Source organism: Amblyomma maculatum, chromosome 6 (assembly GCF_055883805.1).
Source record: "Amblyomma maculatum isolate TAMU_Amacu chromosome 6, ASM5588380v1, whole genome shotgun sequence".
Classification (NCBI taxonomy): Eukaryota; Metazoa; Arthropoda; class Arachnida; order Ixodida; family Ixodidae; genus Amblyomma; species Amblyomma maculatum.
The window spans coordinates 67,462,431-67,592,869 of NC_139349.1; the positions used below are offsets into that span (position 1 = coordinate 67,462,431).

The following is a 130,439-nucleotide window of genomic DNA, read 5'->3' on the forward strand; positions in this document are numbered from 1 at the left end:
ATTACATTTCATCCATACCTCAAGGCAGCGCCACTGTCTGTTAGCCAAGAAGAAACAACGCATAGAGGGCACGCATACGTTCTGCACGTGCGATGATGCACAGGCGATGTTGTCCACGTGCCACACTAGCTTCAAATCAAAATCAAATCAAATCAGATTTATTTTCCAACAAGTGGATGGTCGCCTGGGCTAAAAGCTGTACAAACAGCTTGACAGAGGCCCAGGAAACCGGTACACAACAGAGCAGGAGCAAACAGCAGATTCCAAAAGTTCGTTAACAGTATGATCATGACATCAAACGTATTATACAATGTATATCTCTGCAGCACGATATGAAAACAAAACAAAAAGGTTGATCAATGATGAAAACAATGGAACAAGCTCAATGCAGATAGTTCGTAAAGGTGAGTATGATATTTAAAGAACACATGCATGAATAGATTATATATGCACGAAGTAGGTTCTTAACTGCTTAGGACTAAAACCAACTGTGTTTTTATGTTTGTTGAGAAAAACGGGAAGATTATGAGCCAAGGATTGTACTTTGTAGTTTGTTCTAAAATGTGGTAGAGACCACGTTTCAGTGCATCTAGTGTTTACTATTGCAGTGCGGTGTTCAAGAGATGCAAGTTTTACCAAGAAATTACCCATACCTGTCGAACCGAAATATGTTAATTGTAACAAACGATATTCATAAATATTGTCTACACGGATCATATTAAGTGATGTTGTTAAGAGTTGAACATTTGATGTTGGTTCTAAGTTTAGGATGAGACGAATAATTTTTCTTTGCAACACAAGAAGCTTGTTCATATTTGTTTTAGTTGTTGTTGCCCATACTAGAGTACAGTAGTTAACATGAGAAAGGAACAGAGCATAGTAAATTTGTAGTTTAGCACTTATGGGGAGCATTGTGCGACAACGTGAAATTACACCGCGAGCAGTTTTTACCGAGGGACTCTGGTAAAAGCTTAAGTTGTAATGTGAATTTTCTCTCTCTCTCTTATTTTCTCCTGTTGCTGTTCACTAATACCATTGTTAGTGCATGGCTCGATTCCAAAATTCGTGTTCTGTGATAGCAAAAACAAATTTTTCATTTTTTGAAAAGCAACTATACAACTTTGTCTAATAGCCGTGACTTATAATTGATGTCATCAATCAAAAAGCCTTATTAATATTGGTATATCTGGGCAAAAACCAGAAGAAGCCCCTCTAGAAATGATCCATAGCGGCACTCAATGGCTCCCACTGACAATCGTTAAACTATGAAGGTTACAAAATCGCCCATGTCCAAAACGTGGGCTAGCGAGGCCTATACATATTAAACCATATTTAAAATCGGTATACAAGCTTAGAAAAATCTTTAGCAAAGGTTTTTTAGAATATAATAGCAAAATAAATAGTGGCTAATGACATATATGTTTACCAATTTGCTATACTGTTGTTTCATTAGTTATGGCACCCTGTCGCGTCTTCTTCCTCCTCACACCGGACAGGTTCACACAAATGCGATAATAGTAACAGAGATTGTAACGGGATCCTGAAGGAATTCCCACAGTAATTAACAGCAGTTCTTCAACTGTTCCTGATGCGCTGAAGGAACATTTGTGTTGCGGTGTCAGTTGACGCCGCCAGGGCCGAAAGGGTAAAAAAAAAAAAGCGGAGAATTTAGCCGGCGTTTAGAATTCGCTGGCATGCGTTCATTTCCCGAGGATACTCATTTCGCCTTTCGAGGAACCAAGTGATGCGTTTACAAACTGTACACTCAATAAGCATGCCATGCAGCTCAGTAGGGCGATGGGTGGCGAGGATGCGTAGCTTGTTGGCTGTTTAGAAGGCTTCAAAGCAGGCACAATTTTCGTCAACTTCCATTCCGCAGGGACATCACCAGACATTCAGGAAGAACTGTAATATTCCAGGAGTCGAAGGCGAGAGTTCAGGAGTAGCTTTGCGATTACGTTATAGGACACTTCATCATGACCCGAATACGGGCCTCTGATTACACGATAGCTGTGGATATCTCTTCAACTGCGAAAGGCAGATCCATTGCTGGTACTGCCGCGTGGGGGAGGCCTTACTGACCATCTGTGGAGGGTGTCGAAGGCCCTGACCCGCTGACAGTAGTCTACTGTATTGTTCTGAAATTTCGTTTATGGATTTATTTATGCATAGATAGTGCTGCGAATGTGTGAAGCTGTTGGAGCGGCGTGCACATACCGCAAACGATCCGCTAAATTTTGGTTACTGGTTGGCGCACATGCAGCGCAGAACAAAGGTCACGCCCCTTTGACGAATTAGTTTATCCAGGTGACGTTTATCGTGACGTTATTCGTAGTTTATTGAATGTGACCTTGTGCCCATAGGGAAACACGATGGTCTTCAATGATTTTTTTTTTTTTTTTTTTTTCGCGAAGCTTTACTTTCAGCTAGCTTGCGACTAGCGCATAACCTTTAAAATGCCTCATCATTTCAGAGTAATCTGTAATCCACGTGCTTTCTCTCGGGAAATGAGCCATATTACCGATGCTATCCTCATTCCGTGTTGCGGCAGTAATGTCTCTGCTTGCAGCATCCAATTGTATGCATCCCAGTGTGTAGGTTTATAAGAATGTTTTTGACGCCGTATACGCTCACGGACAGGCGATATGGGGGCAGGATAATGGTCCTTTCCTTATGTTTTTAGGTTGGTCCACCAGCCAAAGTTGTGGGCAGCTGAACTTGTTACAGAGGTCCTGTCGATGTTGCTGGCAGTCGTCTGGCCTCGGTGCATACGTTATGCTGCCGTCATTTTGAGATTCAATTGAACATTCTGCGAGAAGTTTTACAAGTTTGGCATCTCGGGCGCATGTATGTGAGCTGCCCCAAATTTAATTGCGAGCGTTGAAATATCCAGAAATAATAACGGAGCGGGCGTCCTTGTTATCAAGTTTTCCAAGCCTCGAAGCGTCGATTGGCCTGCCTGACTCAGGATATACTCCAATGAGAGTGTACTCTTCCCTGCCAATTGCTGTTACGGCGCACACATATTCGCTGTTGCTGTACTGTAAGGTGGGACAGCAACCGAGGAAGCCGGGATATATCCTTTCGCAAGCCTATCAGAAATCTACTGAGTAATCTTGGCGTTGTGAATAATGAAAATAGTATCCGTGCAGTGTAAAAGTTTCTTCTATGCGTGATTCTGAGATGACTATGAAAGGAAAGTGGTACGCACGCACGAGCTGCCGGAAATCGGAATGTAAAAGCCGCCAGTGATCGATTTGAAAATAATGCATGTGCCAAAGACGTTGTGGATTGGCAGCTGCTGTGGTGAAGCTGTCTCTTTCGAAGCCATAATTACTGATGCGTGATATTGCTCCCCTGCAGAGAGTAGGAGACCGACACTAACAGCTCCATTGGAAGGATACCTTCTTCTACTTGGGAGATTTCGTGACGAGGGGTTCGTTCGGACAAGAGCCTTGATGGAAGCATCAGCATCGGAATCAGTAGACTTGCGACGTCATGTTCGGTGCTTCCGCTTTACTGCCTTTAATCATCTTGTCACGTTGCTGTGCCTTAGGCCGAGAGCGAGAGAGGATGTTAGTCGGGCCTTGTGCGGAGTGTTGCGGTAGCTTTGATGAAGGATCGAGCTACCAAACTTCTTCAGGAGGCTTCTTTTTTGGCTGCAGCCGCGTTTGTGTTGTCAGCTGTTTTTCCCCATTGCTTTGATTGATTTTAGGAAATGTCTGAAGTATTAATAAAAAATACGTTATGATTAGGTGGTGGATTATGACGCTTGAATGGTTTTTCTTGTGTTTGCTCTACCTCGCGTGCATGTGTAGCAGCATTCTTAAGATTCCGCACGAAGCACGGTGTGGGTCACTGCAGTTTGTGCATTTAGATTGCGCTGTCGATGTGTATTCTCTGTGAGAATGGGGGCCAGCACACACAATGCAGAGTGCGGGGACTCTACATTGTTTCTATATATGGTCATACCTTATTTGTAGCATTATGTTGCTGCTTCAACGTATTCAGTTGCAGGGTAACTACACATAATCCAAGTGTAACTCGTTTAGGCAGTGGCGCAACCAAGTTGACAGCAAGGAAGCCAGAAATAACTTCTTTGGAAACAGGCTCGAAGTGTTCATGAGGTCGGACCCACAAAAACAAAAATTCTGGCGCAGAAAATCCGAAGATAAAAACTTACGATGCATAACAGGCGCAAGTGTGATTGCAGTATGTTTTAATTACTCTTAGAGTGTGTTAACGAAGTTTGATAAACACAAAGCCCAGATTTTCGTCTTTAATAAATAGTTTGGTATCTGCTCACGAAGGCGTTATAGTTGTGTTGCTGAACCTTCACATTAAAAAGTCTCCTGAGCCGGATAATGTTCCGGATACATTTATTGAGCGCTATGCTGAACAGATAGCTCGATACTTGATTAACATGTTTAACCTGTCCTTGGCCAGAGGTTTTATACCGCCCTTAAGGCTCGTCGTCCCGATGGTTAAGAAATCTGAATGTGAACGAGCTACGTACCAACTATCGCCTCGTTTATTTTGTCAACGATTGTTTTAAGTTGTTAACGCATGCTTTTTTAAACTATATGGTAAAATGTACAGAAGACCGTCAGATTTTGTCATCTTACCAGCATGGATTTAGAAGAGGGATTTCAACTGTTACCCACCCCGTATCCTGACTTCATGGATCTTTATGAGTAACGCGAGCTTACAGGCAAACAGACGTCTTGTGGTTTGATCTCGGTAGTACTTTTTAAGAGAAGCCTCAAGGAAAGTTGTTAAAACTTGACAGATTAGGTCTTCCTCCCTTTTTAATTCAATGGATCTGAGCCTATCTTACAGATAAGCAGCCAATTGTATCAACCCGATATTCTTGTTCAGACATGCTATATAGGAATTCAAGGGTTCCCCGAGGCAGTGTCTAGGGACCCCTCTTATTTTTAACCTACGAGAATGACCCAGAGAATGTTGTTAAAAAGGATGTATATGAAGGGCGTTTTGCTCACTCTGTGCCAATTTCAAATATATAGTAAGTGATTATGACTAACTAACACTGTAGAAAACCATAGCAGCAATTGCAGTCTAATCTACGTGCTTGCTTAGGAATATGAAACAAGATAAAAACTGAATAGTCACGAAGCACAAGAAAAAATGTTCTCACGTTACATAGTTGTATACCTCACAACCTTCCCATTTTAGATGTCTAGAGCTATAAATACCACTGGGTAACCTTCACTGAGAACCTTACTTGGTCTTCATATATCTGTGACCTCTGCCGATCTGCAATAAAAGCAAATTGCGGTTTATTAAAATAAAACGCGCGAGCAGCTAAAATAAAAATAAAATAAAGCGCAGCGGTGGCGTAGCGGTAGAACATCCACCTCGCATGCAAGAGGACCGGGGTTCAAATCCCGGTGCCGCGCAATTCTCCACCGGATGAAAAAAAAAAATAAAAAATCCGCGTGTCGATGGAATTGCATAAACAGGTTTGGGGTGCGACCTGACGCCGGTGAACACCTCCGGCAACGCACTCCCTCACCAGAACAGGAGTTGGCCACCCTGGTGCAGTAATTGGCCACAACCTCCTATGATAAGCTCCATAAAACCCAAGCCCTCAGTCACCAGCAGCTGCGGAACAACTGACCACGGCGGCGGTCAGACCTGTGACGCAGCAGGGGGTGCTAAGAAAGCCTGGCTTCGCTGGACAGGCCGCCATTGGAAACTGACCCTGGCAACGTTTAATGCTAGAACCCTAGCTAGTGAAGCTAGCTTAGCAGTGCTGTTAGAGGAACTAGAGGGCATGAAATGGGATGTCATAGGGCTTAGTGAGGTTAGGAGGCCGAATGAGGCATATACTGTACTGAAGGATGGGCATGTACTGTGTTATCGAGGCTTACCAGAGAGGCGACAACTAGGAGTAGGTTTCCTTGTCAATAAGTATATAGCGGGTAATATAGATGAATTCTATAGTATTAATGAGAGGGTTGCAGGCATCGTAATTAGGCTTAATAAGCGGTATAAACTGAAGGTTGTACAGGCATATGCACCTACATGTAGTTATGATGACCAGGCAGTTGAGAGCTTCTATGAAGATGTGGAATCGGCAATGCGAAAAGTAAAGACGCAGTATACAGTACTAATGGGCGATTTCAATGCCAAGGTAGGGAAAAAACAGGCAGGAGACAAGGCAGTAGGTGACTATGGCATTGGTTCTAGGAATAGCAGGGGGGAGTTACTAGTTGAGTTTGCAGAGCGCAATAACTTACGAATCATGAATACCTTCTTCAGCAAACGGAAGAACCGGAAATGGACATGGAAAAGTCCTAACGGAGAGACTAAAAATGAAATCGACTTCATAATGTGTTCAACCCCCGCCATTATGCAAGATGTAGAGGTAATCGGGAAAGTGCGAAGCAGTGACCACAGAATGGTGAGGTCCCGAATTAGCTTAAATCTGAAGAAGGAACGCAACAGATTAGTAAGAAAGAAACCCATCAACGAATTAGCGGTGAGAGGGATGGCAGAGGAGTTCAGGATCTCGCTACAGAATAGGTTTTCAGCTCTAACTGAGGATGGCGACATTACCCTAGAGGCAAGAAACAATAATTTCAGAGATGTCATTACTGAGTGCGCGGTAGAAGTAGGCGGTAGGATAGTTAGAGAGGATACCGGCAAGCTGTCTAAGGAGACGAAAGATTTGATTAAGAAACGCCAGAGTATGAAAGCTTCCAATCCAACAGACCAGATCGAATTGGCCGAGATATCAAAGCTAATCAATAAGCGCAAGGTGGCCGATATAAGTAAGTATAACATGGAGAAAATTGAGCATGCTGTAAAGAACGGGGGAAGCCTTAAAGCGGTAAAGAAGAAATTGGGCATAGGCAAAAACCAGATGTATGCGATAAGGGACAAGGCGGGCAACGTCATCACTAATATGGAAAAGATAGTCAAAGTAGCCGAGGAGTTTATACAGCTCTCTACAGTAGCAATAGTAGTCAGGACCGTAATGAGATTGGCGGTAGGGAAAAACAATCAGACGTTCCACCAGTGACGAAGGACGAGGTCAAGAAAGCACTAGAAACTATGAAAAGGGGGAAATCAGCTGGAGAGGATCAGATAACTACAGATTTGCTGAAGGACGGGGGGGATATCGTGCTAGAAAAACTGGCCACCTTGTATACGCAGTGCCTGGTGTCATCGACGGTACCGGAACCATGGAAGAATGCAAACATTATCCTCATTCACAAGAAAGGGGACTCTAAGGACCTTAAAAATTACAGACCAATCAGCTTACTGTCTGTTACGTATAAGGTATTTACTAAGGTAATCGCTAATAGAATCAGGACAACCTTAGACTGCAATCAAGCAAAGGATCAAGCAGGGTTTCGGAAACGGTACTCTACTATCGATCATATCCATACCATCAATCAGGTGATAGAAAAATGCTCGGAATATAACCAGCCCTTATACATAGCATTCATTGATTACGAAAAAGCATTTGACTCAGTTGAAACCTCGGCGGTGATGCAGGCATTGCGAAATCAGGGGGTAGACGAGCCGTACGTGAAAGTGCTGGAAGATATATATAGTGGCTGCACAGCAACCATAGTTCTGCATAAAGAAAGTAACAAAATTCCCACAAAGAAAGGTGTTAGGCAAGGAGACACAATCTCCCCAGTACTATTCACAGCTTGTTTAGAGGAAGTATTCAGAGACTTGGAATGGGAGCAGTTAGGGATAAGGGTACATGGAGAATACCTCAGTAATCTGCGATTTGCTGATGACATTGCCTTGCTAAGCAACTCAGGGGATGAACTGCAAATAATGATTGATGACCTAGACAGGAAAAGTAGAAAGGTAGGCTTGAAAATCAATATGCAGAAGACTAAGGTAATGTTCAACAGCCTCGGGAAGGAACAGCAGTTTACATTAGGTAGCGAAATACTGGAAGTAGTAGGCGAATATGTCTACTTAGGACACGTAGTAACCGCAGATCCGGACCACGAAAAGGAAATAACAAGAAGAATACGATTGGGATGGAGCGCATTTGGCAAGCACTCGCAGATTATGACTAGCAGCTTACCGGTATCGCTCAAGAGGAAAGTATACAACAGTTGCATCTTGCCTGTACTCACCTATGGGGCTGAAACGTGGAGGCTAACCAAGAGAGTTCTACTTAAGTTGAGGACAACCCAGAGGGCTATGGAACGAAAAATGGTAGGGGTAACATTAAGAGATAGAAAGCGTGCAGAGTGGGTCAGAGAAATAACTCAAGTTACCGACATTCTAGTAGAAATTAAGAAGGAGAAATGGACGTGGGCAGGACATGTAGTGCGAAGAGAGGATAACCGATGGTCGCTAAGGGTAACAAACTGGATTCCAAGGGAAGGAAAGCGTAGCAGGGGGCGGCAGAAAGTTATGTGGGCGGATGAGATTAAGAAGTTCGCAGGGGTCAAGTGGATACAGCTGACACAGAACCGGGTTAAGTGGAGAAATATGGGAGAGGCCTTCGCCCTGCAGTTGGTATAATCAGGCTGATGATGATGATGATGATGATGAAAATAAAACTTATAAAGTCTCTCATAAGTACCAGAATAACCGAGTAAAAGTTTGTGTTAGGTCCCGAAATGAATATGCGGTTTCAGTCTGGGACAAATAAAAAGGCATCGCTCAACTGGGGCGTGCACAGCGAAAACCAATTTGTTTTATTTATGATGAATGAAGAAGTACAGATTCTCCAAGTGCATTAATTTTAAAAAAGAAATTTGTAGTATTTATAAGTGAGAAGAAAATTCAGCCTTTTAGTATTGCTTCATGAACATATCAGGAAATCGAAGGCAAATTTTTAGACTGCGTGAAATTGGCGGGCACCAGAATAACAGACCGCACTTTCGCGCATGAACCAATGGTTTGAAGTGCACCTTTTCCCGAATACTGTCGCGGAGAGGTATCAAATTTTTTTGGCGTTAAGTATATCGAAGTATTTTGGAAAGGAGTTGGAAGGTGTATTGGTATATTGTATGGCTCCTGGTATTGTTGCGATGACTGTTGGGTTCGGTGTCCTGTAAAGGACTTTGCGGCTGTTGCGGCCGATGATTTTAGGGCGTTTATATTTTAGATGTATGTTTCTATTGCTTAGCCAACATTATGGCTTTCAGTGTGCGCAGATAAAAATAAAATTGTATGTATGATGAATATTTATTTGGTAGTTTGGTGCTTCTCTACATAGGTCGCGCTTTTGCTATTTAGTATGGCTCAACAGTCCCTCCACTGACACATATGCGAAAGCGACGATAGAGTCATCTGCCTCCAGGTGGTGGTGACATATCTCCCTCAGGCTTCTCCACTGACGGCTTCTGCAACTCGAACTCTCAATGTCTGTATGCATATACTCGCATTCTCTTTCATTGCAACGAATGCACTGCGTACATGACATGCATAAACATTTATGGGAATTTTTGCAAGCTAAGCCTGTAATATCCAACGTCATAGGTAAGAAACAATCAGCTGATGTGAATATTATTGACGCGTTTCTTTTTAATACGGGAACATTCGCCACTGCCTGCACAGAACTGCACTGCGTTTATACGCTGGCTCGGACTGACACTATAGCAAGTCCAAAGCAGCGTATAGTGAGGGCGCGGCAGGTAGCACATAGAAGCTTTCTCTTTTTGTACTTCTCTTTTTGAAGCCCGATTGCACAGATATACTCTCGCAGTGCACTGAGATTCTCTCTATGCATGCTACCAAAGAATCGTTATAAGCTAGGATGTTCTGAGGGTAGAAAATAAGTGGTTTCAAAGGCCTGTGCAAGCTGAGCATAGCTTGCCGCCCTACCCGCGCGCTCTCCAGTGAGAGTAGGAAAAAAGAGTCCCCCTCTTGCGGCGCCCAGATGTTTTTCTCCTTGCCCGTGAAAACGGTCTATATACCGCGACTAAGCAAAACAAGCCCACCTGCTCGAATGCATGGCATCGTTGATACGTCAGTAGTGTAGGTGGCTTACCCTCTCCGACGCCCGCACACGTCGAATAAAGGTGCCTGGAAAGTGGAACATATGTTGCACATTCCAGCTACCGTATTACCTTCACTCAGCTGCACGTGGGCCGAAAATATCCCGCAGGAGTCGCACGGCAGATAATTCTGAACGTGCGTGGCAGACGTGCAAAGCTGGAGGACTGGTGGTGAGCTGCGCTTTTGATTTTAGCGTTCGTCGACGAAGGTAAGGGACGAAGTATCTTTCTTTTTGACAAACCTTTGTTTATGCATTTAATAGGGCAAGAAAATTGCGGCAGGAGTGACGGCTCTGTTTTTGTATTTATTGTGTAAATAGGACAGGGACAGAACAAAAGAGGTGCATTTAATCAATCAATCCCTCGTGTTTAGCCAAGAGTTGAAGAGACAGGTGGCCAAAGTTACTTCTTTTTTTCTCCTGGGTCAAAGCAGTAATTGACAGCCGTACCACACTGTCATGGACTCGAAACGCAGTTTCTATCTTTATTTATTACAAATCTAGGCACATGTTCAGATTCATCCACTTTTGGTCCCACTCAGTGCAGGCCGGGCGAAGCAATTATTATTATTATTTTTTTTTTGTACTGCTCGCTTGTCTGATGACGCCCTCGGCATTTTCGAAGAAGGAAAAATGTGTATCTTTACCAGAATTAGGTCATGGTTCTTTTTTCGTTCATAGTTCGCCCGTGAAGCCGTTTAGACCAGCAGCAGGTAAAGTTACTTTCTACCAGGTGCATAAATAATCTTCTCGCCGTATAAATTCGGATAAGTGTGCTAGTGAAAGCCAGGATAGCTAAATTTTGGTGGTCTGTGGAATTTAACGTCTCTAAATTGCATGCAGAATGGGGCTCCGCAGGACTTGAAGCTGGGAGTGGTGAGGTGTAAGGACGCTGTATAGGGAAAACACCGGGTGAACTTCTACCTCCTCGGGCTGTTTAACATGCTGACATAGCGTGGCAAATATATATGACTTCTACATTTCGCCTCCATCGAAATGTTGCTGCATTCGATCTCCTGACATTCGGCTCATAAAGCCGACTACCACCACGCCACTGATACATTGTGGTTATTTTACCTGGGATCTTTTGCTTTTACTTCGAGTTTCTCTTCCTGCAAGCGAACGTTTCCCGGAAGCATCACTCGTGTTGATGTCCTCGAATACGAGCAGAGGACTTTATTTTGTTGTCGCAAAACCTGTGCGTGCGCTCGTCATTGAACATTGTGCCCGCGTTCTCGTGCTGCTATTTATTGCTCCCGTGGAATCGTTTTTTGCTCTCAGTGACGACTGCGAGGCGGCCGCCACAGCTATCACGCGGTTACACATCCTGTTTCCAATTTTCACGAAAACCTACGCCACACTACGGCGACGCCGCTAACCTGAGAAGCATTAGCAGTGCGCGGAATTACTTTTTTTCGTTCCTTTCGGCACATTCAGACGTTGCTGTCATAATTGTCCAGACAGTGTTGGTCAGACCATCGACGCCGCACTGTGGCCGCGCCGCCATCCTGTATACGACAGGTAATGTTTTTTTTTTTTTTTTTTCACTAACTTGCCAGAAGGCATATTATAGAAAGTCTTGAAAAACGATTTCTGCCAGAACGTGGAGAAGGCTTTTGCTTTTAGTATTTTCCATTATCCACTTGGTGAAATACTCCTCCCTCGTCATCGACAGTCCTACTTCCTGGAGAATCCGTGTCCTTGACCCCCTCGTCCCTGCACAAGTCCACAACAGGTGGCGAACATCAACCTCTGCAGCCGGTGTAGAACATTTCGGGAAGGTGGTCGGTCCTATGTCTTGGGAGTCCCACCGACACTTGACGAACGAGGTAAAGGCCGCCCCAGCCCTTAGCCTTCTAAGGGTATCTCCTCCAGCCTAGTTATGTTATTAGGGAGGGGGTAAGTGCACGAGGGGATAAGGGCACGTGTACTTTTCCGCAGAGAGGATGCTAGGATGGGGATAACGGAGATCGCTCGGCAGATTCGCGCTATTTGCTTCTGGCGCTACGTGGCAAACACTTTCTGTGGTTTTCCCATACAGGTGTGTCATAGCAAAAATATAGGCAAAATTTCTGCTTGCCTTTTTCTACTTAAACGAGACAGACAAGCCAGGAAGTGTCATTCCATTGCTTTTGCCTGAAGATAAGGCAGCTTTGGGTGCATAAACTGAGGATTGGCAAACCCGTGACAGCGTCGATGATTGCGTGTCCGCGGGGTTTTCAGGGAGACGACTATGTATTGCAGATAAATACTCGATGTCATTACGACTTTGTTTCTTTTTAGAGCGCAGCTCCTTTTATAGGACGCCAGTTCCTGCATTGAGCGGGGCCTTCGCCATCGGAATAACTAGTGGGCAGCTATAGAGTGGCATACATATTACTGGCCAGCCTGTGCCGCGAGAGTCTGGTCGGCCTCCCGCAACTCGGCATGGTCATCCTGAACACAACTGTCTCGGACAGTTTCGTAAATGGCAGCTTTGGGATCCTGAGGGACCACTTAACGCTATTGCATAGTAAACTTAAAGCAGAAGCTTAATGTAACCGGGATAGGGTGGCTGCCCCAAGTCAAGTATTGTGAATAGTATATAGTGCAGAGGCGACTGTGGAGAGAGGTGCCTAGTGTTGGAAAAGGAGCAACTTGGAAGCATAAGGTGGAAAGCTGAGGAGTAGGGTAGGCGGATGCTGTGGACATTGTGAGCGAGAAAATCACATGTATTTAACGTTGTTTACACCAAAGATCGAGCGACAGCTATGCGATGTTATATATTTTCGATTTCTGATTATTTATAGGCAATCTGCCCAGCAACGAGAAAGCATCACAGCAGAAGAGTGGACTAGTCTAAAACCTTTTCAACGGTATATGACGACGTTGTAGCCTAAAGTTAAAATTTTAACCACAGTTTTCAAATTATTGGTAACTTCCTAATACTTGCAATTAGTGCAGCGCGATCGTGCTTGATATAATCTATTCAGCGATATATGTCTTGACGCTGAAACATAAATTTATATTTTAATTGCAATTAGCTCATTAACGGCAACTAATTAACGCTTACAATTAGTCCAGTCCAATCATACTCAACACGATCTATCCAGCGATATATGAAAGTGATGCTATCGTAACCTTCAATTTTTAATCACAATTAACCAATTGACTGCAATTAATTACGACGCTTAATAATCGGAGCAGTCGGTCATGTGGCCATAAACGGTAAGTCATCTGGTCATGCACCAGTTCATCATAGCACAGTTATGCTAGGCGAGACTTGTTGCTTGGCAGGCTGTTTGACCTTGGTAGATCTTGAAGGTCATCCTGGCGCATCCAAGCTACCCCTGGGTTTGTACCCGGGGTAGTAGAGCTACCGCCCTAAAACCAAGAGCATACCTCTGGTATGTGGGAATTGGCAGGTCACGTGGATTTCAGTCATGGAGGTGGTACATATTGCTACCCGAGTGCCCAGCTGCCAACTCATCTTCTGTCAGATGAGAAGGTGAGTGGGAATCGAACACGGGACCTTCGGATTCCGAGAAAGAGAAGCAGCCCCTAGTCCACACTACTGATTGCTAATACATTACAGCTGTCCTCGTTACATTACTAGTCACTTCGCTCAAAGTTGCAGATAAGTTATCAAAATACATTACTAATTATTGCTCTTCAAAAGTAAGGACTTTACATTACAATAAACTCTGTTTGGTAATTCAATTACCTTTAAATTACTTTCCACTTTTCATCTATAAAAAAGCTAACAAAACCTAGTAAACAAAGCGACAACTTACCTTCAGACGCGAAGCCCACATTCCCAGGCTATTCCCTCCCTCTTTCCGACAGCACGTGTAATTACGAAGGTAAGCCAATGCATTACAAACAGGGCCGGATTAAGAAAAATGGGGGCATAAGGCTAATGTAAACCCACTTCCTCTCTTTTAACCGTGCCTCTCCACCCGGACCCGTACTAAAGTATTTTCATTTTAAGTGAATTAATTCTTTAAAAAAGCACACAAAGTGCTATCAATGGGAATCTCGCGACAGCCATCATTAGCATTAGTTTTACAGTGCACAAACACAACCCCTAACGCTCAACAAATGAGACAATATATAAAGTGATATTTCCTGGAGGCACTATGTGGCACGTCCTACTTCCCCTATTGAAACCAAGAGAAGGGACGGTAGTCGTAGCAGGAAAAAAGGAAGATTTCCTTCATTTAACGATTTACATTTTCGTTAATGGCCCCGTATCCGGCTTTAGGGCGCAGCTCTGGCAGATGAAATGGCTGGGGGTAACAATTGATTGACAGGTTGTACGATGTCAAGAGACCATATGACAAAGTATAGGAACAGCCAACCCGGGCTTCTCTGTTGAGCTGGATGAGGGAGATGTTAATCGAACCTTCCAGAACCCTAGGCGATGAGTTTCCTAGCCCGCACAGTGCGGCTTGGTCAAATCGCGGCTTTATAGACACTAATGTCGAGTGGTCATTCACATTACGAGTATCTGCCCCGCCCGGGTGGCGCAGTGGTTACGGCGCTCGACTACTGTTCCCAAGAACCAGGGATCGATCCCCAGCCTCGGCGGCCGCTTTTCGATGGCAGCGGAAAGCAAAGCGCCCGTGTTCTGTGCGATGTCAGCGCACGTTAAAAAACCCCAGGTGGTCGAAATATCCGAGTCCTCCACCACGGCGTCTTACATAACCTGAGTCGTCTTGGGACTTTTAATTCTACAAACCAAACCAAACCAAATCATTACCGAGTATCTTATGACCTCATGCATGCTAATAAATATGTGCGAGATACGTACATCTGCTACACGATGTCACAGCATGTTAGACAAGTGGTGTTCGAAATTTATACGGAGCCGTCCAATAACGCGTCTCTCGTTTGTTTGACTGTTTTGCGAGCTTTGCGAAGTTACACATGCATACTACTACTGCCGTATTTGTGCGTCAGCACATGATATTATTGACATACATAATAAAACAACTTTCTGTGGTTATATGCGCGTCCAGGTTTAACTTTGTGAATCAAAAGGGATCCAGAACCAGCAATTATTATTAAAGAAATGACGCTTGGAAGCCACGTCCCTGTTCCGAGTTTATCAAGATAAAGCAAAATGATGTTATGGCAAAGCTTTACTGCACGCGTTGAACTGGCATGTTTCATCTTTTGAATTTTCTTAGTTGCACAGGAACGAAAAATACATCGATACCAGTGTATTGTGCAACTTTAGAGTTTCTATGATAACCCTTACACAATAAGCACCATCCCGCAACTGCGCGTGGAATTGCTGGGTGGTGGTGGAATTGCACTGTGGTGCTAAAATTTTATGACTGTCAGTGAACCCCAGAGGAATTGGGAGTCACCTGATACAATGCATCTTTAATGCCTTACCATAGCGCGCCTTTAGGAAGTAAAATCGTTTTCTTGTTTCTTACATGTTGACAGGATGTCTGCTATTCGCTGGATGCTCTTCGCTGCTGTCCTCGCTGTCACCGCACGTGCCACTTCGAAACATGGCGGTCGATGTGTGCCACATGTCAGAGGAATTGTGGACCTCAGCTACCCCTACGACAACAAGACAGTCTACTGGGATCAGAGCGAGCACTTCGTTCTAAACGTAACAATAGAGTCAAGTGGCCCAGACACACGGTCAGTTCAACCGGTATTTCACATATTGTAGCTAGCATGTTTCAAATAGTTGAATGGCCAAAATTAACCCCTGGAAAATGTAAATCAACGTTTTCTTGTAACCAGCGGCAGAGCGTCGCTCGCGGCTGCTGACAGCGCGCTTATCCGGAGCGTCGGCTGAAGCCGCTAGCGTTTGTCGCTGACCCGAAGCGAACTCACAGCTCTGCTGCGCGCAGCGCATAAGGCGCGAATCTGGCAACGTTTACCAATTCTCGGGTGAGACGTGGCAATCGCGTTTTATATATGATGCCCTGCCACCGATGCTAGCCCATAGAGGCACCTATAGCATTCTTGTATACATTTATCGGGGAACATAGTTGCGCGACTGCTTTCTCCACGTCGCTCGTGAAGCTATTCGTGGGGCGGCGATCGCAGGTTGTATATGGAATGGTTATAACTCACCTCCTGCTTCCAAACTGTGCCCTACCAGTGTTTCTATTTTTTAATGTGCATGACGTAAGGCTGAGCACGGCCTCATCATGGTGGGTCGCATTCGTGAAGGGGCACATGATATGGTTGCATGCAGCATCCTCGCCCGCTAGGACAGCAGCGAAAGGTAGGCAGTAGCAATGGATATCCTCCCTTCACCCCTATCTATACTAGCCTCAACTGTTCTTCTGACTCTCCGCATTTGATGCTGCGCGCACAACAGGCGGCGACGCACTTTCCTTCCAATTATTCTTGGAGCCCCAGATTGGTTGGTAGTTGGTAGACTAACGGCGCAAGGGCGGCTAATGCCAAAGAGCGCCAAAACAATGACTACCGAGAATCGTAGATAGAGATATCGCTGCAGAGCAGGACAAGCGAAGGGTGTAAACAACTAGAGTCCAAATACATGCTCTGTCTAAATTGACGTCTAGTCCGGCGCTTGTCTTGTTCCAATACAAACGTCCGATTAAGCGCAGCGCCACTAAATATCTTGGTATGATCGAAACTAATAAGCCCGACAACCTGTATTTTTTACAATTTTTCTGATAGGTTGCTTTATATTTCGGAACCACCCAGCTAAAAAAGTTTGGTAAAGACGCAGCAGCGCTAGATGCAAAATTGTCCTTCCTCGCAGGGAGAGGAGGAGGAGGAGGAAGAAGAAAGGCAGAGAGGTTAACAGAAAAAAAAAAACCGATTTGCTACCCTGCACTGGGTGAAGGGGGTGAGTGGGTATAAAAGTGATGGGTAAAAGAGGATTACATAAATATGAAGTCAGTAAATCAGAGAAGTCAGTATTGTCACATCACAGCCACATCACCTCACATCACATCACGTCACTTTCACATCCCGTCACGCTATCGCAAACACATATTCACCGTCTTATAGCTCTTCCGTATACTACATCTAATGTAGTTAGGGCGGGACCTTTCTTTGCCTGGGCGCACAGACCGCTTTGCGCGGAACGGGTGGCATCGCTGCTTCACGAGATGCAACCGCCGCAGCACTTTCGCTGCTTCCAAGGTCTGGAGAGCGCGAAGGGGCTGTTCCCAGTTTCTGCTGCTTTCGGATGCCGCAGCATCAAGCTAGCTCAGTGCAATTTGTGGCAATTACTGCGTGCCGCGATTCTCTGACGATAGGCGCAGTCAGCTTTATGTGCGTCTGACAAAGGCTGAATCTCCTATTTTTTGTGGTGCAGAAGATGACATGGACTGTACAGTAGCAGTTCTTGAATTACGATACGCGAATGCGACGTAAACAACACAAAAACAGAGGACAGTACAAGTGCTGACTCTGGCAACTAGCCCGAATTGCTAGCCTGCATCAATTATGGCAGACTTTAATTCTTGAAAGACTCGGCGTATTTTAAGACGCAGGCATAAGGAAAACTAAGGAAAGTGCGCCACAGTGTTCACCAAATATTGTTGTTGTGGTATCGTTCAGTGTTTGTGTCCAAGTTTGTGTTGTAATCTTCGGCAATCACAGGTCGCATATCATTTGCCCCGTCGCATATCGTTGTCCCGGTTACCGAACTAAATGTTATGGCGTATCGTTTGTGCAGGTATCAGGTGGACACAATTGCGACCGCTACTCACGGGGGGACGCACCTGGACGCCCCATTGCACTTTTACGAGAAAGGCTGGGACGTGGCCGAGATCCCGGTGGAGAGACTCGCCTTGGTACCCGTAGCCCGCGTGGATATCGTGCAGCGGTGCGCCCTGAACGCAAGCTGTCAGCTGACCACCCGTGACGTTCTCCAGTGGGAGGCAAAGCACAGCATTCTGCCCCACCATTGTGTTCTGATGGTGCACACCGGATGGGATAAGGTAGGACCCGGTTGTCATAGAATGTTTGGCAAAAACTTCGTAATCATAGTCGTCTTTTATTCCGTCGCTTTGGTTCATTTGTTTTTTTTATTGCGACTTACGTTCCTTCTCGCTGTGCATTCCCCATCATTCGTCTTTGTATTTTATTCGCATCTTCTAAGTATTTAATGGCTGGAACGCTATGTTTCAGTGTTTGCTTGTGCTTTTATAACTTATTTTGGGACATAAGTTGCATTTCTGTTTACAAGAATTAATACTGGCGCATGTATAGCGCATGATCTTCGCTGTTTAAGAATAATAACTTCTGCGTTCTCGTATCGTCCATGGATTCTTTGCTTTTTACCTGTCGTTCTTGCCTTCACTGTTCCTGAAAACACGTTGCCGGACAACTGCCCCAACAAGAACTGATACTCAAACTTGTGTCGCAAAATTTCATAGAGCCACGAATAACCAGCGAGTTGTTTTTTGTTTTGTTTTGTTTTTCATTCCCTTGGGTGGCCAGCTGTGTTTGAAGAAAAGTTCCGACTTTATTGGTATACTGTAGACCGGGGCGCAATTATCATTAAACGCACACTATGTCACTTCTTCGTAAACATTTGACGAATGGCGGAACAAAATGTTTTGCATACTCCATGTTTGCTCTTTCTAAAGTGATACAGTACACGGAGATTGCTACGAGCATGTCAACCAAGCCTCTTTCCCGCACAGTTCGTCGAGAACGTAACCACCTACTTCGGCCTGGATGCAGAGGGGAATCGTCACTTTCCGTCCGTAAGCGTGGAAGCCGCTCAGTTTCTGGCACGTGAACGGCACCTAAGCGGTATGGGTATTGACACTGCTTCCTTGGACGTGGCCGACCCTTTCCCGGTGCACAGAATCAACGCCCTCAACGGGGTGTACAACTTGGAAAACCTGCGTGCACTGGACAGAGTGCCGGCCAGCGGAGCGTGCGCTACAGTGGCCCCGTTCAAAATCGCTGGTGCCAGTGGAGCACCGGTACGTGTATTTGTGTACCTGCCAGGAGACCACTGTGACGGCTGAGGACATTAATAATACCCTCCCTCCCCTTCTTTTGTAACATAAAAAGCTGGAATAATTTATTTGGATTCGTCGTGAAAATACCACGAACGGCAAGGACACGAGAAGTAAAACAGTGCCAGTGCTTTCTCGCAAGGAAATTGTTGCTCGAAGAACACGTAATATATCAATCCACTTCATAAAACTGAACAGCAAAGAAAGAGTGACATACCAAGAAAAATACCGGGCAATAGGTAAAACTAATAAGGGACGCAGAATAACGGGATATCAGGTACGATAGCCTAAAAACATCGTACACACTATCACCATGTGAGTTATAGTGAACGTCTTTGTTGCCAGCCCTGCCCTGATTGGTCGATCAACAATCTTACATCTAGTTCTCGTCTTTACGCCAAATTCGCTCTCCATTTAGCTCTGTACGCCTATATACTTCATCTGTCCTCTGAAACCTCACTAAACCCTCTGGCATCATAACACGTACCCGCCAGTTCCTTGAACAGCACTGTTAGGTTTGCCTCGCTACCCGAGGTTCTAACGTTACATGTCGCCAGGTTCAGTTTTAAATGCAGGTCCTCTGATGCCAAAGATTCTTTAGCACCCTCCGCTGCGTGAGCGGTCTGACAGCCACCTTGGTCAGCTGCTCCACAGCCGCTTGGTACTGAGGGTCGGGGGTTGATAAGTGTATTCATGTTGGAGGTAGATTGTAATATATGGGTAGATTGTTAAAGTACTCGAGGAGTTATACATCGGCACATGCAGTAGCCGATGTCATCAAGACGATCATGAAATAAGTGATACCCTCTCTGGTAAGAAAGAGGAAGTAAAGAGGGCCTTAGAAGCAATGCGAAAAAAAAAAAAAGGAAGCCAGCTGGTGAGCTGGCGATGTTAAGGTATTTCACAAGAAACAACAAGCTCGCCAAGGAAGACAGGACAAGCCTTTGAGCACTTTTTTCATTTGAATTATGAATGGTCAACATGCCTAATCTTATTATCTGTTTGAGGATAAGGTCACGGAAGTTGTGTTGAAAGGTGGTGGGGAGATCGTGCTAGAAAAACTGGCCTCCTTGTATATGCCTCCCTCGTTACTACGACCTTCCAGAACCTTGAAATAACGCTAATAGTAACCTAATCTTTAAGAAAATGAAGACCAAGGACTTGAAAAACTGCTGACCCATCAGCTTATTGTCCTTTTCCTGCTAGTTATTTCGAATCAAATCAAATATAATTCTTCATTAATGTATTAGCCTTCTAAGGTAATGTTTTCATGTAATACTAAGTTCCTCTCAAATAGAATCAGGACAAGCTTTCACTTCTGTATACCAAATAAGGATTTGGCAAAAGCTGCACGACAGTAGACGACATCCTACTATCAATCAGGCAACAAATTCACGGACTATGACCAGCTTTCACATGTGCCCTGGTGTGAAAAGGCATCGACAGCCATCGACTGGAACGGTCTTCCCCACGTCATTGCTGTCATCACTTGCCCATCGACTTTTGCGACAACTGTAACTTCCCATATTCAAACATTATAAATGTCACTTCTTTGTTAACCCATACCTTATGTAATACCCCGAAAGGGGCCTTGAAGGTAATAAACTGAAATGAAATCACGAAAATATGGCCACCAAAAACGTTGCAAGTCATACAGACCGTAACCGTAAATAATGAATACTTATCAGACCACCCAGACCTGTTTGCCAGAGAGCTTTACGCTGTCCGCAATTTTATGCAGGCCATAAATACATTATAATCTCTAACCGAAGCTCATGTCCGCATAGACTCCTCAGCGGCCATACAACAAATGAAAACAGTGACGAAGGCACTCTGTGTATCCAGAAAGTTTTATGCATTCAGTAAGCAAATAAATAATTACGCGCATTCAGATACGCTAGACACAAGACGATGCTAACGACACTGGCCAGAGGAATGTAGACATCCTCGCGTACCCATCTTCCAAATACTGATACATCCTCCACCAGACTGCATTTTAATGCGACAGAGTTACGGGTCTCATTCCCCAGAAAATCCGGCATTGGGGCGTTGTGAATGGAAGGTAACGGGTATGGCTGTGACAAATAGTAGTAGTTGAGGCATGGCATGGCCAGGCACTGACTGGACGTAGGACTACTTGACATCACGTGACCACATGAAGTGGCTGATTTGGCAGGAGCTACCAACACGGATCTTCAGGAGCAAAAGAAATACTTTTTAGCGCGAAATGACCAAGAAGGGGCGAGTACAGAACACTGTAGTGGCAGAAACAATGCTGCAAAAACTTGAGAACAAAAAACCGACAGTGGACGCAATAGATAAGGAAGCAGGACTTTTTGACGAGTCAGTTGGTACATGACCTTGATTTTTATAGCGCTGAAAAAACACCACGGGAAGAAAGACACAAAAGGACACAAGCGCAACATCCAACTTTAATGAGCAGAAAAGGAACCCAGGCACTCTTTTATAATCTCTGGTCTGCATGAATGTGCGATAACCACCACAATAAATCAGAAAAAAAAACAGTAACACTAGGCAGGATTGAACCAGTTCATCATGACAAAACACATGGGTGAAATGCAGGTCGTATGGAAAAGACAAGAAACAAGAAAATGATAAAGGCGAGCAACCACAAGAGATTAAAAAACCGAAGATGACATGAGAGAGAGAAGTCAAAGATAAAAGCATAAAACAAACGGTGGATGGCAGCGTGTAAAAGGCGCCTAAAATCATAAAAAAAGAAAACGGTGAAAAGAACTACACATATCCTTCCAAAAAGGAGAGTTCGTCTTTAAAAAGGAGTATAGAGGGCGTGCTAACGCACTTGTCTTTTCTTTGATGAATGTAAAAAGCCTCAATAACTTCTCTTTCTGTTTTGTCCTGTGCCTTGGCTAGAAACTTGGTTTCCTGAAACTTGGGACGGCAATTTTCACAGCGGCTACAATGTATAGCAAGGTTACCTCCTGTCTTGTTCTTTATAGTCACATTGTGCCTTCGAGCCCGCTCATTGAAACATTTCCGTGTCTGTCCCACATAAACCTTGCCACAGGTCAACGGAATCTCGTACACCACCTTGCCGGTGCACTGGGTGAACATGTTTTGATGTTTTACAGTACAGGCCTCGTTGAAACGCTTTCCTGACACCATCGGGTGAATGCTTGTCAGCTTGCAGGGAGCTGAAAAGATTAGCTGTACACCGTGCCTGGCTGCCACTTTTTTCAAATTGTGCGAGAGACCGTGCAGATAGGGAATAACCTGTACAGGTTTCTTTTCGGCCTCTCGTTTGTTGCCTGGCTTCTTGGTTCTTTGAAGAAGGCTTTCGGGCACGCTGGTGACCATATGCACAGGGTAGCCTGCAGAAAGGATTCTTCCAGTCTGATACTGGAAGCTTTCATCCATCTTGTGCGGACAAGATTTATCTAGGGGAGATCTTAGGCAAAGTGAAACTATGCCACGCTTTACTATCTTTGAGTGGGAGCTATCATAAGCTAAAAGAGCCTTCTATGAGCGAGGCTGAGACATCCATTACACGTGTGTGTTGGCGAATGATATGAGTTGGATGTTGCGCTTCTGTCCTTTTGTGTCTTTCTTCCTGTGGTGTTTCTTCAGCGCTATAAAAACCTAGGTAAGGAAGGGACTGAAAGGAGAACAAAAAATGAGGCCCCAGGTAATGCCGTGCGTTCATCGTAGGGCCCACAACTAAACAAAAAAAGTGGCCAATAAATACCAAATTGCAGTTCTTTTTTCAGCACCCTGCAAGCTGAAAAGCTTATATGCGCTAGTAAATACGGTGAAGTAACAACGAGAGGACGATTAACGAAGCACGAATTCAGATATGTTGATTGCAAGGTTGGGATCATTTATTAAATACATCTCACTTGCGGAAGAGTCTATGTTGGGCAATCTGGACATCGTTTGAATACGCGCTTGCGGGAACATGAAAGATGTCTTGAGCAAGAGACCGGAACGAACTTGGTTGTTGGTTGTAATGTATGCGATCGGCTGGGGGCATACGCGCCGTTGCTAAAGCAGACACAGGTAATCGGAAGAGGGAATGACGAGTTATCGTGGGTGTTGATTGAGGCGTCCCACATCCGAAAGAAGGGGTCTGATTGTGCCAGCAGCCGTTCGGTAAAGCTGTACTCTAACGAGCAGAAGTTTTTAAACAGGCTTTTCTGACCAGGCTGTGTGATCGACAGCCTCTTTGCCATGTGCGAATGTACGCAGCCTTTGGCATGTGCGCAGTTTCTGTTCTTGAAATCAATGTATAAAATGAATGTTTCTTCTTCCAATACAGATTAATTGAGAGTAGAGCTCTTTCGTGTATATGTGTTCTGCCCTCGTCCCTTCCTGGTTGTTTCGGTTCTGGCTAAAGGTATTTTTCACTATGAACCAACTCGCCCAGCAGAACGTTTGTTCTTTCCAGGTGTGAAGATGAGGTCAGACAAGTTTGCCAGACTCCACTGCATTCTGTGTCAGACACGACACCCCGGCCCAGGTCGCACACGATTTTCTTTATTGCCAGTTTTGTGCAAATTCAAGCAGAACACATAGGAAAGCGTACGAACTCTAGGTCACACAGACAAGTTCGTAAGGATCGGTTAAGGGACCCGTTATATCTATGTCGAGTGGCCTTTCACCTAAGCCTATGTGATAAAAAGTAAGCAGTGAGATATAAGATAAAGAAATTAAAGAATTACTAACAAGGCGAGTAGCCAAATTCATGTATGCGAAGAAGGACCAGCAAGGAGACTTGAGAAACGGTAGCCATCCATTACCGATATCGCGTCATACCCTTATATTTTGGCGCTCAAGTGTCCCTAGAAATCTTTTTTTTTTTTTTCATGGCTGCTCCGCTCTGCCCACCTAACTCAATCCCCCGTGCACTTCCCCTCTTTCTCATAACCTAACTAGTTTGGAGGAGGTATCCCTTAGAAGGATAAGGACGGGGCGGCCTGCATGAAGTGTTTTGCATGAAGTGTGCCACGCCGGCTGCAGAGGTGGATGTTCGCCACCTGGTGTGGACTTGAGCGGGCACAACTGGAGTTCAATGATGACACGAGTTGTACAGAAAGTGGGACTAACGGCCACGACGATTACTCCATGTGGCTGACGGACGGATAAGAGCCGAAGTCTGCTCCAATTACCGCTAATATCTTAAGCAATTTTATATACTAGTGTAAGAGTGTCCTACAATCGCAGTGTTAAGACCGCATGCTGGCGGGTGTTGAAAACAATCAACAAAGATTTCAGTGATTTGGCATTATATAGAAACATAAATTATGCCTTATGACAAGTGTTAAAAAAAAAAAGCAAAAAAAAAAACGAACAGCTACGACACAGTTCTTTCGCGTCGCGGTGGGGAATGCAAAAGATAGAGATGGGAAGTGCGTGTCATTATCCAAGGCACTGACAGTGAACCGGATTTTATCAAAATTTTAATCTCAATCCTAAACAATGGTTTATCAGAAACTGTAATCACCGCATGGTAGTGGCGAATCCCTCTTGTGGGTATGCGCCATTAATGAGGTCAACGATAACAACAACAAGAGTAACCGTGCTGAAAAAAGAAGAGCGCCACCAGTAGATCAGGTCACGAGCCCCAGCCGAGGAAGAGAAAGAGCAAGAAGAGTCATGGGCCGCTTCAGGAGGAGACCGGCCGACCTCTCGCCTCAGCCCATGTACTGGGACCCTCGGTACCAGCGATACTTCTTCGCGGGCCTACTGCCACCGCTTCCGCCAGAGGCAGTCCCTGGCCTTCAGCAGCAGCCGGCAGCTCCGGTCCCCAGCGTCGAGCTAGTCCCTATGAAGCGCACCCGCAGGCCCTCGATCCTCGTCACCGGCAGCGATCGAAGCACGCGGTCTGTATATGTTCTTGCCGAGGTACTCTTACTGAATTCTAGATGGCAGTTCCCGAACGCTACCGTGTGGAATCTGAGATTCAAATTCGTGCAAGGAAATTTCTAGGCCATGGCGGGGAGAGTAGAGACTAAGGAGCGAAGGTGCCACACCAGCGTTCACATGGTTAGACGATATAGCACATGAAAACAACCGCTTATTGCTGCCTGTTGCAGAGTTTGCAGCAGTTATTGGTAAATAGAGAATCCATAATTCGGGCTGCCGTTCGTGTGGCTGAGGGCTCGGATTTTTTTAATATGGCCTGTTCATACCTGTATTTACAGACAGTATATTATGCTACAAGTCATGCTATCGCGATATAAAAGAAAAAGAAACAGAGGTCGGCCGCCAGATTACGTAATTTGAGTATAGTCGGGTCGCTTTCTCCTCTGTTTAGTCCAAATCTGTTTTGGGCTGTGGTTTACACTGCAGTGTTCACTAAAGTGCCATATCTTAAGTGCCCTGAAGCTAGCGTTTCTTTGTTGCTGAAGCTCTTCTCTCAGTTAAGCGTTTGTGGCGTGTTCGAAGGTGCAGGAGTCCCTTGGTGCTGCCACTTCAGTTCTTCTTCACCGTCTTGTGGAATGCAACTGTTCTGGGTCATACCATAGTTTTTCCTTCAATGGCTGGCGCGTAAAAGCGCTCAACGATCCTGTTTCATACCAACAATTACACAGTGGCGGCATTATTATTATTATTTACGAAACAAGTTATTACACAAGTACAGGCACTGAACCGAGTCGAGTATTGAAAGGGCAGGGTGATGGTAATATGTGGTGCGTGGTGTCTAAAGAAAGTCAGCAGCGGCAGGTTAAATGTAATATTAAACAATATATATGTGTAGCCATATATATTAAACAATATATATGGCTACACGGTGCAAACAAAATGGAAGGGTGCATGCTGTCCAAACAGTCAGCATCGGCAGGTTATATATTATATGAACAAAGCCAATCAGATGATAAATCAAGTCCAGTTAAATAACAATGTCACTAAGGTTACACGATGCCACCAGCGGGATACATTGTGCACCTTGTCGCTTACCAGTCATCGTGCGCGGTAACCTTCTGCAGGCGTGAGGAGCAAGAAGAGCGCCACATTTCGTGGAGCTTCCTAGAGGACGAAGACGGCGACAACCCCGCGGAAGACCAGGGTGGCGCTCCCTCAGCCCCTACTCCGAGCCGTCTCTCCTCCAGCACCGCGTGTCTGCTGGTTCTAGTGTCGCTGCTGGTCATTGCCGCTACTTTCGGTGGAGCCTCGGGATCGATAGCCAGAGGGTGGCGGGCTGCGCAAAATGCCGGTAAGGACGCTACGGCCACCGCAGCTGCGCTCACGGAGGCGACGAACGCGCTGGCCGGCGTCAACCAAGTCCGAGCCGAGCTCGACACTAGCGCCCCCTCGGCTTCAGCGGACAACGAGAAGCCTGCCCGAAAGCCAAGAATCAGTTCGCGCACTACAACAGAGAACGACGACTCGACCGACTACACAGACGATGATGACGTCACAGAGGAGACCACGACGAGACGACGTGCGTCGCGAACTTTCCACCGCAAACGTCGTGCTCCGCGTGCGCGACGAGGTTTTCGCCGTGCCTCTACCAAGACAACTCAAATAGATTAAGTTTTTTGAACGTGCGACTTTGTGTCGATTGTCGCCCACTCCATCAAGAAAGGGAAGCCTTGTCCGTCACTGGTGTAATATGGTCGGCCTCTATTTTCAGTGTTCACAAGGTGCTCCGAATCGAGAGCCCTATCTGGCCGGCCATAACCCATCATATATGTTGCTTAGCAACCACTTGCTGTATGTGGCGCTTCTTGAGCAAGAAAGGATTATTGAAGTATTTCATCAAGAGTGTGACATACACTGGTTATCGCGCAATTTAGCCAGTTTTGATCGAAATTGTAAGCTCAAACCATGTTTATAGGATTTCAAAAGCAGAGAAGGTGAAGGCCGTTCCGTGTTGTATTGTACAGTACGCTGCCTTGCAGTACATTCGTTGTCATCTTCCTTAGGTCGTTCTCCCTTGGAACGGACCAGGCTATATAGCGTGTGAACCTCATCCGTTCTCTACTTATGAGGCACACCAAAACCGAACGCGTTTATACATTCTGGAAGAACATGTATGCAGCTCATTTAGTCAGCAATAGCAAATGGTCGAATAAATCATATGGCGCTTGCTAATTTGCATGTTCTGATGATCCAAGCAAAGCGAATTTAATAGCCAGACCAAAAGCTTAAACGGAATGTCCCCGAACAATAACTGAAATGCGAATTATTCCTGTTGTCATTTAGATAAGTTTTATCGAAAGCGGGAACTTTGATATGTCATTAAAAAAAAAAAAAGCGGCGCTTTCGTAATTTTTTCTCTTAAGCTTCTAATTGGCCTGGCAGACTTCACATGTCTGTTTGCTTTTGCTAGGTCAATCTTTTATTTCAGAGTTCATAATGTGGCCTTTGCACTTGCGTTAGGACCAAGGCTGGGCTAAATTTCCGAGCAGCGGGCCACAGTGTGCAGTTACGTGCTACCATGCAGTGAAAAGCAAGGACATACAAAAAGCACGCGTAAAGGTAGACGTTTCTGTATTGAATTAATTTGAGAATGGTGTGCATGATTTTGCATAATCGAAGCGCATCCTACATCGCGCAATGATAAGACTCCAATAGGTAATGAGATGGTATAAGTGCGAGACAGAAACTTGATTCGTTCAATGAGCTCACTTTTGCAGAACAACGCCACCACACAGTTTCAAAACCTTCATGATCCCATAGCTGCTACGAAAACAGCCAACATATATGTTCCCGCTTCACTGTTAATTTGAAAGAATTTATGCGAGCCTATTTTTAATAGATAACGGTAAGTGGTGACGTGCGACGGCTGTTACGTGCGATAAACCAGAGCTGGCAAGAGCCCATGCAGCAATATAAGCATCTCAGGAAGAGGACGCTTAGGGCAGAAGTCGTCTTTTCTATTCAGCACTCTGCAAGTACGCTCTTTTGGCAAGCATTCACCTCCCTGGACTTTGCAGCCAGTCAGCTTCGCTGCGAAACCAAAGCAAAGGGTGTGGGGATTCAACATAGGAGAGCTAAGGAGTACTTTGCTCAACCTTGCAAGGTCAATAAAGCCTTGCTAAATGGCACCGGTATGCTAAATGGCTGGAGCCATTTAGCATACCAGCAGCGTACCGGTATCGTTAAAGAGGAAAGTATACAACAGTTGCATCGTACCTGTACTCACCTATGGGGCTGAAACGTGGAGGCTAACCAAGAGAGTTCTATTTAAGTTGAGGACAAATCAGAGGGCTGTTACGACCAAGCATCCGCAATTGCGCGCTCTATTGTTCGCCTGTGGGCATGGATAAGTTTTGTGAATATGTGGTGATGGTCCAATGGCTCTAAGTGAGCCTGTTTCCAGGAATCCTGTTTTGTAAGCATGTTTTGCTTTGTGGACAACCTGCAAATGCCAAATTGACCCTGTCAAGAGAACGTCTGGAAAAACACAAAGAAACGTCCCCCTGCGGGAAATAGCAGGAAGTGCTTTCTTTCTTTTGTTCACCCTTCCAGTAGAGAAGTGCTATCCTCCAGTGATGAATGCCTCCTATCCAAAGGAGACGACGGAGTGACATGTCCGCTGACGTGCAGGACAAGAAAGGAGCATGACTCATACGGCCATTAAGTGATTTCCCGGGAATGCAGGAAAGATTTGCAATTGTCGAAAAGGGACAATGTTGGGAGCCCTATGCGGCGCCACGTGCACTCGGGTTTCTGAGAAGTAAAACCCCTTGTCAGAACCAGCCTGTGGTTTCTTTGCTGAAGAATAGAAATGTACCTCCTCTCCTCACCGTTCCCAAGCTTTTCCCGCCAACAAGTGATCACGCCCAACGAATGAATGCCGGACCAGTCAGTGCTTCAGACCATCAGTGCAGTGATGTGTTCGATTGGATGCCGATACCTGAGGGGCGTGCCCTGGATTTGGTTGGTCAGCATCTTCAGAGAGGGGCTGGACATAGGGGGTTTTAAGGACGCTGCAGAGCACGAAATGTCGCTCTGGGCCCTGGGTAAACGGCTCATCCAGTCGCTTCTCGCTATGAACTCTTAACGCTTGCCATTTTGCTGATGTACCCTTCTTTTTCGTGTAAATAATCTTGTAAATAAGTTTCTCAAAGTGCCATTAAACCTGCTTGTACATATTTCACCAACTTCGAAGATTCAATCCTACTTCAACCCCGAGTCTCTGCACGCTACCAAGTGAAGGCCGGGTCGACGTAGCCCCAGCGTCACAACAACTGGTGATCAGCGGTGGGATCTGAATCTACAAGCACAACGACTGGTGACCAGCGTTGGGATCTGAATCTACAAGCCACGACAACTGGTGGCAGCGGTGGGATCTGAATCTACAAGCCACAACATCTGATGACTGGAGATGGGATCTGGATCTACAAGCTACAACATCTGGTGATTCGAGGTGGATCAGAATCTGCAAGCCACAACATCTGGTGATCGGAGGTGGCATCTCAAGCAACAAGCAGGCGCAACAATCGGCCAACAAGAGAGCAGCTCGGAACATCGATCGCATGTGTGGGTGAGTGCTTGGCTTTTCTTCTGATGTGGACCAGGTTCTAGAACAGGGTTAGATTTTAGAACTGGTAAAAAGAGTGTGGAAACGCCTTTAGGTTGGTAGTTTGCACAGTTGTTTTGGAAGTAGCCGACACTCGGAGCGATCATGGACCTACAAAAGCTGCAGAAACCGGACCTGTTGCTATTGTGTGAGGAATTGGGAATTGATACAAGTGGTTTGGCACGAAAACCCTTGATTATAAAGGCAATCACTGATCTAGGAACCGATGATGAGGAGCTCAGTGAAGCATGGAACCTCATCGGTCAAAAAAAGGAACAGCTCAGACAGCAGAAAGAGCGTGAAATTGAAAAAGAAGCAAAAAGGCTGGAGCTAGAAATTGAGCTCCGGAAATTAGAACTAGAGTTGAGCAAGAGGTCGGGCAATTGTCCCCAGCTAGCGGTACCTCTTCTCAACAAGGAGGCAGATTTCAAGATGTCAAAGTACATGCAGCCATATGTGATATCAGGGGATATCGGTCTGTATCTGGCAAACTTTGAGCGAACTTGCGAAAAACTGTCCTTCCAGCGAGACACGTGGTCTCAGAGATTATTGACGGTTCTGCCCTGCGAGGCAGCGGAGGTTGTCGCGCGGCTAAGCAAGGAGGACGCGGACAACTACGAGAAGGTCAAAGCTTGCCTTCTGAGAAAGTATAGGCTTAGCGCCGAGGCGTTCAGACAACGTTTTCGGAACGCTACTAAGTCCAGGGACGAGAGTTACCCTGAATTCCTGTACAATTTAAGAGTCAATTTGGGCGAGTGGCTAAAGAGCACAGATTCCTACAGTGATAGGGACGCTGTAGTCGAGCGAATTCTTTTGGAACAGTTTTATAACTGCCTCCCAGAAAAAGAAAGAAATTGGTTACAGGACCGAGGCGAAATTAAGTCGGCAACTGAAGCTGCCGAACTTATTGAGGAGTATGCTTCGCGCCGACAATTCAGCAACCCAGCAGTGGATAGGCCCCGCAATCCCAAGTTCAGTGTGAAAAACCGTCAGGAAAGGCACTTTGCTAGAGTTGGAAACGAAGAAATGAAGGTTTCTTCAGGCAAATTCCCTAGAAAGGACGGCAGTGAGAAAAGTGGGGAAGTGACCAACGTGCAGAACACAAAGAAAAAGCTTGAGGCTAGGAAGCCGCTCACATGCTTTAGGTGTAATGAGCAGGGTCACATTGCCGTCAACTGCCGGAAAGAAAAGATTGCTTTCTCGTATGTCAGGGACTGCGATGAAAATATGCAGCTTTTAGAACCCTACCTGCATGACCTAGTAGTCAACGGGAAGCCTTGCAAGGTACTGCGCGATTCGGCCGCAACGATGGATGTTGTCCATCCGGCGTATGTATCGCCTTCCGACTATACAGGACAGTGTGCATGGATCCGACAGGTAGTTGAGGAACAGAGTGTGTGCTTGCCGATCGCGAACGTGGTCATCGAGGGCCCTTTCGGCGAATTAACAACCGAGGCTGCCGTTTCAGGAAAGCTTCCTAAGTGCTATCCGTATTTGTTCTCCAACAAATCGGACATGCTGCTGCGAAAGAGGGGCATCCTTTTCGGAGACAGAGTTGTGCAAGCCTTAACACGTTCAAAGGCGCGAGAACTAGCTACACTGCTCATTCCAGAAAAATCCACAGCGGAGGAAACGGCAGTTAAAACAGTGGTAAATGCGGAAGATAGCAGGTCAGAAAACTTTGAGAGCGAGGCATCTCAGATATGTCATCTTGAAAGGGAGCTTGATGAGACGCGGAATGAGGACGCTCTTGAGAGTAACCTCTTGCCGCCAGTGTCTAGTAATCTCACGAGACTTTTAAGTGGAACTCGAGAGGACTTAGCTATGGAGCAAGCCAATGATCCCAAGATACAGGAGATAAGAGAGCGCCACCGCGCCACTAAGACAGCAAAGAACATTTCTTTTGAGATGAGAAAGGGAGTGCTGTATCGCTTATTCAAGGATAAGCGCGGAGTAGAGCGGGACCAATTAGTCGTTCCCCAAAAGTATCGCGGAGACTTACTGCGACTTTCCCATGGCAGCTCGTGGTCATGTCACCTTGGAATAAAGAAAACAAAGCAGAGGCTGTTGCAAGAATACTATTGGCCTGGATGTTTTAAGGACACGGAAAATTTTGTACGGTCATGCGACACGTGCCAGCGGGTTGGAAAGGCGCAAGATAAGTGGAAAGCTCCGATGGTGTTAGTACCAATCATTACCGAGCCGTTTCACCGGTTAGTAATAGATGTAGTTGGGCCACTTCCTGTGACAGAGTCAGGGTACCGTTATATCCTCACTATGTTATGCCCAGCCACGAAATTTCCAGAGGCTGTACCGCTGCGCGAGGTGACGTCCGAGAGTGTAGTGGATTCGCTGCTGTCAGTGTTTGCACGAGTTGGATTCCCTTCCGAGGTCCAAAGTGATCAGGGTAGCGTTTTCACGAGTGTCCTCACCACCTCATTTCTCGAGCGATGCGGCATTAAGGTAGTGCATAGCTCGATCCATCATCCACAGAGCAACAGCGTAGAAAGATGGCACTCTGTTCTCAAACGAGTCCTGAGGGGACTGTGCTATGAAAACAAGCGCGAATGGGATACCTGCCTGCCTGCAGCGCTTTTCGCTTTGCGGTCAGTGCCGCACGAATCCACTGGATTTAGCCCAGCCGAGTTGGTGTACGGAAGGTCACTGCGCTCACCTTTGCGAATGGTGCGCGAAGCCTGGGAGGGGCGCGGAGAAGACCCAACAGTAGTAGAATTCATTCTGAACCTCTTGAATCGCTTACATAACACTAAGGAACTCGTTGAGGCCAGCATGAAGTCAGCCCAGGCTCGTTCCAAGGTGTACTATGATAAGTCAGCCCGTCAAAGGACGTTTTGTATCGGGGACCAGGTGATGTTGCTGAGAAGTTCAAGGCAGAATAAGCTCGAAGTACAGTGGGAAGGACCGGCTGAAGTCGTTGCAAAGCTTTCTAACACTAACTACGCAGTGAAAATTCCCGGTAGGCGTAAAGAAGTGCGCATTTATCATTGCAATCTTATGAAGCCTTATGTGCAGAGGGAAGCCGTGGTAAATCTAACGTTAAACCTTCCCGAGGAGATGGGGGACAACTTGATTTGCCTCAGCGGAAAAGGAAGCAACGCTCAGGAGCTTCTCAAAAAGACGGAGCAGAGAGGAGAACTAAAGAAATCCCAGCTGTCCGATCTGGGCGAGATAATAACAGAGTTTGAGGCCTGCTTCGTGGACAGGCCAGGCAGAACTGATTTGACTGAGCACGATATTGAGATGACTTCAGACGTGCCAGTGCGATCAAGGTGCTACCGATTTTCTCCAAGGCAAAGAGAAATTCTGGATAGGGAAGTAACTCGCATGCTGGAATTGGGAGTAATAAAACCCTCGGAAAGCGATTATGTTTCGCCTATGATCTTAGTAGAAGCTCCAGGTAAAGACCCTAGGCCTGTGGTAGACTACCGAAAGCTAAATTCTCTCACCAGGGATCAAGTGTATCCTATTCCGAATATTGAGGAGAGAGTAGAACAGGTCAGTAGAGCGGCATATGTGACTACGCTGGACCTTACTCGAGGTTACTGGCAAGTACCGCTCACTGAACGCGCCAGCAGATACGCGGCTTTCGTCACTCCGACGGGCAGCTACCAGCCAACAATGATGAGTTTCGGGCTCAAAAATGCTCCATTTTGTTTTTCCCGACTCATGGATAGGGTTTTAAAGGGGTGTGAAACATTCGCGGTGCCTTATTTAGACGACATTGCGGTTTTTTCCGACTCATGGGCGGACCATATGGTACATCTAAGAGCTGTACTGAGCCTTTTGCGTCAAGCTGGACTAACCGTAAAGGCCGAGAAATGTTGCCTGGCAAGGGCGACCGTGGACTACTTGGGTCACAATGTAGGTCAAGGTTTCAGGAAACCCAGCGAGATTAAGATTTCTGCGGTAGCAGACTATCCGCGGCCGAGCACGAAGACGGAAATTCGAGCATTCCTGGGTCTGACTGGGTACTACAATCACTACATCCCTAACTATTCAGCTTTGGCTAGCCCTCTGACCGACGCTCTCCGCAGGACAGAACCGACAAATGTAGTCTGGGACGAACAAAAGGAAGCCTCCTTCGTAAACCTGAAGGCTGTGCTGATTAGCCGTCCGGTATTGCGGGCTCCAGACTATGACCGAGAATTCACGGTCCAGTGTGATGCCAGTGATCGAGGGCTAGGTGCTGTTCTCTGCCAGAGAGATGACGACGGTAATGAGCACCCTGTGCTCTACCTGAGCAGAAAACTGAGTTCTAGAGAGAGGGCTTATTGCGCGTCAGAGAAAGAGTGCGCTTGCATTGTATGGGCCATTCAAAAATTGCAGTGCTATCTTGGAGGGGCCAAATTCACCGTAGAGACGGACCATTGTCCCCTGGCTTGGCTGCAAACTGCGACATCGAAGAACAGTCGCCTTCTTAGCTGGAGCTTGATTTTACAGCAGTACAATTTTGAAATAAGATACAAAAAGGGGAAGTTAAATGGGAATGCGGACGCGCTTAGCCGCTGTTTCTAAGCAGTCCGAGGTGTTCCTCACCATGTATCCAAATTGATAATCAGGTTTTTATTTTTTTTTTCTCGTGCGCTTGTATATGTGTGGCTATGTAAAGCAGCACGTTTGGTTTGCTAGGAATACGTGGGTCCTGAACGTCTTGAGAGTGGGCTTTTCTCGAACAACAATGGCAGTTTTCTTTTAACCTGGTCTCTTCAGACGGGAGCCGAGTGCTTGCTTCGACATGTGGTTGAGTTTCAGACAGCTCGAGCAATTTGGCCTACAACAATCAAGACAACGCGACAAGCAACAGCGAGCTTCAAGCGTTCACGTGCAGGCCATTAAGTCGTCTCTTCATGCAGCAGCTGGGACTGCTGCCCTCCGAGACTCTTCTGGCGGGGGAGGAGGCTGTTACGACCAAGCATCCGCAATTGCGCGCTCTATTGTTCGCCTGTGGGCATGGATAAGTTTTGTGAATATGTGGTGATGGTCCAATGGCTCTAAGTGAGCCTGTTTCCAGGAATCCTGTTTTGTAAGCATGTTTTGCTTTGTGGACAACCTGCAAATGCCAAATTGACCCTGTCAAGAGAACGTCTGGAAAAACACAAAGAAACGTCCCCCTGCGGGAAATAGCAGGAAGTGCTTTCTTTCTTTTGTTCACCCTTCCAGTAGAGAAGTGCTATCCTCCAGTGATGAATGCCTCCTATCCAAAGGAGACGACGGAGTGACATGTCCGCTGACGTGCAGGACAAGAAAGGAGCATGACTCATACGGCCATTAAGTGATTTCCCGGGAATGCAGGAAAGATTTGCAATTGTCGAAAAGGGACAATGTTGGGAGCCCTATGCGGCGCCACGTGCACTCGGGTTTCTGAGAAGTAAAACCCCTTGTCAGAACCAGCCTGTGGTTTCTTTGCTGAAGAATAGAAATGTACCTCCTCTCCTCACCGTTCCCAAGCTTTTCCCGCCAACAAGTGATCACGCCCAACGAATGAATGCCGGACCAGTCAGTGCTTCAGACCATCAGTGCAGTGATGTGTTCGATTGGATGCCGATACCTGAGGGGCGTGCCCTGGATTTGGTTGGTCAGCATCTTCAGAGAGGGGCTGGACATAGGGGGTTTTAAGGACGCTGCAGAGCACGAAATGTCGCTCTGGGCCCTGGGTAAACGGCTCATCCAGTCGCTTCTCGCTATGAACTCTTAACGCTTGCCATTTTGCTGATGTACCCTTCTTTTTCGTGTAAATAATCTTGTAAATAAGTTTCTCAAAGTGCCATTAAACCTGCTTGTACATATTTCACCAACTTCGAAGATTCAATCCTACTTCAACCCCGAGTCTCTGCACGCTACCAAGTGAAGGCCGGGTCGACGTAGCCCCAGCGTCACAACAACTGGTGATCAGCGGTGGGATCTGAATCTACAAGCACAACGACTGGTGACCAGCGTTGGGATCTGAATCTACAAGCCACGACAACTGGTGGCAGCGGTGGGATCTGAATCTACAAGCCACAACATCTGATGACTGGAGATGGGATCTGGATCTACAAGCTACAACATCTGGTGATTCGAGGTGGATCAGAATCTGCAAGCCACAACATCTGGTGATCGGAGGTGGCATCTCAAGCAACAAGCAGGCGCAACAATCGGCCAACAAGAGAGCAGCTCGGAACATCGATCGCATGTGTGGGTGAGTGCTTGGCTTTTCTTCTGATGTGGACCAGGTTCTAGAACAGGGTTAGATTTTAGAACTGGTAAAAAGAGTGTGGAAACGCCTTTAGGTTGGTAGTTTGCACAGTTGTTTTGGAAGTAGCCGACACTCGGAGCGATCATGGACCTACAAAAGCTGCAGAAACCGGACCTGTTGCTATTGTGTGAGGAATTGGGAATTGATACAAGTGGTTTGGCACGAAAACCCTTGATTATAAAGGCAATCACTGATCTAGGAACCGATGATGAGGAGCTCAGTGAAGCATGGAACCTCATCGGTCAAAAAAAGGAACAGCTCAGACAGCAGAAAGAGCGTGAAATTGAAAAAGAAGCAAAAAGGCTGGAGCTAGAAATTGAGCTCCGGAAATTAGAACTAGAGTTGAGCAAGAGGTCGGGCAATTGTCCCCAGCTAGCGGTACCTCTTCTCAACAAGGAGGCAGATTTCAAGATGTCAAAGTACATGCAGCCATATGTGATATCAGGGGATATCGGTCTGTATCTGGCAAACTTTGAGCGAACTTGCGAAAAACTGTCCTTCCAGCGAGACACGTGGTCTCAGAGATTATTGACGGTTCTGCCCTGCGAGGCAGCGGAGGTTGTCGCGCGGCTAAGCAAGGAGGACGCGGACAACTACGAGAAAGTCAACGCTTGCCTTCTGAGAAAGTATAGGCTTAGCGCCGAGGCGTTCAGACAACGTTTTCGGAACGCTACTAAGTCCAGGGACGAGAGTTACCCTGAATTCCTGTACAATTTAAGAGTCAATTTGGGCGAGTGGCTAAAGAGCACAGATTCCTACAGTGATAGGGACGCTGTAGTCGAGCGAATTCTTTTGGAACAGTTTTATAACTGCCTCCCAGAAAAAGAAAGAAATTGGTTACAGGACCGAGGCGAAATTAAGTCGGCAACTGAAGCTGCCGAACTTATTGAGGAGTATGCTTCGCGCCGACAATTCAGCAACCCAGCAGTGGATAGGCCCCGCAATCCCAAGTTCAGTGTGAAAAACCGTCAGGAAAGGCACTTTGCTAGAGTTGGAAACGAAGAAATGAAGGTTTCTTCAGGCAAATTCCCTAGAAAGGACGGCAGTGAGAAAAGTGGGGAAGTGACCAACGTGCAGAACACAAAGAAAAAGCTTGAGGCTAGGAAGCCGCTCACATGCTTTAGGTGTAATGAGCAGGGTCACATTGCCGTCAACTGCCGGAAAGAAAAGATTGCTTTCTCGTATGTCAGGGACTGCGATGAAAATATGCAGCTTTTAGAACCCTACCTGCATGACCTAGTAGTCAACGGGAAGCCTTGCAAGGTACTGCGCGATTCGGCCGCAACGATGGATGCTGTCCATCCGGCGTATGTATCGCCTTCCGACTATACAGGACAGTGTGCATGGATCCGACAGGTAGTTGAGGAACAGAGTGTGTGCTTGCCGATCGCGAACGTGGTCATCGAGGGCCCTTTCGGCGAATTAACAACCGAGGCTGCCGTTTCAGGAAAGCTTCCTAAGTGCTATCCGTATTTGTTCTCCAACAAATCGGACATGCTGCTGCGAAAGAGGGGCATCCTTTTCGGAGACAGAGTTGTGCAAGCCTTAACACGTTCAAAGGCGCGAGAACTAGCTACACTGCTCATTCCAGAAAAATCCACAGCGGAGGAAACGGCAGTTAAAACAGTGGTAAATGCGGAAGATAGCAGGTCAGAAAACTTTGAGAGCGAGGCATCTCAGATATGTCAACTTGAAAGGGAGCTTGATGAGACGCGGAATGAGGACGCTCTTGAGAGTAACCTCTTGCCGCCAGTGTCTAGTAATCTCACGAGACGTTTAAGTGGAACTCGAGAGGACTTAGCTATGGAGCAAGCCAATGATCCCAAGATACAGGAGATAAGAGAGCGCCACCGCGCCACTAAGACAGCAAAGAACATTTCTTTTGAGATGAGAAAGGGAGTGCTGTATCGCTTATTCAAGGATAAGCGCGGAGTAGAGCGGGACCAATTAGTCGTTCCCCAAAAGTATCGCGGAGACTTACTGCGACTTTCCCATGGCAGCTCGTGGTCATGTCACCTTGGAATAAAGAAAACAAAGCAGAGGCTGTTGCAAGAATACTATTGGCCTGGATGTTTTAAGGACACGGAAAATTTTGTACGGTCATGCGACACGTGCCAGCGGGTTGGAAAGGCGCAAGATAAGTGGAAAGCTCCGATGGTGTTAGTACCAATCATTACCGAGCCGTTTCACCGGTTAGTAATAGATGTAGTTGGGCCACTTCCTGTGACAGAGTCAGGGTACCGTTATATCCTCACTATGTTATGCCCAGCCACGAAATTTCCAGAGGCTGTACCGCTGCGCGAGGTGACGTCCGAGAGTGTAGTGGATTCGCTGCTGTCAGTGTTTGCACGAGTTGGATTCCCTTCCGAGGTCCAAAGTGATCAGGGTAGCGTTTTCACGAGTGTCCTCACCACCTCATTTCTCGAGCGATGCGGCATTAAGGTAGTGCATAGCTCGATCCATCATCCACAGAGCAACAGCGTAGAAAGATGGCACTCTGTTCTCAAACGAGTCCTGAGGGGACTGTGCTATGAAAACAAGCGCGAATGGGATACCTGCCTGCCTGCAGCGCTTTTCGCTTTGCGGTCAGTGCCGCACGAATCCACTGGATTTAGCCCAGCCGAGTTGGTGTACGGAAGGTCACTGCGCTCACCTTTGCGAATGGTGCGCGAAGCCTGGGAGGGGCGCGGAGAAGACCCAACAGTAGTAGAATTCATTCTGAACCTCTTGAATCGCTTACATAACACTAAGGAACTCGTTGAGGCCAGCATGAAGTCAGCCCAGGCTCGTTCCAAGGTGTACTATGATAAGTCAGCCCGTCAAAGGACGTTTTGTATCGGGGACCAGGTGATGTTGCTGAGAAGTTCAAGGCAGAATAAGCTCGAAGTACAGTGGGAAGGACCGGCTGAAGTCGTTGCAAAGCTTTCTAACACTAACTACGCAGTGAAAATTCCCGGTAGGCGTAAAGAAGTGCGCATTTATCATTGCAATCTTATGAAGCCTTATGTGCAGAGGGAAGCCGTGGTAAATCTAACGTTAAACCTTCCCGAGGAGATGGGGGACAACTTGATTTGCCTCAGCGGAAAAGGAAGCAACGCTCAGGAGCTTCTCAAAAAGACGGAGCAGAGAGGAGAACTAAAGAAATCCCAGCTGTCCGATCTGGGCGAGATAATAACAGAGTTTGAGGCCTGCTTCGTGGACAGGCCAGGCAGAACTGATTTGACTGAGCACGATATTGAGATGACTTCAGACGTGCCAGTGCGATCAAGGTGCTACCGATTTTCTCCAAGGCAAAGAGAAATTCTGGATAGGGAAGTAACTCGCATGCTGGTATTGGGAGTAATAAAACCCTCGGAAAGCGATTATGCTTCGCCTATGATCTTAGTAGAAGCTCCAGGTAAAGACCCTAGGCCTGTGGTAGACTACCGAAAGCTAAATTCTCTCACCAGGGATCAAGTGTATCCTATTCCGAATATTGAGGAGAGAGTAGAACAGGTCAGTAGAGCGGCATATGTGACTACGCTGGACCTTACTCGAGGTTACTGGCAAGTACCGCTCACTGAACGCGCCAGCAGATACGCGGCTTTCGTCACTCCGACGGGCAGCTACCAGCCAACAATGATGAGTTTCGGGCTCAAAAATGCTCCATTTTGTTTTTCCCGACTCATGGATAGGGTTTTAAAGGGGTGTGAAACATTCGCGGTGCCTTATTTAGACGACATTGCGGTTTTTTCCGACTCATGGGCGGACCATATGGTACATCTAAGAGCTGTACTGAGCCTTTTGCGTCAAGCTGGACTAACCGTAAAGGCCGAGAAATGTTGCCTGGCAAGGGCGACCGTGGACTACTTGGGTCACAATGTAGGTCAAGGTTTCAGGAAACCCAGCGAGATTAAGATTTCTGCGGTAGCAGACTATCCGCGGCCGAGCACGAAGACGGAAATTCGAGCATTCCTGGGTCTGACTGGGTACTACAATCACTACATCCCTAACTATTCAGCTTTGGCTAGCCCTCTGACCGACGCTCTCCGCAGGACAGAACCGACAAATGTAGTCTGGGACGAACAAAAGGAAGCCTCCTTCGTAAACCTGAAGGCTGTGCTGATTAGCCGTCCGGTATTGCGGGCTCCAGACTATGACCGAGAATTCACGGTCCAGTGTGATGCCAGTGATCGAGGGCTAGGTGCTGTTCTCTGCCAGAGAGATGACGACGGTAATGAGCACCCTGTGCTCTACCTGAGCAGAAAACTGAGTTCTAGAGAGAGGGCTTATTGCGCGTCAGAGAAAGAGTGCGCTTGCATTGTATGGGCCATTCAAAAATTGCAGTGCTATCTTGGAGGGGCCAAATTCACCGTAGAGACGGACCATTGTCCCCTGGCTTGGCTGCAAACTGCGACATCGAAGAACAGTCGCCTTCTTAGCTGGAGCTTGATTTTACAGCAGTACAATTTTGAAATAAGATACAAAAAGGGGAAGTTAAATGGGAATGCGGACGCGCTTAGCCGCTGTTTCTAAGCAGTCCGAGGTGTTCCTCACCATGTATCCAAATTGATAATCAGGTTTTTATTTTTTTTTTCTCGTGCGCTTGTATATGTGTGGCTATGTAAAGCAGCACGTTTGGTTTGCTAGGAATACGTCGGTCCTGAACGTCTTGAGAGTGGGCTTTTCTCGAACAACAATGGCAGTTTTCTTTTAACCTGGTCTCTTCAGACGGGAGCCGAGTGCTTGCTTCGACATGTGGTTGAGTTTCAGACAGCTCGAGCAATTTGGCCTACAACAATCAAGACAACGCGACAAGCAACAGCGAGCTTCAAGCGTTCACGTGCAGGCCATTAAGTCGTCTCTTCATGCAGCAGCTGGGACTGCTGCCCTCCGAGACTCTTCTGGCGGGGGAGGAGGCTGTTACGACCAAGCATCCGCAATTGCGCGCTCTATTGTTCGCCTGTGGGCATGGATAAGTTTTGTGAATATGTGGTGATGGTCCAATGGCTCTAAGTGAGCCTGTTTCCAGGAATCCTGTTTTGTAAGCATGTTTTGCTTTGTGGACAACCTGCAAATGCCAAATTGACCCTGTCAAGAGAACGTCTGGAAAAACACAAAGAAACGTCCCCCTGCGGGAAATAGCAGGAAGTGCTTTCTTTCTTTTGTTCACCCTTCCAGTAGAGAAGTGCTATCCTCCAGTGATGAATGCCTCCTATCCAAAGGAGACGACGGAGTGACATGTCCGCTGACGTGCAGGACAAGAAAGGAGCATGACTCATACGGCCATTAAGTGATTTCCCGGGAATGCAGGAAAGATTTGCAATTGTCGAAAAGGGACAATGTTGGGAGCCCTATGCGGCGCCACGTGCACTCGGGTTTCTGAGAAGTAAAACCCCTTGTCAGAACCAGCCTGTGGTTTCTTTGCTGAAGAATAGAAATGTACCTCCTCTCCTCACCGTTCCCAAGCTTTTCCCGCCAACAAGTGATCACGCCCAACGAATGAATGCCGGACCAGTCAGTGCTTCAGACCATCAGTGCAGTGATGTGTTCGATTGGATGCCGATACCTGAGGGGCGTGCCCTGGATTTGGTTGGTCAGCATCTTCAGAGAGGGGCTGGACATAGGGGGTTTTAAGGACGCTGCAGAGCACGAAATGTCGCTCTGGGCCCTGGGTAAACGGCTCATCCAGTCGCTTCTCGCTATGAACTCTTAACGCTTGCCATTTTGCTGATGTACCCTTCTTTTTCGTGTAAATAATCTTGTAAATAAGTTTCTCAAAGTGCCATTAAACCTGCTTGTACATATTTCACCAACTTCGAAGATTCAATCCTACTTCAACCCCGAGTCTCTGCACGCTACCAAGTGAAGGCCGGGTCGACGTAGCCCCAGCGTCACAACAGGGCTATGGAACGAAAAATGGTAGGGGTAACATTAAGAGATAGGAAGCGTGCAGAGTGGGCCAGAGAAATAACTCAAGTTACCGACATTCTAGTGAAAATTAAGAAGAAGAAATGGGCATGGGCAGGACATGTAGTGCGAAGAGAGGATAACCGACGGTCGCTTAGGGTAACAAACTGGATTCCGAGGGAAGGAAAGCGTAGCAGGGGGTGGCAGAAAGTTAGATGGGCGGATGAGGTTAAGACGTTCGCAGGGGCCAAGTGGATGCAGCTAGCACAGAAGAAGTATGGGAGAGGCCTTCGCCCTGCAATGGGTATAGTCAGGCTGCTGCTGCTGCTGCTGCTGCTGCTGCTGCTGCTGCTGCTGATGATGATGATGATGAAATGGCTCCAAGCAACAGCGAATTTCCTGCAGTGGAAAACAAAAATCAAGGTAATGGCAAAAATTAGTTCTAAGGATGTACGTCTAAAAAAAACAAAAGACATCTATCGTTTACATCTCGCAGCAAATATTAATTGCGGCAGTACAAAGTGCTCAATTCATTTAAACGGCTGTTGTAAAAATGAAAGGAAAATAAATCTGGAGGGAGCCCGCACCGAACGGAGTTATCGCGGGCTTAAGAGAATCCAGCATCGTTTTCCAATTAAATCCCTAGTGCGCTTCACATGCGCGAAAAGTATTTCAAGCTTCTCCTGTTCCAGAGACGTTTGCATGCGCAATAATCGAAAATTCAAGAAAAAAAAAAGCCTGGAACTCTAGCAAGCCACCGCCACCATGCCGCTCTTACTACATGTAAGCATACTCAAAAACTTTCTTTGCTGCCCAATTCTTGGCCGATCCCCCTCTGTGGGTTTGTGCCATATGTTATTTGGACAACAAACAACAACAAAAAAAAAAACAACAACAGCATGCTGCTCTTGAAAAATCACGAGCTTTGGCTGAGGAAGAGAATGAAGAACAAGAAGAGTCATGAGTCGCCGGAAGAAGCAGCGCGCCGACCTTTCACCTCAAGCCGTGTACTACGATCCTCGGTACAAGCGCCACTTCTATTCAGGCCTGCTCCCGCCGCTGCCAGCCGGTGCAGTCCCCGGACTCCCGCCGCCAGCTCCGGTCCCCAGCGTCGAGCTAGTCCCCACCAGGCGCACCCGCAGGCCTTCAATCCTCGTCACTGGAGGTGATCGAAACGCGCGGTGCGTATACGTGTACACTTGCTCAGGAAATTTTTCTGACCTGCAAGTCCGGAAGGTAGCCAGTGAGTTGGAACTCAACAGGATTGACCTATACTAATAGGTTTGGTTTGATTTGTGGTGTTTAACGTCCCAAAGCGACTCAGGCTATGAGACGCCATATTGGATGACTATGGAAATTTCGACCACCTGGGTTTTTTTAACGTGCACTGGCATCGCAGAACACATGAACGCCTTGCTTTTACCTCCATTGAAAGGCGGCCCCCTAGGCCGGGATTCGATCCCGCATCCTTTGGAACAGTAGGCGAGCGCCCTAACCACTGCACCACCCCGGCAGGGTCTATACTAATAGGAACAGAGCCCAGCGCGTGGTATGAGCGGCGGCCGATTGAAGCTACAAAAGGTACAAAAAAAGAAAAAGCTATAATCCAGAGTTTGCATGGTTAGACGGCTGTTTGGTAAAACAAATGGGCCCTAAATTAAAGTCTGCACTTAGTTGTCTCTGCCACACGCAGTTAGACTTCTCGTCGTCGCTTGAGGCTTCAAGAAGGTTTCTTTCTTTTGGGGCTTTAAGATAGATGAGGGAGGTGTGGGCTTTTTATGCGTACTGGTTGCACTGCGAGATAACGCAATCGGTGCTTAGCGATTTATTTTTTAACTTACTTCACTTACATTCGGCTGCGCTGTGCTAAATTCGCTGTGGTATCACTACTGAAGTTGCCGCCTTGGATCAGCCGAGAGGCCGATGTTTCCTTTTCCTGAAGGGAGTTTTTCTTGTCGAATCGAACAGTATCATCGCAGCTCATTATGTATTGTTTTTCGCGGTAGTTGTTAAAAAATCTGCCACTCTTCGCCTTGTGAAATAAGGCCCGCAATAATATAACCAGACTCCATCCCTTATCCCTATGCGTACACCTACCTCCGAGCCCTCACTACCACGTGACAACGGCTGTGACATTCTCGAAAGCCATCTTTCTTAGTAGCCCACATTTATTGTGCCTTAGGGCCGGCTGGTCAACAACCTGCCTTTTTCACGAGATGTTACGCCGTCTTTTTAGTGCATGTGCATGAAATTTCGCTTTGAGGTTTGGCCTCAAAGCGGTATCGTATTGAAGCAGCTTAACATGGGATGGAGCTCTCTTCTTTTCATTGCAAAGAAAACTTAATTTTCCAAAGTGTTATACGTAAAATGTCTTCATGTGGTTTGTCTAGCCTAAGTAAATACGGTCATCGGGGCGCCTAGGTATGTGTATTTATTGACCTGAACTGTTGGACATTCGTCGATTTTGTAATAAAATCTAAACGGAGTTTTCTTCTTTTTTTTTTTTTTAGTTTCCGAATGATGGACGATCTTTCATTGTTCCATAGATAAAATCTTGCACCACTGCTGGACAACATTAAGGTCATTTTTTAAAGAGATTTAGACAGCATTATAACGAATAGTTTTAAATAAAACACAGTCATCGTTGAGCAGTTTTATACTGACGGATGCGATATCAACTGATGCAGCCATATCGGTTATATACATAAAAAATAAGGTAGGTCCATGGTCACTTCCTTGGGAACCCCTGCGTCAACAGGTAGAATTAAAGACGGGCAGTCACTGACGTGGACAAACTGTTTTTGGGTTAGAAAGGTAGGCTTGAATTTATTTCACAATCTGTACGGGAAAACCAAAGTTTTGAAGCTTTAAGTTTAGTTTGCTATGAGAGACGCAATCAGTTGCTTTTCTGAAGTCTAGAAAAGCGCATTTGTTTACTTTTATATAATGAAGATACCATGTCGTGAATACTTTTGTGTAATACATGCCGAAAACAACACAAAGAATTGTTTTTATCAAGAAATTTGACTATACATTCGATATGTTTCATTTTACACGGGGTCGACGTTGAAGAAATCTGGTGATAGTTGCTGACGGTCATCTTTCTGAAAAACCGGACCTTGGATATTCGCCAATCATAGGGAAGAACTCAAATCGCCGGAACGCATAAGTTAGATATGAGCCATAGGTTCCGCATAGCGGCGTAGGAACACAGTAGATATGTTACCAGGCCGTGCAAAGTTCTTCTCCTTTAGCTAAAATACCATCGTACCTTTAAAATAGGGAGACAGATCTGGAAAGAAATGATCAATCTCAACTTCGTCACGTACCGTTGCGGAAATACAGTAAAAATACTGGTTAAATTAGTCAGCAATGACTATCGTTTCGCTCTTGATGCAGTAGATGGCAGATGTCTGACCTGGTTTCTTCATCATTTAAATGAGGTACCACCGGGACATTCCCAGGCTCATTTTGGAAGCGGGTGATTGAATAATTGAGCTTTGGCTTCGCGTAGTTTCGAGGCTAGTTCCCTTCTTAAGGAGCGGTGTATTCTATTGAGATGACGGTTACGTTTGGCACGTTTTAGCTTGCGATGGCTATGAATGATTTCCTGTGTCATCCCCGGATTTTTTTTTTTGTTAGTTTGGGCACGCTTGGTCAATATATAATTACTAATGCAGAACTGAACAGTTGCCACTGGTCTGTTCCACAAGGATTTCACCTCACTACATATATTATAAGAGACATTCCATAAGGTGTCCAAGGCAGCTTGTTGATCTACTCTGGAAATGTTATTGATAGTACTAGAGGATTGCTACTTGCGCTCTTGTCCTTTCCCTATGAGAAATGACAAGTTAACGACATGCTGATCGACAATACCAATGCTTACGGAAATGGTTCTTGTTGATACACTCCTGTTGACGAAGGTTCGTTTCCATTTTCACGATTAAAATCAGTTACAATCTGCACAAGATCGCACGCAATCATAATATCAACAAGAGGGATAGCAACAACGTCAAGCACAGATTTTGGGGTACTCCAATTTCCGTAAGATTAAAATTACCAGCCATAACGAAGTATTCTTTTTAAAACAGAAATAAATGGTCGTAAAGTGAAACAAGAATAAATCAGAAAATGGCGACGGTTGCCTGTAAACAGCGCACACTGTGAGCAAGTGGCCCCAGAAACATCCATGAGCTGGAATTTAAAGAATTATTTTAATGCAACTACAGTCTAATGCATCACCTTCACCCAGTCGAAAAAAACTACAGAACTGTGTCAAAAATACGACAAAATATCCTATAGTTCTGTTGTAACCATCAGATTTTTCTGTAGTTCTGTAGTACTTTTCTGTAGTTCTGTAGTTTTTCTGTAGTATAGTTGTATTGTCTGTAGTTCTGTAGCACTTTTCTGTTGTAACTACAGAAATTTCTGATGTTACTACAGAATGTTCTGTTGTCGCAACTGGTTTCCCGTCAAAAACCGCACAGAAATTCGGTCGTAACATCAGAAAATGTTCTGCAGTTGTTTCCGACTGGGATGGCAACCATCTTGTGTCCGAAACTGTGCGCAGGCGCGAGGAGGGAGAAGAGCGCCACATCTCGTGGGACGACGACGACGCCGACGAGGACGAACAGCAACGTGGAGCTTCGAACCGCTTCCGGTGCAGTTTCGCCGCCTGTGCTGCGTGTTTGCTGGCACTGCTGGCCTCACTTCTGGCCTTTGTCGCTACGATCTGGGTCTCGGGATCCATCGATAGAGCGTTCCGCGCAAGCACTACCGTGTTGGAAGACACGTACAGCACGACTGCTTTTTTCACAGAGGCGATGACCGGGGCGAACAATGTGCGCCGGGAGAGTGCCCAGCTCGACCACACCGCGCCGCGCCCCGCTACGCATGCTCACGGCAGGGAATTAGCGCGAACGCCGAGGAACAACAGTTCGCGCACGGCGACGAAGGGTGACGACTTGAACGATGATACGAAGGAGCACGCCAGAACGAAAACCACAACTACGCGGGTACCTGACCCGCGAACTTTCCTCCGTACGCATCGAACTATTCGCCGTATCTCTACCAGGATGACTCGAAAAGGTCGACGTATTTATCGAGTAATTTCTGTCGGTGGCTCCTAAAAATAAACCGATTGGAGTCACAACTGTATAGGGTACGGTAGTTCTTGCTTTATTTTTGTAACGGAATGTCAAATTGCGCCTGAACAAAAATTTAACCCATCAGGGGTTCCCTCGCAACCTACTATACGACGTCATAAATTGGTTTGGTTGTGGGGTTTAACGTTCCAAAGCGACTCAGGCTATGAGAGACGCCGTAGTGGAGGACTTCGGAAATTTCGACCACCTGGGGTTCTTTAACGTGCACTGACATCATACAGCACACGGGCGCCTAGCTTTTCGCCTCCATCGAAAAGCGGCCGCCGAGGCCGGAATTCGATCCCGCGTCTTTGGGAACAGTAGTCGAGCGCCCTAACCACTGCCCAACCCGGCGGGGGACGTCATAAATGCCAGGGGTCATACTTTCATTACATTCAAATTCGTTACGTGACTGCCACGGCGTTTCCTTCACATGCAGCAATAAAGTTTACTCATGTGGAAAGGCTAACAATCAGACTTACCATTAGATAAGCGCAAGGCAATCTGCGAAGGCCTCCGGATCAAAGAGGAGGCCATTTGAGGGTGCAGCTAGGGTTAAGTTCGAAATTTCCTCAAGACTAGAGTGTAACCAAGTTTTCTTGCACTCAACTAGCTGATACAAACTGAAATATGTTATAGTAGTGATCACGCTCCGACTTCTCTGGTGCCGGGCAGAGGGCCGCTTGCCGGATATATCTGCTGACCGCATCCGAGGTTCCACGGGCTCTCGATGCTCACTACAGTGTTACTTTGTCTGCGTGCCTAGTGTAATGAAGGCTGGGTATCAAATCTAGTTCGTGTGCTCAAGAAATCATGCCTAAGCAAAATAGAATAGGAGAAGAAACTCCGTCCCTGTGAGTGTCACGCGAAGATTATTGGGATGTGTGAGATTTCACCCAAAATTTTGCCTTGCAAGTTGAAGCCGAGAAGAAAGACTCGGAGTTATTTGTATATTAAGTGCCGCAATCGTGGGATGAATTGACGGAAATGATTTTGGGTTGATAATTACTAAGGCTTTCTTCGCGTCAATGTGGTGAAGGTACGTGCTTTTTCGGTTTACTTTCTGCAACTAAAAAAAAGGCCCAGTGGTTTAATGCAGTTTACATCAGCGACTCGTGACTAACACAAACACACGGTCTACTTTGTGTGTTTGTGTTAGTCAGTTTTCTTGTGAGCTGGCTTATATTTCATGTGTGGCCAGGGATAATTTGCGCGCCACTACTAACAGGGCGGGGTCTATTATATTTGGGTGTAAATTTTTGAGTGACCCGAGACACACTTTGGGAGTGGCCCGGGCCAAACTTTCCTTCTACCATCGGACTATGTGCAGTCATTTATACTTAGATACTAATTTTGCTTCAGTTAGACCGAGGACAATCTTCGGGTGTCCCCTGCAAAATTCAGGGTGTGGCCCAGGCCTGCATTGGCGTTTACCATCGAACTGAGTGTGGTCCATTATACTTGAATATCAATTTTCGTCAAATTTGGCTGAGGTCATTTTTCGGTTTACGCGGGCCCAATTTTGAGGTGGCCCTTTCCAGGCCAAGCGTTGAAGGTTATGTGCACCACTGTGGGTTTCGGTCATTTTGGATAGTGTATGTACCGACTCGTCGGTGAACATGGTAAACCACACTACACTACATTACACTCCTAGACACGCTTTTGCTACGCTAGGCACGCAAGGGTAAGTTCAAGATCAAGCTTCAGAAGTTGTCCGACTTTTGCAGCTTGGGCGTGAATCAGGCTCCCACTCTAAAATTTTAAATAAAACTTCTTTTTTACAGCCGGAATTAAATGCTATAGTTCTTAACTGTTGCTTATATAGAGAGATTAGGAATGGCGGGCTGCACCCCGAAACTTACAAAATCAGACTATTTTCTAAGTTATTACTAACTGTTTAGGCTCCCATATGTTCATACTATGTAGAACCCTTTCACGGATTTTCCACGTCGGCCTGCATTCGTACTAGGATAAAATATTCATTAAACATGGCAGAGGCTATTTCAAACGTGCAGTAGCTTTGGAGAAGGATGTCAGTAACGTTGGTATAGGGTTTTTCAGTGAAGATAAAGTAATAATTAAAAACACTGATAGGTTCGAAACAGAAAAATAATACTTGCAGGAACAAACTCTCTGCCACAGCGGCCAGAATATGCTGCAAACCTCATTATTCAGCTAAACAAGTAAAACCAACTAATTCGTTAATTATTGCAGGCGCGAGTCAGTTCGAACTGCAAGTGGCGGTGTTTCACTTCGTGCCCATTCTTTTGACTCGCAGCTTGATGCAAGGGAAAGGGCAGTCAATACCAGCTGCGTGATCATTAGTTCTAAGAACGAAGGAGCAAAATAAAGTGCATGACACGCCACCGTAGAACAAGAAGTTCGAATATGGCGCCGTTGCCACTGCATCACGGCACAGTCTCGGATTTCTACACGCTCCAAGATAAAAAGTAAGTTTTTTTTTTTTTTTCGTGTTAAAACCTGCTTGATGTGGCTCCGATCTCCCAGTTGTGATCAGTCATTCAGCTGAGATAATAAAAAAAATTAGTTAGTGACCTTTAGTTCATGAGCTGCACAATAAGATCATTTTTGCGGCATATATGTGTCCACCACAGAAGAGCTTGTTCGTGCAAATATTTTTTTTTCTATTTTAGGCGCATATTTTAAAACTCAGGTTTTCCCCGAAGGCTCCTGTATAATAAGACATATACAGGATATTTCACATAAATTGAACCAAAGGTAAAAAAAAAAAAAAAATAAAAAAAAAACGGTGCAAACTTTGTGAAATCAACGGCATATATTTTTCCGTCATATAGTGCTCACATTCCGCTCAATTAATTAATTAATGGGCTTCATCAAGTTCCAGAAACAACATGTCCAGTTTTCTCTACCAACGTACCCACGACGTGGCCGTTTTTCGGCATTTAAAAAAGCACGCGAAATATTAAAATATGTCACGCGACTGGGGCCGCGCGTTATAATATTGCAGCGCTCCCAGCAACGTTTGGATGAACGAAGTGTACCTGAAGACCGTGCCCAAATGAGCGGTCACCGATCATTTTATGGGCTGCATCTTTACACAAACAACAACAACAACAATAGTAAAAAAAAAAAAAAAACAGACCTGCTTTAAATTGGGAGAATTGAGCGCTTTTTCTTCCTTTTCGTCATTGTCATAGCTCGATAAAACCTCCGTCCAAGGCTGCTGTCGGTGTCGGTGACTTCGGTCTGCTATTTTAAGACAATTTTTTTACTTACATATTAACAGTAGGCAGCGCTATAGATTTACAAGCCTCAAAGGATGTTCGAGTTCGTCAAGCTTGAAAGAACACACAACTCTAAATTAAGTAAATGCATAGCTAGCGTGACTGCGATGTCTCCAGCTCTGGGCATTGCAAAACTACGTTTCCTTGGAGGTGTCCGCAGAAATATGGTTTCACCCGATGCCGAAGGAATGACATCGGTGTGTCTGAATGAAAGAAAAAGGGTATTACCAGAAAACGAACAGCCTTATTTACACCCCTACAAAAGGCTGAATAGGACAGCTAGTTCCCTGAAGAAGTGTAGTCTTTAGGGCTAAACAGCTATTTATGATCACTACCAGTGAGTAGCGAAAGACGAGAAATAAACAACAATTTGGTCCATAGCATGGACCTTGAAATATACCTTATCTTACCTTCAAATTTAGAACTGCTCAGGTCGAGTGGAAAACAACCGAGGCACCGGTATACGACTCAATTTTTATTAACGTCCATGCCTTATTCGCGACAGTTGGAGAGGAAGCAGCGATGACGTCAGCATGATGTTTTGGTCTTCGCAGCCTGGTCAGTGAAAGAGCAGAGCTAGACCCACACACAGCACTTCTGGCCCTTGGGGCAAGAGCCACTTTCACTTTCAAGTTCCTTACAGGACCGGTCCAGTGGGTTGCACTCGCCACCCTTGCTCTTGCAGCCAGTCAGCTTTGCTATACCGCACAAAAGAAGAGAACAGAATAAATCATAGCGACAGAACGTGTTGATATCATGGTCACAGCGACTGCAATAGACATTTGCGAGAGACAGGGGCCGAAATTCTGCATGTCCGGTGATGCTGAACGCAATGCATGACATTCCTCATTTTCATTGTCAGCTATACTTGGAAGAAAGAAAAATGCCCGAAAAACACCGACGCTGGTGATAATACGAGGATTCTATTTTCCTTTGCACTACGCATACTGTACTATATAGGAGCAGCAAAACCAAAACATGGTACAGGTTATAATTTAAGAATGGAGCGGAAAACACCTAGAAAAAAATACGCCGACAAGTGGTGTTCACCATATATAGATTATAATGTATAACGTCCCAAAACGACTCAAATTATGAGGGACGTCGTAGTGAGGTCTTCAGAAGTGTCAACCGCTTGGGATTCCTTATAACGTGTACCGACATCGCACCGTACACGGGAGAGCCCACAGACGACTCTCATACTCAACACCATCGGTCGCAGTAGAAAGCATGTTTGTGAACCTTAAAAGTAGAAAGCGTTCAAAAGCGTTCTTTGACATTTTCAAAGAGCCCCGCCTCGTGGTCTAGGTTACTCCGGAGCTGTCCACTATACAGCAGCTTTCGTAGCCCATCTGCCGCTTGGAGACTTGAATCACATAATTTGTACTTTGTTCCCTATACCGACTAGATCAGAATCCCCGCGATGCGAAGAAAGGCACACATAACGAGAAATGCACTTACAGAAGTCGCAGCATACAGTAGAGCAGCCTCCGTAGTTCACTCGGGCCTCCTTAGGACACTGGGACTCCGGCAGGCAGCCGTAGCCATTGGAAACGCAGTCGTTCGCATTGCTGCAGGCTAGTTGCAAATGTGAAAATGGGAAGAACTCAGGGTCAACAAGCTCCGACTCGTTGCATGAATATGCGTCCATGGCACTATAAGGTAAAGTGGTTTACGTAGTATACGATTAGTGCGCTAGTAATTGAGGGTGGGGGCACATTGAAAAGAACCTATAATAAAGAGGACAGAAAGACGACGAAGACAAGACAGGGTTATTACATTTGCCCTGTTATCCGCAATACACATTATAAAGTGACGAATCTTGTCATAAAGAAGGGTGAAAAGATGCCTTCAGATCGGTGTTGTGCACTGATTTATCCCTGCCAATGTTTTCACATCCACCTTTTGTAACCGCAAGCATGAGCAGTAACCAAGCCAGTTACGGTTATCTGTTGATTATTTTATAGCACAGTGAAAAATCTGCGAGACCTTTTTTATTTTACATCAGGGCATTTGCGAATATAGGTTTAGCTTTTTCTTCAGGGGTGACTTGGGTCGTTTCGCTCGCAGCTTTCAGTACAGTTAGGAGGAAACCTTAACGATCTCCAGTCAACTCCGAAGGAGGAGCCAAGCCTACTCCCAAACGTCGAGCCTTAAAATAGAAATGTTTTGGCTGCAGATTCCTCGCACCTGTATTATAGAAACCCAAACAGACAGACGATTCTGTCGAAATATTCCGTTGATTATTTAGATGATTACGCAATTGGTTAAGCCGGCAAGTGGTGGTCACTGAAAGCGATTGCAGTCTTGACGCAAAGCTTGCCCAGTCATTCATGATCGTTGGCTGCCGCAGCCCATCCGGAAGATGACGTACTGATGACGTCAGCGATGACATATTGAGAGTTCAATGCGGCATGACACCATCAGTGGCCTTTAAGCGAGCTGGACTGGGATTGGTGGATCCGAACATTAAATTTCCAGAACATCTCTCCGTCTCCTTCGCCCTTCCAGTTTCTCTTGGTCCTCTATGGATCTGTTAGAAATGCGAAATCAGCTATACGAGAAGGAAACTAGTGCCCTAGACCCGGCGTATCTGGTGACTAGTGCATCTTCACTGAACAAGCGTTAATAAAAGGAAAGTGAAGTGCAAAGTGCGAAATTGTTTATAAAAATTCGAAGGCTTTTCTTTAAATGCCAAATGACCTCACGGCATTTTTTTTTTTAAGGACACCGATTTAAAATGAGACAAAAAAAGGGACGGGAAGCAATCGCATACACGCGAAAAGAGAAAATGAAACACCGGCGAAGGGCATTGTATTAGTTGCACTTACTGGAAAAAGATGATGGAACTAAAACGCTCAAACGGGCATAGCAGTAGGACAACATAACGTTTATTACCGTGAGAAACTTGTTTCCAGGAACGCGTTTAAGTCGCCAGAATTAACTTTCGCTCTTCCTTTTTTTTTTTTTTTTTTAAGTTCTGCGATCCCCCATACACAAGCAAAATGCCCTTCAGCTGAACGCAACACGACGCTGTAATCTCGAGCCACAGTGGTGTTAGCGCAATCGGAAATCAGAAGCCTCGTCAGACGCGAGTGTACAGCGACGATAAGGTAGCAAGCTCACTCACTATACAGCTCTCATTTTCTGCAGGCAGCATGTCGGTGCAGTCACATCTGTCACGCTTGATCGCTCCCTTTCGCAAATCAGGATGTTCTTGCTGTGCGACGACACTCACGAGCGACACACTGTATGCGAATGGTAGATATGCGGCGCGACCGGGAAAGTACTGTATAAAAAAAATGATAAGCAGATAGGTTTAGTCTTGATTTGTCGCGCATATAACTCATTGCTGGGAGCCTGAAGCAACTATCAGTTCTACACCATGAAATGTCTCTACTTTCTCTTAACGAACTGTCACTCGCTTTTGACAAGCGCTGTACATTTTAGAGTATTTCAAAGGATAAACAGCATTAATGCGGACGTGATGCACCATAGCATTTTTACGTCCTTGCATGCTCAGTGTGTTGGCTTAATTAGCAACCGGCGACTGTGCTAAGAAGACACGGTGTGCAGCGTTGGACGAGTTTTCCCCTGCTAATAGTAAGCCGTTGGAAACCAGCGCTGGTAGATTAGCGCACACAGAATTTCATGAACTTGCAGCCGAAGAAAAGAAAGGAGTTAAAGAATGTAAAGAAACGCGACCTTCTGTTGCAGAACGCAGCGTGGCTGGGCATATCAGTTGTTGACGACACCCATGCTTTACGACATACAACTTTAAAATTAAAACGAACGAAATATTTTGGTTTTTCTCTGCTACTATTTTGCTCGATCTGCCTACCAATATTAGTGAGGTGAAGACCGATAAACACACAGCTTGCTTCGCACTTAGGGGGAACGCGGGAGAGCGTAGCCGCGCTCTTCCAACCGCAGTGCGGCCTCCACGGTTGCACTGGCAGAGAACGTGGCTGACGACGCGAACCACAATTTCCTTTGCTTACACCCTTGTCCCCTGTTCTCGTGTTCCCTTTAAGCGCGGAACAACCTGTTCACGAGGTCAAAATTTCAGAGACGATGAATGAGATTCATTCGGCATAAGCGTTAGTTTTCTACAATGCTGCTACGATTATGTTGTTGTATTCTACGTAAAGAAATGATGGATATATGCTCTTTTCTGAATCATTTATTATGCAGTAGCACACTTTCTTTTAGGTGACAGGCCATTTAGGAAGTCGTGTAGCCATCGACATTTCTTTCAGTTGTTTTCGATTGCACTGGGGTAAACATATGGTCAACAAATTCGACCCTCCCAAGAGGCGTCTCGTGATTTTTCAAGGCTTCGAGGCTTCACACGGGAAGTGTGTGTGTGTGTGTGTGTGTGTGTGTGTGTGTGTGTGTGTGTGTGTGTGTGTGTGTGTGTGTGTGTGTGTGTGTGTGTGTGTGTGTGTGTGTGTGTGTGTGTGTGTGTGTGTGTGTGTGTGTGTGTGTGTGTGTGTGTGTGTGTGTGTGTGTGTGTGTGTGTGTGTGTGTGTGTGTGTGTGTGTGTGTGTGTGTGTGTGTGTGTGTGTGTGTGTTGGGGGGGGGGGGGTGTTAGAGGTCCAGTGTTCGACTGTCATCTCATTCATACACGTAAGAAAGAAGCTGCCGAGTTGCCAACTCCTTCCAACTCGACCGTGCCATCCGGTCACATGACGTCGTACAATCCGCCGACCAAGTCACACGTCTGGCGACTTACATGAGCGCAGGAGAAATGAGTGCCAGCGCACTATTCCACCTCTGACCTATCATTGCCCGGTCCATGACATCTGCCAACTACCACGTGACAAAGGCGTGTTCCTCATCTTCCGAGGCTGCGATACTTCACACAAGAAGTGCAAAGGTCTCTGTGCTTGAGAACTGCCATCTGCCAGGGGCATATGCTCATGCTGATGCCTCCAGACAAATTTTGCCAACATTGGGTTACTAAAGCTCTACCATCGAAAGACTACCAGAGGTATGGTCGTTATTTTTCAAGCTATGAGGCTTGAAATGGTTAACGTCGACGCTGAAGAGGCGGACTGACAATTGTTAGAGCGTAAGCTCTACTACACGGGCTACAACTTCGGATTTCGTCTCTGATTTCGCCTAAAATTTTATGTACCGCTTGGTGCTTCTGATGCAACGGTTGGGAGGGTGAAAGCTGGGGTTGTCAACACCGGCAGTGGCTAAGCAGGCTCACTTAAGGAGCATTTTTCTTTTTTTGTTCGCAGCGCCCTTGCGTAAACGCCGAAGAGCACAGCCACCACATGCTGGGGGCTTGCCGTTCTCCGAGATTAACTACATTTCGGCACCTTAAAACCGCGGCTATCGAAGTGGGCGGCGCAGCATCATACGATGCTGGGACCTTACTACAATCCTTCTTTCTTGACTTCAATCGCTCAGCGCGGCTTCTTACATTGATTAAAGTATTCATTGCTAATCAGGAAGGAAAAAATCTCCACTAAAGCAATTTCGAAGACTGACCATCGGCAATGTGCTTCAAGAAGTGTTTCGGCATCTTGTGTAGCAGTATCCCATTGCTAGCATGGGAAAAACCCCAATTTTATTCTGCAAGGCGTTGCAGTGAAGCAACGCCGTACCGGTTGTACCTATGTTTAGCTGGTGCCTCACGCTCCGTTGTAAACAGAGCTGTGCGCGAGCAAGCAACCACGCAGGCACGCACGAGGAAAAAGTTAGACGACGGGCGGCGGCTGGAAAGCCACATGTCAGTTATATTTGACTTCTTGTTTTACACGTGTTCACGCAAAGACCATAGAGAAATACAGCTGAGGTGACGGCAGAAAGCGGGTCACACGGTCGGGCCCCTCAGAGAAAGGACGAAGGCGGCTGCCGATTTGGCTGCGAAGGCAAACGGGGCTGCCGCAGATGAACGCGCGCTCCTCCGGATTGCGTAACACAGGTTCGCGTTGAGCTCTTTTCTTGGAAAGGACGGGCCTCCAAACGCAAGGCTCGCGAAGTTGTTTTCCACGACTAGCTACTAGTTTGTAGCACGTCGGAAATGTTTTGCTACGCGCCTTGTATGCGCTGTTCGTTTACTATTAATGGGCCCACTATTAATGGGCATTGGTATAGTGTTTTTTCACTCTCCCTGCTGCCGGTGTTAAAGCTTTCAATCCTGCCTATTCCGGCGAACGTGGCAATGGTGTAGGCGATTTTTTTTACCGTCAAATTATAGATCACGAGTGACTAGGCAAGTAACCACCACGTTTTTTTTTTTTTTTACCTCTATGGTATGCATGCTAACATTTCACGACATTCCTGAATTGTATGAGGATTTGTTTTTCGAGAAACGAGAAAGAAAAAGTAAACGACAAACCGGAAATATGAAATGTGCACGACTTTGATGCGTTCCCCCGCGTAGATTTTTATTTGTTCTGCGCGAGAGCTAACCTGCCTGCCACTAGTCAACCGAACAGTGCATCCGCTAGAATATTTTTTGGCCCTTCTTGAAATTCAGACCAATACAGCTGTTTCCTGCTCGTAAGGCTTTATTGGCTTCAGTTTTCTTTTTTGCTTTTTTTTTTCCTGTTACTGTGACGTGCTTCCTCCAAAATATCTTTCACTTAACAATTCGACAATGCTGTATTCCGCCCACAACTCATGCGCATGCAGTTATCATACCCGTTATCATCCACACTGCACTGTCATACACCCACTGAAGCTCTCCAAGTTTCTATGCAGTTCATCCGCCAAGCTTGGAAGCCAAAGTTCGGATTCAATGCTGTGTGATGCCTGCCTGCAGTAGTGAGGCTATGGGCTTGATCCCTCGAATCCATTTATGTGCATTCGTGCTGCTTGCGTAAGCCATGAAAAGGAAAAGCTGTAGTGAAGCGCATTAAGTTCAGCAGTGAGACATACAATATCGTTATCACGATTCCCATATCCTGCCCAGCATTGCGCGTGCGCCCCATATCTGATGACCATGATCTGCCTGCATTGGACCGGCTATGGCACAAAGAAAGTTGAAAAGCAAGACATGTGGTAGCGGATGAAGTCGTCTTGCGGATAGGCCTGTTGGGATTGTTCACTCCCGCGCCACACGGGCTACTTCAGTAACCTTGGCGTGTTACGCAGCACTTGCTGAAGTCTGTGCTAGGCTAACCTGATCAAGTCTCAAACAAAAACTACGCAGCAATTTTTAAGTGCTGTAATCGACAATCATAGACGAGGCGTGCTGCTTTGCGCAGGGCTAAGAGTGCGTGTAAATTCGTATTTGAGAAGATACGGCTGCTGAATTCGAAAATGTGGCCCGCCTAGCGCATGGACACTAAAGCCATCACGGCAAATGAAGCGTTACAGATATACTCATCCTTACCGATGAAAAAAACTAGGCACACGTCTGGAATATGTTTAAAAGCTACCAGACAAGGCTATACACCGCAGCTGCGCTTTTTAGGTACGAACACAAACAGCTTTGCTGCGGAACACGAGACACGTGGGACCAATCGTGCAGCTTCCGATTACTCTGCGAATACCCCGAAACCACATGTTCCTCGTGAATCGAAGGTAGAACGAGGAGAAAATGGCTATACACTATAAAAGAGAACCGAACAAGGATTGAAAGGAAGCCTCAGTTCTCAAGACAAGCCAACATTTCGTCAAGAGAACTTGTCTTCGTTCCTCGTTAACTGTGACTGACGTGGCCGTGGTAACCGTGGGCAACTGCGGGCGCCCTGATGCTAGGGGGCACTAGCGCAACAGGGATGGAAGTACGCAAGTTAAAAAATAAGAAAGGGAATTATGATAGGGCTTGAGCCTCTGCTCGATGCCACTACAGGTTGGCTGTTCATTCTGACAGCACGGAGACAGATACATACGCAACTTACCTAGAACCAGGAGAAAGCAGAGGACGACGAGGGGAGTTGTGGACACCATGGCGGATGAGGTCCTCCTGCTGGCTTGCTTGCTACGTGCTTGCTTCGAGCGGCTCGTCTGATGCCGGTCACGTTCGCGCGGCGCGTTTTTATTCCCCTTGCTTCACGGGACGTATTACCGCTGAAGGGCTACCACGTGCTCTCGGCGTCTGAGGCGAGAGAAAGTTGTTTTGTTTCCGCACGTGGCGGGGCACACTTGGAAAGGAAAGAACGACGCCTCGGCGGCCTCCGTGGGTCTCTTCTTCCTCCCCCACCACCGACACACTCTTCCCCGCCTCTTCCGGCGCTGCGGCAGCTGCCTTCGTGATGTAAGCGTGCCCTTCAATGCAGCGGATTCGAGAGCTGGGTTGCCAGCAGGGAAAGCAAGTGAACCGTGAAGCGCGCGGCCGTCTAGAAATGAATGATGCGCTTATGCGCTTTCATATTGGGAGAGCGAGGCTTCACGTGTTCGAGCAAATGAGCGAATCCTATAGGCAGTGTATACGGCCTCCAGATTAACTGGCGCTGGTGGCAACCGGCGAAACCCTGTGCACACTGCTATTTACCCTGCCTGCCAGCTCTACGTGTAGACTGCCAGGAAAGGCGAGGGAAGCTATTTATACGACATTATTTTTTGTCAGTTTAACCAGGTCGTCGAGGTGTAGCGGAGACGGAAATGTGTACGGGCTACAGCGTGTACTGTTCGAGATAGTGAGGATGCTGCCCGCTTGTATGATCGAGGGTGTATTTACAGAATAGAGGCCATGACCAGCGGAAGTTTGTACGACCGTATTTCGGTTGGGGACAACACCATCATGTTGCAGAAGCGTGTTCCTAACGTGTCACATTGTTCCGACGAAGAAAGGTGTCTACGAGAGACTGGCAAAGCTTCACGGTGCTCGATGTTACAGTGACGTTGCCCCATTTATGCGTCCTTCGAGCGACCATTGTAAATATGGAGCGTCCGCGATCACATGACCGTAACCCGACGCGCCTAGCACTAGCTTCCTCGTCAACATCTTGTGCGTGGGAACGCGATGGTGTGTTACTGAACGTTCTGAAGTCCCATGCAAAGAAAGCATGCACAAAAGATGGGATGACGCGGCGTCCTTGAGCAGCAGCAGCTGCAGCGGTTATGGTAAAATTTTGAGACTCCCAGGAGGTAATCTTGATAAATCCCTTGCTCACAGGACAGAGCATTGAGCCATTGTAGCTCATTATTACACGCAGTTGTTCCAGAGCATCGGACGAAGGGTCGAGTTAAAACGACCTGAAAAATTAGATTGTTTCTGCGCGACAGCGCATTATGTCGGACTGGTTGCGTGACATTGCACAAACTTTATAACTGGCTTCGAGCTCGTCTAATGTCGGCTGTGTTAGCAGCTTCAGTTCGCTGCGCCACCGCATCTATACGCGCAAAGACGAAGGTGCTTAGCACGAGCTTATCAGGACAAATCAGGCGGCCGGCTGGAGCAACAGCCATCATCCTCTTTCTTCTCCGTGGGCTCATCGCCTTCGCCCATGGTCCGGCTTCCGCGACAATAAATATGGAGCTTTCAGTTTTCTTCTATGTAGGGAATAAAACTTTTGCTAGTTACGTTGCTATCATGGTTGCTGCGGTTTACTGGCGGATTGCGCATAGGCAATGATTTTCCAAAAAAAATCTTTCTTAAAGCAGCGCTGACAAGTGTATTCAGGCACGGAAGGATTATGATGTGGGCTTATAAAATTTCAGTCCGGTTTCATGTTTCTTGGCTGTGAAGACAGAAACTTTCCAGCCGATATGCGTGAGTTGACTGATCACGTAGGCGGTCTTCACCGCAGCATTCTCATATTCAACTTATATAGTACCATCAAAATCGATCCAACGGAAGAAGGATAGAGTGCGAGCGCAATCGGCTAGAGTCGTACGTTATCAAGGCTGGAAACCAAAATAGGGATCGCTGTATTTTGACATTGCTTGCGAAAAATGAACACATATCGAAATAACTGGCTCGCGTGCTGAAAAAAAAAAAAAAAAAGGTCACTCGTTAAAGGAAACATTGGCTTTGACAAATGCACATCCTTTGCACCTTCACAGCAGCCGTAGCTTGAGCTGTGTCGGAAGAGTCGGAACAGCTCATGTGGGATTGTCTGCTATTTGACTTTAACATATACTTTTCAGCAGCCGTAACACAACGCCTTAGCTTTCAGAGGTATTGGCGCGATTGAATCCACTACGAGAAATGGGTCCCGAAAATTCAGCTTGGGACGTATCCGTCTCATTATTATGCGGCTCGCTATCGCAAGACTCACGTGTTGGATTACGATGTTCTGAATGCGGCAAAAGGCGAGAGTGGCAGCCAAACATTTTGTGAGGCGAGGGTGGCAGTCAAACATGTTGTGAGTTTGCCATACGCTTTCAAGTTCACGGTAGAACCATCAGACTTCGCCTCCACAGCATTAGCAGGGCGGTCGAGTTGGCCAAATGGGCTACCCGCACACTGTCGAATGCCAGCTAGCAACGGCGAGTGACGACAGCCTGTTCGCGCTTTTCCGGTGCTGCAAGGTATCCATATTCGATCGCGTGCTCACCAGTGACAAAATATATGCCCTGTATAAGAGTCCCATGCCTGCTTACGTTGTCTGTCACAATGGGATCATGTACTTCGCACAGAGATACCTTCCCTGCGCTCCCGCAAGAGCTCCATTTCTGGTGGCCACTGCTCGAGCTGCGACTGCGGTGGGATATTCGACACATGTGTATTAATCGTGCTGAATGTTCCGTATCGCACCCTAAGCTTTTTTTTTTTTTTTAGAACACAACGCAATACTTCCTGTACTGTGCTCGGCTTGCTAATTTGATACGAATAGGGAATATAATTTCTTGCTTATCGTGAATAATGACAGCAGAAATGGTCACAAAGATAGGGCACAAGAAAGTGGGAGTATTGTCTGAACCTACATTACCACAGGCAGCAAATAAGAAAGGAGTGCTCGAACTATTTTTTCTTTACAGTTTGATGAGGTAGTGATGCTTTTGTCTTAGTGTGTCATAGTTCGGAACTCCCGTCATCCCCCGATGGCCCATGGTAGTGTTTTACAATACAAACGAGCATTTAGCGCGCTCGAGAATGCATCGTGGTTAGGGCGAATTGGTTTATCGTGAAAGAAATACAGTGCTTTGAAGATGGCTACACACAGGATATATTTATAGGGTATCGCATAATCGTAAAATATCGGACAGCGAGCAGAAGTACGATTTTCATCACCCGATAAACTAGCAAAACAGTGTATGAAGTCTGATTCGTTTGCTCTGAAGAAAAAGGAATGGAGCACGAAAAGACACCTGTGCAGAGTGCAGAAGGCGTTGTGTGCTTCCTGCCATTGCCCCAAAGTAAGTTGTACATAGGACAGGCCGGGGGGAGCCTAAATGAAAGGCTCAGAGACATAAAAATGTTGACAACAAGAAGGGTAGCCTTGGCGAGCTCGCTCTAGAATGCAAGCCAGATGAATGACATCCCATTTTCAAAGACTGCAAACTCATCAACAAAAATAAGGAACAGCTAACACGTGAGATTGTACAAGCCAGAAAAATATAAGCTGAAAGATGAATTCATCAGTATCACTCTCAAAGAAGGAGATAGCGTTCCCAAAAGATGGCAACAGAAGTGTGATACGGTGGCGTGCTTCGCTATAGCAAGCTGGAATCATGTTTGTCAATGCTCCTACAGTGTATAAAAAAGCCTGTACTTGCACTGAATAAAACTGAGTTGATTTGGTTTGGCTTGTGGGGTTTAACGTCCCAAAGCGACTAAGGCTATGGGAGACGCCGTAGTGGATGACTTCGGAAATTTCGACCGCCTGGGATTCTTTAACGTGCACTGATATCGAGCAGCACGCGGAGGCCACTCCGTTTCGCCTCCATCGAAACGCAGCCGCCGAGGCCGGGAAAAACAGTTGAAAGCTTGTGCGCGTCTGTCTTTTGTTCTTGTCTTCAAAGCACTGTTTTCTATCGAGAATGTACTTTACACGGTCATGTGAACAGGGCGCGCTTGTTCCATCATGGGCCTCGATGGGTGATACGCTCTCCTGTAGAGATAGGGCTGCGCCACTGCTATCATTGCTACTTCTTTAGAACTTGAGGAAGGGCGAAAATTTGCACTTTTTCCCACCACAACCTTTTCCCTCCGAGATGCCGTTGTTTTAGCACACGCATGTTGTCCGGCCGGTTCCGCGCAACGAGCCAGCACACACGGCGACGCTACTCTTATCGCGTGAGCGAGAGTGACAGATATCTGCGACGCTGCCCGCCCTCTCCGTTTCGATGGGAGACGCGAAAACTGGACGCAATAATCGATATCGCTTCTCTGCGGCGGTGTGCCTTTATCAGCGCACGTCGTCATTGCCGCCGCCGGGAGTTCCTTTTTGAGAGATATGGAGGCCGAGTGCGTGCCAAACGTTGAGAAGCGCGTGTTTTGCGTCGCCGCGCGAGCGTGCATACAACTGTGAGCCCTACAACAAGAACTGCGAAAACTGAGGGATATGGCGTGGCAGGACAACTTGGCCACTGTTCTGGCGTCTCACCTGGCTGCTGTCACTATGGGTAGGTATGCCGTCCATGCATGGCACTGCCTGGCGACAACAAAGTGTACTTTAATAACGTGCGTTGTTAGGCGAACGGCTTTACCAGACTCGCACAGGAAAACCGAGTCCACTCACCGCGTCTGAAAAGTGGACAAATGAAGAAGTACGTTTCTTTGGCCAGTTGGCCCATTAAGCTTACACGGGCAAATAGCGCGGACAGAGTAAGAAACCATCAACAAAGCTGGACAGCACAGGAGTTTTCTTTGTCGACCCTGATTTTCTATTATCCCTTGTCTCGGGTTCTTTACGTACATAACAAAAATGCAGAAGGTTCGATCCACCGTTTCGTTGAAAGTGAAATCCCAACACGTTACGGTGTTTACACGATTCTAACATGCTCTATAGGCTCAGTTACTGCTCACTCATTATAATTATGGAATTCTTTTGCCGCTTCGTTTTCGTCGCGGGGCTTAACCAAGCTATAGGATGTATACGCATTTCTTTGTGCGCGTTCTTCACAGCGCAGTGTGAACTCTGTTGATAAATGAAATGACTATCCCAATTATGTCAGTGATGCTGGGTTGAAGAAAAGCTACTTCGGGAATCACGGCCCAGCCCTTAAACCTCGCTTGGGCTCCACGGATGCTTCTTGACAAGAACTAAGTATAGAGCGTTTTCTATGTCTATATAAGACAACTTCGTAATGTATGGTTCTGAATGTATGAAGTATAGCGTAAAAACCTAAAGCCTCACCTACAACATATCTGCGCCGGACATGTCCCAGACTGGCAGCCCTTTTGAATAATCTCTGCAGGCATCCTTCTTGATGCAACTTCCTGCTACTGCCGACACATGTTCTAGCGATAGAAATGTATAATGCTCTGCCGCTAAGATCAACCAGTCGTCAGTGTGAGACAATACCTTATCAAGGGCACCCTATCGAACGGACGATATTATAAGTATAACCACCTGCTAGACCTGCTGCTTGTGCTACTGCTTTTTCTAGTATCATCGTTATGAGCACTACGACTGCTTTTGTTACTGTTTTTACTACTAATATTGATAATAATGATGAAGGATTAAATATTAAGTGTAGCAGGCATGTGGGCCTGCGGGTAGAACGTCTTATAATTAGTACCATGTACAAGAGACATAGCAAGAAGTCGACACTTTATGCCGTGCAATAAACTTGGCGAAAGTTGTCATAAATATTACTGCTATATGCCCTTCATCCACACGCGCGCTGGAATAGCGTAAAATATCATACACATTCCTGCTGCGCCGAACGCAAAACATGACTCAAATGCTGTCACCACACAAGCGCTGTGAGTGTTTGTGTTGCGCGAGTGTCCGGGGTCGCGTTTTGGTTTCGCCGGCTTAAGTTAGCTATGGATGACCGAACAGCTGGCATGAGTAGGATAATATATCGTGTTCGCGCATATAACATACTACTCGAAGGCGGTCAGAGCTTTGGCATCGCTGATGGCCGCGGTGATCGTGTTGCAGTGTGCGTACCCTCACTGGTGGTGCAGGCCACTGTGACCCCGTACAACCAGGGTTTCGCCTGCGGTGACCTGTCTCTGGCGCACCCGGCCCGTCGCTCCCAGATATCACCTTCGACACTCTACGCTGTCTGTTTCTCGGTTCCCGTTGTGCTGGTGAGCGACTGAAGGTGACCGTTAACGACCAGCACTGGATAACCTCTTTTTCACAGCGACAAGATAATGAAGAGGGACTGAAATCTGTATCGTTTTGGGATTCGCGGGCGCCAGACCGACAATTCTCTGGGCCCAATTCCTGAGGCGCATTTTTTCGAATGTCTCTTGTCCAATAACGTTGGAGTAGTGTCTCTGACTCAGGATCCTAGTGTCCCTGAAGGTTCGGTGCATACCTCAACCTCACATCTCAAAAGAGCAACCTTCGTCGGGAGTTCTTGTCAAAACAACATGTGGTCTCCGCATGTCACACATCCGGGTACCGATTTTCCGTCATCCTTGCGCCGAAACGGGATCATCCGGATACTGAACAACATTTAACGAGACAAGTTGCCCGTTCCCCAAGCCCTCATAAAGGACCGGCATTTGTTTCAGAGTGTCAATCCGCATCCCCGAGGCTGCCCTCGGCACCCCAAAGTTTAAGAGTAAGAATAGGATTTTTTTCTAAAGCATATATGGACACATATTTACCTCCTCTGAACTCTGAATTTGAACAAAATTGGTGTCCAACCTAATCTGAATATGACCAGTTCAGCTGGGAAATCCAAATTTAGGTGGACCACGTCCAAAATTTTGCCCTCTGGACATCCGAAATTTGACCTCGCCCGATTTTTTTTATTATTATTTATTTATACGGCAAGCCTTTTGACGGCTCATACAGGAGTGGGTAAAAATGTCACAATTTCACAGACACAATTTGACGAACATTGGTGTCCGACCTAATCTGAATGCGGCCAATACTGTGGTGACCTCAGAATTTAGGCGGACCGCTCCCATGTTCGGCCCTCTGAACCTCCTAAATTTGACTTCAACCGAATTTGACCCAAACTGGTGTCCAACCTAATTGGAGTATTAACAATTGAGTGGAAACTTCCAAATTAAGTTGCTTCCCAAAATTCGTCCCTCTGGACAGCAAAATATAGCTTCATCTGAAATTGACCACAATTCGTATCTAACCTAGTACGACTAACCCAGCGGTGACTGCTCAATTTAGGTATCCACCGCCATATTTATTTACTTGGCGCCTAAAGCCTGAAGTCGTCCGAATTTGACCAGAAAATTTTAATTTGAGTATGGCCAACTCATTGGTGCCTTCCAAATTTAGATGCCCCCCCCCCCCCCCCCCCCCCCAAAAAAAAAAAAAAAAATTGGCATGCTTATTCATTCTCTCTGCGCGGGAGCAGTGGAGACTGATTAAAGCAGTGGTAGCACTGGTAGGAAGCGTCTTGCAGAAAGCGATTGCTTTGCGAGTTCTACTCCACGGCGGACGACTTCTCGCCCCTGTCGGCAACGCCATGATCATGCGGCGGGAAGGCGAAAAGGGCGCCACGGAGCCTCTAACCATTTCATTCTTACATTTATTCTCGATTACGGGTGAGGCAGTAATTTCTGTCACTGCGATAATAGCTACCATCTGAAACTGGCGGCTCTAACAACAAACAAATAATACTACACCTCTTATAAGTGGTTTAAGAGCTCCAATATTTCTGTGCAGGATTTGTCTCTACGAAAAAAAAAAAAAACACCGACAAAGTCTCCTACAAAACGCCATTTTTTCTGCTTCAAAACCTGTAGTGGCTACTATGAATTGCAACATATTCTGCCGCAGCAGCTGCTACAAGAAGCCAATTGTCAGTTCCGTCACTGGAGAAGTGGAGGCAGCTAGCTTATGCACGCGTCACTTCATGTCCACCGCTACTACAGCGGCGGGTCCAACTGTGAAACACTTCTACTGTATTCTTGTGTTGTCGCAGATCTTCGTGGTGGAAGTGGCGCGGACATTGAGCCGAATACCTGAGCCAATCGCAGGAATAGGGGGCTGCTTCTTCTCATGGCAGGTGCCAGCCACACTTCAGGTGAGAAAAACATCATTTGTGCGCGAACCGCGACGTCAAAAGGGGGTCAACCACACGTACCCGACCGGACGCCCTGAGCACACCTGGAAACATAATGATGTAATAATATTAATGCGAAAGCCTCTAATGGCTCATACTGTCGGCGTTTATTCGGTCACACAATAGCTGTGGATCATCCTGACAGCCACGCCGGGCAGTTTCTCCTTGTCTAGCGCCATGCCAACGTGGTTGCAGTGGAGACCAACGCCGCTGTTTACCTTTAAAGCTCTCAGTGAAGCACTTTAGTCAGTGGTACATAGTGAAAGTGATGATAATGACATAGAAGAGTGTCACGTCATCACGGGGTGGCGTCATCGACTGTGACGTGACGTCATGACCGGATTTCATTACAGTGATGATAACGACAGAGATGACTGTGACGTCATCGACCATGACTACGATGTGGTAGAAGGCATATGAAATATATATCTACAGGCATAGTGGCTTGCTTTACAAGCGCGAATCAAGTCCGCTGGTGCACAAAAAACAGCAAAGAGCACGCACTGCCTGTACACCCTTCCCCTTCTCCTGCCAAGCGCCCAGCAGCAGTTCCTCCGACAGAGGCCTCTTGTCCAAACGCTTCAAGGAAGCGGCTAGCACAGTTCTTTCGCACGCATACGCTGGGCATCTCAATAATATATGGTCCACAGTCTCTGGGATGCCACAAGTTGAACATTCCGGCGAGTTCACCTGTCCAATTACGTGTAAGTACTTGTGCGTGAAAGCCACATTTAAACGAAGTCAATGTAGCAAGCATGTCTGATGACGCGGAATATCACGCGGAACATAAAATTTGAATGTTCGATCGAGCCTTCTTTGACGAATGTGTCGGGCGTCTGGCTGGGCCCAGTAAGCTGCTGTAGCATTCTTCATACAACTCGTAAGAAGGCGCGTCGTATCCGCTTTTGAAAAAGCACATCTGTTTGGAGGCCATTGATGAGAGCACTTTCCGCTTCATCATCGGCCTGTTCATTCCCAAGGAGCCCGCAGTGGGCAGGGATCCATTGAAACATTATCCTGTGGCCTTGCAGCTGGGCAGATGTGAGGAGCTCCATAATGTTTAGTGCCAGGGACTGGTAGGCAGTGTGGTGTAAGAAGTTTTTCAAAATTTGCAATGCTGTCTTTGAGTCCGTGAATATACATCATTTTTGAGGTGTTTCCCCACATATGTAACGAATAGATTCCCGAATGGCTACACGTTCAGCAGCGGTTGATGTAGAAGTATGTCCCAAAAGGAAATGTAGCGTCGTTTTCTGAGCTGGTATGACCACAGCTGCAGCGGATGTCTGTGCTGACACAGATGCATCGGTGTGTACGTGAATATAATTCCGATATTCGGGCCAGATGTGCGCCAGAGTGAGTTGTTTGAATCCACTAATTGGCACCATTGATTTCTTTAGTATTCCGGGAACACGAAGGTGCACCAAAGGTTTATCCATCGTCCATGGTGGTTGTGCGGGACGATATGGGAGGGCATATCCTGTCGGTACTTGCGACTGATGGCAGCGGAGTGCACTTGTAAAACTGCAGTCTGGTCGCTCATCCACAATCTTGCTGAGTGGGTGAAAACAGTATCTTGTAAGTGCTCGTAAATATGCACGAAGTGGTTCGTGCGACAAGTATATGGATATTGGGCAAGCATGTGCATCTTCAAATGTGCCTTTGTTAGAGGTGCATCTGGACAGTCGGAGGCATATTTTCAGTGCCTGCGCTTGCACGCTCTTCAATGATTCAAGTATATAGCTTTATCGAGAAAAAAAGGCAAACTAGAATTGTACTCGTGTGTTACAATTACAATGCACTGTGAGGGCAGCGCAATGGAACAAATCTGTAGAGTAGCATAGACCTTGTGTCACGTTTCGACACATATGCCGATTTCAAAACCGCGTACGGATAGGATTATATTCTATTATTTGTCTTTTGTTTTTCTTCTAAGCGGGTAACGGTAATATCCGCCGCGAGTTATTAATCTGAAAGGCTGGCTTTGGTCACTTTAATCAATTGATGAGGCGCCATTTTTCTGTTGATAAACTACGGAAAAAAGTTGTCCGTTACCTATAGCGTGAGAGCGTCGGAAAGAGTTACCTTCCCTTGTATTCCCGTTAACCTACACTCGCGCTCTCCATTTGTACCTGCAAAGAAAAAGCATAATCGATTAATGGTGTTTATCGGTGCCAATGAATGCAAAACATAACCGATGCAGACTTCGTATAAAGAATCGTGCTACGCATTGCTGCTTGCACCGGCATCATTTTAACGGTGTGGTATGTGTACCTATACATTGCTGCACGCCCTACCGCACCGTGCGCCCGCTGTGACCAAGAATCGGCGTCGAAAATTTCGCGGGGAAAAACAAGACAAAAAAAAAAGACATGACGGTACCTAAATTAGCAGCATACGCGCCTTAAAACAGCCACCCATCATGAAGCAGCCAGCCTATAGCACGGTATTTACAATAGGCAAATATTTCTATATTTAATTGAAGAAAATCTACCCAATCGCCAGAGATTCGTTCATGCGTGTGCTGAAACAAATATTACATGAACTTTTCCAGCGAGCGTATATAATCAACCAAACTCAAGCATCTCATCTCAGTAACTAAAAAAAAAACCGCTTTTAGTACTTCCGAAGTACTTTTATGCAAGCAAACAGCGAGCGAATCCTAAAGTATGGGAGTTGTTTTTGAGCGTTCACTTAAGGGGCCTGTCCGAAAAAAAAGTTTTGTCAGTAGGTGAGTTGCGATAGTTTATTGCAGGAAGAATAATCAACACATGCCGGTTTGTGCATTATCTACCTCGCTCTTACCACTTCCCACAAAATACTGCGTATTCGCATAGGTAGTTGACAGCATGGGTCAGCCATCTCTACATCTACACTGGAATGCCACATATACGTCAGCCTTCATTCTCCTGTCGTTCACTGCGAGCCCTTCATGCCCATCTCGCAATGGCCCATGTAAGCGCACGAGCGAAACTGATGATGTCTCACATTGCGCAAATCACAAAAGCGATTCAACAAAACGTTATTTGTAAGTACGGTGTGACAAGAAAAGTCGCATTATGAATCAAGATTAAGCAGCGCACAAACTAGAAGCGAAACGGTCTACCGTACTCGCCCATTCTCACGAATAATTTAACTCTGATTCTTCTTTTTTATACGGCTATGCGGGAATGGAATACAGAGCAACCTTTTTGTTATAGCCAAGTACTTGTAAACGCAAGAGCATTCCTTCGGCACGGCAATAATTTAACCGCCCATCCGCGCCTCCAGCCGTGCTAGCCGCAGTCGTCCTACTATGCGAGTGGCGCGGCGATCACGAACACCCGATGTCCAGGTCTACAGCGACTGCCTTTTCAACATGCATAGGGTATTATGTGTTTCGAGCGTTTCGTAGGATTTCAGGACCTCTGTAAGGGTCATGCCTGTTAACGCAAAAATCTCCCCGAAGTGTACACGTTTGCCAAACATCCAGGATTATTTTTCCAAGGGAGAATTGTTAATGAGCACGTATATACTGAGGAGTGCCGCGTACTTGTGCCCAATCAAAGTATAACTATTGTGCACAATTTTAGAGAAAAATTAGTGGTCGTTCAGGTGCCTTTAGCATCACTGAGCGATTTTTGTTGTTGTTGTTGTTGTTGTTGCAGACTTTATGCGTAAGTTGGCTCTCGGGCAAAGGAAAGTGCAGTACTTCTCTGGGGACACGTAAACTTACAATGAACGGCATACAATTCGATGTACACCTGGCCAATCCTTTAACAGTACCGCACGACCGCTGACGGCCCGGTACAGCGGCGCCTAGGCTAAGCAAAGTGTAAATCGGGAGATGGAACGAGCGTTGGGGTGAAATCATGCCGCTCGAGGAAGTGTCAGCCTGGCTGTTTTGCTCCATCGGAAGCAATCCGTCGAATAAAGTTTCCTGCCCGAGTTCTGAGAGCGCTTGTTATACCTGTTGTGTCCTTGTGGATTTGACTAGTGCAAACTTCCAGGTACTATACACTTGTCCCCGGTTTCATTTGCGGGTACTGTCTCTAGGAGGTTTCTCTTGAAATTAATTATGGGGCACCCTGAATTGTTTATTGCAGATATGCGTCCTTCATTGCAGATACTACCCGCACGATCTTCAGCGGATAAAAACAAGTAGTGGCAACTTCTTGGGGTGCCGATACATATCAATCGATTATAGCAGGGGTTGCTTCGCACTAATCAGAACAGCCGTGCACACGAGGCCCACTGCAGCAGCAGGAATTGTGGACATGCCCTAGACCTCTCGTGACTTGTCATCTTTTTACGTTTCCCGGAGCAGTACCGCTGGTCGTGCGTTACTGTTAAGGAACTGGCCGGCTGTACATAGGTCATTGGCTCGAATCCCCATAGCAAACTATCCTCCAGCTTGAATAGCAGACAGATAATTAACGGAAAGCAAAATGGCATGTCCCTACCACGAACGCTGCACAGGTAATGATTGCGTCATAGTTTTTACGCGAAATCATGCGCGCACCTTTTTCTCTGGCATATTTTCTCACGTGTTTTTTACGCGATATTTGAACTCTGGGTTAAGGTGCCAGCTGCCGAATGAGCCCGATGGGCTAACGCGTAAACTGCACATCTTCGGACAGCTCCGCGATGGTCCGCAAATCAGAGAGACTGTGCGGAAAACGACGCGTTTGCCCACCAAACCGGTTTTCTTTGGCCATACCCGCCCACCCTCGCGCTTTCCTGACGTCACATATTGTTTGCGAACATAGAGAGGACTTTAGGCGGGTGCGAGTGGGCTTAAATTGAAGGGGAAATTCTCTCCTCCAGTACTGGGACCCAAAAAACTGTGGGTAGATGAGAAGGTGCGTTTATTTGTGGACCATGAAGTGCCGTTCATTTGCGCTGCTGGAGCTGCTGTCAGAAGCCTATCGCAAGAAGCGTTTATTCTCCTCGTGAAAACACACTAAAAGGCAATATCTTGTTCTCTGCTTTCAATATTTTGAGCCCATGGGTTGCAATTTTCTCGGTGTATTATTGTTGTTGATCCTTCCACAATCTAGGCCTGTAATTTGACTGCGTGTAAAGCAGACAGTGCAAGTACAGTTTTTGCTTGAACGGAAACCACTGCATTTCGATCTGTACTTTTATACCGTTACGCGCCTTGATTTTCGTTTTTCTTCTTTGCTGAAGCATATTTATGTCGCTAACTTTGCTTTTATTTCTCGCCATGGGATCGTAGAGTTCCTTAGCAAGAACGTATTAACAGACACTTTCACTCAGTCCAAACCCTTCGTGTACTGCTTAGAACGACTTTTTCCAGCATGAAGCTGTGTCCTTCCCTTGACCAGCCTTGAAACGTTACAGCTAAATGATGTAACCAGTGCATGGACTGTTGAATAGAGGGGAAAGCGCGCACATTTTTTATCAACAGCTCTTTTAACCTTGGCAAGAGATGAGACTCCCTTGAAGTTATATTGAGGTGCGCGCGCGTAGCATCGTCAGCAAGAACCAATTTGCAATTTCCAGCCCTTCTATAGCATTTTATTTTTGCTTGTTTTACACTGCATTTCTTATATATGTACCAACATGGCCAAGTCGCTGTCCTCTCATCATTTTTGCCCGTTTAGCAAGAACGGCACTTTTTTTCAGTATCATTGTGCTTTTAAAGAACTATGCACAGCTTCAATTCCCCTTATAAATTATTGCTGTCAGGCTACATGCATATCGAACCTGACGGCCACACGGATTACGTTCATTGAATCCGACTGTTCGTAGTAAGCAGACATCTGAAATTAGTCCCAAATTACAAACTAAAAAAATGGCACTGCTTAAAAAGCGCGTCATGCGCGTCTACATCTTCAAAGCAGACCCTATCATGCCGCTTTTCAATCAGTCCAGCACAGTTATGCTCTCTTTGCCCAAACCATCGCTGCTAACAATTTGCTTTAGGGGCGTGATATCACTAAACTTGGTTGTAGCGTTCGCGGCAGCTGGTACGTGACAGGCCGAATTCCTCGAGGTCGGAGAACGCTGGTGCTTCGAGTGTAAAGGCTTCATCACACAACGGCTATGCGTTTGACGACTGCAGGAAATCATCCCATGTGACATCCGGCCAGCTGTGAATCTCACAAATACACATGTTTCTGACCACATGGAGTTCCGACAGATTTGTTTTGTCGTTCCTGTGCCCACACAGCGCACGTGCGACGGGCTGAATGAGCATGATTATTCATATACTCTATGCCGAAACTTTCTAGTAATGCAACTTTCTTTGTAAAAAGAAAGGAAAATAAAGAAACTCTGCGGGCGGCTAGCACTGGTAATATTCACTGATATCAATTCAACTCTGACCGCAGCAGGCTCTGTACCTGAAATCAGAACTGAAACCGCACTTCTGCCCGAAATCGAATTCATATATTTTCGCTATCTTAGAACCGAACCTGAACCGGAATGATTTATAGAAACCGTTCAGAACCGGCTCGGGACACGGTTCAGCCTACTTTTCGGGCAGTGCGACATAACTTCCCTTTTCTTCCGCCGAAAAACAAGAGATCTCCAGTGCACATTTAAGTAACGAGAGTTACCCGTAGACAGTGCGAGAAAATGTCACCTTATTTGAAAAATAACAGAAATGGGAGGCAAGAGTGACGCCTGAGGGACAAATCATACAATTCCATAATGCGCATTTGTTAACAAACGATGAGTGTATTAGGCTCCATATCCTAGACATTCCCTGAATATTTGAATCGAATGGAGCCTAATACACTCATCGTTTGTTAACAAATGCGTATTCTTCTTCTTCATCATCATCATCATCGTCGTCGTCGTCGTCGTCAGCCTGACTATACCCACTGCAGGGCGAAGGCCTCTCCCATATTTCTCCAATTAATCGAATTAAATGCGCATTATGGCATCCTAAACATTCCCTGAATATTTGAATCGAACTAGAAGACTATGAGTTTGCTGTTATGTTAAGTGATATGACTGTGACGTGATGTGATGTGGCATGTCTGTGATGTGACTGCACTAACTTCAACAATCCCTCTCTCACAACTTTTATATCCACTCACGCCCTTCCCCCAGTGCAGGGTAGCAAACCGGTTGCTTTTACGGGTTAATCTCCCTGCCTTTCCTCCTCATCTTCCTCCTCCTCCTTGAATCGAATCTTAGACTGCTTGCGAATCGCCATTCTTTCTCTGTGCCATATACTACCCGAATTTAACACAAAGGTGTTACATTCAAGCCAACCTATGGGCGCTTGAATCACACATAGGTCATACACATATGCGATAAAATGTTTACTTCCGAAGGCATTAGTTATAACAGAAAGCAGCCGCTAAATATTAAAGTTCCTATAAATAAATCGCCACAGTTTTTTAGCATTTTACCAAAAACTTGAAAAAGCTCAGGGGTGATTTTTTTTTTTTTATCCAGGTAAGCGGGCTTTACATCCCGGAAGCATGGCGAGGCTCAGAAAACGTGGTGGTTATCCTGGCGCCAGCTTTTATAGCCGCTACTGAGCACTAGAAAAAGCACGCAGAAAGCGACATCTAGAGCCCCTGATTTAAATTTCGCACAGATGTGCCGAACGGGATTGCCTCGGTTGCTACGAAGTTATCTTCCACCGTGAAAATGCAGAGGAGCTCTTCTTTTGAGGCCACCTGTCCTGTGGGTCCACGTTAAACGCCAAGGCAAACCTGTTCGCTTCTGCCTGTCTTTTAGAGCGCAGCTCTCTAGCGCACGTTCCTGGGTTTCGCGTCCGCGTCGCCGTCGGCGTCGGCCTCGTAACCAGCTCCGCCCCCCTTTCAGCCCCTCAGCTCAGCCCTTCTATTCCTGCGTGGCTCCGACCGCGCGTGTTATCTCATTGCCGCACGCGCTCCCCCGCTCGCCGCTGCTTATACCCCCTCCCCCCTCTTCCTGTGTGGCGGCGAGGGTGCTCTCCGGTTGCCGAAATGCCGGCTCGCTATCAGCGAATCAAGGTGCGTGTATCCCAAGCCGAAACGCATGGTCACGTTCTCTTCACTCGCTAGCTGCGTCAGCGGCATCAGTCAGTCGCTGCTATCTGTTCGTCGCGCAATGTTCCTATGGGCCCACGCGCTGCCTCCCGCAACCTCGCGATAACTTAATTGGTATCTTCATTTCTCCGACCACTAAGCTTCTTTCATGACAGCAAAGAACTGTTAGTGTTTCTTGAAGAAATACGTGTGAAAAAAATTTAAAAAAAAAATACCGATGATTACGTTACTTCCTAATGCGAAATTTGAGCGAAGCAAATAAGCTACATGCATGCGCTATCACAGAATTTTTTTTTTAGAGCGCAGCTCTTTGGCGTCCGTTCATGGGTTTTTATTTTTCACACGTATTCCTTTAACAAAGACTCCCTTCTCGGCGGCGGCGATGAGCTTCTGCTTCAGCCTCGCTTACACCTGGTTGCTCTCGACGGTGGCGATGAGCCTACGCGCTTCGGCGGTGCGAACAGCAGGGTCTTCTCGACGGCGGCGATGAGCTTCTGCTTCAGCCTCGCTCTGGATTCTGGCGGCGACGGCGCTGGGCCACTGCTCTGGCGGCGGCGGCGGCGGCGGCGGCGGCGGCTGCGGCTGCGGCTGCGGCTGCGGCAGCGGCAGCTTCAGCGGCAGCGGCAGCAGCGGCAGCGGCGGCGGCGGCGGCAGCGGCAGCAGCAGCGGCAGCGGCAGCGGCAGCAGCAGCAGCAGCAGCAGCAGCAGCAGCCGCCGCCGCCGCCGCCGCCGCGGCAATTTCGGCTCGAGCGGTGCACATATACAGATCCGCCGCCACCGATCTGGCTCTCTGATTGCCACCGCACAGGGGTTGCATCGGAGGAGGAGCGAAGAAAGGAATTAAGTTCGAGCCGGCGCTTTGACAACCGGAGACTCGCAGGAAGAGGGGGGAGGGGGGCGGCGTGTACACCCAGCGGCAAACGATGGGGGCAGAAGCGCGCGCAGCAAGCGGACAACGCGATAAATGGAGGAGGGAAGAGATAGCAGCGACTGACTGATGCTGCTGACGCCGATAGTGAGTCAACCCCAGCTGCGGAGTTGGTTTCAGGGACAACGCCGCCGATGCCGACGCAAACAATGATACCCTCGCTTCCGCAGCGCCAAGAACCAGGTCTAGCCGTGGGAAGGTGGTCACGTATTCGTCGACGTGCCGGGGCCTACGTGAAATAACCGGCGCGTCGGCAACTGAAGAGCACCCTATCCGCCACAGAGGAACAGGGGGGGGGGGGGGGACCCTCTCCTCCTCTTTCTGCATGGCGGCGACGGTGTTCTATGCAGTCACGTTATCTTGACTCTCTAGCGGCGTCAGCGGCATCCAGCGGTATCAGTCGGTCACTGCTAGCGCTGGGGGGATGAAAGAGGGGCGGAGCTGGTTACGAGGCCGACGACGACGACGACGCCGACGCGAAACCCAGGAACGGACGCCAAAGAGCTGCGCTCTAAAATGTTGTCTGTAATTGCACATATGTGTCTTGCTCAAAATCTTTGCATCAGTCTGTCTTTGCATCTTTGCATCAGTATTGCATCAGTATTTGGAATACCTAGCTTTTTGCTTTTGCACAAATACACAAAGTATAAAGGAAAGATGGACTGTTTCTGCTTCCGGAAGACGCCCTACAAGCCCAATCGTAGCTCTGGCTTGTTCGCATCCTGTGTTATGGCCCTGAAATGAATAAATTATTATTATTATTATTATTATTATTATTATTATTATTATTATTATTATTATTATTATTATTATTAGGTATTATTATTATTAATACATTCGGGAACTCGCTTTCTTCCTTTTTATTGGAAGTTAGATAGCGTCATATTCTGAATGGTACTTGTATCTAATAATACTTCCTCTTTCAAGTCATTTGTATTTACTTCAATTGTGGTTTTCCTTCTGCTTTTATTTGTCCATGTTCTCAAAATCGTTTTAATATTTTTTATTGGTATTTTCACATCAGCGCTGTGTATTCGTATCTGATCCTTGTTATCGCTTTCAATAATTTATATGTATTGTATTTGGTCGTATTTTGTTCTTTCTTCTTTTGGACGCTTTATTGTGTTATGTTTTTCAAGACATCTTCCTGCTTAATCTCATTCTCTACGTCACTTATTTTACGTAAATTCCATATATTTTGTCTTCTATTTGTGTGTGCAAATCTTGCGCGTGCATTTTTATTCTTCTTTGTGCTGCAGCACCAAGACCATATGGTTGTTCCTGCACAAATTAAAAATAAAGATTTAATAATTGATGATTGATTATCGTCATATCGTCATCGTCATCATCATCATCATAATCTGTGTGGTTATGTGTTTGATTTCCTGCCGATATTTGAGGGATATGTGTCCATAGTTTGATTGGTTAGTGTCATCTGAGGGGGTGATTTAAATAGGATTAAGGAATGAGAAAATGCGCCCTGGGCCCTGGGTAAACGGCTAACCTAGACGCTTATCGCAATAATCTTGTCATTTTGCTCTTTGAACATTTTTGTCATGAAAATACGTTCTCGCAACTGCGCCATTAAATCAGCTTGTTTTCGTTTTCCCAATGCCTATGCTTCAGTCGTTCCTCCACCCAAAGACTTAACACGCTACCAAGTAGAACTCGGCCGGGTTTGAGCTGCACTTAGCGCCAGGACAGAGAAAAACACCTAGAATAAAGTCTTATTACCTTCACATTTCGCGGCAACCTATGTCAACACAACGTTCGCAACAAGTACACGGCCGCGTGCCTGACGCTGGTCACCCGGAAGGCACTGGTCCTGCAATGACTTGTTACTTCAGGGTGTTCATGTGACGTCAATATCAGCTCACTTGTCTATATAGCGAGAGAGATAACCAGTATTTTTATCGACAAGAACTTGACCGCATGCACGCGGCTGGGTCGCATGATGACTCCCATGGGTCACCATGCGGCTTCAAGGTACTGCTGGCTTCAAGGTACTGCTATCAGGAACTTACTCCTGTATTGTCCGTTTCTGTTTCATTATCAGTTGGTTCCAGCTCTCCTCGTTCGCTGTAGAAGCTTGTAATATTACAATACAAAGCATGGTTCGAACGATCTAATAGCAAACAGACAAGGCTAATTTCGCAACGCCGTAGATCCCTCGGGTATACGCGCAGCCTTTCGCCTACGTGTTCTAACTGGCAGGTTGTTCTGTGAATTATAAATATTAATCTTTTTAAACATAAATAATTATTTAATTCATTCATTCATTCGTTCGTTCTGTGACGAGAAAATTTATTGAGGACTGAAAACCGGGCATATATTATAGCGAGCCGAAGACCAAACGCTGAGAGAGACATTGAGCGCGCTGTTAAACACAAAATAAAAACAAAATAACCGGAGTTTAGTTCCGCTTAAACCAATTAAAATGTGCGAAAGCACTGTTTGGCATGGTTTAGCATGCATGGTTTTGCTTGACGGTTAAGCAATGAGAAAATGACACTGAGTTTAGCGAAGTGTTATGCATTTTTTTGACATGGTATACAGTTGGATAAGCATACATGGTCGGCTCGAATACTTTTCGCGAACTAGCCGTCAGCTTGGTTAGCAGATTGATTATAATTGGGAGGCGCAGTGACATGGCACCACGTGAGAGCTGCACAAGGAGCGACTGTTTCATAATTTTGATACGAAAGAAGGAAAATCTGGCGCCACATGAAGATAGCTCTTAGTAATGCGCCATACGGGCAAAATCAAATGGCGCGCCATGGGCGACGAGGAAGAGGAGAGGCCCTGTTGTGCATGCCGTCGTCCCACTCGTCGCTTCAGCAGCTCGACAACGTCTGACGCCACAGTTGCTATGGCAACCAGCGAGGCACAAGCGTTTCTTCTGCTCGGCTTTGACAATCCTATGAGTGTTTTCACGCAAAAAAGGAATTCGACACACAAATCACCGAAAACGGCGACGGAAGCCGAGCACATTCTACAGCTATCTCTTTCAGCCGCCTTTCACCGCTTGAGTCGAAAGCATTTACGTTTTGTTATACAGCATGCTCGGGCCTCGACAAAGTCAAATGGTTGGGTTTCGGAACAAAAAACAACAGATAATTTTCCCAAGCGCGTAAAAAAACTGGTTACAAACAAAAAAATGGTTAGAAACTTTAACAATAACACAGCAGGATCAATCCAGTCAACAATATAGGGAATACAGATCTTTTCGGATGACGAATGTTTCATACTACGCTTGAAATTCAGAAAAAAATAATTATTCTAAGTACAGGTGGAAAAATCTAACCTTAACAAAATGCTACTTAGCTCACTACTTTGCGGGATATCTTTTCAAGCCTTGGTGAACCTCCTGAATTCTCGAAAGGAGCCACCTGCGAGTTGACTCAGTTAAAGAGCAATGTCGGGCAGGGGAAGGTCATCTTCGGCAGTTGAGTGACCTGACCCTTGGGCAGATTGTAGCACCTCGAGCCGCCGCAGGTGCGCTATTGCCTTCTTGCAATGCATCCCATGCTTCTCCCTGCGGGGAAATCCCGTGCCAGCGTTGTCGTCGACGCTGTGAAGGCGATAATTGGAAGGTGACATGACCGGGAGCTAAATGGTCAGCAAGTGTTTAACATCACGACATCTCATGTCGTCGCCGATTCGGCATTAGGGAATGAGTTGGCAGGAGAACTGAACCAAGAACCGTTGGATTCAGAGTCAGATACTCTACACCTGTGCCACGAAAGCACCTTCTCACTACTTTTTTTAAAGCGGGGCTTTACAACTATGTCTGGTGTTCTTGCACATGATGTGGCAGTTAGTAAGTATCTGTGAGAATACAGAGACACAAATCAAGGAATGAGCGATCAGGAGAGTAGCAAATTACATGTATGCGAACAAGGATCCGCTGGGGAGCCGTAGACGGGAGGGTTACCCAAATTTCTTTTTCATCTGTGAAGTTGCTTAAGGGACTAAGCAAATGCTTAAAGGGCCCATGAAAAGCTAATTAGAAAAACAAGAAAACGCCCACGCGCAGTAGGTATCCCATCTATCGTCACCGCAACGCAAACATGTTTAAGCTACCTTTATTAGCACGGAAGATTTGGGCGATCGAAAGTCCTGCTCCTCCCTCCCCCCTCAACTCAACCCACGTGGGCACGCACGAAAAAAAAAAAAAAAAAAACAGTCGCGACTTGTCGCCATATCACGCCCAGTCCAGCACGTGTAACTTGTTAGCTTCCAATGAACGGGCGTGCCCAACAAGACCGTGTGACGTCAAATGGGAGGTTTGCGCGCGGTGCGCGCGTAGATGTGTCGCCCCAATCAGTCGCGAGTGGTCACCAGGACCATTTTTTTTTTTAATTATTTGTAAATATAACAATCCGCCAAAAGGTTTCAAGTTTGACTCGAATACTCATTATGACCACCTCTATTGAATATTACCGCAAGAAGCATTTCATGGGTCCCATAAGGGAATCTTGTAAGGTGGATGAGATTTGTATTGAAGAAGTAATTACTGATTAGTATCCAGCTAGTGCAGCCATACAGATATACAGATTAAAAGGCTTGTAGTTCTTCCATGAACTTATAGCTGAGCAAGAGGTTAATCCTGATCCGGGTTTGTACGTGGCACCTTTGCCGGTAAGGGACAGTTGCTTCATCGATTATGCTTTAACTACAGATTTACTGCGAAGCCTGAACAGGTTTCTCGTGTCTCTGTATTACCTCACTTGGGTGGATGCTCGGGAGCAATTATTTTACTTTTTGCTGTGCTAGGCGCTCCTTATATATTGATCGTTTCTCTATAACCTGACTCATTTTGTGGTGCGTTGTCGAGTTTTCTTTCTTAAAACTCGCTGGTTTTTCTGGTTGACTTAAGTCTAAAATTTCTATAGTAATATTAGCGATAATTAACTTTCAGGCATATCTTCTAAGGAAGGGAAAATGAGACAATCGGTCAATGATTTTGTAAGTACTTGACCCCACCTTTTTAATTAAACTGCATGTTTCTAGACTACTTCCGTGTTTCCGTACACTTGGGAACATGAGGCAGTTCATACACGCCATGGCAGTTTGTTTCTCTAGCATGATATCTCATCCTCATTACCATTTAGAACACGCGAAACCAATCATGGCCAAAAAGTGCACTGTTTTTCTCATTGTTCGTATCATCTTTAGCACATTTTAGTGCACACTTGAAAACGCTTCATTGTTTTCAACCGCTTTGTGTTCACTCCAACAGGTTCTTTACGGGTGGCTCACTCCGTTCCTGTTCGGCGCCGCCGTGACACGTCTCCTGACTGTGGTGGGCAAATACGGCGTCGGAAAGCTGCGGCCGAACTTCCTGACGCGCTGCGGCTACGAGGTGTACACCGAATTCTGCTCGCCGGACAAGCCTGAGAACATGTACCGGAGCGGGTTCGTGTGCCCAACGACCACGGCCGTTGAACAGTTGGTGGATATGCGACTCGGCTTCGTGTCGGGACACGCCTCACTGGCCGCCTACGCTATGACCTACACAGTGGTGAGAAGCATCACTGTGCTTTGGGTTCCATTGACACCTTCATGGGTGGGTTGCCAGCGCGGCACTTCTCTCATCGTTCACTAGGAGACGCGTTACGGTAACGAAGGCGACGTTAACTACCCGTGGAGCTATAGAGAATTGTAATAGCTTCATTTTGTTTAGATGTCAAATGGCACTTGTCCTGCGAATATTAACCAAATGTGATTCTCAATTCTGAGCTCTCATGAGTAGTAGCTGTACACACGAGTGCCGCCCAGTCAAAAAAAAAAAAAAATCAATGGGTCCAATTGGGAAGACCAGTCAGATTGAATTGGTTCTGCCAATCCCAAATGGTTTGTCCAATGGGTACTGTCCAACCTAAATGGTTTCTCCCCTCCCAATTGGGAAGCCGAGTTTGTTTCCTCACTCCCAATTGGGACGCCCAGTTGGTTTCATGACTCCCAATTGGGAATGAAGAAACCATTTGGGGGTCCCAATTGGGACTGGAGAAACCAACGGGGCATCCCAATTGGGACTGAATAAACCCATTGGGCTAATGGGAAGCCCAATGGGTTACTTCAATCCCAATTGGGATTCCTTCGCTTCCAATTGGGACGCCCATTTGAAACGAATTGGGCTTCCAACTGGGCTTCCCATTGGTTCTAATTGGTCCTAAGCAAACATTCCCAATTGGGAAAGTCGTCAGTAATATCCTTGACTGAGATGTGCACAGATATGCATACCTCTATAAAGAGACAACAGTGAAAAATTTAAGTTCTTATAAAAAGTATATGCCACTTAATCATATTAATTGATTATATCATGTTCGCTCTAAGTGCAGGCATAATTAAATAAGTTCACTCTGAATAACAAAGATGTGTCACTGGTCCCAGCAGCACTGTTCAAAGAATGGAGTATATAAGTCTGCAGCCTGTGGATATATACATTGAATCTGTGTTCGTTCCATGTGTGTAATGCTTGCTTGTCTCATATACGATTTCTGTAAAAAATTGTAATTTCATTCGGCTCCCCTATAACTTCTGGACACAAAACATTGAAATTGCATCTCCATTCTTTTTTTTTTTTTCAGCTATGTGAGTTCAAACCATTTGGGCTCAATGAGTATGCCATTTGAGTTCAATTGGTGAACCATTTGGTCTTCATGGGTGACCAATTATTTCCGATGGGGAGCACCAATTCATATCAAATGGTCAGGCCCAATGGGTGGCGAAAACACAATTGGCTTTTGACCAATTCATTTCAATTGGGAAATTCCCAATTGGACCCATCGACTTTTTTTTTTACTGGGCGCTAAGCTCCCTGCTGCATGCTGGTCAAAGCTAAGCAGCAGCTTAAGCTCCTCTATCAATAAATGACCTCAATTGTAGATATATGTCTAAGCGATATAATTTTATTAATATTCTCAAAAACCTAAGCTGCGATTTGATATTTCAGGATTGGAGTGCCTTAATCGCATAAATGACAAATGTACAAACCGGAAAGTTAACTGAAGAGCTTTGCCTCTAAATTGTCAGTGGTAAGCCCAACTTCTAGTAGGTATGCTTAAAATGAAGCACAGTGTACTATACAGTAAGTGATGCAAAACTGTAGGTGATGGTAAGCGTGTCTACACTTATGTCTGCAAATTATTTCCTGAGCACTCAATAAAGGGTCGCATTTTTCCAAGCACCGTACAACTTTGCAATGGCCTGTCGGCCTAATTACCTGTTGACAGTGTAGTTGTATTCCTATACATTTGTGTGGAAAAAGCAGGGCTCAATATGTCGCTTTATTGTGGACTGTGACTGTGATAATCCGCCCTACACGAGGGAAAAAAGATATATGAGAAAGATATATGCTAGACCGGTGCGGACTCTAATGTTCGTTTATAACCAAGGATACAAAGTTTGCTTTGGGCTCTTCAGGGCTGATTAAGCTGAGACATCTCTAAAAGAGACATGCTTAAAAGATTACCGACTACCAAGGGAGACTGAAATATTAAAAAAATTAGAGATCCCTGCAGAAGCTGCATTGAGAGATTGAGGAAGCATTAGCGCTACAGCGACGTTTTAGTATTTTGTACTGTAATGTGTTTATCTTTATTTAATTTAATTATATTTTTTATTTATATTCCAATTTGTATTCATTATTTTACTTATTAACTTGTTATTTTTATTCATTTCTATTTTCATTTTTATTTTCATCATTCATCAGTTATGACGCATTACTAAGTATTAATTTCAACTTCTTTATACTGCGACTCACAACTCCAGTACATGAGTGCTGAAGTCACCAGGTGATGACGTCCAACCGGCGGCTCATATTACGGCCATTTTTACAACCTACACCAGCTACACCAGTGTAGCAATGTTCTAATACTTCAAATGGTGTCTGGCTGCGCTATTGTAGCTGGAATAGGCTGATAAAAACGGCTTTACTGATAGATTTTTCGGACAGGTTTCATGGACACAACATAGTCCACTGATGCATTTTAGTTTAATTGGTTTACAAGAAAGGAACGACGTTGTATCTATCACACTTCTTCCGGGGAAACCGGAATTAATAAATTGGCTTACAGGAAAGGAAAGGCGCAGTATCTGTCGCACTACAGTAATTCAATCAAGCAATCATTTGATTTGCATCAAACAAGGGGGTGCTGGGAGCGCGATCAAAAAGCCGACAAAGTTGTTGGCTTGACAAGGAGCAAACAACAAAATTGCGAAAGCTGTGCAATGAACAGAAGTAAAATAATAATAATGATAGTAAATAGATAAATAATGAAGAAAAAATAAACTACAACAGCATTATTCATAGCGTAATACAGTGGCATACATTAGCAAACAATAGTACAGATAAATGCAATAGCGTAGGTTATTATACACTGCTTGGGAGAGACAACTGTAACACAGTAGCGGATATATATCGGATACACTGCAATCTCCATGATCTTACTTAGTGTGTCAATGCGGACATTTGCTGTGTTTAATTTAGTAAGTAACGCAGGTTTACATTTTACCTGTGGACACATGACTACGCCGTAATGAAAAAGAGCCGGAGCTGAAAATGTGGTATGGTAGACACTTATACTTAATCTCTAAATTGTTTATAGGAAGGAAAGGCGAATCGGCTGACTTGCTTTCGCGCACACATTTTGGCCTCAGATTTTGGCCACACAACATAGCCTTTTAATGCTTTCGCAATAATATAAGCCTATTGGACCGGCACAAATCTCGTCATGGGGAACAGTGTATTATATTCTCACATTAGTCGCCGGACCAGTATCCGAGACAACGCGTCTCGCAAAAATAGGTCAATACTCAGTCTCTACGCATTTTGCAGTTTTTTTTCTCACCATATAGCCATGCATGTTCTCTAAAAATTACACTGCTACGGTTCACAGTCGCGATACGACGACTGGGCATACAACTCTAGGACCACAGCATACATCTGTCACTGTGCCATCCTACAAATCTTTGTGTACAGCAGCAACACCACAACAAACGGTCATCATGGCGCAGCCATCGAGAACTGGACATCTTTTGGGCCATGGATGGCGTTTAGACGTCGAGGATTGAGTCGCCATGTATGAGCATGTCAGAAAGCAACTCCGGTGGGAGGTACGCTCATGCATATCACCGTGGTTTTCCATCTGGCGGGTATGGCACGCGTCTAATTCTAGACGCAGAATCTGACGTCCTGGAACATTTGTAAACATAAGCTGAGAAATTTATTTCGGAAGCCGGTTAGATGGACGCTAAAAATCAGAAAGATCTTGCTGATAGAGCTCCGTTGCCCAAAGAATCGCGCACCTCTCGCACATACAGGGTGTGCTAAAACCAAGTGCTAACACGTCAACGCTGCACCAGCCATACGTTTCAGCTAACTTAGCCCACATAGACTGCCCTCATCTAATCCGTCATCTACAAAGGGTTAACTCGCTCATGTTGGCATGCCTAAGAACGTCGGTCTCCGCCCCGACCAGACCTCCGAGAAGCACTGCTCGCAATCACGCACTCCAAAGGTTATGCCACTGCTCCTCCTGAACACTTCCCGATTGGCTTCCGCTACCGTAATCACGCGGAGGATTATCGTCAATAAATAAATAAATAAATAAATAAATAAATAAATAAATAAATAAATAAATAAATAAATAAATAAATAAATAAATAAATAAATAAATAAATAAATAAATAAATAAATAAATAAATAAATAAATAAATAAATTTTATTCTTCACCATAAAACAAATGCACGGCGAGAATGAGGGTACGGTGTGGAGAAAAAGCTGCACAGTAGCAGCTTGACAGGGCTTCAAACACCCCGGCAATACTGACAGGACTCCATGGGTTTAAACTTTGCACGCTAAATTACAATGCAGTAACATTAAACAAAATGGGCAGTGAAAAAAGTTTAAAACAGAGCAGGCTGTATATTTACCTAAGGCTCTATAAAATAACTCCAGAACGTCACTCTTGCTCAGCGACATCACGTCAATGCGTTTAGTTGCGAACTCGTTTAATGTGTTGGGAAGCGTGTCAGCAATACGATGGCAGTCGTGATTTGTGCATGTGAAAGGAATTTTTCATTGCAGGCGATGAGAGTAAATTTAATCTTGTTGGCGAAAATTAGCTATTGGTAGAAAAGAGTCTAATTTCCCCTTACGCCCTAGTGTAACTTCTTATTAGGTGGAGCTTATGTATGTGTGTATATATGGTTTGGTTTGGTTTGTGGGGCTTAACGTCCCAAAGCAACTCAGGCTGTGAGAGATGCCGTAGTGGAGGACTCCGGAAATTTCGACCACCTGGGGTTCTTTAACGTGCACTGACATCGCACAGCACACGGGCGCCTTGCTTTTCGCCTCCATCGAAAAGCTGCCGCCGAGGCCGGGATTCGATCCCGCGTCCTTGGGAACAGTAGTCGAGCGCCGTAACCACTGCGCCACCCCGGCGGGGGTGTGTATATTGTCACGTAGTGGTGACGAGGTCGACGACACAAATGAAGGGTCGATGATTGCACTAAAGAAACTCTTTATTTGGGCTGACTTGCGCCCGCAAAAGAACTAAGCAACTCGGCCGCGGAGATAGCAACAAACGCGCTCGTCGGTCGTCGGACAAAGAATGCTCGTCACACTCGGCAACGCTCAATTTAAAGGCTGCACAGAACAATCTAGATAACGTCGCAAACAGCTATACCAGCACGGGCTGGAACATTGTGGAAAGACACCCGAGTGGCCGGAACCTTCGAGACAGATCTCGGTGCATCTTGCGCTACAACAAAACTGATAAAGGTGTGACTCGCAACATCGAGCATTAACAAACAAAGATTACGGAACTGATACGCGAGCCAGAATCAGAGTGATAAGCCTGTATGCCGGCAGCTGTTAAAAAACAACAAATACTGTTTTGAAGGTTTTGCGGCAATATATATAGCATAAGTAAATAGACGTACTTGGTTGCTAGAGGTTACATACAAGTGAAAAGTTGCTTCATACTGTTTCCAAGTTTATTTGTAGTCGACGTTTCGGCAGGAGCCCTGCCTTTCTCAAGACTCACAGACTCACCTCTATATATATATATATATATCAATCAAAACGATCTTTATATCTCTGTGTGTGTGTGTGTGTGTGTGTGTGTGTGTGTGTGTGTGTGTGTGTGTGTGTGTGTGTGTGTGTGTGTGTGTGTGTGTGTGTGTGTGTGTGTGTGTGTGTGTGTGTGTGTGTGTGTGTGTGTGTGTGTGTGTGTGTGTGTGTGTGTGTGTGTGTGTGTGTGTGTGCGTGTGTGCGTGTGTGTGTGTGTGTGCGTGTGCGTGTGCGTGTGCGTGTGTGTGTGTTGTGTGTGTGTGTGTGCGTGTGTGTGTGTGTGTGTGTGTGTGTGTGTGTGTGTGTTATCATTAGCTTTCAATATTTAGTATTTCTTGAAAAGATTTTTTCTGTGTTCAATAAATGAAACATTTTCTATCGCTCGAACTGCTTTCGTCTGTAGACATATGTTTTGTGGACTATTTCAACATACTATAGTGCGCAATAAGTAAGCATGGTACAGAATAAATATTATATGGCAGCTTTTTAAAACTAGTAGGGAAAAAGTGGCGGTTTCCTTTAAGCATGCCTACTACTTTTTGTACTTTTGAGCAGAGATTATCGACATGGTCGTTACAAAGCATACGTGCATATGTTCAGAGTAAAAAATTCCAAATGATTTCACAGATTTTTCTCTATTACTTAAAGACCAATGGAGACGCTGTCAGCATCCTTCACTGGCTTGCCTGGTGCACGAGAAAGAATACATTTTGTTTTGGATTCGTTTAACACGAAGTTATTATTCTTAGCTCACCTTTATAGTCTGAAACCGACAGAGCTTGCGTGTGGTGAGATTGCGCTCAAATCTTTCACAGTAGAAGAACACGGTAAAATCATCATCTTAGACAACAAATTCAGACAAATCATCAATTAATACAAAATTATTTATATAAAATAAAGATGGGACTGGACCCAGAATGCTGTCATATGGCACACCACTCCGCATATGTCTTATGAGGGATTTGTATCCATTAATTTCATCGACCTGTGTACATGAATAAATATGACCGAATAAACTGAGATGCATCTACCGCGAGAACAATATTTTTTAAGGCTGTATATCGAAAGACTGCAATTTACGTGATCGAATATCATTAATTTTTTTTAAACTTTCTAAATTAATGTCTTTTTGTGTAAACAAAGGCATCAAAATGCTCAGATAAATGTCAATGATTAGTGATGGCAAGAAAATTTGGGGCTTTGCATTAATTAAGCAATTAAAATCATTCACAAAGTTGAAAAAAAAAGAAGGTTCACAGGTGCCAAATACTCAGAATGAGAGGCCAATGCCTGATGAGTCTAATTTAAAAATTTTGAATAGTTGATCAATTAATATTTGGAACGATTGAAAGACGTTCAAAGGTGTCAAACTGCTCTGACTGGAAGTTCAGTGTTTGCTGATACTAATTAAATGTTTAGATACTGTAATTGATCAATTAATTTAAATAATTAAAATATTAAATTTGGAAAAACGACTTTCAAAGGTTTTAAAATGATGCTTCTTCTCTTCCCCTCCCCCTCAACTAACCTACGCCGGCACGCAAGAAAAAAAGAAAACATGTCGCAACGATGCCCCATCCCGTCCCGTCCCTCCCGAGCAACTTGGGAGCGTCCAATGAGTGTGCGCGCCCAGTAGCCCCACTGACGTCAGTGGGGATGTGTGTGAGCGGGTATGTGTATGTATGTGTCGGGGATGTGTCGCCCGATTCAATTGCGAGCGGCTGCCAGAAGTAGTTTCTAAAAAATATTTGTAAATTATCGGCTCCATGCAAAGTTTTCAATTTTGACTTGGGTACTCACAAAGACCACCTCTGTGAATTCTTTGCTTAAAATTTTACCACAAGGAGCATTTCAGAGGCTCTTTTAAGTAGTTAAATTTCTTGTCGCAGGATAAACGAAGCCATGTCACTGGGATTGAAGATGTTAACAAAAACTAGAGACTTTATAATGACCTTGCCTACTTTCCAAAAGTGGTGCAACAGGTGATCAAAGATAATGTTGAAAATGACACAACAGGGTGCTTGCTAGACGTATGTTTTGTGTTATTACCTTTCTACAATTATTCCACTATATTTCCCGCTATACTTGGTGATGCAGTGAATTTAATTAAGTCAATTACTTTGAAAATGCCGTTTGTTACGAAGGTGACTTCGCACACTCTTAACTTAATAGAAAAAAAAATAATCTCTATTTGCCTATGCCTATTCATGACCTGTTGACTATCTGTAGACACAAGTCGTAAAAATATTTATAGCCTAAGGCAACTTACAAACATTGTTGTTAAAAGTGCATAGTTCAGAAATCATTTTGTAAAGGAACCCACATAGGCATCCCACAATGCGGTTTCTTCGTCCCTCTCGACCACGTTTTGTTTCCGCAGGTTTACCTGCAGGTGCGTGTTCCATGGACAGGATCCGGCGCCGCAGCTCTTCGGTGCGCTCTGCAGGTTCTTCTGGTGACATTCGCCTGGTATATCGGGCTGAGCCGCGTCTCGGACTTCGAACACTTCTGGTTGGACGTGCTGTTAGGTTTCGCCTTGGGCTGCTTTGTTGCCGTTTTCATGGTATGATTACTTCAGTGAAAGTTTGTTTGAGAACGTTTGGTACATTGAGGCGCTTCAGAATGCACCATTTCATCCTATTACACTTGCAGCTGCAGCCCTCAATTTTTTACTAACACGAAATGAGCAACAGAATATCATAATCAGAAGGACCGAGACGACTTGATCAAAAAGTTTTATTGGAAATTGTTCAATGCTTCCTATTTACTACATTTTATGATTACCTGAAACATGATTCAACGTTTTTCACTCGCTGTGCAGTTTTTTTATTATGTGCAGTTTATCTCAATGCAGTATTATCAGACACCAAAAATGGCTAAGAAAAAAAAAAGCTGTCTTGTGCGCATTACAGAACAGACGTAGTCAATTATGGTTATAACTAGTCCACCTAAAACGGAACAGATTTTGGTGGCGAATTACAGCTTCATCAAACGAACTATAAAATTATTTAATGGGTTACGATCCCGGTTACGCTGCTTTGTTTTCAGCCTAGCATAACAGAAATATGTATTAATTAAAATGAGATTTACACTGCTTGCTTTAGTCTATCAGCACCAATTGTTTTTCGAAGATTTTCTAGCTGGCTTTTCTGCGTTTTCTGGGGAGCACATGAGCAGATGCATTCAATACTCGGGCAGTGTATGCACAGGAAAGAAATGGGGGTTTGTAATGTACAGGCACATTGCATAATTGCTCGTAGTTAAGTAACCCCTTTGTGAAATGCCGCAATGCGTAATTGTTCTCGCACCGAGAGGAGAAAGCCCAAGCCCAAACTCATTAATGACAGCATTGTACTGTGCGGTCATAATAACTTGCGAACTGCAGAACGCGGGGCAGTGTCAGATAATTACGTTTTCCGCTCGCCGTGTTGGGGAATAAATTCCAGCCGTTTGATGGGCTTACGTATACAGACATGACCGCACTCGATGCTTCTTAGTACGACCGTTTTCTTTGACACGAACAAAGCGTCTTCGCTGGACCCCACTCCACCCTGTTTGGTGCCATGTTCGGGTCCTCGAAGTTCTACCACTTTATAACATAGCCTCTTTTAGAGCTAAAGTAACTGATTACTAATAACCGATAAAAGAAAAAAAAATGTGTTTATTGAACTTAAAGCTTGCAGAAAGTATTTAGTTCATTGCGAAATTCCAAAGAAATGTATACTTTATTACGAAATAGTGAGGTGCTCTTCACACATGACATACAAGTATGTGCGCTACCTTCATTTGATGTCCTTTGCTGTCCGCATCGTTCTGTCTGAACTCGCCGCATTCAAGTAACAAAATGCAGGATATACCAGCTAGCTTTTTTTCTCGCATTACTAGAAAACATGCAAAGTTCACAACTAACCTTCTTTTTATCTATACTTTACTTATCATTGTGGCTTCAGGTCAGCACCATTACGCCATAAGGATGCTTTTCAGAAATTTAAAATTGCTACTTATGGCAAGCAACCGGGGTAAGTAACCTGACCCTCTCGCTTTCCAGAAAGCAATATCTGTGTGTCGGTGCTCATTGTTGCTCACTTCTCATTCGCAATCTTGGTCTTCTGCCAAAGTGTTCTTTTTTTTTTTTCAAGTTAATTAGCGGCAATGAAGGCTATTTAACTCTCCGTGTGAAGGGACTCTCTCTCTCTTTCTCTCTATTGACACGGCAACCCATGCTACTTTGTGGCCACGGCGTCACTGTTGCATGGCATCAGCTGTTCATCAGATGCATCGTGAGCCCTGGCGCATTTTTCTGACATGCGATTCTAGGCAACAACTGTGTTTTATCAGCCCGAACTAAACTCGACTAGTTCAACTGCTACAAAGCATAGCGACCACAAAGCGGCCGCTTGACTACTCTGCTATGTATAACATCATACATTATTTTAAGGCGAAAGCCTCTAGTATATGCTCAAGAGTGTGCACAGGATTTGTGCGTCCGCGGAGGGTGTCACACCTTCATTGTTGGGAAATTGATGAGTAGAATAATGGTTGCGAAAGGTAGAGGGTGAAAAATTGGTTCTTTGTAGAAAATGTCGTTGATGTGAAATAATTAGTTAATTAATGAGAGCAAAATAGTCAACCAGGCGTCAAAATAGCCAAAGACGTCGATATAGAGCACAGACATCAAACCAGCCACGGACGTCGAAATTGTGCAAAGTACGTCAAATTTGTTCAAAAATCGTACGAAAAAGAAAACGGAGCAAAGGAAGAGGAAAATAATAGAAGCAAATGAGTGAAAAAGCGGGAAATGAGTTCGAAGACTAGCAGGAAAAGCTTTCGTCTTACTTCACTTAAAAGAGAACTAAAGCAGTAGTGGAAGTAGTAGTAGTAATAATAATAGTAGTAGCTTTATTCACATCACGCGTATATGATGCCGGAGGCCTGCGGAAAGAGGTGTCATAACGTATAGCTTGAGAAGGCCACAGGCCCCCCACTGGCAACATCGCACAGTGATCAGCAAAATATAAAACTAAACACAGAAATTGGCACTATAGTTAATTTGAGCACAGAGAGAGAAAAACATGAAATCATGACATTCAACGTTTCAGAAACCGCGTTATAGGTGAAGTACAAATTACATGTATTGAAATTCCACGCCATACACAATCGACAAAAAAAAAAGTTGATACATTGAGAGACATGACTTATACAAAAAGTGAGCATAAACTTCTAATCTAATCGTGTCCAACAATTTTTGTTTTTGCCTGAAGCTGAAACTTCCAATAAATTATACTTTTCCAAGTAACCGCACTATTATTATGTACTCTTTGTAGGTATTTCGTTCATGTCTCTTTCGTTGCTCGTTCTGTTTCTTTCCAGTTGAGGTATCTATTGCCTATGAAGAACTGCGCAGGAGTTTACCGACCTGTCCTGACACATGGTGAAAGCGGCGTCCAGGGCACACCATACGCCGCATTTCCTGCTGCTTCTAGCAACATGTGATAGTAACGTCGGATGCGGCCCGCACAATCTGTGGCAACGACAAGATGTGACACTTTTGCAGATTTAGATGGATGACATTGGCAGGCCTCCGTCTCCGGTGCTCGTCGCGTTTTGAACTCACTGTATTCGAATGTCGGAGAAACAGGCAAGCTGCTCAGACCCGCAGGCAGGGGAATCACATTCCGTGATTTTGCTAGCAACATCTCTCCAAAATATATGCGCGCATAGCAAAACGCAGAGCAATGCACCTACCTGTGCCAGTGCCAACACCTGCACTTCTTTCGGGGATATATTTCCGGGATATATCGCCGGTCACAGTCAATAAAGGAGAAAGAACTTGTTGATGTCCTCCCTTACGAAGAGTCTCCGATCAACTTTTTGCTTTGTTCTGAACAACCACAAAGGGCTAGGAGAACATACCCCACCAACACTAAGGCGAAATGATAAAGCTATGTCGCACGGTGCCTCCTTCCAGACCCTTGTCTAAATCTCACTCAGCGTGAATCTGCTTACATCAGCCAAGCGCTGATTCTCCATTTGAGTATGTGGCACCTACACTGACAACTGCCCATATGCCACTCCGTCACAGCACTACAATGGTATCAAATTACTGCCTACCCACGTCTACATTATTCCGGATACAGCTGCAAGATCTCTCTTCTTGCAATACTACGCCCAACCCTGTAGCCGCTTCTGGAGAACCACGTGACACGCGTGTTGTGTAGCCAACAAAGTGCGTGCAGCTGCAACCTCGGCCCATCAGAAAACAGGCATGAGAAGCACATTAAGATATTTCTTTTCATCCCATGATTTTGCACCATCCAGCTTCATGAAGGGCATTCCAAAAGATGCACGGCAACATATCTGCTTGGTTGCCAGCAGTTAACAGGAAATTTCAGCGAACCTTCGGCCAGAATGGGCTTCAAATAAGTATGGGAGAAAGGGTTAGAAAGCCGTATTCTATTTCTGAACAATTTACGGTCAATCGTGTTTCACCTTTCAGATGAATCGACAGACCACATTTTTATTACTGCATTTGCTTTAAAATTATACTTAAAGAAGTCGTAAACATGTCTCATCGGGTGAAATTCGCTGCACAGGATAAACCAGTGCCATGTTAAGGATAAACCCCTCTTGCTTTATCATTAACTTGGCAGCGTCTCTTCGGCGTCGCGTCAGCGTCTCGTCTTTGAGCGTCGTCGCTCGGTGTACGCCAGAGATAGGGTGCCTCGATGTAGCGCGGCGCTGGTATCGAGGCACCATAGCCAGAGAGGGTGACCAAACACATGCCGGCGTACGAACTGGCGTCTGCAAGCCAAGGCATGTGGGAATCCTGGAAGTTCGAACAATTGTCCCCTTCTGTAAAATAATCCTATTCAGTGACGATGGGAACTTACTGGGGATGGTGGGGGGAGGCAAGGGGAACAAAGGCGCAGGCATGCGAGCTGACTAAAGAGCAGCTCTTGCTTTCGCGGAAACGAGTTGTGACTTCTGGAGGAGGAAGGTGGTGAAGGGTGGCTGATTCTGGCCCTGTTGGGGCTGGGATAGGTAGGTCACCGCCGCTTGCGGCGGGGGCTAGCCTGCCACCGAATTTTATCTGTTGTAGGCCATCATTGCGCACCCGCCACTGCTTCGGTGGTGGACGACGGCTGTTCTAGCGGCGAGCGTCTCTCTCTCCCTCTTCTTTTTCTTTCTCTTCTGTCCGCACGAGGCAGCTGAGATGGCTCAGCTACAGAGTCGGTAGCAGGCCCACGCACTTTCTTTTCCTTCTTCCTACAGCCACAATAAAACAAACGAGTTGCACCTGTGGCGGTGGGGGTGCTGCAGCTGTCCATGGGTGGCTTGTGATTGGTCCGCACCTGCGAATCATTTCCGGCGTCGACGCTGAGATCTGGCACCGCCAGATACCTAAGTTTTTCAACGTCGCCTAGCTTCAAGCGCCTCCGGCGACGCCGATAACCGAGAGGCCGACGCGACGCCGAAGAAACGCTTCCATATGGTTCGGCCTTAACCTTGGATGGGCACACACGTCTTCTCTCTCCCTTTGCAGTATACACGGACCAGTCTTCACAGCCTCAGTCAGCATCGCATACAGGTGGCCACAAAGGACCCACCTTTTACGCGGAAGATCCATCTCACGCGATATCAAGAAGTCTTCCTGAACAAGCTCCTTACCCATGGTGCTATACACGCCACGTATTATGGTCCGCTGGCGTCAATATACAGGTGAAATGACTACGTGCTCCCACTGCACTTCTCTAACGCGCGGCGGCATATCTCATCTGCTCTTTGATTGCCTTGATTTTTCTACTGGACGTTGCGAGAACGAGCCCTATCGCCTAACTACCGTCCCCTCATAGCAACAGACTCTATCACACAAGTGATATTTGCCAAGTATGGCTCCCTTAATGGCCCGATCGGAGCAATGTGAGCTGAATGACGACCTGTGCAAACAATGGATTCTGCCTACTCCCCGGTACCTCCATCGCCTAACTACCGTCCCCTCATAGCAACAGACTCTATCACACAAGTGATATTTGCCAAGTATGGCTCCCTTAGTGACCCGATCGGAGCAATGTGAGCTGAATGACGACCTGTGCAAACAATGGATTCTGCCTACTCCCCGGTACATCCACCCCTTTTGGGTCAATAAACATTTGTCACCACCACCACCGAAGCTTCCAGCAACGGCCGTGAGCCTTCCTAGTCAATAAAGGACTTTCAACTCAACTCACAGATGCGAGAAGAAAAAGCGAACCCGACCGCCTGCGCCTGCGTTTCGGTGGATTGGATTGTGGGGTTTAACGTCCCAAAGCGACTCAGGCTATGAGAGACGCCGTAGTGGAGGACTCCGGAAATTTCGACCGCCTGGGGTTCTTTAACGTGCACTGACATCGCACAGCACACGGGCGCTGTGCTTTTCGCCTCCAACGAAAAGCGGCCGCCGAGGCCGGGATTCGACCCCGCATCCTTGGGAACAGTAGTCAAGCGCTGTAACCACTGCGCCACCCCGGCGGGGCCGTTTCGGTGGAAGTGAAACGGGGAGATGTCTCTGTGCTTTGCGATCTCTAGTGCTCTGACTTCTGATGCTTCTGTTGGCTCCATGGCTATGCACGTTGTGAACCGGTAGAACACCTGCACTTTGTTCCCACTTCAAAAAAAAAAAATATATGGCTGAGATTTGACGCTGCTAAGCCTTGTTAGGCCAAGTGAAACCATCGTTTTGCTTTGTTTCGCTTATGTTACGTTAACTTTTAGACGTGGGCAGCCATTTTTCAACAATTACATTGTCGAGATTATGGAGTCGACGCCAACTACAAAAGGAACACGTAGTACTGTACCTGCCGTGAAAGGTAAAAGGTCGAGTGGTGGTTTACTTTGTCTGAAGCACGTCATAGCGAAACTTTCGTTTCAAACTTTCTCCGGTGTACTTCGCAGATTCCATAGCGAGTACCATTTCAACAGCTCGCTCGAATGTCAAATGCGGAACTTCGAGAAGTCGGCTCTGAATTGAAGCATTGTTAATACCACACAGGATTCTGTCCCGAACCATATTAACCGGTTCTCCGCGGAGTCGCAATATCCTGACGAAATCTTCAACGCTGCGACGTAATCACTCATCGACTCGACGTCATAACATACCTGTGTGTTGAATCGGAAATGCTGGACCACTGCGGACGGTTTTGGTGCGTAGCGCTTGCCCAGAATGTCTAGAATTTCTTCCAGCGACTTGTACTGTGGAGTCTTGGGCTTGACAAGATTTCGCAGTGATGAGTGCGTCAATGAGCCACAGCATCCGAGGAAGATAGCCTCCTTCATCACGGCCGGCACATCGTTGGCGATGAAAAACACTCGCCTTCCCCACATAAACAGGCCACTGCCCGTCATCCCCTTCGAAGGCTTCGAGTTCGAACGTTGGCACTTTTTCGTACTTCTCACCAATTTTGTTAGTTATTTTCAAAAGAACAAAGCACAACTGCAACTGCATGGTGAGGTCGCTCACAATCAACTGCGTTTATTTTCTTCGTGAACAACTGCTTTAAGGTTCGTCGTTAACGGTATGACGCAATAGCGCTTCACACGCAAGGAAGATGCATTTTCACTTTCTTATTTCTTTACTATTTCTATTTTTTATTTTATTCTGCCGGGCGATGACGTCAGCCATAAGCGCAGATGCCGCATCTCATGAGTCCCGATTGGTTTTCAGCGGAATGCGCTATTTGCGTTCGATGTAACGCCGCAGGACAGGCTAGGGTTTTTACGCATAGTGTTTCACACACACGGATGATGTTTTCGTGTTTTACGCATAAACGTAAAAGCCCAGTGTCGCAGAAAAGCCGGTGACGGCGTTGTTGTCCGTTGTAACGCGAGAATCCACATGAATGAAAGAAAAAAAGTTAAAAACATCCTGCGTGTGAGTAGAACGCTATTGCATAATTAACGGTGGAGTCCCCCCGGCGTTCCGCTGAACGCGCACTGGAACGCATCAAGCTAGCCACCGTAGTTCGACCTTACCGATGACGTCATCTTTCGGCAGGTCATAGTGTCATAATGGCAGGTCATAACACCCCTCATGTAAAGCCCTCACCCAAGGGCCCTTGAGGTATCTGAAATGAAAATAAAAAGGAACCATAATGAAACTAAAATAACTTAAGCGAGTAACACAGCACATTTCCACAAATTTTGCGCTTGGCTAACATGCAATTTGTTAGCGATACCATGCCGGGAGCATTCATTCATTCATTCATTCATTCATTCATTCATTCATAACTCTTTATTCATAAGGATGACCTGGTGCTTAGAGGGGAAGGGGTGGGTTAGGGTAGGTTGAGGACGCCAGACTCCGAAGCCCAACAGGGCGCTAAGCTCGCGCTATGCGTCGGTATTGGGGGCTCTCCAGTCTTCGTAAATCTGAATGTAATGAGCAGATGTGTAGCGGGCGCGAAGGCTCGCCGTGCCAGCACAGGTCTAGACTAAGTGCTGCAGGTCAACGGAGTCAGCAGGGCAGTTGGGACAGCCAATCCTGGCTCGGCGCCAGTCCGGTATGTACGCTGCACCGGCTCGCGCCTTGTGAATGAGAACTTGCGCGGGGCAACAGAAGTCTGGAAGGAATCGGAGGAGAGTAATTTCGGGGACAAGGCCTAGCAAAAAAGCCCTTCGCTCATGTTTAAGCCGTATGATGACAGAGTGAATCGACCTAGTACGACTTTAAGTCTTAAGGGTAGATGGCACCACTACTTTGCTCGCATTCATTCATTCATTCATTCATTCATTCATTCATTCATTCATTCATTCATTCATTTATTTATTCATTCATAAACCTTTATTCATGAGGATGACCTGAGGCCTAGAGGGGAAAGGGGTGGGTTAGGTGAGGTTGAGGGCGCCAGACTCCGACATGAAGTCTAGCAGGGCACTAAGCTTGCGCTTGGCGTTGGTACTGGGGGCTGTCCAGTCTTCATAAGTCTGAATGTGGTGAGCAGACGTGTAGCGGGCGCGGAGGGCGGGGCACGCTTCGTATTATTTCGTTATTCCCGCACTGTGGCGCCACAAGTTCACACTATCAGCGGCCGGCCGGCTGGCCAAGCGCTCCATTTGTTCTTAGTGGGCTTATGAAGCTTATCACTGCTAAACGTAAACACATGCGTATTTCTAGCCGAACTCATGATAACACCCCTCGCTATCTTCTTAAGACTCCGCTATCACCTGTTTCATTATACAAATATCTCGGCTTTCACATAACACTTAATCTCTCTTGGAAAAAAAATTTGGAGGACGCTTAAGCTTCGCCTTCAAGAGTGGAACGTGATAGCGTTATTGCACCTCATTCGCGCAAGGCCCTGCAATACAACACCCGTCGACCTGCCAAGGAGTGTAAGACAATGCGCTACGGCGCAGCAATCACTGATGAGGCGCCTCGCGTCGGACTTAGCACTCACGAATCACGCGGTGAGCGCCGAGCAACGCAGCGTTCGGCGCGGCAACGAAACGTGCGCCTGAGCAAGCGGAACGAACCAAAGAACTCGGTGTCTCGGAGGGAGAAAGCCGGGCAGCGTCGCGCCATGAAGGCGGACGCGATCATGGGGCTGACGCCTTGATGGGATCGTCCTCTATCACGCTTGGGAGCACCACGCAGAAGCATGATTCCTCGGAAGCAGCTCGGCACACATCGCAGGGGACGCTTTCCCAGCAGAAGAGCTACGGCGCAGCGATCACGTCAGAGGCGTCCGGCATCAGACGCTGTACCTAGCAATCGCGCTGTGAGCGGAAAGAGGAGCCGCGTCGCCTAAACACCACTGTTCGAGTGACGCACGCTGGATGTTGGAAGGGAAGAGAGCGAGAAAACTTATTAAACGCAAGGGTATTGGGGCATCCTCGCACCGGTACCCGCGCGGCCCGAAGGGGAGAAGCGGGTGAGCGAAGGTAGTGATCTAAAGAAAGGAAAGACGCTTGATTCTACAACCCGTGAGGGTGCACGGCGAAACGTCAGGGGCGAGTGGCGCGCCACGTGTCGGGGCAGCGCCGCACATTGCGAGGAGGGGTTCTTCTGTGTTTGCCGCAAGATGGCTCTGCATGTGCGCAGAGCGCAGAAGAAATGTAGCGGAAACGTACTTCGCTACTCGTGTAACTGCGACTTCTGTAAGTAACATGCTCATAATTACCGATATACACCACAGTATAACGTTCTACGGCACGTTTCTAAGGCAACACCGCATTCACTAGAAGCGCTTTTGTACCGCTTTAAAGCATAGAACGGGTAACCCACACAAAATACTTAGGAGTTCCATTAAACAGCTACAGGGACAGTGACGCATACTGGAAAGGACAACTGAACGAAATACAGGAAAAAGCAGATAGATGGAAGGGGGCATATTTATCAATTTTTGCAAGAGCGACGGTGTGCAATGTGTTCTTTTTAAGCAAACTCTGGTATGTCATACAAGTGTTGCACTGTTCCCGGGTAAATGTACAGAAGATACATCGTATTCTAGCTGTGTTTGTTTGGTCATCGAGCTGGGAACGGTGCAAGCGGACGAACTTGTTTCGAAGTGTGAAAGACGGTGGTCTCGGGCTGGGACATCTATTTCTCCGCCAGCTTGTCAACAGGTTTTTCTTCTTCCGAGATGTTAGTGACCCTTTCTTAAGAACTGTGTGCCAACTAAGATTGAACCGTGCTTTGCCTGATTTTGTTGTGGGTACCAAGAGTTTACCAGGGAGAATCTTCGGTTATTTTAGAGAAGTGGCTGACAGCGTGAAATTTCTTACAGCGCATTTTTCGACAGAATTCTTAAGTGAAGTGAAGCGGAAAAAGCTATACGGTGATCTGCGTGATGTTGTTTTCCCAGTGCCAGTGTACAGAGCCATGTACAATGGAGGCAACGGTGGGGACGTTTTGAAAAGAGTTAAAAGAATGCAAGTGCAGCCAGGAATAAAAACTTTCTTCTTCAAATTACATACAGAAACACTACCAGTTAAAACGTTCTTAGAGGGCAAAGGTTTATTTTTACCATGGGTTACGCATTGCCGAATATGCAAAGTGCCCGAAACAATTGATCATGTATTTCTTCACTGTTGAGAGGGGGTGTATCTTTGGGATGTTTTACAAAGAACTATTAAAAAAGAGTTTCCGCTTCATCCGTACGGCATCAGATTTTTGGCCATTCAAAATGAGGATGGTTTCCCGTTGGACCAAGTAATGCTCTGGGGCCTCCATAGTATATGGCGCTCCAGGATGGCGGGTTATTACTGCGACCCAGACGCGCGACCGGCCCGCATGTACTTTAAGGAGAATGTGCACAGGTTCGTGCAAGTGGTGAGATCACAATCATGTAACCCCGATTGGCTACCCAGGATGGAAAATTTGAGCCTGCTCAAAGAATTTTAAACAAGACAAGACCTGTCAAGCAGCTCTGGCAGGTTGCTGGTGTCAAGATTGAATGAAGTTTTTTTTTTTTTTTTTTTTGTGTGCGCAGTGTTTGTCAAAGTATGGCAATAAAGAAAAAAAAACTCGTGGCTGAGTGGTAGCGTCTCCGTCTCACACTCCGGAGACCCTGGTTCGATTCCCACCCAGCCCATCTTGGAAGTTGCTTTTTATTTATGAAGTGCATGCCGGGATTTATCGCTCACGGCCAACGCCGCCGACGCCGGCTTTTCTGCGACACGAGTGCCTTAACGCTATCGCGTTAAAAAGCGGTGGCACAGTTGTTAAGATGCCCGTCTACAGGGCCGGAATACCCTGGTTCTAACCCGACCACCGGCGGCTTCGTTTCGGTGGAAGCGAAACCGAGAAGCGTCCGTGTGCTGCGCGACGTTGTTTTTGTTGTTGTGGCTGCAGGAAGAAGGAAAAGAAAATGCAGGGGCCTGCTACTAGCTCAGTTGCTGAGCCACCTCCGCTGCGTGGTGCAGACAGAAGAGAAAATAGAGAAGAAAGAAAAGGAAGAGGGAGAGAAAGACGCGCGCCGCAACAACAGCCATCGTCCACCACCGATGTGGTGGCGGGTGCAATGACGGCCTACAACAGATAAAAATTTGGTGGCAGGCTAGCCCCCGCCGCAAGCGGCGGAGACCTACCTGTCCCAGCCCCATCAGGGGAGCACATCACTGCACTCGCACATTCTGAACTCAGTTGTTGTTGTTGTTGTTGTTGTTGTGGCTGTAGGAAGAAGGAAAATAAATTGCACTTGCCTGCTACCGGCTCTGTAGCTGAGCCACCTCCGCTGCCTCGTGCGGACAGGAGAGAGAAAGCAGGGGAGAGAAAAAGAAGAGGGAGATAAAGACGCGCGCCGCGACAGCCGTCGTCCACCACCTAAGCTGTGGCGGGTGCAATGAAGGCCTACAACAGATAGAAATATGATGGTTTGATAGCCCTCGCCGCAAGCGGCGTTGACCTACCGTCCCAGCCCCGTAAGGCCAGGAACAACCACCCTTCACCACCTCCCTGATGTCAGCCTACGTTGAAGATCCCCAGGTAGCCCAAGTTACACCGCAGCCCTTCACTAAGAGACATCTTTCTCTCTTTTTGCTTTCACCCCACTTCCTTTCCTTACGGCGCGTGAGGCGTCGTGTGCTGTGCGATGTCAGCGCACGTTAAAGATCCCCAGGTGGGCGAAATTACTCCGTAGCCCTCCACTACGGCTCCTCTTTCTATCTTTCCACTTTCACTCCCACCTTCCTCAGTTCCCTTACAGCGCAGTTGCGGTGTCCACAGAAAACAAGTGAGACAGTTACTGCGCCTTTCCCTTCCCACAAATAAATCAGTTTTACAGCGCGGGTCAGGTGTCCACTCAAAGTGTGGCAGATACTGCGCCTTCTTTTTCCTGCAACCCAATTAATGCTTCCTATTAACCAATTTACATTTCACACAGAGGCACACATGTTTTAGTATCTATAGGTGGCGCTAGCAAGCTGCTAACATTATTCCATAGCTATCTTGGCCTATCGACGCCAATGGAAATTTAGCAGGTTTGCACATACAAAGCCTCGTGGGCGAACCTGGCCAGTTCATTTAAATCCGACGACATTACATTTTAAGCTGATTTTTGCTTTCAGTAGGCGAGGGAGCGATAAAAAGTACGCTTTACTGGTACGTCGATTCTGGCTGCCCGCCAACCTTACACGCTACGATGTAATCAAAGGGTGCAGATGTAGACGGTTTGCTGGTTGAGGTTCGTGTGGAAAAATTAATTTAAAATTCAACTTTATAAACGTTTTCAACCTTCATTACATCCTCTGTCGACGCCGTTGCCGTGTTGTCCGCGTGGCCTAATGGATAAGGCGTCTGATTCCGGATCAGAAGATTGCAGGTTCGAGTCCTGCCGTGGACGGGTGTTTCTTTTTATTGTTATTTTACTTGTGCAACTATTATTTCACCAGGAAGTCCCTTAACAGCTTCGTACCTCGCTTGCAGGAAGATGTTTTATAGCTAATCTCATACGGGGGAGGAGGTGTGACTGTTAAGGCAGCGCCTTCAACTTTTCTGCACTGAGGATCCTATCATTCAAAGGCGGCGCAGCGTGTCAGTGATATAATTTGGCGCAGTGCTCGAGCTTTCTGGGCACTCGTTATCACGCGTTCTTCCATCTCGCAAGAAGACGCGGTCTTCGTTCCTGTCATCGAGCTGGATACGGTTTGGTTAAGTACAAATAAGCGCCTGAGGTATTCACATCCTTGGTTAAGTACAAATAAGCGCCTCAGGCGTTCACACCTAGCAGTGCTCGCGTGTGTGCTTGGGATAGACAATGTTGGCACTACTCCTAATAACTGCCGCAAAATAACACTGCCCAATCAATCCGGAAAAATTTTCGTCTAACAGTGAAGCCGACTTCCTGCTTAGTACTCGAAAACACACGAACACTGTACAACACCCTTATCGCACTGTTCTCTAGGAGCGTTCAATTGTAACTGGATGAAAAGCTCGATCATTATACAAAGTATGATTACCTATTTCATTGCTCTTTCATTCGACCCATACTTATTGCAGCGCAAGCCACGGCAATAAAAAATAAAGAACATAATATTTGTAGTGTTCCTGAAATCCCTAGACAATTGAAACATCACGGTGTCCTGAATAAATACCCGCAGAAGCAGAACAATGTGAACAAAAAATATTATTTTTCAGCGTATGGTGTTTGTCCTCGAAACTTCTAATTTGCACTATTGTTTTTCTTATAGTCTCACATCATCAGTCTTACTCGCCCACTGCAAGATTGCGCCCTCTCCAAAATGCCTTTAATTGGCTTGGTCCCGTGAATGGCTACCAAATACCTACAAGCATCCTAATCTGATCTACCTGTCTAGCTTTCTGCCACCCCTGCTTCACTTATATTGAAATTCACTTTTTACCCTTAGCGACCATCGGTTACCTTGCCTCCGTATTAAATGCTGCGCCCATGGCCGTTTATTTTTATTTATGTGATCCACTGTGGTATTTTCTTGTATCTTGGCGTTACACCCGTCATTTTCGTTCCCTAGCTCACTGCAGTGTCTTCAACCTTTTTGTCCTATCCTTTTTCATTAGTCTCAACATTTACGCTTCATATGGGAGCAGGGTTGAGATATAATTTCCTCTTACGCGTACTGGCAAACTGCCACTAATGCTCTTTTGTAATTATTTTCTTTCTACAGAAAGGGCAGATGGGGCAAAGATCTTGAAAAACTGCGAGGCAGTGGCACTGCAAGTTTGACAGAGCGATCAAATGGGATGATTACAAGGAAACGTACCATAAGCATTCCAACACAAGTTAAACCGCCTATCTCGAAAAGAGAATGCCGCACACAAGCAAGACAAACAGGAGCACAGGATCTAGGCAGCAAAAACTAAATTTAGATAAATAATTTCTCATATATACAAGCGCCACCTATGGGAATCAATATATTACTGACATGGGAGGCGAAACGGAGAGACGTTTGTTTGCTGTGCGATTTCAGTGCACGTTAAAGAAACTCAAGCAAGTACATATGCGCAGCAAAATGTTAATACATCCTTCAATGCTGAATATGTCTATTTAGATTTTCTATTCACAATCGGTGAACTTATAAGTGCTCTTGCGTCGTGCCAGTGCTGGGCCTGATGCCATTTCTTATGAAATATTTCAAAACTATAGGCCCAAGGGCACCGCTGTACATTTGGGGATATTTAATAATGTGCGGGTTAATGAGTTTGTTCCCCAGTCATGGACGATTGTGCGTGTCATTCCTGTTTTAAAGCCCTGTAAGTCCCCTTTACGTCTGGACTCATTCCGCCCATGCATGAGCCCAACGAGCTGATTATGCAAGTGGTGGAGAAGATGATTGACGCACGGCTTCAGTAATGGTGTGTAGAAATATTTTTTTATGAGTTCATGACTGGATTTCGTAGTCGTATACAAGTGCACTATGGACAAAATTATGAACCTACTAACATGTGTAGAGCATGAACGTAGTAAACTCAATTTTACCATTGCAGCTTTTTTGGACATCAAGCGCGCTTTTGATACTGTTAGCCACATTTATGTCCTCTCAAGTTTACTAGACCTCGGTGTGAGTGGAAGGTTGCTACGTGGGATTTCCAACTTTATAGATCACCGGAAAATATTCATGCAAACGAGTGAAGATAGCATCATGTAATGGGGGCCGCAGGGCAGCGTTCTAAGCCCTTTTCTTTTCAATTGTGGTATGGCGGACTTTCCATGGACGCTCCCTTCTGGTTTACAGTGTTGTCTATATGCCGATGTCTGCATTTGCGTTTCTGGCAAAATGGCAGACTTCATTCAGCCCTCCTTGCAAGTAGACCTAGATGCCATTGATTGCTTTTTAAAAGAGAGAGGGATGAGGCTCTCTCAAAAGATCTCAACGAGTTGCGACTCTGCCTTAACGGTCAAACTTCAACATCTGTTAAGCAGCGCAGTTTTCTGGGTCTAGTTCTTGACAGGCAACTCTCTTGGGCTGCTCATATAAAATCTATCGAAGACCAAGTGAACAAAGTTGTGGACGTGCTTCGCAGGCTTGCAGGTATGTTGTGGTGGTTCTTCGTCATCTCTGCTCACAGTTCACAATGCACTCATATATATATAAAAAAATTGCGTATTCCTCGTCAATTCTACACGTCCATCAACGACTCACATTAGGCAACGGATAATCATGAAGGTGGCCTGCGGTGAAATCGCGATAGTGATTATAAGAAATGGACAATGGACAATCGCTATATACTGCCAACCTTCTTGAATACATAAGCACAACTGGACTTCACTCCTTCTTTTAACTTTTTGTCTCCTGCATCCCATTACCCCTTTCTCAACTTATGCCTTGTGGCAAACTCTTCGAAAAAAAAAATTCTACACGGTCTGTGGCGAACCTCAGAGGAACGCCTGCAAAGGAATTGTTAGCTAAAGGTCTCCCTGTGTGTTTGGGAGTTCCCCAGGCACCTTCCAGCGCTCTGGTAATTTCTGATGCAAGACAGTCTCCGTTTGAAGTGTTACGGACAACTGAGACATGCGGGCATATCTTATTTATTTATTTATTTATTTATTTATTTATTTATTTATTTATTTATTTATTTATTTATTTATTTATTTATTTATTTATTTATTTATTTATTTATTTATTTATTTATTTATTTATTTATTTATTTATTTATTTATTTATTTATTTATTTATTTATTTATTTATTTCCAATACCTCAAAGACCCCAGGAGGGCTGGGGTTTACATGAGGGGTAGGCTTGACAGTATTGTCGAGATTAACAAAAAAAAAAAATGTTTCAATGGCGGTTCTGAAATGGCTTGGGTTAGAGTGAACGACGATGTCAGCGGGGAGATCGTTCCAGTCGGTGGCTGTCCTTAAAAAAAAAATGAGTTGAGGTGCGTTGTCGTTCGGGCATGTGGCCAAGGTGTGGCTGATGCGACTGGATGGTCGATGAATCGGCATGATGACTGCTGTGCTAGATGACTAGGCATTATAAAATTTATGAAATGAACAGTCTAGCTATTTTACAGCGTGCTTGTAAGCTTGGTAAATCGGCATTAGCTTTTGGATTAGTGGCGCTAGTATTGCGAGAATAGTCAGAGAAGATAAATCTAGCTGCGCGGTTTTGTGTTAATTCAATGGTAGATATCATGTTTTGAAGATGCGGGTCCCACAATGCGCATGCGTACTCCTATTTGGGCCTTACAAGAGTTACATAAGCAGATGTTTAACAGATGTCTGATAACCCAACAGGCAAGGCACGCATTAGCTTCCGCACTTCATGAACGTGATGGAACTCAATTACATCGTGTTTCAACACCGCCAGCATCTTCCAAGCAATGAATTTTGTAAAGAAAGCCCAGAATATAACCCATGGCTTTTAGTTACCCCTACAGTACAGTTGTCTGTCGAAGGGATAATTAGTAAGTGTGACATGATGATATTTGCTAATCAGCAGTTAGCCCTTTACCAGATACACATGCGGTATCGCGGTTCTATTCATGTGTATGCTGACGGTTCCAGTTTTCAAAATTCATCAACGTCCGCATTTGTGATTCCGCACCTGAATGAACGACGGTCATGTAAACTAGCTCATGCGACTGTGTTAACGAGTGCTGATATTTACGCTATTGATTTGAGCCTCCACTTCATCTCATCGGTGCACGACCTGCGTATGTGGGTAATCTTTATCTACTCTCAGTCTGCACTGAAATCACTTGACAGCGCTAGTTCCATATCATGAAAGGCTAGACTGGAATGCGAAGTTCTTAAAAAATTTTCCATGGCTACCAAAAAGAAGTATATTACAGTTTTGCAATACCCACAAGGACATTGTCTTATTCCTCGAAACAGATGCAGATGCGGCGGCTAAGCAGGCGCACTCCAATTGCCCTCACTTGTGACCTTCCGTTCTCGAGAAGCGCATTGCGCCGCTTTTTGAAGTACATGCATAATGAAATGGACGAAAAGATGGGGTTCAAACCAAACCACAAAAATTCAGATCTAAATTTCACCAATCCTTTGTTGCGGTTTAATATTTCTATCAGCAGAGGTTTAGAAACGCTCCTTCACCACTTACATATGGGAATGGCTTACACTAAGCACTTCCTTCATAGAATTGGCAGCGCAGACAGCTCACGGTGTGAGTGCGGGCATGAAAGTGAAGATGGGGCTCATCTGTTATTGGACTGCCGAGTGCATGACAACTTGAGGTCTCGATTTGAAGAGATACTTAAGCACTCCTGAAAAAAGCAAAGTCTACGAAAGCTATTAGGCCCGTGGCCGACGTGTGCACTGTAGAAGCGAGCTCGTGTGGAATTTGTAATATTCCTGGAGGACAGTGGAATCCTTCGGTAATTTAGTACATGTGGCCCCGTCAATGTTAGAGTTCTTCTCTTTATGTGAGTGAGTGTATTAATATCATTGTTATTTGCTTATCCTATGATTGCGCCTGCAAGATTATCATTACTTTTTGTTTTACTGTGTGTCAATAGCTTTGTTATTTACTTTGTTTATCCACATTTGTTATGTATATTGTAGTATGTTAGAGTTACACAATTTTACCACATGTACACACCTTTAAATAATTTATATCGCTCATTAGTGTTACTTCTCCTGGCGTTTTTACTTTGTTTTATATGAGGTGTACTAATTGTATTATTCAGTAGGGGTTGGGTTTGGCTTGTGGGGTTTAACGTCCCAAAGCAACTCAGACTATGAGAGATGCCTTACTGGAGGGCGCCGGAAGTTTCGACCACCTGGGGTTCTTTAACATGCACTGACATCGCACAGCACACGGGCGCCTTGCTTTTCGCCTCCATCGAAAAACGGCCGCCGAGGCCGGGATTCGATTCCGCATCCTTGAGAACAGTAGTCGAGCGCAGTAACCATTGCGGCACCCCGGTGGGGTGGTATTCAGTATAGTGTATATGTTATGGTAATATGCGTCAGACCAGGTGTTTCTTTTAAATTCGGTGAGAAGTAGCCGGAGCCGCTATGCGGCACCAACCTCTCCTTTATTGTGCATGTGAATGATAAAAAATATAATAATAATTAGTTCACAGGAAAGGAAAGGCGCAATATCTTTCGCACGTGTTCCGTGGACACCTAACTGCACCGTAAGGGAAGGGATGAATGGGGGAGTGAAAGTAGATAGAGAGAGCGAGGAGCCATAGTGGAGGGCTACGGAGAAATTTCAACCACCTGAGCATCTTTAACGTGCACTGACATTGCACAGCACACGGACGCCTCTCCGTTTCGCCTCCATCGAAACGCAGCCGCCAGTGGTCGGGATCGATCCCGAGTACTCCGGTGGTGGTAGTGGCGAAAAACTTTAATTGGTGGAGCCGCGAAATATTACAAGGGCTGGCCCGGCTCCTGATCACGGGTGGTGGCCGGCAGGCCGTGCCTGGTGGCGACCGCTTCAGACCAGTCGACTAGCCTCCTTTGTGAGGCCGGCACTGAGCTGGAAACCGCGATCTCCCAGCCCTCGTTGTCAGTAAGGCCCCATTTGGCCGGTGGCATAGTAGTCGGGCATCTTAATAACTGCATCACCGCGGCGAGGCAATAAAAAAGTCCAGGTGGTAGAAAGTCTCCAGGTTGTTGTTGTTGTGGCTGTAGAAAGAAGGAAAAGAAAATGCACGGGCCTGCTACTGGCTCTTTAGCTGAGCCACCTCCGCTGCCTCGTGCGAACAGGAAAGAGGAAGCAGAGGAGAAAGAAAAAGAACAGGGAGAGAACGACGCGCGCCGCATCAGCCGTCGCCACCACCGAAGCGGTGGCGGGTGCAGTGACGGCCTAAAACAGATAAAAATTGATGGCAGGCTGGCCCCCGCCGCAAGCGGCGGTGGCCTACCTATCCCAGCCCCTTCAGGGCCAGGGCCAGGGCCAGGGCCAGGACCAGCCACCCTCCATGTTGTTGTTGTTGTGGCTGTATGAAGAAGGAAAAGAAAAGGCACGGGCCTGCTACTGGCTCTGTAGCTGAGCCACCTCCGCTGCCTCGTGCAGATAGAAAAGAATATAAAGAAAGAAAAGGCAGAGGGAAGGAAAGACGCGCGCCGCAACAACAGCCGTCGTCCACCGCCAGCGGTGGCGTGTGCAATGACGGCCCACAACAGACAAAAATTCGGTGTCAAGCCAGCCCCCGCCGCATGTGGCGGTGACCCACCTGTACCAGCCCCATCAGGGGAGCGCCCAGTCTCCAGGTGGTATAACGTACTCTGCAGACCTCCACTACGGCATCTTTCTCTCTCTCTCTCTCTCTCTTTGCACTTTCACCCCCACCTTCCTTCCTTCCCTCGTGGTTGTTATTAATATTATAATTGTTTTGTTGCCCAACCGACCTTTCCAAGAAAATTCAGTTAACGTGTTAATAAGTTCGTTAACAGCAAAGGAAAGGCGCCTTAACTGCCATACTTTTTTCTGTGAACATATGAACTGACCTGTAAGGGAAGGAAGAAAGGCGAGAGTGGAAGTGGAAAGAGATAAAGAGGAACCGTAGAATAAGAATACAGAGTAATTTCGAACACCTGAAGATTTTTAACAAGCGCTGACATCGCATAGCTCACGGACTCCTTAATTCAGTATTGTCCACAATCACACTTAGTTACATTTGCATTTATTAGTGCTGCCGGAAAAACAAAAATTCAGCTCAATAACCTATTGATAACAAAGAGAACGTAATAAATTAGTGTTTGTTTAACATACTTGTTTCATGATTTTGAGGCTGGCTTCCTGTGAATTCAAAGGTAATAATCTCGCACGGCTGTTCTAACTTATCGCTGCATGTAATTTTCGCCTCTTTATTGACGGAACCAGGGTATATTATAAGGATTGAGGTGGTTCCTAATCTCGGCTGGTGTCTGTCAGGCCGTGCCTTCCAGCAACCGCTTCAGCTCAGTCAACAACCATCTGCTGCGTGGCTGGGTCCGAGCTGGAGACCGCGATCTCCCAACCCTCTTGGTTCGTGAGACCCCAATTGGGTGGTGGCTTGAAATCTTTGGATAATATGAACATTATGTGATCGAAGGTGGCTCTATGTGTGCCACATAGAGAGCATATGGGGTCGTACTGGCCCAGGTGTGCCAAGGCCAGCCAAGCTGTGGAGGAAAAGATTTGGCTTTTAGCTGTCGCCAAATTATTTGGTGGGGTTTTGAGAGAGAGAGGTGTGAGATGAGGAATAAGAGAGTCGTTGTTCTCGGCAGTGAAGTGTTATATCTAGGTGAGAAGTCTGTCCCGCGTGCTTCCCCAGTCTTCGGTATGCCCCGCTCGGTTGACGTGCTAAGTGGGCTACCAGTTTACCGGGGTTGCCTGCATGGCCTGGTACCCAGACGATGTGAATGGGTCGGGGAGCTGTGGAGCTAGAGGTTAAGATTTGATGGGCGACTTACTGTATTTGCCCTCTTGCGAAATTTTGAATGTGCAGGAACTATATTGACTTTTATGCGTGCTGTGTTTTAGTAGTAGTGGTGAAGTACATATTTTATGTAGTTTTGTCATGACTTTGGGCCCCCGACTGGATACGTGCCTAGCGTGAGCTTCAACATGAAGTGAATGGCGTTCATGAATGGCAGTATCTTGGCCACGCCGACAAAAATTAATCGTTCACATGTTCTTCGTAAGAACTTTAGAAAGCACGAAGCGCATTGAAACAAGCCCACAATGTTCGAATTTATGTGAACGCTCAGTAAACGTTTCAATTGTTTCATTTGCATTCATGTACTGTGCTAACAAAAGTGGACGCAAGCAAGCAAAAATATTGTTAAGACACCTTTTAGCCTGCACATCATAGAAATATACATGATCCCAACACCTACAGCTAAGTAACTAAATCGCAGTTTGTTGTTTTTGTTTTTTTAATTAAGGCAAAGCGGCTGCGCGAACCAAAGACGAGTGGCTTTGCGACTCGCATGCGCCCTTTAATCAATCGTTCGAAATGCTCGTTTAAAAGAAAGCGTGAGGCGTTACTACTGCGCCTAATGTCGAGTACGCTTTAGTTTGGCACTGACAGGGTGCCTGCCTCTAAATACCTTCGTTCACCATAGTGGTCAAACGCCGCTTTCGTCGTGAGTGTTCGTGTCCGTAGACATAGTGCTCCAGCGCGAGTCTTCCAAGCGCGCAGTCGCGTTTGACGTCAACAAGTCGTCCTCATCCTCCGACGATGCAGAAAAGGTCAGTTCTGTGCTTGCGCTCGAGGACCGTGTATTCACCGGGAAAAGCACGGATTCCAAATGCTTGTCCTCAACAGCGTCCGTCGTCCAGTCCGCGTGCCTTCCAACTGTGTTTTTGTCACTGAAGGGGCGTGACAGCCACACCATTATGGACAGGACGAGGAGAAACGAGAATGAGCACAGTGCCGCGGCGAAGGCTAGTTGACATTTCGAAGTAGCTCGTGCTTCGGAGGCGCCCTTCACCGGCCTTTCTTGACTGACGGAGTCCTCTGGGCTGACCAGCCGTCCTTGAGCCACGCCACGTCCGCCATCGCGTGCGAAATGCCTCCAGGAGATGTGGCGAGGCAATCTCCATCGGCGCCGTCTCTTCTCATTGATCTCAGGCAGCCGGTCTTCAGTGACGAGGATCGATGGCTTCCGGGTGCGCTTGGTCGGGGCCAGCTGGACTGTGGACTCAAGGCTGATGGTGCTGGGGTCGCTGGTCGGTGCGTCTCTAGGTAGCGGTGGTAGGGTACCCTTGAAGAAGTAGCGTTTGTATCGGGGGTCCCAGTAGAATTCTTGAGGAGAGAGATCAAGCAGGCTTGACGTCAGCGTCATTCTTCTTCTTCTTCTCGCCTCTTTGCATATTGCTCATACCCGCAGTAGGAAATTGGGCAGAGTTCAGTGCATGTATAAGAATTTAATACATGATATTGAGTTAGAGCCATGATATACATCTTATTAGTTAAGAATTAGTGTTGCTAAAATCATTTGGAAAACATTTTGAGGTGCTGGGAATAGTAATAAATAAAAGAAGAATATTTTCAAAAAATTAGCTGGGGCTTAGCTTTAGTTAAGCACGGTAGATTGCGAAAGCAATAATAGCATGGCTAATAACACATCGACAGAGTCTTCAGCTTCACTATTCAAAGCGTCCATTTCATTCCATTCGGAGTCGTCACCAGTTTAGGAGGATTCAAGAGGAGTGCGATTCGCTTGTCTAGCTGCATCTTGAGCGCGCCGTCGAGAGAGAGGCTGTTCCCTTTCTTCATCTGTCTCTGTAGCCCGCTGTCGTTTCCTGGCTTCATTGAGACGGCGTGCCTTTAGTTTCTGTTTATCAGGATGCATAGCGAGTGCCTCAGCTGAGCAAGCACCAGCATTTATATATACCCATCGTTTTTCTTCTCCTCCTCTATACTGCGAGAGAAGAAGTGACAGCAGCGCCGCCACTTGGTACAGCGCGGCTCCAGCTGCAGCGCGCCGTGCCTACCGACATTCGCCACCCGATGTCTCGACTTGGTAGCCCATCTCTCGCAGCTGGTATGACGTCACCGTTATCGTCTCATCCGCGGCGCGCTGTGCATACCGACCGCCGCCACCCCACGACTCGACTTGGTAGCCCATCTCTCGCAGCTGGTATTACGTCATAGACATCTGGGGGCATTAAAGGTCAAACGTGCCTACCGACCGAGGCTACGCGAAGGGCTGAAAATGGAAGTAGTATTGATTTCGCAATAAAAATGCAGACAAACTTTGGAAGTATATACCAGACATAGTAGCGCTAACCAAACAAATATAACTCCGGTCGGAATATTATAGATATGGAGTAACTCACATGCCGGTTTTAGAGCATTCTCTTCGGCAGTTGAACCAAAGGAGAGGCGGACAGGAATTGGTACACGACAATCCTAAGCGAGCAAAAGGAATTTCCAAATTATTTCTTCTCTGAGGAGCGTACCTCAGGCAGGAGAGGATATAAGGCTCTATGGCTCCCACGTCATCGCATTACGCACAAAGATTTGACGGCGTGGATCTAGAGCGACACAAATAAAGATTGACGCAATGAATTCTAGAATGCAAAATCGTCATGGAGACCTCAATTTGCCTCGAGCTACAATATCGGATATTCCAATTGAAATGTAAATGCCCAAAATCGGCCGTCGTAAGAAGCGGCGCATGGCTCACGGAGTGCAATATATGGAACCGTTCCAAATTGGATATATTTAGCAAAATAATGTTATGTACAGCATTGGCAAAACACTCATTGAGAGCTAAATTCGCTAAGAAATCGGCCATGATATTGGAAGCAAGCTGTAGTTTACCGGTTATCGACCGAACTTTCAATGAAACAAATAGTTAACAGTCGCTGTTAGTTGGACAAGTCTATTTTTTTTTAAACAATACTCCGACAGCCAAAGCGAGACCTCGGGTGGCCGCAGCTACGCCGTGAAGAAGCCCTATGCCACGGGCATAGTTACCCCTATGTCACGGGCAGGAGCTGCCAACTCGGGTCGCTCCTTTCATATATGGGAGGGTGATATCAGAATGAGTCTGCCAGAACCCTTTGCATTCATTACCTCTACGACACGCAGGCACGTCCATACGGCTTGGTTGAAGCGTGACTTTACATGTGGGCTGGTACCTTACGCTCTCGCGTCATACTCTTAAAGGATGAGCGTAAAAGGATGAGATACTCTTAAAGGTCCCCAATAATGTAGCACCTTACACTGATAGGGCGTGATAGGAGAATAATGTATGAGGCAAAAGAAGCTTCCGCCGTTGCTATCGCAATTCAATGTGGGTTAACCAGAGCTAAACCACAACTAATGTTTTTCTTCTTTTTTTTTCCTGTGTCTCTCATCAAAAGTTGGGCGGGCTTGCGTTAGCACGTTTCCATTTTATCTTGTTTTTGTGCGAAACTGTACAGACGATACCGACGAGACTTCTTTTTAAGAACAAGCCTATGAAAGTCAGATCTTTATCCACCGATTGGCCATGTATATATACGACTGTTTTCTTTACGTGGCGTCAGCTTGGCAGGCGAAAATTGAGTTTCTTTCTCGTCAGGTGCTGACTCTTCATTGATATTGTTTATCAGTCAACGGAGTGCGACATTTAACTCCATCAGAGGCTCTGTCCCCGTTTATGCTGGGTATGCGCAGTAAGCGCTTCGTCTGTCCAAACTTTGTTATACTATTTTCTCACGGAAACATGGCAGCCCGTCTCCCTATCAAAGCATGTGATTAGATTGAGGGGCTTGTTTTGCGCTACTTCAAGCAGTCAAATTCCCTCGTAAGTCCGAACGATTTTTGCGCCTTAAGAGATTGCAAGAGTCATGGGAACTTGTTTACCTTATATTCGTGATACGCTTCTCTGCAAATGGATCTTACCTGCAGACAGGCCGCAAAAGCACCTAAGTAGAAATGTCTGTGGCGCTTCCGTGACGATGTTATTTGGCGTAATGATTTCTGCGCTAGTGATTAATTTTTTCGGGGCCGTCCCACGGGCCCCGAAAATATCGATAATAAATATCGATATTTATTATCGATAATAAACTATCGATAATAAATAATCGATAGTTTTGCACGTGCTTCCGAACTAATATTTCCGTGAGCCGAGAATTCGCTTTCTTTTCTGCGAGCGATATGACGTAGCAGAAACAATTATTAGAGCATTTAAATCTCAAAAGTAAACAAAATGGCGTCGCGCTCGCGTCAGGATACGCTAAGAATTTAGCATTGGTCACGTCGTTCCACCGTTTCTGTGGCATTTTTTATGACACTAGAAGAGAAGATTCTGGGGATGACGTCACAACTTCTGACCAGCTCCTATGATGATTCAGGCTACTATCAGCCTTGGACTTCTACCAGTGGCTCATTGTCATCATACTTTTAGTCTCAGTTACCCGTGCTCATTATGAGCTTTTTTTTCTTTTTCGTTCTGCCTGTATTCGCTTGTCTTGAAGCTTAATTCGACAACCATCACCGATGCTGAATCATATCGAGTTTGAACACGGCGTTGCCTGAGTGAAGATGCAGGCATGACACTAGAAAGAGGGCACGCATCAACCCGCATTTTATAAAACAAACACTTTCTCGATCGAACGGATTCTAGGAGGAAGTTGGTTGGTAGGCTTATAGGGTCTAACGTCCAGAACGAACTTAGCCTACGAAGAACGTTGTAATGGAGAGCTCCAGAAATTTCGACCACCTGAGGTTCTCTAACATGCACTAACGTCGCACAAGGCGCCTTGCTTTTCGCCTCCACCATAAAGCGGCCTCCGTGGCCGAGATTTTTAATCCCGCATCCTTGGGTTCAGTAGTCGAGCGCACTACCCACTGAGCCATCGAAGCGGTGCTGGGAGGAAGTTATCCGCTGTGAAATGTTTAAGTTCAAATGTCTAGAGATATACATAGGCACCGTGATGGTTTCGCGGCTGAAACTGTACAGGAATGCGGGAGGTCTCTACAGCGGTACTCTCCCGCCACAGCTCATGCCACAAAGCCGTTTCATAATATTGTTGGCACTTCTGCAAGCTTACAGACTTGGATGACACCGAAGAAAGCGAAAGAAAGAAACCTGTAAAGTTCAGGAACATGTCCCAGCTTAGACACCGAACTCCAAATAAATTTTCGTCCTTATCAATGCAGCGATAAAAGATTGCGGTAATATCTTTTTATATCTCGCATATTCGTAATGAATCGGCGCATATATTCTGCTGGCTGCTTACAAACAAGACTATGAAATGAAGTGCCTTGATTATTGCGACGTTTATAAAACATTTACGTGGTGAGTGACGCCGCTGGGTGAATGAGGGCGCCACAAGCTTGTTTTATTGGTTTTAAATGATTGACAACATACTTCGTCCTGAACTATTTTGGCGAGATGGGATTTAAACACGGCTATATTACAAACAGGGGTTTCGGTAGGTCTATACGGTGGAGTCGGTTTTTCACCATATCAGCGTGATACTCCAGAGCTCTAAGTGCGCGCCACTTCACATTTATGTGACATTTGCTAGAGACCTGTGGTCATTCGAGAGCCACTTGTCACAGCGCACCTGAAATATATATGATTTATAAAGGCGTATTACTGAACATGATGCATGGATGTATATTCACATGAATGTTTTACGTATTTGAGTACGCTGCGCATATGAGCTTGTGGACGACTTCACTTCAGGTGTGGATGAGAGTGAAGCATAGTGGTGGCATTTTGTTTAGTTCACACTCGCCTTATCAATTTAACTTTGCCGCCTTTGCGTGGATCTTACTGTCTCGAAATAGCATGAAGCATGTACCTGGCTATAAATAGTTGCGAAACTAGCACTACATTCAATTCGATCGCAGTAGCAGATGCCCATGCCCCCCCCCCCCCCCCCCCTTTGAAGAAACATTCAATCTCGGGGGCGAGCCCTTGCCAAGAACAGTTCTGACATTTAAACACAATACACATCAATCATTTTTGTTGGCAGTTCGTGACAGGGCAGGCGTATACCCAATCAAACTTCTGTCAGAGGCACTGATTGCTACCGTGTTCTTAGGTGCCAAGAGTCAAAAGCTTTTATTGTTTCCGTGAGAACACATCAAGCAAGTAATTTTGACCCTTCTGCTGTTACAGCATTTTTCAGTGACAAACTCGGGGCAAGACTGAACGAGGCTGCATTGCCACATTGATGCTTTCAATCTCGGCGTGTTATTACACTGAATCTTTTAATAACATTCTCGTGGCCCAAACCAGCTCGCAAGGCAGCATATTCCCTTTTAAGTTTTCAGTTTCATTCCATCTTCCTTTGACACTGCATTTTTCAGTGACACTTTTGCGCCACGAGCGGACGAGACAGCCTAGTCACACCGTGAGGAGTACAATTCTAGCATGTTATATTGTTATTAGCCTTTTGCTGTGACATACTTGTGGCACAAACGGAATAATGTCGCAGCACCAAGAGCCAGCTCCAATCGATTCGAATGAACGGACTATAATTATATGGTTCACTGCTTACAAATTTGGACGACACCGAAGAAAGCGAAAGAAAAAAACTTGTAAATAAACGTGTCACATTTTTATGACCGAGAAAGAGGACAATGTAGCAGATTTTTTATAGTCTGAATTATTTATTTTGTGATTTTACTTTCTATATAATGCATTTTCACACTTTTTGCAGTTTTATTCCTCAGCACATTCGCATTACGGCTTTTTTTTTTTCATGTTACTTATAATATTTAAGGGGAATTTCATTTAATTGCGTCAAAGACCGTCGCAATAGGTACAGGTTGGCATTTGTTATAACAGATGGTTCATGTATTTATTCATGTTTTTTTTTTCTTTCAAAGGCCTTTAGAATCGCTTGTTTTTTTTTCGCGATCCCGATAGAGTTGAGTTATTTGGTTTCCGGTGCAGAAGGTCAATGCTTTCAACCGCTTGTCAGGTGCACGCAACTCCATTTGCCGAAAGATATATGCGCTTGCCTCAAGTGCGTTTAAAGACATCCGAAATGCATCTGTTTAACAAGTGCTTATCAATAAGTTTCGGCAAGGACTACTTGGGTTTCGGCATTTTAAGACATACCCTAGACAAACGTAATAGTGTCACACGGAAATTGGCGAGCTGCTGCCGTGCGGAGAATTTCATGAGTCTCTGGCTGCGCTGCATGTGGTGGCCTTGGCTGGACGGCGCTACCAGCGTGTGAACGCCTAGAAGAGGATCAGTTTCATTTCTCATTTATGCTTGCTGTAGCGACCCTTCAATGCCGTCGATGCTACCCGAGCCGGAGCCGAAAGATGTGCGTGTGTTACAGACGGAAGCCGCTGGCATCGAGCCCGCAACTGCTTAGAAATGTATACCGCATTTATGCGGTTATAAGCAAACTCGAACACGGACCAATGCCACCTTCCCATCCCATTTTTAAAACCACAAAAGTGATAAAGTGACAAACCACCGATGGGGCATGATTCTGAATGCTGATAAAAGTGTTTATATGCCGATAACCCGAAAAACCATATGTCATAGCTACACATATAATTTAGGCTCTCTCCCTCTTCAACAAGTATCCAACTACAAATACCTAGGAGTAACCATAAGTAGCAATCTATCGTGGAACTTGCACATAAACAATATCTGCTTTCCTTCATTTAGAAAATTGTGCTGCTTAAGACATAAACTAAAAAATGCTCCTTCTAACATTAAGCTACTTTGTTATTCTTCATTAATTAGACATAAACTCGAATATGCATGCATAGTGTGGGACCCGTATACTAAATCTAACGTAAAAAATCTGGAAAGAATACAGAGAAGAGCTGTCAGGTTTATTTTTAATAAATATGCAAGGTCTGACTCCCCAACCACTTTAATGGAGACAAATAAAATTGAACTACTTGAACATCGAAGAAGAAAGCTTAGATTAAAGTTTATTTATCAGTTATTACATAACAAACTCGATTTGAATCCGTCATCATACTTAACGCCGGCACCAACCAGACAAACTCGTCAACACCATCCCAGTCCTCTAACCCCTATATTCGCTAGAACAGACACTTACAAATTTTCGTTCTTTCCACGCACAATAACAGATTGGAAGCAGCTAGTTAATCCATTGTCCCATGAGTTTTAACCAATTCCTGCTATACTGTGTTGTCTTTTTTTGAAGTGTTGCGTTTCCTTTTGTACCTTGATTGACTTGTTCACCCACCCTGCTTGGACTCAGTGTCCGCAGTATTTTGTAAATAATAAAAAAAAAATACCCTTCCTTCATGAGACTCCATTGCTCTCATGCGCAGAGAGTTAGCACGCCATTTTCTTAGGGGGGTGGGGGAGGGGGCACCTCACTTTCGAAGTCGCCACTGAGTTGCCCATAGTAAAATTAGGTTCTACACCAATTTTAATTAAATTCGAATGAAGCGATAGAGAGAAAAAGGGGCCGTAGTGGGAATAATTTTGACCACCTGGGGATTATTAACGTCCGCTGACATCGCCCAGCACACGGACGTCTCTTCCTTTCGCCACCATCGAAACGCAACCTCCGACGGTCGGGATCGAACCCAGATACTCCGGCACACTCAAGTTAGTTTGGACACAAATTGGGGTCAAATTGGACAGAGTCAAAGGTCGGGGTACAGAAAGCTTAAGTTTGGTGCGGTAAAATTTGCTCGACTTTTTGCTGCCAATTTACCACACCCGAAACTTTACCACAATTAAAGGATGGCCAGAGACATTGACAACCAAATCAGTGGAATTTTAAAGCCTTCTGTCGCGAGCGGGGAATATTGCAGCAGCACCTGGCCCTTTCGACTGTAACGCCACTAGAGCTATAGGGCTACAAGAAACCGCGGGACCGGCTAAACTATTGAGGTACCAGGCGTTCCACAGTGATAGAAGGGGAAAATAGACGGTAACGATGTTAGCCGTACGCAATTTTGCAGTTATACAACAAGAACTCGAGTCGAGACATTGAAAACGTCTTCGTAGAAATTCTCACGGGCAGAAAAACCGAGGTAAATCTGCTTGTGTTAAACGTCTACTGCTCGCCGAAGCATAAGAAAGCGAGATTAAAAGTTTTTATGTAGAAGGCGCTCAGAATCAGTTGGCTAAACCCGATAATCATAATAGGGGATTTTAACGCACACCACCTGGCGGGGGTGTATCCGAAACACTGCGGAAAGGTCGGTAATTATGAAAGGATTTAAGGACCTAGGACTAACGGTATACACACACACCCAACAATCCAACGAAATTTGATGTCACCAGACTTAACAATCTCAAAGCATACAGTCAATCTGGACTAGTATAACTCGGACTTTAACTTCGGCAACGACCACTTCGTCTTTATCTCGATAATCCAATCGGGCACTAGAAGGGTAAAAAAACGAACGTCCCCTGTGATAGAGTGGGCCGTTCTAATGAAACCAGGGAAAAACGGATAATGGAACCCATAAATGACATCATCGGAGGGTGGGTCGCGCAATTAAAATTGGATGTAAGCGAGGCAACGGCAACATTGGAAGAAGAGAATGCTCCGGGAATAACCGACAGCCGACTCCTACACATGGGGGAAGCGAAGCGAGTGCTGGAAAGACGTCTAAAAAAACACAAGTGGAATCGCACTTTCCGCAGGAGATTGGCGCGGCATAAATAAGGAGATACAAAACTACGGATTCAAGTTATGCGAGAAAAATTGGCGAAACAAATCCGACCGCAAGAAAAGTAAGAATTATTTGTCCAGAACATGGAACATTCTTGGACCCTTGATCGACCCCGATAAGGCGAAAAATCAGTCGCACATCAGTCTAACGAAGGTCAGACACTCATTTGAGGGAGCGGACGAGGACTTTGCGGCGAAACTGTCAGAAACCTCCATGAGAGAATCCTGTCCCAGGGCATGCACAACACCTAGTCTGAAATGGCCGAGGCGGTGCTCTTTGCCCGGACATAGAGGCTCAGCGGAACCAAGACGGGCCGAAAAACATTAGACAAAGTCGGAATAAAGCCGAGCGTGGGATCTCCTCCCAAAATCGAACTAGATCAAAAAATGAGAGAGAAATTGGTAATTCCTTCGTTGCCCAAGAATATTCACCCCGAACACAATCAGGATAGAAGGGAAAAGAGGGCGGAAGTCATACATCGGACATACGATTGCCTACAACCCGAAAAGGTAGCATATACTGATGCAGCATGCGGACGAGACGATAAAGTGGTAGCCGCAGTAGACGATAAAAAATGTTCCCGTTTCGGCGCCCGGATGACGTGAAATTGCTGCCCAGGTGACATAACATCGGTACTCGGATGACGTGAAATTGATGCCTCAAATGCTGGCTGTCGCCTTTCGCTCGACGTAACGTTAAAGTAAGGGCGGGAGCTAAAAGAATTTCACGCTTAAAACTTTAAAAACACATGATGATATGACGCGATCCACGGCATAACCAGCACAGGCCTTCAGAAGGATAATTTTTAAATTTGATACTTTTCCTTTTCTTTCGCATCCCAGCCCCGAAGGTTGAGCCGATTAATTTTACTTTCATTGGCTGGTTTTATGGCTCACTGACGACGTTTTTTCTTTTTAATTTTCTTGCCTTATGCACGTTTCGTCTTACTTTCCGCTCCGCATTAGATCAGCCGAAGGCGCGCACTTGCTTTCAACGCCGTTTTTCCTCTCGATACCTCGCGTTTTGCGCATGATGACCTTAGTTCCCATGTGCCACTAAACTCAACACAACACAATGATTTTCTTCTCTACGCTTCCGACATAAAAATTTTTCGTTTCCCCTCGCAGATGGTTTTCGCACTCTGCCGGTGCTGAAGCAATCCGGAGGCTTGACTTGGTCACGCCGAGACGCACGCCAGCATTTTTGCCCGATGGCAGCGATACTGGTTGCGCAGTTAAAACAGCATGGCTAAAAACGAGGGAATCTAAGGCCACAGCAGCCCTGCAATGCAGCAGTGCAGCGTTATGACATACAGTGCCGACACGCCTTTTGACGTAAGTCGGCTTACCCATTCCGGGTGATTGCAGCACCGGAGCAATAAACGACAGCGCTCAGCGATGACTGTCAACGCATACTGGTTGAGTGTATGTTACTAAACGAGAAATAGGCACAATGAAAATAAACAACAAAAAAGGAGGTAACATATAGCACAATCACATGTGGGGGTTACGACAAACAGGCAGGAAGCTTAGCAGACATGGAGTTCAAACGTGTGCTGTTTGTTAGTAAAAAAAAAAAAAAAAAAGGCTGCAGCAAAACTTTTAAAAACGGAGAAAGAAACTCAGGGGCCACTAGAGGAGAGGTTTTGCTTTTTAAAAACCGAAACGAGTTCGAATAGTTCGCTACTGAATCGAATAGAAATATCGTGGCAAAAAACCAAATCGAATACGAATCGAACGTCTGTGTTAATATTTTCAAGATTGTCGAGTATTTGAGCTAATAAGTGTTACACTGATCTCTACTTGGTGGCACGCAACACTGTCGCTATTTGAAATGTGGTATATACGATCGAAGCATATCAATGACGACCCACCGTGGTGGATCAGGGGTTAGGACGCTCTATTACTAAAGCCAAAAGCACGGGATCGAATCCTGTCCCTCGGCTGCCTCTTTCCGATGGAGGAAAGTAAGGCTCCCCTCTACTGTGTGACGTCAGTGCATGGTAAAAGATCCTAGGTGAGCGAAATTTCCCAGAATACTCCCCTACGGCACCCTTCTTAGCCTGAGTCGCTTTGGGACGTTAAACGCCATAAATCGAACCATATGATTGACCTTTTGTACTTATAACGACAGAGAAATCTCTTCGCCATGTTTCTGCTAATAGAGGGTACGACAGTTTGAGCTATGCTAAACAATGCAAAACAACTTCCTGTCACTCAATCCCGAAACCGTAAATTTGATCATATTGGAAGGTGCCACACGAATGGACCGCTTCGCTGCGCTGAACTCTCCTTCTCGTGCAGATAGTTGATGCATTCTGTTGACGTTGGGACGGGTTGAATTTTTGAAAATGTCACTGAAAAAAAAAGGAAACAAACCTACGGCGTGCCCTATTCGCACGTCATGTCAATTCTTCGAAACTCTTGATAAACTTAGGAGCAGATTCGATTCGTTTCGAAACGTTTCAATGTGCACTGTTCGATTTGTTTGACAGTTCGGACATGAGAATATTCCACTTGAAATCCGAGTATTTGAACAAACCTGGTGAAACTATCAAGGGCTCTAGCTGAGGCCCTGCGCTATTTGAATATTTTAATGCACCCGTATGACATATAGTCTACAACTGGCTAAGAATCTCCATTCGTCACATGCGACCACATTGGATCGTATACGATATACATGATCACGTGTAAGTCATGCGCGTGTTTGCAAATGGTATATCCGTAACGTTACACTCATGTACCTTTCGTGAGTCTTTCCATCCCACACGTACTAACGCATCTTCTCCAAAGAAAATAATTACGTCATGACATCCCTTGAAATTGAAAACTAAAAATAATGCAGTATCGCTTCCTCTCTACGAGTGAACGTCGATATAATTTTCTAACCCGCGCATTGCAGTGTTTACATGACAAACCCAGTGATATCCTTTCAGGCCTGCGGTGTACAAACTTATATTCGAATTTCTGTGTTAAATAAGAGTACACTCCGTAAGAAGATTTATAAACAAGAAACATTGCTTCCGCGTTACTAGGCTCAAATCATATATGGTTGTAATGTTTCCAAGAACTATGGTTGTTGTTGTTTTTTTTTTGCATTTGTTTATTGCTTCTCTTACCAAAAATGCAAGCCAGGGTTTGGCAAGGTGGCTTAACAAAAACGGACCAAAAATACCGTTTTAGATTTTATTGATCCCATGCCGCAATACCCACAAGTGCAGGCGGCTATACAGTTATGTGCAATATTGTATAAATTGTGATTTCAAAGTTCTAATATGGCCTAAAAGTCTTCAATGTATGTACGCTTATAGATTAAATTAATTGCTCTCGAAAAATGTAACAAACTTATTGGATACGAGTCAGACACGCTGTCCGTGGGCCACTGAGCCACGCCTGTACGTCTCGGTTAAAGCGGAGCTTTATATGTCTGCCTTTTGATCTTTCACATAATGCGGTAGTTTGCAAGCGCTGGCTAGTACGTATGTAAGTGATAGTATAGAGAAACTAATTAAGAGATAACAGATTAAGCGAATTGGAAAGTGTGTGTACGTGAGCGAAGGAACGGCAAGCGAAGCCGCAGAAACGAGTTATCAATGTTGTGATGTCGTACCGTCAAAGACAAAAATTAAGTGTCGCTCCTTTTTTTTCCAACAGGAAGTAATTAAGTTGTTTATGAGCGAATTTCTTTTTTTCCCGTGTCATAAATCAACACCATAAAATCAATGTATCGGCAGTTCCTGCTGTATTGCAGCTTTCTTTTACTTCTAAAACCTCCTCAATGGCACTCTAAGCATGCTAAATTATACGATGTGAGCGCAGGAGAAGCTTGAAAGCAATGCTTTGCTACGTATCTCAAGACTACACAATTGCCATCAATTCGTTCCTGACAGTGTCTTGCCGTATTGAACAGTTGCCCCAAAATTAGAAATGATGCCCAAGAAAGCTGGACAGAAGCCTTTAAGTGAGAGCTCTTTTGTGTCATTGTGAATTGGCAATATTTGCTGCACGATATCCCACTGTGGAAAGGCATCTCACACGAAAAAAATTTTCATTTAGCTTTTTCTTTCTTATTAGTACTTTCTAAGATAATCCAACGCATCACGTGGTTTTGTGGTCACATAGCAGCAGTTCTAATCAGTTAAGTAATTTTTGAATTCTTTCGTTTATCAGATGCTACCGTCGAGACGGAGCGATATGTGCAAACCCAGGCTGTTCTTCTTCAGAAGCCGTCTTTAGGTATTCTCGAGTTTCACTAGTTCTGGTGGTGATGGTCGAAGCGGTGTTAAGATACAGCCTTCCATGATAGTTATAGTCTGAAAAATTATATCTCACCACTGCACGAGAAGGTCATCTGCATCTGAGAATTTCAGATGCCGTTTGGTTTATTCACTTCCAGGCAGCATCACGTTAGTGATGGTGTTCTGTTTCGCCTTTCATTTCACCCATTTGCGCAGTAATGTATTATGCCGATTACAAAATCATGGGTGCACTGGGAGAAAACCTCGCATGCCAAAGAAAGCGACATAATTGAAGCACATCTGTGTGATGCTGCTCATTAAATTTGGATGATGTATGTGGCCGCGTAGGCTGGACCGGAGGCAGGCGTTATATGAGACAGTGGTCTTTCTCTGGTGGTGGACACTGTATCTCAAAAGAAGCGCAGATGTGGCCGATGTGAAGTGGTGTGCCTCAAACTTGCAGAATTTTTGTCCTTTGGAACTATCACTGCTGATACGCGCGATCAAGAAAGAGAGAAAAAGGTATTTAATGAAAGGAAAGACGGAAAGGTTGGCCAGCGATAAGGGGACCCTGGCCTGCTGCTCCACTCTGGGGAAAAGGGAAAGGGAAAGTAAAGGAACGCACCGACGCACCGATGCGCAGATAAGGTATATACGCATCTGGTCCTCATGGAAACGGCACTGGGAGTCTCTAATGAAGAGTCAAGACCAAACGGAAGATCATTTCCAGTGCTATGAGCAGGATTGCTCTCCAAGGACTTTCTTTTGCCTTATGAGGGTGTCTCCCGTGTAGTAAGGGAGCACCCAAGCGCCATGCAGGGGGCTTCGCCCACACTATTTGTTCCAATGGCAATAAGGTGTTTCTATCACCAACACCACCACCCAGGTCCAGATAGTATGGGAGGAGGTGAGAAAATCCTCTACTGCCCATTTCTTCCCCCTGTAACCTCCTCTCCCTGTTCGTGGATGGCGTTCCTGTCTCTGCCCTCATTGACACTGACTGGTGCCCAAGTCTCGATCATGAGCTCATCGTTTTGCCGCCGCCTCAAGAAAGTACAGACCCCCGCCGCTTCGCCCACCGTTCGTGTTGCCGATGGCAGTACTGCTGCCGTCACTGGCATGTGCACTGCCCGAGTCACCCTTGCCGGTCATCACATCCCTGTTTTATTCACCGTCCTCAACCGCTGCCCACACAGTGTGATCCTCGACCTTCCTTGACTTTTTAACGGCCCACTAGGCTCCTAACATCTAACAATTGGGGTCAGAGGTGGGATCGTGAGCGTCTCAACCCCCCTGACTTCTAACAACTGGCGGATGCTGTCGGATAGTGAAGCGGCTCGGTCGCCTGACATCTATCAACGGACAGTTTTTCTGTCACAAATTGACTTTTGCATTTCACCTCATAATCGCAGCTCTCCTTCCTTATTTTATGCGAAATATAGGTCGTTTTGGGGATTTCAACGCTGGTTTCCATTCGATGCATTTTGCACAATTTTATATAGCGGTCGTATGAGGTACACATATGACCGTCATTGATTTTGAGAAAAGACTGACTTCTTCAGCGCCTACTAGTGGCAGGAAAATGTGACTACCTAGGAAGTAGACGTGATGAGAGTTGGCGACATAATTTATCAAGTTTATTCATGGCATATTTAAAGAAGAGGAATAAAATTGATTACATGAAATGTGAGTTAGAGCACGAATGGGGGAGGGTGATGGTGGGATGGTACAATGAAGTTCGTTGTGGCGATTCAAGCTATTGAGACTTCGTGCATATATTTGGCGGCACTTCCATGGACACCAGTTGTCATTGCATGCATATTGGCACAGTTTCAGAGAACTCTGCTCTTTCGTAGCAGCCACGAACGATTGGCGACCACTTTAATAAACATCAGTTGTCCCTGTATACACATCAGCACATGTGCAGAGAACAGCTCTCAACTTTTGATGCACGTCGAAACGCGCAAGTACACACACCGAGCACTACACAAGAAGATAGCAGCCACAGTTTCCTTTTCCAGAAAACCTTTCGTATGCAGGCTCTAAAGCGTAAGCCCAAATACCGCACACTGCACCAGAAGACAGCAGCCACAATTCCACTTGTCAAAAAGGACATCTGCCCTTGTGTATGCAGACATAAATGCCCAAACTAGCACATCACTGCACCAAACAAATTCAAAATAGACATACACTTTTGCACGTAGGGTGCCGCACACGCGTATGCGTGTTACCAAGACTCTTGGGCAAGGTAATCAGCTGATATGCCAGTGAATATGACGAAAGAGAAGATCCACTGAAAGCACTCGCGAATCATTTGTAGATTCACGAGTGCGTGAATCGTAACTGACAGCGTGACATCGTAATGTCACGCTCACCGCTGATGTTCTTCCAGGTGCTGCTGCTTTCGTTCTTGGGCCAGCTGTCACCTGTCACGCCGGCACCACTACGACTGGTCACGCCACAACCCTTTTGGTGTCCGATACCTCAAGGAATTGTGCGACCGAATTGTCTGTCAAGTACTCCGCATCATCGCCTCCTTTACTGCCACCGCCAGTTCTGGACGCTACGGCGTTCGAAGTCCGGCAACGTGGAACGGCGTCAGCTGACCAAACAGCTGAAAAACGCGCGCATTTCTCGGATGCACCGGGCCACGGCACCGCAGTTACGACGTCACGCTCACCGCTGATGTTCTTCCAGGTTAGTCAGTACAAAGCATACTCTTACCGTAGCTATGATGTTTTTTTGTCTTTTCGCGGTGTCGTGGCCACCCATTTGTTTCAAAAGTGCTCATGCTGCATTGATGTACCTTTGGCGCCTCCTACTTCTTGGTGGCGACGTTAAACCCAACCATGGGCCCATGACTAAGACACAAGAGGAAAAGTTGGACAACGTTGCTCTCGCGGTCCAACGTATTTAAACTAGCCATACTACCATCTTGGAATCTTTGAATAAGGTCCTTAACATTCACATCAGCCTGAAGAATGACTTGGATGCACTAACAAAGCGTGTGGTTGAATTGGAATCCAAAATCGAATTGACGCCATCTGCACAGTCCTCGTTAGCCCCTAACTTAGAAATATCTAGAATCCAAGTCAAAATTGACGATTTGGGAAACGGATCTAGGCGGTGAAATGTTCTTTTTTAAGGTATCGAAGATACAGACGATGAAACGTGGGCTACTTCGGAGCAACTCATAAGTGAATTTTGTTCGAGTAATATTGGTGTGGCGCCAACTTCGATCGTGAGAGCACATCGTTTGGGTCGTTTTTCGACACAAAAGACGCGACCTATCATTGCTAACTTCTATAATGATAAAGACGTGGAATGGGTGCTGAGCGACGGTTCCAAGCTGAAGGACACAGATTACAGTATCTCTCGTGATTACTCTGAGGCCGTCCGACAAAAGCGCCGTAATCTCTGGCAGCACGCTAAATCTGTAAAAAAGGAAGGTGACCGCATTCGTCTCGCTTTTAATAAGCTGCACATTAATAATGACGTCTATGTGTGGGACACTCAGGCTGCCCGCGTAGTCTGCGTTTTTCGCCAATCCACGGAAGAGTGACTTTTTTCTTTTATCCCAGATAAAGCACCAGCTTCCCATTCTTCACAAAGATCATCATGTAATGCCAATAAAACCATTGCTTTCCTTTACACTAACATCAGAAGTGTTGTAACGAGGGTTTTTGAAATATCTTCGCTGATCGACTCATGCTCCGCATCCGTAATAGCACTAACTGAAACATGGCTCACTGACTCAGTTCCTGATAACACCATTTTTGTCACCGAAACACGTTTTAGTATCTTTCGAAATGACAGACAAAATCGTAGAGGAGGTGGTGTACTCTTGGCGGTAAAAGACAATTTGTTGGCTGTACCTGTGATGGTTAGTTCTTTTCTTGAATGTGTATGGGTTTCTTTAAAGTGCTTTTCAGTTGATGTAATCATTGGTGCTATCTGCCGTCCTCCTAATATGACTGTTTGCTTTTCTGCTGAATTTAATCGAATCCTGTGTGAAATTTGTACGCGTTTCCCTAACTCTACACTACTCATATTTGGAGACTTCAACTTCCCCAACATAAACTGGTTCACACAATCCGTCTAAGCGAGTGAAACCGAAGTTCATATGTTTCTTTAATCATGCTTTGATTTTTCGCTGTCGCAACTTATCACCAATCCCACACGTCGCACATCGAGCACCGCCAACATTCTTGATTTATTACTAACAAATAATCCTGATATTTGTCCACACATAATTCATTTAGACGGCATTTCAGATCACGACGTAATAACAGGACGCATTACCAGTTCCTTTAACGAAAAGAAAACTACTGTTAAACAAATCCGATGTTACAACAGAGCTAATTATGAAAGAATTAATACTGAATTAGATTATTTCACTGTCCAGTTCAAAAATCAATATTTATTGCGCAGTGTTGAGCAAAATTGGGATTTATTCAAAACTACCCTTACTAACCTTATCGACAACTTTGTGCCTCTTACGTCCATTAGATGTAGCAGCAAAACACTATGATTTAATCACAAGCTGTGGCGTATGAATAACAAAAAAAAAAAGCGGCTTTACCGGCAGGCTAAAAAAAAATTGTAGTTTAGGCACGTGGGCCGACAGAAAATACCAGTCATTATTAAAATCCACTCGACGTCAGTTTTTCAATCATGACTTGTCCTCTCTGTTAACTAACAACCCTCGTAAATTTTGGCGCATCATAAATTCTAGCTTTCATCCTGACATTTTGCTTTCCGACAGTAACGGCGTCATAATCAATGAATCCGATTATGCTCAGGTTCTTAGCGTTACCTTCTCATCAGTTTTTACCAACGAAGACATTAGCTCATCTCCTGTCTTAAATATATTTCATAACATCTGCATGCCTGACATAGTTATTACCGAAGCAGGTATTTCAGTTTTATTAAACAATCTCAAAATTACAAGTAGCTCGGATCACCTTGGCTTTAATAATAAGATACTAAAAAATACACCCAGAAGCATCTCCGCTATCTTGTCCTGTTTATTCTCCCAGTCGTTATCGAACGGACTAATTTTTAATGACTGGCGTGTAGCAAAGGTAATACCTATAATCAAATCAGGTGAACGTTCCTCCCCACTTATCTATCGACCCATCTCGTTAACCAGCAACTTTTGCAAACTGCTAGAGCGTATCATTCATAACCAAGTCATTAACTACCTCGAAGACCATAACATTATTTTCAAATATCAGCACGGTTTTCGCAAGGGTTTTTCATGTGACACTCAACTAGCTGGCTTTGTTAATGACTTACAATCATCACTTAACGCAGGCTTTCAGGTAGACGCAGTTTTTGTGGATTTTTCAAAAGCGTTCGATAGGGTCTCTCATCACAGACATTTATTAAACTAGCACAGCTTAACATCCACCATAACGTGCTCGCCTGGATTAAGGACTTTCTTTCTTCTAAATCTCAGTATACCTCAGTTAGTAATTCTAACTCTTCTTCGACTTATATAACATCTGGTGTACCCCAAGGAAGCGTGCTTGGTCCTTTGCTTTTTCTAATCTATAATAATGACTTACCTGCCTGTGTAACATCTAGAGTTCGTCTTTTCGCCGATGACTGCGTAATTTACCCTAACATTATTAATAACAGTGACCGCCAATTCCTACAATCTGACCTGAACGCAGTAAGCTCATGGTGCTCATCCTGGTTAATGACTTCAAACGTTTCTAAAACTACACAGATATCTTTCACTCGTCGTACAGCTCGCATTTCAACCAATTACATGCTCAATGACAACGCTGTAGAATTAACAAACACTTACAAATACATTGACGTGCACCTTCAGTTTGATATAACATGTCATCACCATATCGACCTCACCCTAGCTGCTGCTAACCGTTCACTTGGTCTTCTTAAACGTACTGTCAAACACGCACATATCCATTTTAAAAGACTTGCTTATATCACTCTAATACGCCCTAAACTAGAATATGCCGCGGCTGTTTGGGACCCTGATCAAGCCTCTGCTATCACCAACATCGAATCCTTGCAGAACCATGCTGTGATTTTTATTTTTTCAGACTACTCACTTTTCACTAGCGTCAGAGCATTAAAACAACGTGCTGAACGGGAAGACTTATCATGTCGTCGTAAGCACGCTCGCTTAACACTTTTCCATAAGCTTTATCATCATCCACTACTGCGCAGTGATTTGTTTCAGTCACCTGATGTCATTTTTCCACGACTTGATCATGCCTTCAAAGTTAAACGCGCAAAGTGTCATTTATCATCTTAGGCCAATTCATTCATACCTCGCACTATCATTGAATGGAATAACCTGCCATCGCACATCGCTACAGAAACCAACATAAAAAAATTCCAAAAGCTACTTCGCTGTGACGGAAATGTGTAGAATATTTTGCTGTTGTTTTTCTTTCCTCTTTAGATGTTATAATTAATGTTACTATTGTATCCCCCCCACTATGTAATACCCTTCTTTAGAGGGCCTTTAGGGGTAACCTAAATAAATAAATTAGTTTGTTTTTCACCGGTTCACTTGAGCTCCTTACGCAAAATTAAACAGTTTTATATGACATCTTGAACTTAACAGCAGAAGTGACCGAAACTCTTTGGTCTTTATAACGGCCTCACTAATATCATTATCTCATATATCCGCTTATTTGCAGAGGACTGTACCATATTCCGTGAAATAACGTCCTGCATTTACGTACGTGCTATTCAAAATTATATTGATCACATCTCTTCGTGTTTCAAAAGATGGCAAATGACTCTTCACGTTCAGAAAAGTAAATTCATGCGCATAGTCCGAACGACGCACAATTTACCTTATGGCATTCATATCATTCCTAACCTCAGGTGCAAAACTTGCGTCGAATTCATCATCAGCAGAGCTAACCTCATGCTTAAAACGCAACTTTCACTCGGCTCCTTCAGATAAAGCTTCTCCTTCACAACACAAACGTATGTGCTCAACTTGGGTATGCATCGTCGCTGCAACTGACGACTTTACGCTCTTTCACACACGTTGTAACCCCCCCCCCCCCCCCCCCCCTTCGTTTCATGTGGACGTGAGTAATGGAGA

General features: G+C 45.7%; 5 protein-coding genes and 1 non-coding gene across 6 annotated transcripts in view; 5 read left to right on the forward strand and 1 right to left on the reverse strand.

Annotated features, from left to right (window-relative positions):
• Positions 1-15,443: 15,443 nt before the first annotated feature.
• LOC146185938 (uncharacterized) lies at positions 15,444-19,532 on the forward strand. Its single transcript, XM_084607954.1, has 3 exons — positions 15,444-15,646; positions 17,673-17,937; positions 18,646-19,532. The coding sequence occupies exons 1-3, from the start codon at positions 15,444-15,446 to the stop codon at positions 18,976-18,978; spliced, it is 801 nt and encodes a 266-aa protein (XP_084464080.1). The 3' UTR covers positions 18,979-19,532.
• Positions 19,533-24,603: 5,071 nt separating this feature from the next.
• LOC146185939 (uncharacterized) lies at positions 24,604-26,484 on the forward strand. Its single transcript, XM_084607955.1, has 2 exons — positions 24,604-24,830; positions 25,938-26,484. Exons 1-2 carry the CDS (start codon positions 24,604-24,606, stop codon positions 26,482-26,484), a joined length of 774 nt encoding a protein of 257 aa, XP_084464081.1.
• A 24,013-nt stretch (positions 26,485-50,497) lies between these two features.
• On the reverse strand, positions 50,498-58,158 carry LOC146185940 (carboxypeptidase inhibitor-like). The gene is made up of 3 exons (XM_084606863.1): positions 57,903-58,158; positions 51,499-51,615; positions 50,498-50,735 (listed from the first exon to the last, which is right to left on the reverse strand). Exons 1-3 carry the CDS (start codon positions 57,949-57,951, stop codon positions 50,614-50,616), a joined length of 288 nt encoding a protein of 95 aa, XP_084462989.1. The 5' UTR covers positions 57,952-58,158; the 3' UTR covers positions 50,498-50,613.
• A 4,149-nt stretch (positions 58,159-62,307) lies between these two features.
• On the forward strand, positions 62,308-91,941 carry LOC146185941 (putative phosphatidate phosphatase). Its single transcript, XM_084606862.1, has 6 exons — positions 62,308-62,514; positions 64,002-64,153; positions 65,965-66,066; positions 80,270-80,551; positions 88,488-88,670; positions 91,478-91,941. Exons 1-6 carry the CDS (start codon positions 62,454-62,456, stop codon positions 91,598-91,600), a joined length of 903 nt encoding a protein of 300 aa, XP_084462988.1. The 5' UTR covers positions 62,308-62,453; the 3' UTR covers positions 91,601-91,941.
• A 9,410-nt stretch (positions 91,942-101,351) lies between these two features.
• On the forward strand, positions 101,352-101,424 carry TRNAR-CCG (transfer RNA arginine (anticodon CCG)). The gene has a single exon. It is a non-coding gene; the product is annotated as a tRNA-Arg (tRNA).
• Positions 101,425-125,947: 24,523 nt separating this feature from the next.
• The window catches only part of LOC146185943 (amine oxidase [flavin-containing] B-like), a 65,014-nt gene continuing 60,522 nt past the window's right edge, over positions 125,948-130,439 (forward strand). The window contains exon 1 of the mRNA XM_084606864.1: positions 125,948-126,040. The gene's annotated coding sequence lies outside the window, so the exon portion shown is untranslated. The remainder of the gene's footprint in view (positions 126,041-130,439) is intronic.

Coding starts and splice junctions, on each gene's coding strand:
- LOC146185940 (XM_084606863.1), bottom strand. CDS start 57,951: ATGGTGTCCACAACTCCCCTCGTCGTCCTCTGCTTTCTCCTGGTTCTA. Junction 51,616..57,902: donor CTGCTTTCTCCTGGTTCTAG/GTAAGTTGCGTA, acceptor ATTTGCAACTAG/CCTGCAGCAATGCGAACGAC. Junction 50,736..51,498: donor TACTGTATGCTGCGACTTCT/GTAAGTGCATTT, acceptor TGTGCGGTATAG/CAAAGCTGACTGGCTGCAAG.
- LOC146185941 (XM_084606862.1), top strand. CDS start 62,454: ATGGCGTGGCAGGACAACTTGGCCACTGTTCTGGCGTCTCACCTGGCT. Junction 64,154..65,964: donor TCTCGGTTCCCGTTGTGCTG/GTGAGCGACTGA, acceptor GTGTTGTCGCAG/ATCTTCGTGGTGGAAGTGGC. Junction 66,067..80,269: donor AGGTGCCAGCCACACTTCAG/GTGAGAAAAACA, acceptor TCACTCCAACAG/GTTCTTTACGGGTGGCTCAC.
- LOC146185939 (XM_084607955.1), top strand. CDS start 24,604: ATGGGCCGCTTCAGGAGGAGACCGGCCGACCTCTCGCCTCAGCCCATG. Junction 24,831..25,937: donor GGCAGCGATCGAAGCACGCG/GTCTGTATATGT, acceptor AACCTTCTGCAG/GCGTGAGGAGCAAGAAGAGC.
- LOC146185938 (XM_084607954.1), top strand. CDS start 15,444: ATGTCTGCTATTCGCTGGATGCTCTTCGCTGCTGTCCTCGCTGTCACC. Junction 15,647..17,672: donor TCAAGTGGCCCAGACACACG/GTCAGTTCAACC, acceptor TCGTTTGTGCAG/GTATCAGGTGGACACAATTG. Junction 17,938..18,645: donor TGCACACCGGATGGGATAAG/GTAGGACCCGGT, acceptor TTTCCCGCACAG/TTCGTCGAGAACGTAACCAC.